General features: G+C 50.8%; 3 protein-coding genes, 1 long non-coding RNA gene and 1 pseudogene across 7 annotated transcripts in view; 2 read left to right on the forward strand and 3 right to left on the reverse strand.

The window, feature by feature from the left end:
* The window catches only part of WFDC1 (WAP four-disulfide core domain 1), a 22775-nt gene extending 22023 nt beyond the window's left edge, over window positions 1-752 (forward strand). Inside the window, exon 7 of the mRNA XM_045191979.3 lies at window positions 315-752. The gene's annotated coding sequence lies outside the window, so the exon portion shown is untranslated. The remainder of the gene's footprint in view (window positions 1-314) is intronic.
* Window positions 753-25341: 24589 nt separating this feature from the next.
* Window positions 25342-86815, forward strand: ATP2C2 (ATPase secretory pathway Ca2+ transporting 2). Of its 2 annotated transcripts, XM_053914490.2 has the most exons (27): window positions 25342-25568; window positions 42040-42150; window positions 44084-44200; window positions 46671-46760; window positions 48323-48358; window positions 48463-48524; window positions 52028-52136; window positions 60170-60319; window positions 60406-60474; window positions 60813-60888; window positions 62236-62302; window positions 69373-69497; window positions 69626-69723; window positions 70531-70632; window positions 72005-72094; window positions 74192-74293; window positions 75702-75858; window positions 77158-77328; window positions 78677-78774; window positions 78867-78917; window positions 79965-80131; window positions 81361-81429; window positions 81529-81645; window positions 83198-83345; window positions 84678-84776; window positions 84933-85074; window positions 86452-86815. In XM_053914490.2, exons 1-27 carry the CDS (start codon window positions 25470-25472, stop codon window positions 86568-86570), a joined length of 2841 nt encoding a protein of 946 aa, XP_053770465.1. In that variant the 5' UTR covers window positions 25342-25469; the 3' UTR covers window positions 86571-86815. The 2 variants fall into 2 exon arrangements, with proteins under 2 accessions (XP_053770465.1, XP_053770467.1); XM_053914492.2 differs by lacking the exon at window positions 48323-48358.
* On the reverse strand, window positions 27412-36258 carry LOC128779610 (double homeobox protein A-like; annotated as a pseudogene).
* An 8577-nt stretch (window positions 86816-95392) lies between the features above and the next one.
* On the reverse strand, window positions 95393-114156 carry MEAK7 (MTOR associated protein, eak-7 homolog). Of its 3 annotated transcripts, none has more exons than XM_024556251.3 (9): window positions 114052-114156; window positions 110258-110291; window positions 107455-107632; window positions 105513-105743; window positions 105029-105173; window positions 102625-103038; window positions 98968-99086; window positions 97269-97448; window positions 95393-96734 (listed from the first exon to the last, which is right to left on the reverse strand). In XM_024556251.3, exons 3-9 carry the CDS (start codon window positions 107605-107607, stop codon window positions 96621-96623), a joined length of 1356 nt encoding a protein of 451 aa, XP_024412019.2. In that variant the 5' UTR covers window positions 107608-107632; window positions 110258-110291; window positions 114052-114156; the 3' UTR covers window positions 95393-96620. The 3 variants fall into 3 exon arrangements, with proteins under 3 accessions (XP_024412019.2, XP_053771691.1, XP_053771692.1); XM_053915716.2 differs by lacking the exon at window positions 114052-114156 and adding an exon at window positions 113962-114006; XM_053915717.1 differs by lacking the exon at window positions 114052-114156 and adding an exon at window positions 111784-111803.
* A 20483-nt stretch (window positions 114157-134639) lies between these two features.
* On the reverse strand, window positions 134640-140814 carry LOC128779585 (uncharacterized). The gene is made up of 3 exons (XR_008425628.2): window positions 140734-140814; window positions 135190-135309; window positions 134640-135065 (listed from the first exon to the last, which is right to left on the reverse strand). It is a non-coding gene; the product is annotated as an uncharacterized lncRNA (long non-coding RNA).
* Window positions 140815-141468: the final 654 nt, after the last annotated feature.

The raw sequence follows: 141468 nt of genomic DNA on the forward strand, positions 1-141468 counted from the left end.
GTGTGGGGTGGCTTTTGGGAGCTGGCCAGACCTGGCTTTAAATTCTTGTTCCGCTGCTGCGTGACATAGGCAAATGACTTCAACTCCCAGCCTCAGTTTCCTCACCTATAAAATGGGAATGATGGGAGGCATTTGTTAGGAACTAAACAAGATGGTGCCCATAGAGACTTTGCAGTGAGTTAAGAATTTAGTCTTAGCAGAAACTGGCATTTTTCTGGCATCTGGTGGGGCAGGGGAAGGGGTGACACAGAAGTGTGGCCCCTGTTCTGCCTAAGCGGTGGCTCGTATTCATCTCTTCTCTGCTTCCCTTCCAGCTAATTTGCAAGAACATCCCCCACTTGCTGCCAAGACTTGGAAACAGTTGTATGAAAATGCTTTCATCCTCAGATGTCATGCCCAGCTCAGCAGAGTACGACCCTAGAGATGCCACTGGACAGGACACTGGCTCCCAACCCCAGGGTGGCTGGGTGACTTTGTGGGAGCCACTGAGCAGTGCTGGGTCCTGTTTTGTCTTTGTGGAAATACCTAGGGTCTCATGTGACCCTGCAGCTCTGCAGATGAGACCCTGGGTAGAAGCCACTGCCTTGAGGGCATGTACAGAGCTCCTTCCTAACCCAGAGTTCCGTGTCTTGTTATTTACAACTTGGTTATTTACAGGTCTGACTATGGGAGGCATCTACCCATCCCTCCCAGAGCCTCAAAATATACCCATACTCTCAACATGTATTCACTCATTATAAAATAAAAGTGAACTTACCAATTCATGTGTGATTCATAGTTTTAACCACCTGATGATTTTAAGTCGGGTGTGCTGAAGCCACTGACTCCTGAGGGCGAAAGGGAGGGTGGGTGATGCTGGGGTCTCAGCTCAGCTCTGCTTCCCGGCCACATGTGAACTGTTTTCATTCAGAGCCCTCAAAAGCAGACCCTGGGAGGAGGGTGTGGGGAAAGTATTGGGAAAGTTCCTGGGAGAGACTGGCAGCAGGTGGAGAAGTGGGACAGGAGGGGAGAAGGTCAGACAAGGTGAGGTGTGAAGGTTCTGCAGAGGGTAACTTTGGTGCCAGCCCCGGGGTGGGGTGGGGTCCTAGCGGCAGCCTGAGTCCCACCAGGGCCAGCCCCAGGGGCAGGAGCCTGCACAGTCACCCAGAAAGGCCCTGCACTTGATATAATGAAATCCTTACCAGCTGTGGAGCCAGGGGACTACGCGTTCATTCTGCAAATGGTCTGTGGGGTCATCCCATCAGGCAGAAGGGGTGCTGAGTACGTCTCAGGCTCCCAGCACCCGCTGCCTGAGGGGAGGGCTTTTGATGCCTGGGGGCAGCCCACCTCCTGCGTATGTACATAGGCTTGTGGGGGAACCGACTCAATCCCCACCCCCCCAGCCCGCTTTCAAAATGGGCCATGATGACTGGTATTCATAAACTGTTTGGCAGGATTAAAGCTTTTTAATTCCAACTGTGGAGACAACACCTGAGTACCCATATTTTAAAAACAAGCAACTCTCCTGTCCGCTGTGCCCCTGCACCTCCCCCGACCCATGCGCACGCTCTCTTCCCCCACACAGTCCACGCTCTCTTGGAAAACACGCCGACTCCTGTGTAAAGTAGACATGACGGCCCTTTGTGCGCCACTTCTGAGCGTCAGGGCGTTCACCCTGCTCAGGAAGTCCTACTGGTTTTTGTGGAGCATGAGTTACAGGGGATCCTGTGAAAGGTGCATGGAGTGGGCATCTGTCACCCTGCCCCGGGGGAGGCTCTGACCTTCAGAGAGTGGGGTTTATGACTTTATTCCATGCACCAGCCGCATCGTGGAATTTATGCCTGGGATTTCAGTGGGGTCACAGCTCGGGTGACCCATGAAATGCCCAGTGCCCCACATGTCCTGGAGGGTCAGTCTCCCTGGTCTGGAAGGGACCTGGGGTTGGCTGTAGCTCCTGGCCAAGAGGGGTTCCAACAAGTAGCAAGGCTCACCAGGGCTGAGGCCCATAGGTCAGAGGGACTGCCCCCCCAACCCCCGCCCTGCCCCATCCATGGCTGGCCACACACAGTGGAAGCAAACATTTACAACCAGCAGAGACCTGAGTGCACCCAACCCTCCCTGTGCGGGTCTCAGTCAAGAAAACCGAGTGAGTATCAGAAATCTGAAAGGACTCACCCAGAGTCACATGGCCAGTAGGTGCCAGGGCCAGGATTCCAGCCAGGTCTGTCCTACCCACAGCTTGGTTTCCAGAGACCCAGCTATTCTGCTGGCTCTGGCCCATCGAAGCACATCCCTCAGGCCACTGAGGCCTCGGAGGGGACACTGCTAGTGTGCAGTCCTGCATACGGCTCTGGGGACCGGGCTGAGCTCATCCCCTCTTCTGTGGCCGCCCCTGAGATGGGGCAGAGAGAGCAGAGACTGGTCAGCCTGGGTTCCGATCCTGAGCGAGGTGCTTACCTTGTCTGAGCCTCAGTTTCCTCCTCTGTGAAATGGGTGTGATAAGAGTAGCTGCCTTTCAGAGCTGCTGGGGAGGATTATGTGCAGTGATGGATGTATGGTAAGTACCCAGTGCTCATGGTTATAATTCATTATCATTATTATCTTGGCACAAGAGTCTTCTGGGGGCACAGCTGCCCCAGCTGAGAGCCTATGGTTGAAGCCTAAGTAATTTCTATCACTCCATCCATTAGTTAAATTCCATGGAACATTTTCTCTTAGGCTCAGGGCAGTTAATTAACATTCCCACTCAGCAGCTATTCATTCCTGTATTCATACATCCATGCTGTCAAATATTTGCCAAGCACTAACCACCTTTTCTTGGTAAATCTGAGATGCACGCTTTTCACTGTGCACACCCCTGGAGTCAGGACGGGCCAGGTCACGGCCAGCAGGCAGCAGATGTCACCGCCTGCACATGAGCCACTGAAATGCGCAGGTCGGGTGTAAGCAACTCGGTGGCAACTTCCAGGAACAGCAGAGGAACTGTCTTCCAGGAAATTCTGTGTCGCCTGAGCCCTTGGGGACTCAGAAAAACTCGGATACTGGCACCTCTGCACGGAAAGTGACTTGGAAGGGTTGGATCCAAAAGTGATAACCTAGGAAATACCTCCTTATCCCACTCACTTCACAGATGTTTCCTCCTGATGCATGTACAGAATGCTACATGGTTAATGTGTGTCTATCAGCCTGAGAGAGATTTTTAATAAGTTTGAAATAGAAAGGTGAGAGTATCGTAACAGCTTAGTTGGCAACGCTTTTGCCTTTTGCTTACATACAAAGTTATGCCTGGATTGTGACATGTGCCGCCTGTCATGCTGTCTGAGGCATGGAGAGGAGCGGCCCAGAATCGGTCCCTGCCCGCACCGCACTACATCCTAGTGGGGGTTTGAACCAGGGCCTGCTGACTCCAAGGGGCTCTGCCCCTGCATCCCACTGCCCCAGGGACGGGCCTGGGAGCCCTCTTCCTGGTGGAACCTCCTCCCTGCCCTCACTGCTTGCCCCCTTGTTGTGTCCCTGTCCTGGGTTCCCATTGTGGAGGCGAGCCACACAGATGAATGGGTGGTCTCGGGCAGTGAGGTAAGGGCACAGGGCCTGTCTGGGGAGTGGCTGTGTTTCCTAGCTTGGAGCCCAGAGCAGAGCCACAGCCCTTCCTTGGACCTGATTGGTTGGGAAACCAGAAATGGTGCTTCTCCTGAGCTGTGGTCTGGGCAAGGGTTCAGCAGTCCAGGGAAGAGATGAGAGAGCGCTGGGCTTGGAGCTGGGCACCAGCAATGGCCTTGGTGTCTGCCACAACAGAATAGAGAACATCACCTGGCATACTTTCCACAGGACCGAGCGAGACAATGGTGTGAAAACAGCAGACTCTTGGGAAAGCCTGTCCAGGCTCTTCCGGAGCTGAGAGGCCAGTCTGGGACTGAAGGGGCCTGCGGGGCTATACATCCACTCTGCGGGTGGCGTTGACAGATCCCAGGCCCACCCAGCTGGGCAAATAGGGCTGCAAGGAAGGGCAGGGTGAAGGAGTGGCCAGGGGTGTGCCTTTGGTGCTAGGCTGAAGGGTTCAAGTCCAGTCCTGGCTCTGACACTTGCCAGTGTGTGACCTGGCCCAGGTAATTCACTGTGCCTCAGTTTCCCCATCTGTAAAAGGGGGTGATGATACTGCCAGGCTGTTATGAAGAATAAAAGTGTTAAAGCATGCACAGTTCTCAGAACAATGCCTGGCTCATAGGTATATTATACAGGTGCTTGCTGCCGTTGTTCTGCTTGCTCTTATTACCTCTAAGGAAGAGCTGCCCACCACAGCTTGGGAAGACAGGGCCTCAGGCACCATGAGAGCCAGACTGGGGCCTCCCAGTCTCTCCTTCGTCTCTGGACAGAGTGGCTGCCTCCTCGTTATGTGAAACGTGTCCCTGGTAGCTCAGACTCTCTCCTCTGCACACCCATTCCCTGAACAGGACTAATCTCTGCCCCTCTGCCACCCTGGGAAGGGCGCCCAGATCTGGGCCCCTCAGCTGTGGCCAAGGGAAGGGTGAAGAAGGAACTGGCAGCTCCCCTGTGAGCAACAGCAATGGGGTGGGGTGGGGATGGGGGTGGTGCACCGGGGTGGGGGAGCCCAGGAAAATGCACACATGAGGGGTGGGCAGACAGTCTCCCAGATGTCCGCACCAGAGACCTCATTTCACAAAGGAGGACAGCAGGAACCAAGAACATGCTGTGACTTGCCAAGGTCACGCACGGCTAGGCAGCAAGAGGCGCACAGTCAGTCCTTAAGGGGACTCCCTCTGCTCCTAGCAGTCCTCCTGCACTTTTCACGGCTCCGTGCAGCCAGCACCTCCTGAGCCCGGACAGATGCCCTGTAAGCCCTTTGCAGAAACTAACAGCCCCTCTGGGCTCTCCCAACCCACCAGGAAGACACGGTCAGCACCCACTCACAGACAAGGGGACCTGAAGCACGGGGAGATCAAGTCACTGGGCCAGGGTCACCCATCTAGTACATGGCCGAGTGACGAGACAGACCTAAGTAACCCAGTTCCAGTGTCCGCAGGAGGTAGGAACTTTTTCTTTCCTTTTTTTAAACAGCAAGAAAAAGCATCTAATTTGTGTATTCTATGATCACATAAAGGTACGGTTTGAGTTTTTGATGAAATGTTGACTTCGTTGTGGCATTCTTCTGTCGGCAGCATTCGGAGTAGAGAGCAGTCACACTTGTTTGTCCCCTGGGAGGTACTAACTACAGGGGTCCCTTCGGAAAAGACTGCAGGAAGGAAAGAACACTTTTGGTTTTGGTGGGGGGTGGTTTGGCCATTAATTATCAAAGTCAGATTATATCTCATGCTAAGGTCATCTACCTGTTTCTTTTCTTTTTAAAAAATAATTTTTATTTCTTTAAAGATTTTATTTATTTATTTTTAGAGAGAGGGGAGGGAGGGAGAAAGAGATGCAGGTGTGGTTCCCTCTCATGCACCCCCCACTGGGGACCTGGCCTGCAACTCAGGCCTGTGCCCTGACTGGGAATCGAACCAGCGACACTTTGCTTCTCAGTCCAGCACTCAGTCCACTGAGCCACACCAACCAGGGCTCTCTTCTTCTTTAAAAATAATTTTAAAAAAACATTTTATTTGAAACAATGGAACATTCACATGACAGGCAAGGAAATGAACAGGAAGGCCCCCCTTCCCTCAGCGACATCTTATGTCAGGACAGCACAGTGTCACTACCAGGAAGCTGGCACCGGCCTATCACAGAGCACACTCGGTGTCCTCCAGTTCCACAGAAGCAGCTGAGGTGGGTGAAGCAGTTCACCCACGGCCACCCAGCTTGGAAATGTCAGATCAGACCCCCACCTCCCGTTGTCCCATGAACTGCGGAGGCCAGCCCTACTTCTCCCAACCCCCAGTCTGGAGCTTTCTTTCTTGCCACCCAGGACAAAAGAAGCTGCAGCCACCACGTCCATGGCTGCCTGAGTACAGTGTCCTGGCTGGGTAGGGTGGCCAGCTGTGGGAGGGCTTCTACCCTCCTAACAAGGCCTCCGAGCAAGGCCTTGAGCGGGGCACCAGAGAGCCTGGGGACAGTGCACAAGCCCATGGGCTGCTCCAGCCCTGCCTGCTGGGGACAAAGGGCTTCTCTGAGGCCACCAAAAAAGTGACTGGACCCTGGGGACCCTTGGCTAAAGCCAGGGGCCTCACCCATGAAAGCAGCTTTTCTGTAAGAATGAACTTAATTACACAGCATCTCTGTTCCAGGGGCTGTTTTCCATCCAAGCTGCCAGGAATAACTAACTTCATGGCCTCAAGTCTTTTTCTAGAACGTTCGCACACAGGTCAGCCAGGTAGTCTAAAGGGAAAGTAGGTGGGGCCCTTCCAGATGATGAAAGTGCAGGATAAACCCTATGTTATAACCCCAGGGAAGGTCTCTTGCTTCCACCTGGGAGCAGGTGAACAGACCCTGGGTCAGGAAGGTGGGAGGTGCCCAGCCTCCAAACAGACTTCCCCCCACAGACCCCTGTCTGCCTGAAATCCCAGCATCGGAGTGTCATCTGTGATTGGTATATGGAGGCCTGCCCACGGTGGATTCCTCTCCCCTGGGGGAGGCTGCTGTCCTCTAAACCACTAGAGGCAAGGGCAGCGGTTGCCTGGACGACAGACACACAGGTGTGCAGGTTATCACAGGCACCTTGGGAAGTGCCAGGACAAAGCCACACATGGGCCCTGGGCATCTAGACAGCTTGGGAAGTCAGGGAGGCCTTCTCAGGGGAGGGGCCGTCTAGTTAAGTTTCTGAACGTGAGTTCCCCAGTGGCTGCCTTACAAATGACCAGGACCCGGATGCTTTAATGCAACAGGAAATTCCTCTCTACAGCCCTGGAGGCCAGAGGTCCGAAATCAAGCTGTCCGCCGGCCTGTTCCGTCTGAGGCTCTGAGGGAGAATCTGGTCCGTGCCTCTGTCCCAGCTCCCGGTGGCTGCCGGCAGTCCACGACATTGGTTGTAGACGCATCACTCCAGGCGCTGCCTCCATCTCCCGTGGGCTTTCGCTCTGTTTCTCTATTCCATCTTCCCCCGCTCCGTTCTTTGATAAGGATACTTATCATTGGATTTTTGGCCCACCTTAAATCCAGGATGAATTCATCTCAAAATCCTTCACTTAGATACACCTGCCAAGACCCTATTTCCAAATAAGTCCCTTTCACAGGTTCCGGGGCTCTGAGGGTTAGGGTGTGGGCGTATCTTTTGGGAGACACAATTCAATCCACAGCAGGGAGCCAGTTAGCTAAGTTAGGTGGTATGAGAAGAGGAAAGGCATCCAGAGAGAGGGAACAGTATGAGCAAAGACACAGGCCAGAGGAGTTCAAGGACCTATATCCAAGCAGTTGAGTGTGGCTGGAGAAAGGGGCCACTCTGAGAGGGGGAGGATACAGGGTAGAAAGTTAAGCAGGTACCAGCCAATTCACATCTTGAGATTGAACTTGACCCTGAATTTGATCTGGAAGCACTGAGGAGTTTACCTGGGTTACTATTATCTGAATCTCCCCACATCCCTGAGAGGCCAGCATTGTGATCCCACTTACAGATGTAGGCCCTGAGGTTCAGAAACGTAAATTCATTTAACCGAGATCAAACCATTAGGAAAACGGCAGTCAGGATTTGAACTCAGGCCACTTTGACCCTTTTAGTGGAAAGATGAATGCAGCAGGGTTTTGTGTGTCTGTGGAAGGCAGGGAATGGGATATCAAGGAAGGAGGAAGGGGACATTCATGGAATCTTGCTGGGACCAGGTGCCAGCTCACTGTCCCATCTGAGTAGGGCTCTCTCTAAAGCTGCGCCTGATTCTCTGAGACCCGGCTCCTTGACCACAAGTGATTGGTCCAGGAACAGGACACCTGACTCAAACTAAGCCAATCAGACTCCCCCTACCCCCTCAAGAACATGTTTCTGAGTCTTTTTGATGAGAGAAGATAATGTGGCAGGTGACTAGGAGCCTGGCTTAGCCAGGAGCGAAAGGTCCTTGAAATCCCGGCTCTGACTCTTCTCTCAGACATGTGGGTTCAGGGAACTTCTTGAACCTCAGTGCTTCACTTTCCTTCTCTGGAAGTTGGGATGATAAAAACAGCACCTTCCTCCACAACGACTGTGGAATTACATGAAATCCTGGTAGGGAGTTTTTGCGTAAGGTCTGGCACAGGGGAAGAAAAGGCTGGACGAACACTATCGGGCTCTGCTGGTTGAATGGACAGAGACGATGGACTCACAGTTTATGGAGGTCACCTCCTGCGGTATATCTGAAGAAGAGGGAGAAGAGGGACAAAGAGCCAGAGAGAGAGAGAGAGAGGCCACTGGGGTTCTTGACAGCCTTCCAGGACTAATCTTATCTAATTGTAAGAGACTTGGCTGCCCTCCTTATACTGAAGTTCAAGGAAACACCTTCTTAGTCCCCAGTTGCCAGGCACCCCTGACTTTGGCTTAGGCAAACATAAATGAGTTTCTGTTAACTGTAATCCAAACCAAGCCAAAACAGCAACCCTAGCACCTACATTGGGATATTTTGGCAACTGCCTTTGATCTGGACGCCAGGGTTCCTGCTCCAGACTTGGTTACCATGTAGAGAGACACTCGGCAGGTCTGAGCCACAGCGTGGGGCAGCCACCGAAGCTCCTAGGTAGCCGTCCTGCCCATGACCTCCCAGAGGCCTCACGTTCAGGGACACACGTTCGACCTGCCTGCTCCACATCCCACACCCAGTGCTCCTGCTCCCAAACAGGCAGGCTCCTGGCTAGTCCCACACTCAACCCAAGAACTTACTGAACAGGTACCTTGCGATGAGCAAGTCCCCTGCCCACTAGGCACTGCCCTGGACAGGCCTGGGCAGGAGAACGTGTAGGGAGCAGAGTAAGTGGGGCAATTCTAATTCCGTGGGTGATGTGCCAAGGTGAGTGCTGATGGAAAGATGCCATCATCTGCTTGATAGCAGAAAGAATGGAGGCTCAAATGTTGCAAATTTCTGGCTCAAGTTCATGTAGTTACTAGGTGGGGAAGGCAGAGCTTTTCTATCTACACAGAATCATAAGGTTTATTATTAACACTTCAAATATAAACATGGCGCAGGAAGCGGTATAACCTTTTTGGATTCATTAGCCAGCTACCATTGTTTCATTTATACCCACAAGTTTTTGTAAGAGATGAGGCTGGAATATTTTATAGTAAACCCCAGACATTACACACATCACCTATGATTGTTTCAGAATGCATCTCTAACAGATGAGGACTTATTTTTTAAGGTCATTATCGCAGGACCACCTGGATGAGAATAACTGTGTTGGAACTGCTGCACTATGTGTCCTGGGAAGGAGCTGACAGCCCAGGCCTGTGCCTCCACGGTGGGCGAGTTCACTGCAGCGATGGTTCCCAAAGTGAGTTCCCCAGACCAGCAGCTTCAACATCACTGGTAACTCATTAGAAATGCAGATTTTCACCCTGGCTGGTGTGGCTCAGTGGATTGAGTGCCCACTTGTAAACCAGAGGTTGCTGGTTCAGTTCCTTGTCAGGGCACAAGCCTGGGTTGCAGGCCAGGTCCCCAGTTGACGGCATGCGGAAGGCAACTAAATGATGTTTTTCTCCCTCTCTTTCTCCCTCCCTTCCCCTCTCTCTAAAAGCAAATAAATAAAATATTTTAAAAAGAGAAATGCCGATTCTCAGGCCACCCCAACTGTACTGAGCCAGAAACCCTGGGCCTGGACCCAGCAATCTGTGTTTTAACACACCCTCCTGGGGACTCTGATGCTAGTTCAAGCTTGAGAACTACTGTTCTGGAGAAAGACAGTCGGTATCAGGGAAGATTCTGTCCTTACATTACGTCACTTTATTTATGCAGGTTCTGAGGGCTGGTCTTAGGCGGTACTGTACTGTCTTCTAGCTGGAAGTACCGAGTCTGGAGCCCCACGGTCAGTGGGCGGGAACTGGCTCCTTTCCTCACTTCCTAGGTGACCTTGAACGCAAGTCTCCTCACCCATGAAAATGTGCCTGTCTCCTAAGCTGGCGTTAAGGCAGAAACTGGTTAAGGTATACAAAGCACTTCGAGTGCTTCCTGGTACACAGCAGGTGTTATGGAAAGACCAGCTGTTCTTACCAAAACAGGAATGGCAGGGCCAAGTTAGTTGGCCTAACCCATATGCCATCATAGGACACCTGGGATTAAGCTCCCAGGATGTCACTAGGGAACTGACTCCGAGGGGTGGGTCTCCTGACAGAGAGTGGAAAGTTGATTTGGGGGATGCTGGGAAGAGCAGGCAATCCCCCCCAGACCAGGTGGGGAGGCTGCAAGGCAGTGACCTGGTAAGAGATGGCAAGGGAGGAGCTTGGGGTTGCCCAGAGCTCCCCAGTCCCAGAAAGAGAACTGGAGAGGGGCGTCTGAGCTGCAAGAGCTGTGATGTGATGCCTCTGGGAGCCTCAAGGAAGCTCTCGGCCCCTGGGGCCCTTGGGGAGAACAACGGGGATGCGGGTGGGGCTGGACATTGGAAAGCGGGAGGTTGGGGCTGGGTTCTGAGCTAACACTGCTGTGACACTCGCCCCAGGTTTGCTTGTCTCCAAGGCTCGGAAACAGGAGGAGATGAGAAATCTAAAAGGGTGATGGAGATCTTGTTTCAGTTAGCTCCGTGCATGAGAGAGAAGCATCATAGCATCTACAGCTCCGAGAGGGCAGAGATGCCGACCAAATAGCAGATTGGGAGCAAGCTTGGAAGTGGGATGACCACCAGCCACACGTAGGCACTGTAGGGGCCATGGTGTGAACACACCACGAATTCCATTTTTACAAAATACACGTTTGCCATCTAGCCCTGCCCCCTGAAAAGGCCTGGAAAAGCAGGTCACCTTTAGAGGCCTAACATGCAGGCATGGCCTTCGAATGCCATTTCCCTGTTTTAGAAAAGTGTAAAGCAGGGATCCTTGGGAAAATAGCTGATTCCAGCGTTGGAAATGTGCATGATGAGGCTGGAATGCTTTGTTTTCCCAAATGGCGAGGGCACAGTCCAAGTGGGTGTCCCAGGGTTTTATCAGAGGGCTCAGAAGCAGCTGGAGGGGACTGCTTCTGAGCAGTGACCTCGGAGCCTCGGTAAGGGTAACACTGTAATAAATTGAAACCCATCTAGACCTAAATTCATGAGTTCACGAAAAATGTTTTTAAAAGTAGTGAGTCTCTCTCAGAGGATGATAAGGAACCAATTTGTTATCTTGAAAATTGGTAAAGGGAAGGATCAAGCAGCGATTCTGCCTTTCCTGTACCAACTGGAAACAAAGCGTAGATGAAGAAAAGCATCTCTGTATGAATGTATTCCAAGTAACAAATGAAAAGGAAACGACAGAATTAGCATATCACAGTTTGCCACCCCCTGTAAATCGGCCGGCTCTGGAACTGAGTGTCAAGGAGCTCTACCACCACCAGAAGAGACCGGCAGGCATTGGAAGCTTCCGATGGAAGGACACAGGGGCGAGAAGAGGGGGCTGAGCCCCACCCAGCCTCTGGGCCCACTGCCAGGAAATTCCAAGGACAGGGGAGCATGCAGCACTGCACCTGGAGTCTACAATCTGCAAAATCCAGGCTGCAGGGGGTGGTACAGGTCAAAGGGCCCGGGTGTCTCAACAGAGAACCTGTAGGGGTGGAAAGAGATGGATGGAGTCAGCAGCAACATAATGGCCCCCAAACCATCCACGTCCTAATTCCTGGAATCTGTCAGAATGTGACCTGACACTGCAAAGGGCCTTTGTAGATAGACTGAGATAAGGATCTTGAGATGGGGGGGGGGGATAATCCTGGATTACCCAGGTGAGTCTACTGGCATCACAGGGTCCTTGTCAGAGGGAGACAGGTGGGTTGAAGGCAGGCGGGTTTGGAAGATGGAGGAAGAGTCATGACTCAAGGAACGCGGGTGGCTTCTAAGAGCTGGAAAAATAAGAGAACAGGTTCTCCCCTAGAGGCTCTGGAAGGACGCAGTCCCACAGATACTCTGACTTCAGTAAGACTGTGTCAGACCTTCTCTTACAATTCTCCAGGAGTGTAAGGGAATCAGTGCGTGTTGTTTTAAGCCAGTAAATTCATGATCATCTGTTACAGCAGCCCCGGGAAAATAATACCGATGGGAAACCTGTGGGTTAGAGAAATTTCGAGGACAAGACCCAACCAGAGTGGTGTGTAAGGAAGTGATGAACATAGGAACATATGAGTCGGGAGAATGGGTACGTTTGGAGGGAGGGTGAGGGGCGGAGCTCCAGGGGAAGGGGACCGAGTTTCACTTCCTGTCCCAGCTGGTGGTTTCCATGGGGTTCACAGCTGGTAATAATTTATTAAGTCGTACTTTGTCTTGTGTGGTTGTCTAAGACTGATCTACTTTACATTTAACAGGGTAAAAATAATAAAAATTGCAAGGACATTTTCGTGGGGTAGAACAGGGCCTCATTCTTCGCAGCTGTAGAAGATGGAATGTTTTTCTCCTGATTTCGCTGAGGTTTGTTTCAACAGCAGCACAGTAAATGGCACAGAGAGAAAAAGACAGGTTTCCAGCACTCCTAACGTATATTATGCAAAGGAGTGGGCAGAGCAGACTTACGAACAATTGGAGCGTGGGTGTGAAAGCGTTTTGCATTGCACGGAAACCTCGGTGTGGTAAGTGGCCAGTGTCCCAGCCCCTGACCTCAGCATTCTCCTCTCCTGCAAAAAAGTTGCTTTCTGAAAACACCTGGACCCCCTGCCAGGGCATCTTGCTGGCTGCAGGAGCCTGCTCAGCCCCGGCAGGGTGGACCGGAAACAGAATGCTGCAGAGCCAATGCCCCAGGCCAGCCCTCACCCTGGGAGGGATGGAGGTCGGAGGGTCAGTACCCCAGCTGCCTCTCTGCTCTAAGTCCCCAGCAACACTGGGTCTGGTGCCCATCCTGGTAACAGGCTCGGTGCTCCTGTATGGGTTCGCTCCTTCCTGGCTTCATTTTCCCACTCCTGCTGCCAGTGTTTCCTGTAGTCACCCTTAAAAACCACTTGCATTCAAATCTGTTTCTCAGGGTTTGTTTCTGGGGGGCCCCAAAACAAGAGACTAAGAAAAGTGTAATGGGATGGGAGGCAAGGGTTAATCTCAACACCTGTTGTAGGGAGGACCTGTGGTCGTTTACCTGGCAGCTTCCACCACCGTCATCGCCCCACCCCCAGCTCCTCACGTAATCTGCAGCACATGAAAGGCACCATAACTGTTGGATGGATAGGTGGGTGGAGGGGACCAGTGCCCCACCTCCTGTCAGGGAAGCTGAGAAGGACAGATCTTCTCCCTCCTTCCCCTAGCTTAGTCCTGGTGAACCTGAAATCCTTCCACTAAATCCCCTTCTTTTGCTTAAAATAACCAGAGTTAGTTTCTGCTGCTGGTAACTGGGCGATTTCTAGCTGATACGGCCAGGGGAAGCTCAGCAGAGACTGAAAGCTAAACAGAGCACTGAGTTTTCTGAAAGCTAAGACAAAAAGTTTGAGACCAAGATTTAAAAAAAACCTTTCTTTTTATTTTTTAAAATGTATCATAACCCATAATGCTGGGGGGAGGGGATGAAGAATAAATAGAATTATGTGTTTTAACGAAAACAAATGTATGAAACATTTAAAATGAGCAAAATAGAGACCAGCACAATATCCTTGGGAAGAGGGAGTTTTCAGAGTGAAGGGGTGTGGCTGGGCATTCGGCTCAAGGTCCCCAGCAGCAGTGAACTGGATGCTTCAGCCTCACCTCATTTCAACTCACTGCATCTGCCCTGAGCAGCCCAGTGGGGGCCATTCCTTTTCTTCTGTTCTCACTTGTAAGACATGAGGCTCAGAAAGCGGGAAGGTTTGTGGAGAACTCCCGGAAGTCAGCGGTGCAGTGAGAATTGGCCCAGAGTGCATTTTCCCCCTGGGTGTCTATGCCAGTCCTTCTGTCCACTGCGAACCCGCCCCGTCTCCGGCCGCCTTCTCTCCCCTGCCTGACTGTCCCGGAGACCCGGGGAGGGTGCGGAGCTCCAGGCTCTGACGAACAGCGCTTGGGTGTGGGGCTCGCCTGTGGGACCAAAGACCCCTCCCCCGGCAGGGCTCAGCCATTGCAGCTCCCACTGGCAGCACCACTGCTAGTCCATCTGACGGCTTTGTCGGGTTCCAAAAGGGCGCCCGTCCTCTGCCGTGAGCGTCCCCAGACCTCTGCCTGCCCTGCTCCAGCCTCCCTAGCAGCCCTGCTGCATTCCGTCCAGGGCTTACCCAAGGCTAGGTCACGCCCATAGCCTTCGTGACCACCCGCAAGGTGTGTATAATTGTTCCCCTTTCAGAGAGATAAGAGAGGCCCAAGCTCAGAGTGAAATACGTGGTTCAAGGACCCAAGGAAGTGGAGAAGCCATCAAACTGGGGCCTGGGTGCGGGCCCCCAAACAAGGGCGTCCCACGGGAATGCCTGTGGGTGTTGCCCCCAGAGCCCAGACAACAGCGCGCTTCCTCTGCTTTCACGTCCTCCTTTCGGCCCCAACCAAGGGCCTCGGATGAGGTGCAGCTGCCCCTCTCCGAGACGGTGCACCCCCAGCCCTTCTCCCTGGCAGACTGCTCTGTGCTGTTTAGGTCTGGTGTGTATCAGTTCCCCGTGGACTGACACGTGCTCCTTTGTGCTCCCCGGGTCCTGCCGCAGAGAGGAGGCTCTGCACGCCACGCGTTTGCTCCTTCTCCACTGGACCCAGAGCTCTTTCAGGCCAGGGACCGTGTGTAAGTCCTTTCCCTCTCAACGTCTAGCACACTGCAGGCACATAGTAGGTCCTCAACACTGGATTGCTGAATTGGTGAATAATCAAATGAATGGGGTGGAGTCTGTCTTCTGAAATAGGCCGAGAGCTTCTGGGGAGAGGCCTGAGAATCCCGCTGGTGGTCGCTGGCTCTGAGCCTGGCTGCAGGGGATGGTCACAACAGGCTGTGTGAGTGAATGGGTACCTCCGCGGAGGCAGTGCCGCGTGGTGAGTAGGCATGCAGGTTCTGGAATCCGACTCCAGGGACCTAGCAGCTGGCTTTCCCTCTTCTCTTGGCTGTGTGACTGTGGCCAAGTTACTCAACCTCTCTGTGCCCCCAGTTGGGTGCCAGATCCGGTTCCCCAGAAGCAGACCTTGAGATAAGACTGAAGGGCAGGTGGTTTGTTAAGGACGTCCTTCTAGCTGCAACTGGTAAGGCAGCAAAGAGAACAGGAAAGGCAAGGGTGTGGTTTCAGGCCAGGTCCCAGGCTCAGCCTGGCCAGCAGGGAGCTCTGGAGGGTGAGCTTGACCTGAGTTGTCCTTCTTGGAGGCAAGGGGCGGGGCTGCTGCCTTGGGCTCACCAGTCACGGTCAAGGGAAGTCCTGGGGGTAAGAACCTGCCAGGCACTTTGGTCTGAGGCACTGCCAGGTCCGGCCTCCAAAGGTCCACAGGTGCTGGATTTTAGAAGGGGGATCCCCCCCCAAGAAGGAGTCCCAAGGGGGTTTGTGAAGGGCCACATCATCCACCACATTTCCTCTTCTGTGAAATGGGATGGGGGGCACTGACAGCAAATAGGGTATGTTCATGAGGCGTAAGTGAGGGCAGCAATGGGAGCGTAGCGCCTGCCGCCAAGCCAGGAGCATTGTGACTAGTAAAGTCCTCACCCTCCCGCAGCAACCCATCTCCTCTCGGCAGGCTGGCATTAAATATTTGCTGAATGAATAACCCTGCTTTCCTACTGGTTAGACTGGGTTCACAGTTACTGCCCAAACTGGTTATCAGAAATCTCTTTGTAGCCAGGCTACTCGGTACAAAGGGTAGTAAATCCCACAGAAGGAGGAAGCTACTGCAGGTGCAGCTGCCGCATTTGTCCTGGCCCCTGGGAGCACCTGTCTTCCCGGAGGGGCTGTCATGCTCCAAGATGGCCACTGTCCCTGGTCTTGCTTCCCTTCAGTTTTGGTGTGGCCAAGGCACTCAGTTGCCTCTGCCTACGGCTCTCTTGTTTATCAGTTTGGTACCTACTGTGTGCCAGGCACTCTTCTAGGTGTTGGGAACAAAGCAGGAGAGATACAGACACATTCTCGGCTTGCCTTCATGGGGTGACAGTCCGGGGGCGGGGAGGGGCATCCTGATGGTACCCATAAACCGAACCGTGAAGTCAGTGAATAACAGCCATGGAGAAAAACACATCAGGATAGGGGCATGTAAGGTGACAGAAGAACACTGTTGTTTTTTCTTTTTACTTTCTAAACTTTTAATTTTGAAATAATTATAGATTCACAGAAAGCAACAGAGGTTGTACGGAGAGGCCCTGCGTACCCTTCACTCAGGTCCCCCCAGAGGTCCCATCTTGCATTCCTATGGTGCCTCACCAAAGCCAGGGAAATCGACAGGCCGCCATGCCGGGCGCCGTTTCCATGCCGTTCGGTCGCTTGCATGGGTTCATGTGAGCACCGCCTCCACCAAGACACAGAGCTGTTCCGCCACCCCGTGGATGCTCTCACTACCTTCGCAGTCACACACATCCCCCCGCGCCACCCCTATCCCCTGCCATCCCGTCTGTCCTCCCTCTCTGCCATTTGTCCTGTCAAGAATGCTCTATGGTGGAATCACACGATACGTGACCTTTGCAGGTTTGCACATTATCTCCACCAGATTCTCAAAGTCCGTGTACAGGTGCGCACTCTCCTCCTCCCCTCTTCCTCACCCCATGAAATTTTAGAATATACTTTCAAAAAGGGACATTCCCTTACATAACTAGAGTACAATGATCAAAATCAGAAATTCACATTCATCCCGGGGTGGACAAAAGTAGGTTTACAGCAGTGAGTATGCAAAAGAGTTTATTCTTGTGTCATTTATCAGTCATTGTATTATTTCCCATACGAACAACTGGAAGCCTGCATTTGCCCAGCCCTGTATGATACTGCTATAGACAGACCTTACTCAAATTCCCCAATCGTCCCACTAACGTCCTTTATTGCAAAAGATAAAGATACTTTTTCTGGGTCCAGGATCTGATCCAGGATCACAAGTTGCACTTAATTGTTGTGACTCTTTAGTCTCTTTTCATCTGGAACACGCGGTGGCCTGCCCTTGATTTTCCTGACAGTGACATTTTTGAAGAGCACGAGCCGTTCATTTCCTAGGAGGCCCCGCAGGTGGGCGCAGTGCTTCCTCATGATGAAATGTGCCAAGAGCTTTGCCAGGAACACCCCCGAAGTGACGTGTTCTCCTGGTGCGTAGTGTCTGGAGCCCCACGAGGTCACTCGGGTCACTCGCAGCATCGCTGGGCATGGAGCACTGTTTCCTTGGTGAACGCAGGGTGCCCTGTTTCTCTGCCGGAGAGCGACTCTTTCCCCCTTGTAGTTGATAAGTGTCCTGAGGGACATACATTAGGACTGTGGTAATATCTTCTTTCTCATTGAGCTTTCATCTGCTTAATTAAGAAAATTTAACAGAATTTTTTATTAAAGCAAAATTTACTTGCAGAAAAGTACACCAAGTACCAGTTCCACTCAATGAACTATTACAAACTGAACACCCTGAAGGGCAGCATGAGGGTGTGCTTTAATCAGGGTGCAGGGGAAGGCTTCCCTTGGGAGGGGGCATGTGAGTCTAGGCCTGAAAGGATTGAGGGGGGCACAGTTGGGCCCTGTGAGTTGCTGTGGGGAGAACAGTCTGGTGGAGGGACTCGTGAAGTTCAAAGGCCAGGAGGCTGGACCACAATAAGTGGTTTGACAAACAGCCAGGAAGTGGGGCTGGGCAGGAGCGGGCCTGACAGATGGGGCCTGACAGATGGGGCCCGATAGCAGGGGGCCTTGTGGGCCAGTAGTGGGGTCTGATCTTACTGCTTGGGCCCCCAGGTCCCAGGGTGAGATCCCAGGACACAGGCGTAGCAGAGGGGGAAGTGAGATGGGGAAAATAAAGGTGTTCCCCCCAAAATTACCCCTGTGGGCCACTGGACCCTGCTCCTTTGGGAGGGTCCTGAGACAGAGTATAGGCTGTGCCTCAGGCAATTGACTCCGTATTTCTGGCCCTGGATTCCAAAATAAAGTCCTTCAAACAGAAAGCCGCAGTTAGCAGCCTTCACTTCAAGGTGAGTGTGGACAGGTGTGTCCAACAGCATCTGCTATGGGAGGCCACACAGGGCTTTGAGCTTGCTCTGTGTCCATTTCCGAAAGGTCACTCACTGTCACACGGAGGGTTGATGGCAGGGGGAGCCAGGAGGGTGGGGGGAGACCACTGCCTCTCTGCCTCCTTGCATGAAGGGATTCCAAGCCCCTTCAGAATTTCCCAGCCCCAGGGCGCTGGGTCTGGAGCAGGCTTCACCAAACCCAGGAAAAGAAAGTCTGAGCTAACCTCACTGAGAACTAGCCCACTTCAGGCGCAGCCTAAATTGGGAGACCTTGGGCTCTAGCAACTGTCAAAGATAACAACTAGGAACTTGGAACTCTAATGGTATTAAAAATCGTGCGTTTAACTTCTTATCAGACTTCCTGGTTTAACTAAAATATTGACTCATTCATCTTCCATTCAACAAATACAAATCCAGTGCCTCCTTTAAAAGGTATCTCTGTTGAGATCAAATTCACCACGTTGACCATTTTGAAGTGTGCAATTCAGTGGGTTTTAACATATTCACAAGGACCTGCAACCATCCCCCCTAATTCCAGGACATTGTCATCACTCCAGAAAGAAACTCTATACCTCCAGATGTCCCCCTCCCCCAGGCCCTGGCAACCACCTGGCTGCTTTCTGTCTCCATAGGTGTGTCTAGTCCGGACATTTCATGTGAATGGAATCATACCATATGTGGCCTTTTGTGTCTAGTTCCCTTAATGAGCATGATGCTGTCAAGGTTCACGCATGTTGTAGCATGATTGGCACTTCACTTTGTATGGCTGAGTAATACTCCACCATGGAAATGAATCGTGTCCTGTTTACCTGTGCACCGCTGATAGGCATTCGAGCTGTTTGCCCTCAGCCCCGTCCTTTAAACTTGTAAATGTAACACAGTGCCATGATTTTGTGGGGATTACAGGGATGGTAGGGATCCCTTTGCAGGACATCTCACTTGGCCCGGGGACCTCTCAGGAGAAGGGATCATTCAGATAAAACCTGAAGGGTGAGCAGGAGTCATTAGGGAAAGAATTTGAGAGAGGGCTCCTCCTCCCCCAACCCTCCGTCTCCAAGCAAGGCAGGTAGAGGGGACAGCCCAAGCAAAGGGGGAGGAGAGAGAGCTTGCTCCTGGGGCTTTTGGGAATCGAAGGGGTTTGGTATGGCCGGAGCAAAGATGTGAGGAGAGAGGCAGGGGCCAGGGCTTGGTGGTTCTGCTGTGGTGTGCTGGACTTGAACCTGCGGAACAGGGAGTAGCGAGGGGGTGACATGACATGAATAGTCATGAATCTTTTTTTTAAAGATTTATTTTTAGAGAGGGAAGACAGAGAGAAAGAGAGGGAGAGAAACATCAGTGTGTGGTTGCCTGTCATGTTCCTCTTACTGGGGACCTGGCCTGCAACCCTGGCATGTGCCCTGACTGGGAATCGAACCAGCTACCCTTTGATTTGCAGGCCAGCACTCAACCACTGAGCCACACTAGCCAGGGTGTGAATCTTCAAACCATATTGAGACTGAAGGATTTTCCAGGAACTTTCAGGACATTCAGTGCTGAAAGTTGGGCCATCCTGGCCAAACCCAATGGTTGGTCCCCATCCAGTGACCGTGGGGAGCACAAACTAGAGAGTTGAAATAGGGGAGGCCTAGGGCCTCTTTGCTTGGCACTGGAAATCTCTTGACCCTCGGCAACAGGTCTGGATGCTTTTGAATTTGTTCGTGGAGTAGAGTTTGAAAGGGAGTCGAATTTGCAATTGTATGACAGCCTGGAGAAAGGCAAATCCATAGCGACAGCAACAGGGTCAGTAGTGGCCAGGGGTTTGGCGTGACCGAGAGATGACGGGGTCTTTAAGGCAGTGAAACTGTTCCATGTAACGAGGTGATAGTGGATACACATCAGGCATGTGTGAATTCGCATGTAAATTACGGACTTTTCCTATGCAGATCTTCTCCTTCAGCCATCCCACCACCTTCTAGAAGGCTCCATAAATTCCTCCCACCCAAAGTCATTTCTTCCTCTTCTGAAACCTTTTGGTAACATACGACTATTCATGTACCAGGTCCAAACAATTGTTCGTAGCTACTTAAAGTGTGACAAGGAGAAGGATTCCCAGGCTCAGTCCAGCCAACGGCGACATGTCACCCCTGACGACTGTAAGGTAAGGAAGTGGTGGCGTCTGCACTAGGTATTTACCTCTTGGGATTTCGCATGTCCCAAGGCACATTCATTTGGCACCTGGTGTCACGCTCCACAAGGCTGGGCCCTGTCTCTCCTGGGGGCACTAAGCCCCTGAGAAGCCCCGGAATGCCCTCAGCTGTAGGAAGTGCTCAGCCAGTGACTCCCCATCACGTAGCACAGGACTGTGGCAGAAGTGACAGACAGTATGACGTGAATAGTGAGTGGAACAGGCTGTGTGTGTGTGTGTGTGTGTGTGTGTGTGTGTGTGGCCATAGCATCGGTGCAGGTGTGTGAACTGTTGCACAGAAATGGGTCTCACTCTGGTGGTGCAAACTACAGGTCTTGGCTCTTTCCCTTCTCTCTGCTTGGAATGCTGACCCCTCAGATATCCGCAAGGGTCCCTTCTCATCTCATTCACGTCTCTGCTCATTCCAATGTCCCCTCTCCTGACAGCTCTAGTCCCCACCGACTCTCCAGTCCCTATCTCTGTCACTTGTCCTCATAGCATTGCTCACGCTACTGGTGGCCTGGGGCTGCAGCAACAGTGGCCACACACTGGTTGGCCTAAATCAGTTCTCTCAGCTCTGGAGGCCAAACGTGTGAGGTCAGCATGCCAGCGGGGCTACGCTCCCTCTGGAGACTCCAGGGGAGGACCCTCCCTTACCTCTCCCAGCTCCTGGTGGCCTCAGGTGGTCCCTGGCTTGTGGCCTCATCGCTCTGACCTCTGCCTCTGTCTTCACGTGGCCTTCTCCCTGTGTGTGTGTCCTCTCGTCCTCTCTTATAAGGACACCAGTCATTGGATTTAGGGCCCACCCACTTAATCTAAGATGAGCATCTCAAGATCCTTAGTTGTATCTTCAAACGTTACTTTTCCAAATAAGCTTACATTTCCTGTTTCTGGGATAGAACAGGAGCATGTGTTTGGTGGGGGGTGGGGGCATTACTCAGCCCACTGGCCGGCCTTGCATTACACAGGGACTAGTTCGCAGCCTGCGGCGCCCACCAGGAGACAAGCTACAGGAGCCTATGGTGTTCAGGGGTCCATCTCCAACGCCACATGGCAGGTGCTAGAGAATATTTGCTGAATGAATGCAAGCAGCTTACCTCCCTAAACGGCAACTTTTCATCTATACAACGATTATATTATTGCACGGCCATTAAAAAACAAACAATTGAGGATTTATGTGAAGAGCCATAACTTCTTACTAAGCTCTAAAATTAAAAATATGTATGTGTGTGAAATATGCCCTTTGTATACTATACCCCTCTTAAAGAACGCCTTCGAGTGCCAGCCTTATAATTTGTGAGTGAGGTTTATTACCGAATCAATTTCAGGTGCCTTGGGATCGCACTGAGGCTCCCCACAGGGTGTATTGCTGGGAGGTAATTTACGGGATATGAAATAACACCACTTTCCTGCGGAGAGTGACTGGGAGCCGGAGAGCATGGACTCGTTGCTCAAGGTGCGCAGAGCGGATATTCAGGAATGGCTGGATGCCTTGGGCAGAGCCCCACCCTCGACTCTCACTCAGTGCCGGTGAGTGCGTCACAATCACTCTGAGCTGCCAACCGCAGAAAGCTTCCCAGCAAACCGTCTGTCTGCACTGATTCTTTGAGCATAGACTCTAGAATTCCGCAGGTGGAAGGCAGGAAAAAAACTCTCAAAGGAAAAAAAAATCTTGAAACCGGTTGTAATGACCATGGGTTTCAATCACAGAAAGAGCTAAGAAAGGGTGTTGAAAACTAATATAAACGGCAGGGTGTAATTCTGGGGGAGAGTGGAGAGCACACGACAAAAAGACTTAGAAAATAATAATATGGGTGGTTGGATTAAATTACTAAGAATAGAAAAGGAAGTAAACATTATAAAAAGAAAGAAGAAAACCACAAACAAAATTCCTTTACATCTCTAAGAGGAAATCAAAAGAGATGCTATAAATATTTGCCTCTATTCCTGAAATGTTTTCAGATCACCCCTGGTAAAATTTTCCAGGGATGTGTATTCTGAATTCGAGGTAAAAGATGACAGTAAGTAAATAATGTCAAATATCTCAACAAGCATGGAAATAAAACGTGAATGAGGATGATAGAATTTAGTCTCATGGTAACAGCCGTACAATGTGGACGCAATAGATTTCCCTCTTATAAGCTAATAATCTCAAATTAAATAAAAACACATTTCAAGGGTCTGCTGTTCATGAGAGAGACGTGTTCAATAAATATTTTTGTCTGCTATGCCAGATGCTGGCGGACACGATGGTGAAGAGTTCCTGCTCCCACGGAGCTTACAGTCGGGTGGAAAATGAAAAAAGGCAGCCAGGAATAGGAGCAAGTACAGATCACACAGATGTAAGACCCGGGGAAGAAACAGTGGCACTAGCAATCAACTCTACAAAGTAGAATTTAAGGAATGTGTTTTAATGAGATGCAGATGGCATTAAACAGCTACAAAAGTGATAACAAACAGGTAAATCATATGCACTAACCAACGAAGAAGAAGAATACAAAAAGCAAAAATTCAGACGTGCAAAGAAAAAATGGACAGGAAAGCATTTAGACAGGAAAGTTTAAACTCTTCATTATCTTCCTGTGTCAGATCAGTAGACAAAAATAAAGACATGAGCAATATAACTAAAAAGAATGAATAGCTACAGAACTAATTTACAGAGCAGAGCAGAGCTTATCAATACCCTTATGAAGAACATACCAACTTTTCCAGTGCCATTGAGATATTCACAAAAACTGGCAGACAAACCAGACACGGAGTCTCAATAAATTAAGAAAATTTAGTAGACGTGTTCAGGCTACATTTTCTGATCACAATGCAACAAAAACAAAAATTAAAGAAACTGAAGCCTGAAGGTATCCATTCACCTGCTTCCAGTCACACAGCGTATCTCCCTAACTGCTTTCTCTGTGGTTTACTCCATTTTTTTTCATCCCAACAGGTCCAGGTGTTTCACGATATTCACCACACAGAGTCCTGAATACCCTGGGCATTCTCCAACCTGATCCTTGAGTTCCAGGCTTGACCTCTCTGAGCTGGAGCAGAGGCTACAGGGATTGGATCCATGAGGCTGGGCTTTCAAGAGAAAGGCATTTGACCAACACATCGCTCCCTGTATGTGTCGGACCACCTGAAGAAATGACACCCTTGGGAAAGCATGAGGTTTACGCCAACAAGGCATTTTTTTCTTCCCTGGATCAAACACTATCTTAAAATAACCGAATCCAGTTGGAAAGAACTTGTATTAATAATGGAATTTCCCGAGGACCTATTAATGTCAGATACTGCTAGCTACTCTACCTGTGCAAACATTAGCTCAGATCCATATACAACGGGACAGTGAGGTCGTGCCTGCTCTCTCTCCTTCACTCCTGCAGGCCTCTCTCCACTCCCCTCCTTTCTTCTCTGAGTTTTTGACCCAGGAGGCTGCATCCATGGCTGCCTTTCAGAGCCATTTCCCTCCTCTAAGTTCCCAGCTCCGCACAGCTACCTCCCCCAAGTAACTGCTTTCGCCCCTTGCTTTCCAGGCCTTGGGTGGTAGCATTTTTTAACTGTGGCTAATCTTGTGAAATTGCACAATCCCTCTGGTTTCTCTACGCCCTGCCCACACCTTTGTAAATAGTCTGTTTATCACACTCTCCCCAAATCACTGTTTGAGGGTGCTATCTGTTTTCTCCTGGGATTGTGACTAGGGAAGTACTGTCACCCCCATTTCATGGATGAGTAAACTGAGGTGGGCAGAGGTGAAGGAAGCTGCCCAAGGTCACACATCTGAAAGGGACAAGCCTGAGTTTCAAATGTGAACTGACACACACCAGGGTTTTGTTTTTTCCACTATTCTTGGGCCTTTGTTGGAACTGGCAGAGCTGGACAGCACAATCCTTTTGTTTCTGTAAAGAGGCAGGATAAACAAGAAGGGCCACCAGAACTTCCCATTAGGTTGAATGGGGCTGAGGTGGCCACTCCTTGCAGGTGAGGTAGGTGACAAATATTTGCCGGAAAGGGGCAGCAAAATTTAATGGACAGATACACATGCCATGTCCTATGGTGAGTCCTTAAGTCACCCCCCTTTATAGATGAGAAAAGCCACCTTGTCCAAAGCCACCTCCCTACTAAGTGGTGGGTCTTATGGATTCTACTCCCGTATGAAGCCAAAGCCCTTACCCTTTTCAATCCATCCCCTTGGAGGCTGGACACCAGCTACACTGCACATTCACTCGCAGACTGTGGGAGGCATTTGAGCCCAGCAGCTTCCCTGTGATGGTGATGGTACCACGAGTCACCCCGTGCCAAGCCCTGCCCATGCCCCGGGCCCTTCCAATGCAACTCTGTCCCCTAAGTCTTCCCCATTTTACCAGGAAGGCAGCACTGTCATGGTGACCATTTTACAGATGAGAAAACTAAGGCTCTGACAATTTAAGGAACCTGCCCAAGGTCCCACAATTGTCAACTGCAGAAACCCATTCTGCAGATGAGAATAAAGGGCTCAGGGCTCAGAAGACTACACAGAGCACAAAGGCTGGGGGAGGGGGCCCTCAAACTCCCTTCCCATTCCTGGGTTTCACTCCCAAGGCGCCAGACCCCCATCCCCCAACACCCGGCCAGGTCAGGTCTTGGCCTTATTTCATTACAGACCAGGGAACCACTGCTCAGAATGCGGCTGTGGTAGGAGCCTGACTCAGCTCCTGTCCACCGTGCTCCCAGCGCCTTGGGGTTCACCACTCGGTTCCCCAGAATTCCGTGGGCACCTGTTAAAGTCCTGCTTTCCAGCCCGCTCCAGACCCAAGGACTTAGGGCAAGGAGGTGTCCGGGAATCTGCATTTTAAACAAGCGTTTGCTCATCCTCCTCCCCCCATCCCCAGTCCAGGTGATTCTCATGATCTGGCAAGTTTAGGAAACAGCCCAAGTTCTGAGGCGCGCTGCAGCTCCCCGGGTCTCCGTGGGTCGTTGCTCTGCTGAGAGTTCCTGGAGAAATCACGGGGCGGGGCAGGGCCAGGTGCGCAGAGTGCCGCTGGGGTGCGCTGGGGTGCGCAGCCCCGCCCTGGGGCGGGGCCTCACCTGCTGCGGGCAGGTAGGCGGCTCCTTGGTAACCTGGACCTGGCCCAGGAGGCTTGGGAACGCAGAGCCGGGCCGGGCCTCGCTAGGGATCGAGACACTCACGCAGGGGCGGCCGCCGGCGGGACCGGCGGCTGGGCGAGGGACCTCCGCCCGCTCACCATGGTTGAGACACGCTTCTCCAAGTTCCTGCAGAAACTCGGCTTCTCGGGCGCGGGCCATCAGTACGAGCCGCTGGAGCGGGGCGAGTTGGAAACCTTGGTGAGTCTGGCCCACCGGGCGCAGGACAGGGGACCCGACCCTCCACCCTACCTCACCCCACCCCAAAATCCCGTCGTCGCGCAGCGGGATGCTCTCCTCCAACCCGCCCTCCTCCCCCTGATTCTAGAGAGAAGCTGTCTTCATAGCAACACCAGCTCGCTAGAGTTTCTGCTCTGGGCCAAGCACCCTCGCCACTTAGCCCTTCGCCTCCAGCCCATTTTGTGGATGCGAAATTGAGGGCGTCCTTCTGATACGCCAACGTGGCGGGTTCGATCTCCAGTCAGGGCACATACAAAGGAAGCAACTAATGAATGCATAAACAAGTGAAACAACAAAATCGATGTCTCTTTCTCCTTCTAAAACCAATTAAAATAAATAGATAAAATAAAAGTATATTAAAAGAAACCGAAGGCAAGACACGTTAAATATGTCCCTCAAAGTGTACACAGCTAGCAAACGACCCTAGGCTTCTCCAACTTCCAAGATTTGAAATTCTTGGGTCTCCAACACCTAGGCTGCTATAGGGATTTTTAAAAGCTACTTGAACTGGGGGGAGGGGGGAGTGATGTAAAAGACAGCAGCAACAGAAAGCTGTAGGGCACATGTTTTACCAATAGTGGCAGTAATGGTGCCAAGCAAGGTGACAGTAGCCAGGCCTCCCCACTTTGCTTCTCATATATATCTCCAGCGTCCTTTTTAAAAACCACTGGGATTTGTATGTTGACTTCACAACCTCCAGGTGACCCTCTAGGATAAATCAACAGGTGTCTCCAGGAGGGGAGTTTTAACCAGCTGACAAACTGTGACAAAGCTGTCCCAAAAAAGCCCACCTGGAAAAGCCAGAAGTGACAGTGGTGACTGGTGACCCTACGACTTTCTCCTTAGCTTGTCCACAGAACTCACAGCATGACACAAGAGCGGGGGAGGGGGGGGCGGCGCTGAACTTCTGCAAAAGCATCTCTGGGACATTGCAGTGTCTGCGTTTTCAGCTTAATCAGTCATTCAAAACTAAAATTCCTGTGCAGGTGCCCGTGAGAGTACAGCGCTGCCTTCTGAATGGTGAAGGGGAAACACGAAGTTATTTTTTTTTTAATCCTCACAAGAGGATATATTTACTGATTTTAGAGAGAAAGGGGGGGGGGTGTGGTGAGAGAGAGAGAAAGAAAGGAAGGGAGAGAACAGAAACAGAGAAACATTGATCGTAAGTGCCCCGACCAGGGACGGAACCTGCAACCTTCTGGTGTACAGGACAAGGTTCCAACCAAGCGAGCCACCCAGCCAGGGCTAAATTTACTTGTTTAATGAAAAAGATCAGCTGGAAAGACTTGATTTCAAATGTTTAATTTTCTTCCCAAAGAATGACAATAGTCAAAACACTTTGGTTGGTTGCTGGATTCCTAAATACCTGTGCACTTTATCATGTGAATTCTGGCGCTAGGGTGATAGACACGGGGCTGTGTAACTGGCAATTCTCAAAGCTCTGTTTTTCTGAAGCGGTGTGTGGGTTAAACATGGGTTGGGTATAGAGTTTCATCATTTCACCAAAATCCATTTGTCTACTTATATGCAGTACGGTGTGTTTTGTTAGTTTGCCAACATGGTTGCCTTTTTACATTTTTAAAATATTTTATGTATTTTATTATTAGACAGAGGTGTAGAGAGGGAGAAAGAGAGGGAGAGAAGCATCAATGTGCGGTTGCCTCTTGCGTGCCCCCATCTGGGGACCTGGCCCGCAACCCAGGCATGTGCTTTGACTAGGAATCACACCTGCAACCCTGTGGTTCTCGGGCCAGTGCTCAATCCACTGAGCCACACCAGCCAGGGCTTTTTTTTTGGGGGGGGGGGTTGCCTTTTCTACATTCTTTTTCTATATTTTTTAATTTTCATTACCTGATTTCTGCATTGAGCTGGGCATTTTTCAAACCCTCCTGATGTGTACTTGGTTACGACCAGATTTTATGAGGCGTCCAGGTGCCCCCAGGTATCAAGTAGGTGTGCCAGGTATGAAATAACACGAACAGAGATGCTGGAGTGGGTTTGAGCTCTGCACCAGAGTGAACTGCATTCCCCCAAAGCTTTTAAGAGGGGCCTTCAAGGGTGGGGCAGGTCTTGACCTGTCTGTAGGTGTGGAGGGGCAAGGGCTCACCCACCTGGTCATGAACCTGTGTTCTCAGCTTCACCCTGAACAGGTGTGTGACAACTTGGCAGTGTAGCGTGACGGGCATACAGATGACCCAGGCAACCAGGCATACTGATGACCGCAAAGGCAGGCTGAGAAACAAAGTGTCCTGTCTCTAAGGGTGGCCTTGTGCAAACCCGGGAAACTGCAATAAAGGTAAATGGGGGGTGTAGTGAGGGAGGGAGGCGGGCTGGGTGAGGCGGGCTGTTTACTGCCAGCTCAGCTCACAGCTCGAACACCTCCTTTGCTCTCACACTTACACCTTCCAGTCTGAACTTTTTTTCCTCTGAAGAAAATTCGAAAGAAGCAAAGTTTGCTGCAGTGGTTGTTTCCACAGTAGTCCTAACTCTTCTATGGGCACATGTTGTATGTGGCGTCCTGGGCGATCGCTCAACCCCCCCGAGCTCTTTGCCAAGTCGCCCCGTTATTGTTGTTATTATTGAGGACCCGCCGTGTCTCCTCCTGGGTCTCTTCAGTTCGAGAGAAGTGTTAGTGTTTACAACCCAGGGGTCTCCGGTCTGCTATGATGGAGAACAAAGAGCAGAGTAGCTGGGCGGGGACAGGTGGTGGAGATGGGGGCTAGGGTGGAGCCAGAGTTAGAGGTAAGCATGGTTCCCGTTCCTCCAAAGATACCTCACCCTGGCTGCACTTCCAGCGGATTGAAAAGAGAGGTGTAGGAGAAACCCCCTTAATTGCTGGGGGAAAAGCTTCTCCTTGCTGACCTGATTGTTGGGTAAGAAGAACATTGGACCAGAAATTCCTGCTTGCAGGATGACTCTGCGGAAGTTATCTCTGACCCTCAGGGCTCCCATCTCTTAACCAAGACTGCATGGCTCCACCCTGCACTCTCGTCCTGGGGCTGGAGAGGGTGAAGACTGGGTTCCAGCACACTTGGGTAATGGAAGGGGGAAGGACCAGCTTGCAGGCTCACTCCTGTGGTTGTTTGCAGGTCTCTGACCCTGGTCTCTAATCCTGCCTCAAGGATGCTTCCCCAAGGATGAGTGGTCTAGCTAGCCTGTTCCCAAGGGGCAGGATTACAAGGGTGTATATGGGGAGGCAGAGATGATTGGGGGCTGTCTTAGAGGCTGCCTACCACAGTAGTAGGAACAAATAGTTTCTTAAATGAGATCATTCACATAAAAACCACCACATACCTGACACATGGACTGATTCGGAGTTACCTACAGTTTGCTACAGTTTTTATCAGTCTCGAGTTCTAGTCTTTATTTACACTTTTTGATTAGATTTTGATAATGCTTGTGCTGAGAATGTGTAATTACAGGTACATGTACAAAATGTTCAATATCCCAAGAACTTGTTTGCTAGTTTAGTTTAGAACAACCACCCTCCTGCTTGAGCACGGCTGCCAGCTAAGCAACCTCTGACAGGCCGTCCACGGCTAACTGTGGACTGGCTGGTTCACCTGAAGATAAGGCGAGCTGGGCATTGCGGGAAGAATATTTCTTCAGTCGCTCTTGATTACCATACTGGGTGCTCGTCGGCTGTGGCAGTTGCTGTGTACAAAGACTGGGCTCACGTGGAGTCCTGCCAGCGATGCGACGGCGCTTCTCCAGGGCTCATCACTGTAGGGGTGACGCAGGGACGCCCCAGCACGTGCTGCATGATGACTCCATTGTTCTTCTCGCCAAGCCACTAAGAAACTCTTCCCTTTAGTGTATCTGCGGTTGTTGTCACCAATGTATGGTGACTGTCCCTCTCTCTGTGTGGCCTTCCCCCAAATACCAGCATATTGACATTTGAGCCACAGTTTCACCTTCATTGAATTATGCTCATATTAGTTTTTTTTTTAACCTCCTATCTTTTGTGAACCAGGAACTACACATATTTTTTCCTTCCCTTTCTTTTTTCATTTCTAAACTTGGCATAATTGCTTTTCATAAACCACAAGAAAACTTTGTACAGTGTGAAACTCCTTCACTCCCCCACGTTGCTCCCACTCCCTTTCTTGGTCTGTGTGTGGACAGGGGTAGGTACTGTTTGCCTCTAATCAGCTGGCAGTAATCAGATTACTGTTTGCAGGGGCTCTCCTGGCCCCTTTTCTGCGCAGTTCTAGAAAGGCTGTGGTTAAGAGCATTAGAGTCTGACATCCAGGTTACCTGGATGCAGCTTCTGGTCCTGCCACTTGCCAGCGGTGAGGCCTGGAGCAAAGTCCTCAGTTTGCCATGCCTCTGTTATTCCCTCCGTACACGTCAGGGATCTGTGGTGGAGGGGAATGGTGGCAGGAAGCATTTGGGGCAGCACCTGATCGCAGTAATTATCATTCACATCCAGCCCTGTATGTTTTTAAAAACATACATGGAGTCATTCCTGCAGTATTAACAAGTCAGGAGCGGTGTTCTTGCCGTGTAGGCATTTTTATTTAATCCACCCTTATTGATGGGCATCTAGATGTTTCCTGTCTTAATGATCAGAACAACATTCCAATGAACATCTGTGGAGGCACCATTTATTCTGAATCCCTACCAACATCCCTGCAGAAATCTGGGGCTCAGACAGTGCAGTGACTTGTCCAGGGTAGTACCACGCCCCCAGGAACTGGGACCAGGGCTGCCTGAATGCTATGCTGGAGTTTTCTCCGCTCCTACCGGCCAGGCTTCATTCTTGTGTAAAGTCTTCCCTGTTGTAAGTAACAAGCATTCTGGAGAGACAGTTGAGGCTGTGCCAGTAGCCTGTTTCTCAGACCATTCTCACTCTTCAGTTTTAGTATCTATTGAGGCGCCTTGCCGGAGTCCCTGACTTACTTTTACCCTGGTGTTCCAGTCCCTTCATTCCTCCCTCATTCATCACCTGGTGCTCTGGCGTAAGGAAGAGCTACCCCTTTCTTCTATTGATTTGGTCGTTTACTTATTCACTCATGCGTCATTGAGAAGTCATGGATTCCTAGTTTGTTAAGCACGTGGAAATTTGCTCCTGTCTTTGATTTCGATGCTCAGATCATCCCAGATTTGGCCAACAGTAGCCCCCTCATGGTGATGTCTGTGAATTCTGGACATTTTTTTCATCATTCTTTGAGCCTGTCCCTACTTTCTGGTGTAATAAGAAATCCCAGGCTAGTTTGGTACCTTCCCTGGTTCAGCATCTGTCCCAGGATTCTAGACTCTTTTTACTGCAGGAATGGCACGGAGAACCAGATCTGGTGTGAGATGTACTCACACTATCGGGGTGTTGTGGCTTCTGGGCCCGCTCAGAGGAGGTGCGCATGCGCACGTGGGTGTGTAAAACCCTAGATCCCCATCCAGTAAGTTCCACAAGGCCAGTGCCAGCTCTTTCTGTATTTATAACTCCCTGTACCCCCAGTGAGAAGGGCAGTTCCCATGTCCCTCGGCATATTTACTTACTGCACAGTCTTCCTGTACTAAACCCGTGTCCTCACCTTGCCAGCCACCTGTTGGCTTGCGTTGAACTGGCCGCCGCCTAGCTCGGCCACCTCCTCACTTGGCCCCTGACCGCACCAGCCACCAGTGAGCAAGATGCGAACTCTGGATGTCTCATTTTGTTCTGTCGTAGTTCTTTGCTGCCTGGGGGCGTACCACCATCACACACGCACATCACAGACGGTACCTAGATATAACTGCAAGAACTGGGAAACACCTCTGAAACCCATCTCGACCTGAAGCTGGGATTGAAGAAGCCCTGCCCGCCTCAGCAGTCCTCAGTATGGGGCTCCTTATCCCCAGTTCACAGAGGAGAAAGCTGAGACTCAGGGCAGTCAGGGGACTTGCCAAGGATCACAGAGCCAGTAGCCAGGGTAACTAGAATCAGAGCCCACATTGGTGAGATGTGAGCCCAGCGATACTCCCTCCCCAAGTCTACTGTATTTAGGGGGGTTTTCTGCTAACTTTAAACGGTGCTGGGCAGGCCCTTGAGTTTGTTTGTGAGGCTCTTGGCCCAGGCTCTGAGCCCCTGTTTTCTGTGCTCCACAGTGCTCAGAGTGGCCTCCTCTTGGCGCCTGTGGGCACGGCCTTCGCCCGCACTGTGGCCTGCCTGGGGCTCTTCCTCTCTCCACCTTCCTGAGTTAACATCTGTTCATCTGCTCTTTCATTTTCTGAGCATCCCTATTACTAGGAAGCCCCCTCCCCTCCTGCACCGGCTCTGCCTCCAGGCTTCATCAGCACTGGTTTTTCCTTCTTTGCATCATCAGTTCTTACTGTGGCTTAAGATTCAAAAAGGTACAAAAGGGGGTCCAGTCGGAGCCTCTCACTGCCTGTGTCTTCCAGGCCCAGTTTGAGATATGCCTTATAAAGAAGCAAATACATATTCTTCTCCTTTTTGTTTTACATAAGGCTAATGTGTTACAATATTGTGTACTTTTTTCCTTCCTAATCTATTGCTGGTGACACCACCCCTTGGGGGGTGGCAGTGATTGGCAGTGTCTACTGTTACTAGAAAAGTGTATACCTGTGGCCCAGCAGTTCCACTTCTGGGTATGTGCCCAGGAGAGCCGAGGGCTTGTGTCTGCTCAAAGACTGTTCATAGCAGTGTTGTGTCTAACAGGCCAAACCAGACAGGACCTAAGTGCCCAATCGCATGCAAATTGTTAAATAGATTATGGGATACCCACGCAGGGGAATAGGTGAAATACCACACAGCAACAAAAGAGAATGAGTTACAGTTATGGAACCAGGTTTAGGGAACAACACAGACAAATCTTGCTAAAATGACATTGAATAAAAGAAGCCAGCCATAAGAGTACATGAGTCTGGTTTCATTTAATTGGGGTTCCAAAATAGGCAGAGCAAATCCATGTTGACAGGAGTCCAAATGGGGGTCAGCTTTCGCAGGGTTTCAGCCGGGACAGGGCAGGAGGGGACGTCCGGAGCAAGAGAGATTCAGTGCTGCGGTCCCGGTGGGAGTTCCTCGGGTGTACGCATGTGCAGGAAGGCACCCAGGTTGGTGCATATGACTGTGTGCAGGCTACACTTCAGTATATATTTAATGTTTTTCATATAGGAAAGTTATCATAAAAAACTTTCATGATGTTATTTTTTTAAGATTTTTATTTATTTATTTATTTTAGAAAGAGTAGAAGGTAAGGAGAAAGAAAGGGAGAGAAACATCAATGTGTGGTTGCCTCTTGCGTACCCCCTACTGGGAACCTGGTCTGCAACCCAAGCATGTGCCCTAGACTGGGATTCAAACCAGTGACCCTTTGGTCCGCAGTCTGGCTCTCAATCCACTGAGCCACACCAGCCAGGGCCATGATGTTATTTTTCTAAAAGACAGGAATTATTTTCATGGCCCTTGACACCTGCTGAACTGTGGAGCCAGGCTACACCGGTAGGGCTACGTGGTGCCGTGTGTCTGCCTGCCTCCTGAAGTCCTGTTTACTGTGTCCAGAAGGCTCAGCTTCTGGAGAAGCTGAAGGTATGTTTAGAAGGGTATTTTCCTAGGAAGAGTGAGGGCGATTTGGAGCCCAGGAGGATGACACCAATTATCTTTGGGTCCGTCCTGTTCCAGCCTCAGAGAAATAAGACATTTGCCAATGAGATGGGAGCCATTGTGTGTGGTTTCTGTGCCCTGAACCCTCTTGTGTCTTAAGACCTCGTTCCCGGTTTGTTTCTGTTCTAAATGCTCATCACATTCTTCTTTCCTCTGGACATGGAGTCTAGATCTTTGCTTTTGAAACCAGATCTGGACTCTTGAGTCTGGAACCCCGTTTTCCTTAGCAAGTCGCTCTCTGGAGCCAGTCCCAGGATAAGCGTTGCTCACCATGCCATGGCGAGGGTGTGCGAGCGGAAGGGAGTGCAGACAGCACGACACCGTCTACCTTCTCCCTTGTGAACCTTCTCCACTGGGCGGTCTTTGTTTGTCTTGCTTCCATGTCCTCCTCAGGTTCTGATCTTTTCTGGACTCGGTGCCCAGCTCTTCGATTCTAAACCAAATCTGGATTCCAGGCTCTTCAGTGTCCATTTCTAGAGCAAGCTTTTGCTTGATAGAGTAACCTGGATTAAGGTTTTTGATTGAATGCTTTGATGAGGATTTTCAACTGATCTTCTGTGAATTTGGTGCAGCTTCATCTGCGATCCATTGTGCTTGTAGAGTTGCCGGGAGCCGTGTCAGAAGGGAGAAGTCTCAGCCTTCAGCCAGCCCTTGGTGGCATTTCAGTGGCAGCATAACACCTCAGGTGATGGCGGCACCACGACCCATCCAGTCCCATTCTTTACCAGTGGGCGTGAGGGTCGTTTCCAATATTTGGTTGCTAGAGACAATATTGCACTGAGTAAATGGATACTATCCTGCAGTCAGTGTCTGTGAAAAAGAAACTACTAGAACTGGTCCATTTTCAACTTTGCTGCTGCCAAGTAGCCCTCCATTAGGACTTGTCCTGATTCCCCCCTCACCAGACAAGAGGCTCTGTCCCCCACCACCTCTCCCTAGCACCTCAAGTTACTGACTTCTCAAACCTGGCCTATCAGAGACATGAAGGATGGTATACTGGAGTCTTTTAAATATGTGCCTCTGACTTTAAGTGAATTTGATGATCTCTTCATGTTTGAGTTACTTATCATTCCCTTTCTGTGAACGCTGAGCTTCTATCCTTTGCCCATGTCCTACAGCCATGAGCTGGTAGTCTTTTCCGTCTTCATCGGTGAGAGCTCTTTATTTGGGAAGAGTCTTCTTTGTCAGTGCTGCAAATTTCCCCCACTGCATTTTCCCCTGCAGGCTGAGCGTGCAGTGCTCTCCACAGAAGACAATCCCATCTTTATGGAGTGAATCTATCAGTCTTTTCCTCCATGGCATCTGGTTTTGTCTTGAGCTCACAAAGTCCTTTCTCACCTTGAGATTTTTTTTTAATGGAGTCCGTGGTTTCTTCTGGTACTTCTATGGTTTATTATTTTTTTTCCTACTAGTCCTAGTTATTCTTTTCAATAAATTTGCTTATACAATTTCTCCAGTTAGGCCAGGGACTATGTCTGCTTTCCCGAGGCACCAGGCATACCATAGTTTCTTGCACGCAGTAAGAAGTTGGTGAATGGAGGAGTGAGTGAGTGAGGCGTGAAGACTGTGCCTGGACCTGGGCGGGCTGTACTGGCCACAGCAGCAGGCAGTCGCTCAGCCATCACCGAGGGAAACAGTGTAGCGGGTAGCTCAGCTGGTTAGAGCGTCGTCCTGTTATGCCAAGGTTGTGGGTTTAATCCCTGGTCAGGGCGCATACCAGATAGATACAACCACACATATAAGAAACAACCAATGAATACATAAATAAGAGGAACAACCAATGTTTCTCTTTCTCTTTAAAATCAATTTAATTTTTTAAATAAAAATTAAAAAAAAAAGAAGTAGCACAAGCTTTGTAAGCCATGCCCGAGACTTCTAACTGCTGCCTCTCAGGCCGTCTGCACGCACAATGTCCTTGCCGCTCACCGGCCCTCTAGTCCTTGTGTGGCTCCTAGCCCAGGGCACTGAGCCCTTCTGGGCAGCTCAGAACTTGCCTCATCTTCCCTCCCTTCCACAAACATATTTAAGCACCTTCTATTTGCCAAGCACTGTGCTGGTCACTCAGGTGTAAGACCAGCCACTTCCCACTGAGGATGATGGTCCAGTGCTGAGGGTCAAGCGGGGCAGCAATGAGCTGGGCAGAGGGAGGACTAGGAGTCTGGGAGCAGCAGGGTTCCTTCCCGGGGCTTATGGTGACGGTGTGTCAGTTTCCTGGGGCTGCTGTAACAAACAGCCAGACTGGGCACATAAAACTGTACACACTCTTTCACAGGTCTCAGAGGGCCAAAATCAAGGTGTCAGCTGGACAGCATTCCTTCTGGAGTCTTTAGGGGAAAGTCTGTTTCTTTGCCTTTTTTTTTTTCCAGTTTCCAAAGGCCGCCTGCATCTCTCAGCTTATGGCCCCTTCCTTCATCTTCAAAGCCAGTATCCATATCCCTCCAGCTTCTGCTTCTGTTGATACGTGTCCATCTCTGACCCTCCTGCTCCCTCTCATAAACAAGGACCCTTGTGATACTGGCCCACTAGATCGTCTAGAATCATCTCCCCATCACAAAATCTGTGACAAAATCACATACTCAAAGTCCCTTTTGCCACCTAAGGTCGTGTATTCACAGGTTCCGGGGATTAGGATGTGGGTGTTAGTTGGGAGCATTATTCGGGTTCAGCTTATCTCCCACTCCCACCGTCTCCTCCCTCTGCTCTGCTTGGAAGACCCAGAAATGTTTTCCTGTTTCCTTCCATCTGCACAGCACGTAAAACACACAAAGAAGTTTTCTCGTGTTTTTACAGGGCAGTGACGGAGGTGCTGGCTGGGGAGCCGGCCAGTTCAGCCATTTCTTCACCTGTAGGGTGGGCACAGAAACCACACCCACGTCCAAGGGCGGCCGTGATGACGGAATGAGATGGTGCGAGTCCAGTGCTGGCAGGACGTCTGACAGCCAGCATTAGCGTTTACATCTGCTGTGTCCTTAGCACTGATCGCTGCAGTCAGGGAGGGCTGTGCTGTTTTATCATGATGACGACGTTAGCTGTTCTTGGGTACCCCTTCATTGTCGTCTCCTTCCCTTGACTGTCCAACTGCCAGAAAGACTTGGGGCCTCACCCTCACTTCTCCTCTAGAAGCAGAAGGACCTCCCTTCGCTGTTTGGACTCCCGCGGCTCCCCTCCAGGGCCCTGGGCGCTCCCCACCTGGTGCGTGGCCTGCTGGCCCCGGGCTTTTCTGTCTCCCAACACGGTGGCCCCTTAAGAACAGGACCCCATGGGGCTGCTGTTTGAATGTGTCTCCCAGCCAAGTGTCCTCAGCTGGGCTCTGGCTGCCTGTGAGAACCACCTGGGGCTGTTAGGAACCCCGGGGGGCTGAGCTCCACTCCTCGGCTGGCCTGGGGTCAGCCCGCAGCAGGTGCATTTTTACAAGACCCCAGTGGTTTTCCAACTTTGCAGTCCCCGCTGTTATAACCCCCACTTTCAGGAGGGGGCATCTGAGGCAGCCAAGGGGAGGTTTTGGACAAACTTATTGAAGAAATAAACATTTGTGTCAGTCGTTAAACACGGAAGTAATCACTGGGGTCTAACTCAGTCAGTATTTGAAATGAACCAAATCTCTGAGCTGAATGGAAGGACAGAGAAAGCTCGGTTCTGGCTCAGGGAGGCTGGTCCACCCCCAGGTGCCACCTGCTCCTCCCTCAGCCAGCTCATCTCTCAGCGGTGCTATGTTTGCCCTGGCGGTTCCCTCCGACGCCTCCACTAGGTCAAATATTGGCACTGAGCTGTCTTTGCTCAGTGAAAACACTCTAAGACGTCCTTGTTCACACTATTTCCTTGGGGCTCAGGAAGACCCCATTCACCATCGCCTGCCCTGGGGTGCCAGTGTGGGTCTGTCAGCCGTGGCCAACCGTACTTTGGGGGTTACAAAGCAGGCACAAAAGGGCACATGCTGTGCAATTCCATTTGTGTGAAATAATGCAGAGTAGTAGAGCCGTAGAGACAGACAGCAGACTGATGGCTGCCGGGCGCTGGGGGGAGGGAATGGGGAGTGACTGATCATGGGGCGCGGTCTCCTTTGGGGTGACAGAAATGTCTTAGAGCTAGATGGAGGTGGTGGGTGGGCAACAAGGTGTATGTGGACAATGGCACTGAACTCTGCAAAATGGTTCATTTTGTTTGTGGATCTCACCTCAATAAAAAAAGGACTTTAGAAAAGGAGACACACAAGAGAAGGGAAGGGTGGCTCCACACTTGGATTGGGCTTGATGGGGAGCAGGAAACAAGGGCACCGCCAAGGGCACCTGGCCTCCACCCGGATGTGCCTCTCTCGTTACCAACGGAACTGCTATAATTCAAACCAGACAGACGTCTCCAAACTGTGTGCTCTTAAGAGAGAGAGGACCACACCTGAGTGTCCTGAGAAGGTCATCCACCTGCTGGCAGGGGACAGAGGCCACGTGCTCAGTTCCGGGTCCAAGAGCTCTGCTTTCTGAGAATGACAGACGGCCTTGCAGTGAGACAGAGCGGGCCCTCACTGGCGATGTTTTGGGTCCCAGGCCATGTCCCAGAAGCCTTGGAACATGGGAGGGACCTGGGAGGCCCCAGGAAGTGGGCTGAGAGGTGGATGGGAGGTGAGAAATCAAAGACGCGAGTGCAGACCACTTGTTCCTGAGCTTGACTATGGCATGTGAGAGGCATGAGTGTGGCCACTTGCAGTGTGTAGCCCATACAGGGGATTCTGGTTAAGGTGGAAAACCTAAAACAGTGTTGACACGCTCACGGGGGGAGAGTGGAGACTGAGGAGAAGGATGGCCACTGGAGGTGGGGCGGGCGGAGGCCTGAGACCTCCAGGTAGTTCAAGGTTGTGGAGGGAGCTCCTGTCTGTGACGTGAAAATGGCTTCACTTTTTATTTTATCGAGGTGCAATTCACATAACATGAAATAAACCACTTTAAAGTGAACAATTCAATGGCATCTAGGGCATTCACAACGTTGCGCGCCCACTACTTCTGTGGGACCGCCGAGAGGGCTCCAGAACGTTTTCGTCGTTCCTGAAGGAAACCTCACACCCATTAGCAGTCACTCCCCGTTCCTCTTCCCCCAGGTACTGGGGTTAGGACTTCAAGGTATGTGTTTTGAGAGGACACAGTTCAATTCATAACATGGCATGGATCAGCACTTCATCCTGTTTGGGGCTGAATCATATTCCGTTGTATGGATAGCGCTCATTTTGCTCATCTACAGTTCATTGTTGGACATGTGAGCTGCTGAGCATGGTGCCACTATGAACATCCATGAACACATATTCACCTGAGTCCCTGTTTTCAGTTCTCTTGGTCACATGCCTGCAGAGTGAAGGTACCTTCCCGCTGGGGGCTCAGACTCTGCCCCCAGGGCAGGAGTCTCTTCAGCCAGCTTCCCCTGCCCCCACCCCCGGCCCGGCCCCATCCCTCCCCCGGAGCCACACAGACTTTCAGCTACTCGGCCGGCTCCCCGCACACGGACAGCCCTGTGCCTCTCGGAGCCCACGGGTTCCCGAGAAAGGGTGGGAACGCTGGCTAGTCTGGACCCACGCCGGCAGGGGAATGGGTTCTTCAGTATTTTCGTTGTTGCTGACCTGGATTTTTTCACTGTGGTAAAATATATGTAACATTTACTGCCTTAACCATGTTTAAATGTACAGTCCAGCAGCGTTAAGTACGTTCACATTGCTCTGTAACCATCACCACCACGTGCATCCAGAACTTTTTCGTTGTCCCTAACTGAAACTCTGTCCCCATTAAATATTAACTCGCCCCTCCTCCCCTGGCAGCCACCATCCTCCTCTCTGTCTCTGTGAATTTGTTGGTTCTAAGTACCTCATTCAAGTAGAATCACAGTCCTTGTCCTTTTTGTGACCAGCTTGTTTCACTCAAATACTCTCCTTGTGTAGCGTGTGTCCGAATCTCCTTTTCACAGCTGAATAGTATTCCAGTGTATGAAGAGACCACCTTTTAGAACAATTTATCTGTTGATAGACCTTTTTAAAAAAGTTAAAATATAGAGAAATTATTTGAGATTAGTGTCGAATGCCAATCAAGGGGGATTTAAAAAAATAGAATTCACAATTTTCCTTCCTGCAGTTATGGCATTTATTAAAAACCCATGGATGCAAGTCTCCACGCACCCTTGTGGGCCCCTTGTGGGTTCCTTGACCGCTCAGAGACAGTCCTCAGCAAGACAAGGAGAGATACCATCTCCACCGGGGCTGGGGCCACCACACCTTCTGGGTCCCTCTGGTTCTTTAGGTTGCCAGTTCTTTGTGGAATATTTACTGAATGCACAGAGGGTAGAGTGGGTTGACTAATCTGGTCTGGGAAGAGACAGACTAGTCCATCTGTCTCAAAAATGGAGTTTCTTACCCTCAGTACGACTGACAATTTTGTTCTAGACCACTCCTTGTGGGGGGCTGTCCTGTGCACTGTAGGGGGCCAGGAGCATGTCCGCCTCTCCCCACCAGATGCCAGTAGCACCCTCACCCCCCAGTTATGGTAACCAAACACGTCTCCAGGTGTTATAAAGTTCCTGGGGGCAAACTGGCTCCCGGCTGAGAATCCCTGCTTTAGACTATGGTGCGGTAGCCAGGAAAGTGCGCATGGGATTCCTTCAGGGCCACTGGAAGGGCCCATTTCTGGGGGGGACACAGGACTTCTCCAATGGACAGCACTGTGTCTCACGGGCCTATGAAGTGGGCTTCTAGCTAGGCTGCCCCAAACAAGACCAGGATTCTGTAAAGGAGGGCGTAGGGGGTAGACATGAGGTGGGGTCTGCTGAAGCCATAGGGAGGGCTGTTGGGTTTTCTCCCGAGAGCAACTGGAATCTCTCCAGGTGTTTCAAGCATGGTGTGTGTCTGTGTGTATATGAGAGAGAGAGAGAGAGAGAGAGAGAGAGCTGGGCATGGGGGAGAGGACTGGGTTTACATTTTTCAGGGGCACTTGGGACGCTGCACAAAGAGTGAATCAGGTGTGGTCAAGGCTGGAAAGAAATGGCAAGACCAAGACCAGCCACGGGGCAGGTCCTAAACCCCCAGGCCCCCTCTGTCTGTGGTGTGAGCAAGAACCGAGCATTTTATCTGGTGTGGCGGAACCAGTTCTTGGGAACAAAGGAAACATTCTGTGTCACGTTGTGAGACGTGGTTTTCCTAAAGGTAAATCTTGTGTAGTGACCACACGGTGACTCAAGGAAAGCTCGCGATGATAGAGGAGCCGGTGAAAGACCCGAGGAGTCAGGCTGCGTTTCCTGGTCAGAGGCGTGAGTGAGGAGCACGCCCGGAATGGATGTGGGTGGCGGGGCTTCTCTAAGCCAGTCAGGCATTCGGGAGATCCCCTGTGTGCGCGCGTGTGTGTGCGTATGTGTGTGCGCATGTGTGTGGGTAGGTGTGGGAATGTGCTCTGGCAAGAAGAGGAATTTGCCACCCGTGTTCTAGCTGAAAGAAGAGGGAAGAGATTAGCCAATGCCTTTCTCCCCTTCCTCCTTCCAAGAGCCCAGTAACCTGGTAGAAAAGGAAAAGATGATTATCATGTCCTGGGTATAGGAATACTCAGAATAATTTGGCAAAAACACTTCAAGTTTTCATGATTCTGAGGTCTCCTCTGTGTTATACCCTCCCGTGCCCTCCAGGTATTTCGTAGGGCTTCTTCCCAAGCCTGTCAGACACCCAGAGCTCAGCTGGGTTCCTCCCTTTTCTTGGGTTATTCCAAACAACTCACAGAACAGGCTGTAATACCATCTGTCACCATCAGGGGGCACTCTCATAAAATGCAGCATGCTTGATTGAGGATCCCAGAAATTCAAGGTTCAGGGTCCTAAATATGTAAATTGCTGCCCTGCTCTGTCAGCTTCGTAAGTTCCAATTCTGTTAAATAAGTTTGCTTTGAAAACAGATGCATCAGTATTAGCCAACAACTGGAAACAACCCAAATGTCCAGCATCGCTATTTGTCTGCTGGGTGTATGTCCCAAAACTCCCAGTGAATGCTTGAAACCTCGAATACTACTGAGTCCTATACATACTACATTTTTCTCTGTACATACATACCTTTTCACTTAAAGGCTGCACTCTATGATTTTTTTTGGCATATCTGACTACCCTTGTGCTTTAGCGCCAGTGTTAAGTAAACCCAGGTTGCTGGAGCACGGGCACTGTGATCGCCGAGGCAGCGAGAGTGACTGGCGCGTGGGGGGCGTGTGCAGCGCGCCAACACTGGACAAAGGGGCAGTTCTCGGCCTAGGAGGGGAGCAGTGGGCCGGCATGAGATTTCGACACATGACTCAGGACAGCGAGCGATTTAAAACTCATACAACGTTTATTTCTGGACTTTTGTATTTAATATTTTTGGACCGTGGTTGACTGCGGGCAACTGCAACCACGGATACACCAAACCAGGGGAGAGGGGGCGCTGCTGCTCTGCCTATTCAACGGGATACAGTGCGACCATGAAAATTAGCAAACCATTGCCGCACGCCCCATTCTGCATGACTCGCAGCAACAACGCTGAATGAAAGAAACCAGATGTGAAACAGTGTGCGTTACGTGTGACCACTTATAAGAAGTTCAACCCCTGGCCAAACTAACCTATGACAGAGATCGTGACCGCCATCCCCTTTCCGGTGGTTAGCGGCATGCAGGAGCTTCCAGGGCCGGCAATGTCTGTGTCCTTGTTTTGGAGGCTCGTTAAGTGGATCCGTTTGAGACAATTTGATCTGTACATTTAAGCTATGTGTATTTCCCGTGTGCACGTTATACTTTAAAAAGACGCGTCAGTACCAAATCTCAACTTGCTTAACAGCCATCCTGTTTTTTTCACAGTTTGATGAACAATGTGAGTTGAAAGCCATCGAAAAGGAGAAGACGGTGGTAGCTCTGCCACCCAAGGAGGCCAGCAAATGCCAGAGAGAAGATTTGGCTGAAGCATTTCACGTAAGAATTGAATTTGCATTTGATGGGGGTTGTGAGGAAGTTTTTAGATGACGAAGAAAAAAATCACAAAGTCCTGAACACTACTTTAGAATTCTGTGCTATAATACATTTTCATTGTCGTTTAAACAATATATAATTCTATGGAAGTTGAACCATTCTGATTTCCCATGTGGAATATTACCAACCTTGGTGTCAACAGCACTAACTCTCACCAGGCCCTTACCAGAGAACAGGCAGCCCCCAAACACTGGATTATGTGTTTCTCTTGATCAGAGACATAGTATAGAGAAGCCGTAACCGTAACCCACGCAGTTACACAGTAGCACGGCTGGAGGTGAATCCAAAGCTCAACCCCTCAGCCACCTCCTATTCACGCCCTTCAACGTTTATCATCCACAGAGCTGCCAATCACAGAAACCAAATTCTCACAAGTTTCTCAAGGGAATTTGAACTCCTAGCCAGTCAAAATAAAACAAAATTATTAAAAAATACCCAAAATGGGAAAACACCTCCACTCCATGAAGCTTTCCTCTGAGGCTACAAGATGTTGCATATTTTATGTTTTTAATTTTCCTTACCTAGGGGACTGAGCAAACATAATGTTGTGTTTGTGTGTTCACTCATAACTGACCACACTTGGGGAAAGCAAATGAAAATTTACTCAGAAAAGGGCATGTGCCTCAATTTCAAGGAAGTTGGATGTCGGTGTCCATGCCCGTCTTTCTTAGAGAAGAATTCAGAAGTCTGTTTAAATTCAAATCCTGCTAGTTAGTATGTGAAGAGGGGAAGGAAATATTTTTTCCTTGCCTAGACATTTTACCCTACCGAGAAAATGAGCTTGAGTTTCTTTCTTTCTTGAAAGGAATCTGGAAATCCATTCAGCTTCCCAGTCACCTCTACCACCTGGTAGGCCTGTCTCGTCAACTTCTCAAAAACAAGGACACCTTCGCAGCAAAGTTTCCATTCATAACTACTGGCTCGAATGAGCTATTTTAACGGCATGTTGTGTAAAGAGCTTGAAATCGTGTCTGGTGGCACAATGCGTGCATGATATAATAATTTCAGCGAGTATTGTTTCTAGGGACAGGCTTTTTCTCTGTTGTTCTTTAAATTTTATTTTTAACTGTGGTAAAATGCACAGCACAAAATGTACCGTCATAGGCATTAGCAAGTGTACAGTTCAGTAGTGATGAGTCCATCCGTGTTGCTGCTGCACGACCGTCTCCAGAACTCTCTCCATCTTGCAAAACTACACCCACTGAGCAGCAAGTCCCATTTCCACCTCCTCCCGGCCCCTGGCACCGGCCCCTCCACCTCTATGAATCTGACTACTCCAGACACTTCAGATAAGTGGAGTCATGCATTATTTGTCTTTTCGTGATTGGCTCGTTCACTCATGGATGAACCCCTGCTTCCACCTTTTGGCTATTGAGAATGATGCCGTGAGTGATGTCTGCAAATCTCTCTTCAAGACCGACTTCCTGCCCCTCCGGTACACCTACACCCACACCTGGAAGTGGGTTGCTGGGTCGTGTCATCATGCTGTTTCATTATGTTCAGGAAACTCCATACTGTTTTTTCTACAGTGGCTATATGCCCAAGGCCTGTTTTTTTTTTTTTTTTTTTCAAGAAGAACATGTGTTTCTGCATTTTCGTGGGACAAGGTGCACTTGTTGAAATTTAGGCCTGGGGTGGTTTCTCCTGCTGTAATTGTAGGGTAAGAGGGAGGTCTAACTGAAAAAGAATGGGACTGTGCCTTTTCTTTCTCTCTCTGCTCCTGTTTGCTTTATACAAGCCCCCTCTTCCTTGTGGACAGCTCATTTTCCTTGTCCATCATGCAAGTGGCTGGCCTCCAGAGTGGGGATTCTGTGACTTGGGCTCCTTGACATTTACTGGCCCGCTGGTGAGCTTGTGCTTGACTGTCTCCCTCCAGGTGGACTTAGAGAATGGGCTGTCCGAGTTCTCGGTGACACAGCGCAGGCTGGTCCACGGCTGGAATGAGTTTGTCGCTGACAACACTGAACCCATGTGGAAGAAATACCTGGATCAGGTAGGACCTGAGGCATCATTCTTTGCAGGTGTAACTGGGGAGAGTGGGGCAGCCTTTCATTCTGTAAATATCGACTGAGGGTGTCCTTGAACCTGTCCCGGGGCGTGGGGCAGCTGTCCTACAAGGATAAAGATGACTCCCCCCATTCAGGCTGCCCTTAGCCAGCAGGAGGGATGGCCAGGAGTACATCACTAACTCCCCAGGCAGCTGTGGTCGGGAATAGTAGTTGTTACGTTAGTAGAGAGTTTTGTACCTGCTAGGCACCATGCTAACTAAGTAAGTGAATAAATATTAACTTCCTCTTCCTCCTAATCCCCATTTTGAGGTGAGATGGGTGAATACAAGGAAACTGAAATATTTCCCCAGGCATGTGGGTTGCCAGATTTAGCAAATAGAGACACAGAACATCCTGTTAAATGGGAATTTCAGACAGATAAAAAAAATAATCTTTTAGTATAAGTAGGTTCCAAATGTTGTGTGGGACCTACTGAGACCACAAAAAAAGTTTCTTGTTTATTTGAAATTCAAATCTAACTGGGGGGCCTGTTGTTTATCCAGCAACTGGAGCCCAAAGTCACACAGCAGTAAGTGGTGATGCTGAGCAGTGAAGCCAGGCCCCCAGCTGCAGGGCCCTCGCCCTTCGGAGCCTGCCTGCTGTTGGTGCAGGCAGGGCGCTGAATGGAGGGCACACACATCAAATGCCTGGAAACCACTGGGAAGAGGAAAGAAAAATTTGAAATATACGTGTCTGTAAGTTCCAGTCTAGAAGTTATCACATCACCCACCAATACCAGTTCAGAAAGCCCCAGGTGGGAGGCAGATACCTGAAGGCATTCAGATTGCCTTGGTTCCCCACCCCCACCTTCTGTACCCCTCCTCCAATGCCTGCTCCTGGCTCTCCAGTCTCTTGTGGCCCCTGCCCCCCACCCCACACCCCATCCAGGCTTCATGAAGCTGCCTTCTATTGGCTCCGAATTTAAAGCTTTCTTGACTGGTTGGTTCAGGGACCAATCACAGTGCTCCTTGGAGTATCCTCAGCCTCCACTCTCCTCTAGGCCCCACCCTGCTCATTGGTTGGTTCTCAGTGCACTGGGGATGTCATCCATTGATGCATGTTGGCAGCAAATCTCCTGGGTGTGAGGTGGCTCTGGCTAGCCCAGAAGCCTCCTGGAACCCCAGTGTTGGAAGGAGGCAGGGGAGGTTCCTGGAAGTGGAGCCCAGGGAAGGAGGCTGACATACTGGCTGTGGGGGACAGTTTCCTCCTCCAGCTGGGCTTCCTCAGGTCTGCCCTGCCCACCCCTTCCACTAGGACCCACTCCCCCAGCTCCCCAGCCATCCTCCCTCCTGCCTCTGCCCGGTCAACACCTCACACCAAAGGTTCTCCTCCAGCTTCTAGCCAGGGCCTTTCCAAATGAAATCTCTTCCCCATCCAGGAGTGGGGAATGTGTTTATTCCCTCTGTGGGAATCCGTGCAGGATCACCGCCCACCCCCTTGATGAGTACACAAAGTCTATCTGCACTCACTTATTAATTCGTCACTTCTGCTGAGCACCTGCTATGTGCAAGGCATCGTGCTTCTCCTGTCTGTCTCCTCCAGTGACGGGGAACTCACCACTTCACAAGGCAGGCCTACTTCTTCAGCTCAGAAGACTCACCATTAGGAATTCAACCTTAGCATGACCAAGACGTGTTGCCCTGGAATCGTGAGGCAAAGGCCTATTCATGTCAGGCTGTCAGGGTTCAAATCCCACTTTGCAGCTTTGTGATTTTGAGCAAGTTATTGAACTGCCTTGAGCCCCAATTTGCCCTGTGTAAAACGTGGGACGAATAAACAGTGTTCTGAATTTCACAGAAGAAGAAAGCTTAGCACACGATAAGTTGCTTACTGCAGGTTGCCCCGCGCCCGCCCGGATTGGAGTGTAGCAGTGGGCGCACGGGCCTGGGAGTCAGTCTGGCCCACAGGAATCCTTGGGATGTTCAGTTGCTTTCAGAGCCTCAGGTTGCTCACTTACCAAACAGGAATAGTAACAAGTACCTGTGCCCAATATATGTTTCTTGTTTTTATTATTACTGTTTCTCCAGTGTATCACCAGGTTTTCAACAACCCCCTTGCTGCCTGTCCCCCTGTAGCTGTGGGCTCAGAAGGGGGCCCACGAGCCAGGAAGAGTCCGATTGTCCCTGGCCAGAGCGGCACTGTGGCATGTGGTGTGCTCTCCCCATTGGTACCGTCTCCTGTTTGCTGTGTGGCCCCCAGGAAGCCAATGTCAGTGAAAAGCCTATGGGGCACTTCAGGCGGAGGAGGACCATTGAACGGTGGTGGTCTTTCTCCCCCAGCCCTTGGGTTGCTGCTTGTTGGCTTGGAAGCCTGGCCGTGAGGAACTGCCCCGCACACTCTGCTGCACCCTAAGAAGCCCGGGCTGCTCTGTGCAAGAACAGACAAGAACCCACCCCTCCCGCTTTCATTTTTCAGTTTAAGAACCCCCTGATCCTGCTGCTTCTGGCCTCTGCCGTGGTGAGCATCCTCACGAAGAAGTATGAGGACGCTGTCAGTATCGCTGTGGTGAGTGCGCCGCACCGGGAGCAGCACCCGGCCGCCCAGTGGCTTACTGGGTGTTTGCTTATTTATTTTGCAAGGAAAAAAAGAGTTTGGCTATAGAGAAAAAAGTGGAACATGCAGCAGAAAGAAAGAAAAGCAAATCCACATCCTTCTCTGCCCCCATATTGAGGTGTCCTGGTTCCTCTGGCCATCGCTTGCTGGTGGATACCCAGGTGCCTCCTATTCTTTGCTGTTGGGAACACTGCTGCAATGAATTCCTCTCCCATGTCCCAAGATGGGATTGCTCAATCCTGGCTGTGAATGTGGTACAAAGAATAATTGTTTGGTTCTGGCTGGTGTGGCTCAGTAGATTGAGCGCCAGCCTGGGAACCAAAGGGTCGCCTGTTTGGTTCCCAGTCAGGGCGCATGCCTGGGTTGTGGGCCAGGTCCCTGGTGGCGGGTGCGCAAGAGGCAACCACACATTGATGTTTAAAAAAATAATAAAACCAAAAACAAACAAAAAAGAGTAATTGTTTATAGTCCATTACAGAGAGAGAACCATTGAGCACCTTGTTAAAAAAACATTGTTTTTAAGCCCTGACCAGTGTGGCTTAGTGGGTTGGGCATCATCCCACAAAGCAAAAGGTCCCTGGTTTGATTCCTGGTCAGGGCACGAGCCTGGGTTGCAGGTCTCTGGATGGAGGTGTGAGAGAGGCAACAGATTGGTGTTTTGCACACTGATGTTTCTCTCCCTCTCTTTCTCCCTCCCTTCCCCTCTCTCTAAAAGTAAATACATAAAATCTTAAAAAAAAAATTTTTTAACTTAAGTGGAAAAAATCTCATAATAAAAAAATCAGCCATTTTAAAGTGAACGATTCAGGGACATTTAGGACATTCACAGTGTTGTGCGGCCACCGCCTCTGTTTGGTTCTGAAACACTTTGCCCAGAAGGAAACCCCGGGCCTATGGAACAGGTGCTCCCCATTTCCCCTCCTTGGCCCCTGGCAACCACCAGTCTCTTTCTGTCTCTGTGGGTTTGCCAATTCTGGATATTTTATATAAATAGAATCACACCTTTTATGCGTGGCTTCTATGTGACCTTTTATGCGTGGCTTCTACCGAACGCTTCTTGATGGATATCATTCCATCTTCCTCCTATCTGTCAAGCACACTTTTAAAATACAAAAACCAACTCATTCCGCACTGTGAAATTTGCTGCCTCTTGAAAAGGCTGAACTTAGATCCACGTCTTCCGATGTGGAAGGACGTTTGCAATATGTCGAGTGAAAAGGCAGTTTATAAAAAGAATGTCTGTACCATAGGATCCTATGTTAGAAGTGTGTCTAGGCAGAAACATCTAGAGGGGTACCCCAAAATGTGAACCTCTGGTGGAGGGACTTGGGGTGATTTTTCTGCCTTTTTTTTTGGCTTATCCCTTTTCTAAGTTTCTGCACAGTACACTTGTTTTGCAAGAGAAAAGGATATTTATTTGGAAAGTCGAGGACCTCCCCTCACCTCCCACAGACTCAGCCGCTGGCTGAGCAGCTTGGTGGTGACGCCCCCCCCTCCCCTCCTTTGCTCCCTAGGCCGTGCTGATTGTGGTCACTGTCGCCTTCATCCAGGTGTGTATTTATTTTCTGAGGTCTGGGTTGGGGCGACCCGGGTGTGACAGGAGCTCTGTGGAATTACCCTCTTTGAACAGTGTGTTTGATGTGCTTCCTGCCAGGAGTACAGGTCGGAGAAATCTCTGGAAGAGCTGACCAAGCTGGTTCCTCCCGAATGTAACTGGTAAGTCAGAGGCCACCCCCTCCTGGGACTTCTTGGTTCATCAGAGGAGCCAGTGGGCTGGCGGTGAGTTTGGCAAAATCTGTGTCCCTTGTAGTGTGATAAAGGAGAACCATGTTGTACTGGGGCTCTGGCCTGGTTTCTGTCCTGCCAGTGGGTTGCTCGCGTCCTTGGGCATGTCGTTCCATCTCTCTGGGCCTCTATTCTGTCATTAGCATCTAACCAGGGTGCCTAGCCTGGGGGCCACAGAGGATGGAAATGGCTCTGGGAAGAGCGTGGCCCATGAAACCTGTCATACACTGTACAAAACGGTGTGTATTTTTCCAGCAGAGAGCGTTCGGAAGGTTCCCTGGGTTCCCAAAGGGCGGGCTCAGAAGAGGCCGAGACGCAGGGCTTTCACAAGCCGAGGCATCAGGACATTGGCTGAAGGGCGGGACCACATGAGCGTGAACTCCAGGCATTTGCTCGGCAGCCCACCAGCCTCTTTCCTGCCCGGGCATTTCCACTTCGCAGCTTGTTATCACACAGCCCTCACCAAAGATGTGTAAGAAGGAAAAAGAAAAGACAAAAAATATCTGCCAGTACCTCATGGGCATTTCGGCTTAGCACAGTACTGTGCTGTAGAGCTTTCTGGAATGTTCTGTAATCTGCACTGTCCAGCACAGCATCACTAGTCACATACGATTACTGAGGATTTCAAATGTAGCCAGGGCAACTGAGGAATTGAGTCCTTCATTTTATTGAATTTTAATTTAAAATAGCTACAAGGGCCTCTGGCTAATATGGCTCAGTGGTTGAGTGCTGGCCTGCAAACCAAGGGGTTGCCGGTTCGATTCCCAGGCAAGGCACATGCCTGGGTTTCAGGCCAGGTCCCTAGTGGGGGGCACGTGAGAGGCAACCACACACTGATGTTTCTTTCCCTCTTCCTCCCTTCCCTCATCTAAAATATAAACAAATAAAATCTTTAAAAAAATAAAATAGCCACAAGGGGCTGGCAGCTACCCTGTGGCACAGCCCAGGCTCCGAGCGTCTGCAAGGACTGCCGCGCTCGGTGCGAGGAGCCAGCAGACAGGGAAGGGGGCGTGACGTATGCCTGGCTTTTTCTTGGTTTAGTTTGTAGTATATCATCAATCCATGCACTTCTTCTTCTTGTAAAAACGAAATGATTTCAGAGAAGGCCATAATTTTCTTACCCATCCCTACTGGGATGGTTGAGGCCATTTCTAGGTCATGTGCCCTTCCCAATTATGCATTGCTGCTCAAAAGTGTCACATGATCTGAAGTATTTTGGAAGGACTTAAACACACAGTAACTATTTCCTGAAGGACAATTCTTGGGAAAGAACCTTAGCATATATTTGGGTATATATGGTAGCATTGAGCCGCAGGGCTGGCAGATAGAAAGCTCTAGTGATACAGGGTCCTGCCTCTCAAGGAATCAGTGTGTGTGTGTGTGTGTGTGTGTGTGTAACATAAGCAGAAAATAAGGAATAACAAAATAGAGACAAAAAGAGGATAATGTGGAGGCACAAGAGAGGGTCCTTGGGGGCAGTAAAAATGCCTGGGCTTAATAACTGGAGGAGCGAGGCCACCCAAAATCCAGGTGTGTGATGTGAGACATGTGAGCAAGGGGAAGCATAAATGATTGATGTGGTTTGATGATTCAGTCTTAGGTTTAAATATCAAGTCTTGACCTTTTGGGTGAATAGATACATTACTGATGCCCTCAGAAGTCTTACTTCTAAAAGACATTCTATTTTCACAGACAGCAGCGGCAGGCAGCCTGCTAGTTGAAAGAGCATGGCAGATACACAGACGCTCTCTCTGAGTCTACAAGGGCCGATTCACAGATCAGGAGAAACCCTGCCATGCAGACCTTTCCTACATCGGCTTCGTCCTTTGTATGGCCATTAAGTATTAATTGAGCCCTACTGTGTGCTGGAAGACATAATGCTGTGGTTATATCTGTTAACAAAACTTTGGAATGCGGCAGGTACATTCAAGCCAAAAAGACCCCCCCAAAACCCAAAGCCACACAAAAATCAAAACAAACAAAACAGAAAAAACCCACAGAGATGCAATAGTGACTGGTGGAGGGGTGGAGATAATTTTAAATTGCTGATCTGACATATAAGGAAAGGCTGACATTTAAGTCAAGGTGTGAGAAAAAGAAGGAACCAGCCATGGGAAGAGCGAGGGAAGAGCAGACGTGTATCTGATGGGTGGTGCTCTTGGCTTCAAGGAACGGAAAACCCAGCTGCGCGAGGAAATCGTGTTGTCTCGTGGCCAGGGATCTGAGGTGTGGTGGCAGTGGGGTTAATTAATTCAAGATGGCACCCAGGACCTTAATCTGCCATTGTCAGCTTGTTGACTATGTTCTCTCGCTCCCCTATGGTCCCAAGTTGGCTACCACAGCTCCAGGCATCACAGCCAGACATGAAAGTTCAAACAGAAAGAAGAGGCTCTGTGTGTGTGTGTTTGTATTTACAGAGGGAGGAAACCTTTTTCATGAGCCCCATCAAATGTCCAGTCATGTCTCATTTAGCCAATGTTACAGAACATGCCTGAGCCTAAGCCAATCATGAACAGGGGGTGGGATCACTCCAATGACCTCAACCAGTTAGGACCCATCCCTAGAGTTGTGCAGGAGAGGGTAGGTACTTGAACAAGAATGAATTCTGTGATCCAGGAGAAGGGAAATGTCCACTCCAGCATTCAAGGTCACCAAAAATCCTTGAGACTAGAGAGAGCTGGGTGTGTTCAAGGACTGGCTGGTGTGATGAGGGAGCAGCAGGAGGTAAGGAAGAGGCAGGTCCAGGTCGAGAGGGCCTTAACAAGGCTTTTGGGTTTCATTGGAAGGCCATCAGAGGGCTTGAAACAAGAGGGAGTTCAGATCTGATTTTTGTGCTTGAAGAGCTCTCTGTCTGCTGTGTGCAGGATGAATTGAAGGAGGCCAGAGGGAGGCAGGAGTCCAGCGGGGAGGCCACTGCAGCGTCTGGGAGAAGGGTGGTGTGTGATGGGACTCCAGCTGGAAGCTGTGCACAGAAGCACGCCTGATGGCTAGAGGCGGGTGGCCATGAGGAGTGGCCATGGCCCTGTGGGAGGGTGGTGCTGGGCTGCTCCCGGCTCTGACGAGGCTCTGCACACCCGAGTGCTGTCTCCTCTGCGTGTATAATCTACTGGCTCCACTAAGGAAGCTTTAGGACCGCTGACTGAGACCTGCAGAAGCTTCTGGAGGCCACATGGCCCAGCCTTGTTTCCAGGCAGGGTCAACAGTGAAAGCCCCACTTTTCTGGTGAGGATCAGGGCCTCCCAGAAGCCACACATTTCCCCCCAAAATTTTTTAGGGTACACGAATTTAAAAAATAACACTACCACAAAAGCACAAAGGTGCACCCATACCTGAAAGAGAAAGTGTGTTTCTATAATCTTTGCTCAAATTTATCAAAGTGCATAAAAACAGGATGCCAACATGGGTGATTTTGCTCTTTACCATCCCTAATGCAGCGTAAGAGAAGGGAAGCGGCAGCATCTGCTTGCGCGAGACCTGGTTCCCGGAGACATCGTGTCTCTCTCGATCGGAGACCGGATCCCTGCGGACATTCGTCTCACCGAGGTGAGGGGCCCCGAGACCTCCATCGGTGGGATATGCAGGCACTCAGCGTATCGGAGGCAGGCCTTCTCTCTCACACACACACACTCCTGCACACGCGCGCACACGCGCACACACGCCCACACACACATATGCAACAAACAAGTCAGGGAGGCAGCAAACAAGCTAATTTCAGACACAAACCTCTTGAAATTGCATTTCACAAATTAATTCTTCTCATGCTAAGTATAAGCCTAACCGATTTTGGTCGTGTGACTTGGTAGTTTGCCGCAGACTGAACCAGGGTGGGGTTGAGGAATGGGGCAAGAGTTCCCTCTACAAACAGCTGCACTGGGGTCAGAAAGAATTGGTATCAGATTGCTTAGGGAGGAGAAGGGAACCAGAACCAGTGAAGGCATAAAAAAGTATCACAAGCTTTTACAGTTGCTTTGGGGACATGGGGTGTGGGGCGAGCTGCGTCCCCGACCTTTGTGGGTGCCAGGGAACCACAGCCTCACAGAACAAGCCCTGAGGCTCTCTGAGGTAGTCCTGGATTCTCAAGAAAAGGTTAATCAAGTTCAGAGCGATAATCTGTTGTATGATTCCTTCCCAGAATGCTTAAGAATTGTTCAAAGCTTTCAGTGATAAAGGATTAGGCACAGGTTATCTGCCCGGTTTATCTATTTTGTCAGGAATTGTAGGATGAATAGCATGCTGTTGGAAGGGTGGCCTGGAGGCTGGGAGGAGGGAGAAAGGTGAAGAAGCAGGAGCCAACCCCTGGTGCCCTGTGTTTACAACATCCTGGCCACTCTTTGAAGCTGAGACAGGGGCCAAATGGCCCCTCAGGCTTTCCCAGCCCTCTGCCCCAACTTTCAGACCAGGGAGAGGGGGCATTCTCTCTCAGGCGCATGCTGGTGCCCCTTCCTGCATGGGAATGGATTCCTCACCTTCTGCTTCCCCACCCCTGCCCACCCCCAGGCCAGCATTCAGCGTGTAGGTCTGGGACTCTTGGGTCCCATTAGAGAAACTATGGTCCCCAGGGAAGGCTGGGAAAGCCAGTCTGACATGGTCCACTTCTCCACGAGAGAGAGGACTCTGCCTCCCAACATGGGGACTCCGGGGTTTCTGGGTCCATCCTGATGCTGGGCAGCCCAGCTGAGAAGGGAAATACCGGCCACAGGTGCTATGGAGAGGCCGTGCTCCTAAGTGGTTAGTGACCTGGGGCTGGGCGTTAGCCTGGGTTTGAAACTGACACCTATTCACAAGCTGTAATACCTGCAACAAGGTACTTAACTTCTCTGTGCCTCAGTTTCCTCACCTATGTGCTATAAAATGAGTGGGGGGGGGTGGTGTTAATGGCCAAAAGGTGGATGTAAGGATGAAATGACTTCATAGATGCAAGGTGTTCGGAATGGTGCCTGGCACAGGTGGTGATGGGCACATGCTGGAAGTCAGAGGGCCCCAGGTTTCAAATCTGCACCCAGCACAGCCCAGTGCGTGATTTTGAGGGAAGGAGCAGCCTCTCTGAGCCTCGGATCTCTCATCTGTCAGAGCGGTAAGTGCATTCCCACCCTGCAGGGCTGCGGTGAAGATGGAACAGGCCGAGACCCGCAGGACACTTGGCACGGTGCCTGGCCCGGGGTAGCAGTCCCCAAGTGCTGGCCTCTCGTTTTGTTGTGTGTTGTTGCCGGTCTCTACAACAGTTCTTTGAAACAAGTTTTTAAACCCCACATAACTTCTTTACAACCTAACTGGTTCTCTTCCTGCCCTCTTATATAATTAAATTATACCTAGTTGTTGATACCACAAGGGTTTAATCCAAGCTACCAGCTGCAAACACTACAGATTTCCTTTTTGGTATTTTGCAACTCCACTGAACAATCCATAGCTTTGTTTATTCACAGTGGAATGTTTTTATCAGCTCTTAAGCCTTGAGATCCAGAGAGCTTACATACATTTTGAAGCCACTTAGGGCCAGGAAACAGCAGGTTCAAGAAAGTTCTTAAAATGGAAAACCCAGACGCTAGCCCCTTTGGCCTAGTGTGCGGGGTTCACAGGACATTGTTTCTCCTCCCACAGTTAGAGCCAAGGCTGAGGCTTCTGTGAAGGGCTGGCGGCGGCCAGCAGAGCAGGCCACTGCTCTTTCTTTTGACCTACCATTTCTGAATGAAAAGGGAGTGGGATGGAATCTGTCAGGACTCCAAGTGATGCTTTGTCTCCGACGCAGGAGCTCCTGCCAGGGCGAGCAGACGGGAAGAGCCTTTGTCTGCACCTGAGCAGGAAGTGACAGGAGCTCCCAAGCCCTCAGCCCCGAGCTCCTGATCCCTGCATTCCTGCTGGGCGACCTCCTTGGTGGCCACTGGTATTGTGTGAGCCTCCACAAATATTTCTTTAGCACTTCTATGTGCCAGGAACTGTGCTGAGTGCTGAGGAGACAGTGGAGAAGGTAGACCTGATCCCTGTGCTCATGGGCTTCCAGTCCTGCCTGGCAGACAAACCACGTCTGCTCCTGACAGGTAACTATTCGATGACTGCTGGGGGAACTTGGGGGGAAAGTATGACAAATTCTGGAGTTCCTGAGCAGGACAGACTTGCCTGGCCTGATACAGTCACAGAGGACTTCCTGGAGGCAGTGGCTTTCAAGCTGACCTAGAATGGACACAAATCAGCTATTTTAGGCAGAGGAGACCCAAGCGGCATGCCTAACTCTGACCTAGAAGCCAGACACATTGCTGCTTTCAACTGCCGGTGGTGCATCTCCATGCGGGGGGGCCACCACTCGGAGGGCCATTTCTGCCATTTGAAATGCACTCCCCACCATCGTGACTTAGCCCCTCTCCTCCTCAAGGCCTCGGTTCACTGTCTTCTCCCTGCCCTGTGCCGGGCCTTCTCTGACCTCTCTCCTCAGGGGCCTGCCCCGTGCCTGCCTACCCTGGTATTCATTCCAATGTTCATTGGCTTCTATATTTATGGCCAGCCCCTCCCCCCCACCTCCTCCACTGGAGCATAAGCTCTGTGAAGGCAGCAGTCTGTCTGTCCAGTTCACCGCTGGGTTCCCAGGCTCATAGTAGGACACAGATGGACAGACATCCTACCTCCATCCCAGTGCGTCCAAATGCACATCCACCTCCCCCACACGCATTCTCTTCTCTGCCCAACTCCCGCCTCCGTTTCCGCTTCCCTGGCCAGCTGTCTCGAGGGAAGTCACTTTGTCTCATCTCTCCCTTCCGCTCCTCATTTTAAGAAAAATAGACTTTAATTTTCAGAACAGCTTCAGACCTACAGAAAAATCAAGAGAAGATTCCCATATGCTCCCACACCCAGCTCCCTCTATTGTTAATGTCTTAGTATGGTACACTTCTTACAAATAACGACCCAATGATGATACATTAGTGCTACCAATAATAATGATTATTGGTAATCATTAATATGGGTATTTTATTAGAAATTGATACTATAGTATTTAATGTCATTATGTTATGACATAATGTATTTTTCTATATACGTATCCATGAGGCTCACACTTTTCAGATTGCTGCAGTTTTCTCCTAATGTCCGTCCCTTTCTGCCCCGAATCTCACCTTCCTTTTGCTCATCGTGTCCCCCTAGGTGCCCATGACAGTGTCTCAGACATCCCTTGTGCTAATGACCTTGGCAGTTTTGAGAAGTGCTGGTCAGGTTATTTGTAGGAAGTCCCACAACTGCGATGTCTCTGATTTTTCCACGATTAGACTGCAGTTCTGGGGTTTGGGGACGAAGACCATAGAGGTCAAATGCGCTTCTCGTCACACCATGTCAGGGGTGCGTGCTGTCACCGCGGCCTGTCACTGCTGACGCTGGCCTTGATCACCTGGCTGAGGGCTGTTTCCTCATGTTTTTACCGTGTCGCCAATCGCTCTCCGCTCTTTCTGTGAATGATTCTCATGCTCCGGCAACGGGTGCTGTCGCTGCAGCTGAATCTCTGCCCGCGTCGTCCGCTCAGCACAGCCGTCCCAGGGGCCTCTTCTCAGGCTCTGTGTTCACAGGGCCTCTCACCGCCCTGGAGCCTGCAATGGCTCCCTGCTCCACAGGCATCAGACCAAACTGTGCCAGTGACCACTCACGCCCTGGCCCGGACCCCATCCCCATCCCAGACTGTGCTTAAGAGAATGGAGAAGGCACCAGGGTCCATCTTTGACACATCCTGGCCTCTGGGCCATGGAGCTTCTTCAGCTGTCCGAGCCTCAGTGTTCTCACCTGTAAAGCGGGAATGAGAGCAGTCTTTTCCGCGGGATAATTGCGAGTGTTTTGTGAGAGAATGCAAACCCTCAGCAAATGTTAACTATTATAGGTCATCAGCAGTGTTATTTCTTCTCTGCATTTCTGTTGTGCTCTAATTTAGCGCCATCCTATTTAGCACTGAAACACCCCCATTTGCTTTACCTGCAAGGGTCTTTTTCTCCAAAGTTTTTAAAGCAGAGTCTGACTTAAAATTCTCTGGGCATGGAACAGGCATCCACTCACATCTTGCTGAATTGACCAGTTAAGACACTGGGCAAGCCGGTCATATTTTTATTAGTCTTTCTTTAATAGCAAAAACCAAAATTAAACTGAGTTTTGTTTGTGGGGCTCTTGGCATGCGTGGAGGGGTTAGCGCTGGAACAAGAATGGACTTGGTGACCTTGCAGCCCTGTGTCTCCAGCTTTTGTGCCACAAGATATTTTAGGAACTGCAGCCCCCACTTGGGGAGTCACTACACTTATTTACGCCCTACAGGCTCTGAGAAGTCCCGTGGTAAAGAAAACCAGTTCACTGGATTTAACTCCACGTTTCCCAAACTGTTTTCACCATGGAACCCTTTCTCCATAGGGCACCAATTAACTTACTGCAAATGAGGATCCCACAAAATGCAATTGGAAAATGATTATAACTCCCCACCCATCCATCTTATAAACAGAAAGATTAAAGTTTTCCAAATCATTGTCACAAGGGCAAATACGATATTTTTTAAAAGAAAAGATCTCTTAAGAAGTCTCTAACCCTCCTGGGTCCATTGGGAAACCAGAGTGGAGATATCAGAGGCTCTCAGACGCAGGCAGAGCATTCAGATAGTCTCGTCCAAGTGTAAAGACTGGATTTAAAAAAAAACCCAGAGAAAATAAATCTGAGGCAGACTTAAGGCTTATGACTTTCCTCAGAGGGTTGAGGTGTTTACTCAGCTTTGACCTGTTAGGTACTTGCCAGTCCTAAGTAGACTTTAGTGACCTATAATCGGGATCACATATGCATATTTTAAAATGTTCTGTACAACAGACCCAGCTATAAGCCTTGGCGATCTCTACCTTCTTCCACGTGTCTAGTTGCGGGTGCTGCCAATTCTCTTCTTGTTCTCTCTGTCTGGCTCTTCCCTCCATGAGACCTTCCTATGCCTCTCTTGGGATGTATTTCTTTGACTGCAGGCTTTCCCTCCCAATGCAACTGGCCTACCTTTTCCATATCCGACATCATTTTGTATACCCCACTCACATCCCTTCCTTCCCTGCTCAAGACCCTTCATGGCCTCTCATTACTTACAAAGCAATGTCCAAATTTCTTAGTCAATGCCAAATGCAGCTGGGTTCCAACCTCACCTTTCACAAGCACTCTGCTCCAGTCAAGCTGGTCCCCACATGTGTCCCCAGGTGGACCAAACTTCCGTCTTGATTTAGTCCTATTTTCCGTTCATCGTCCCCTGAGGGCAGGGGCAGCTCTGTCCCACAGTGGCTTCAGCACCTGGGACAGCACCCGCCTCTGCCCTCTCCCAAGAACCTGTACCCCAAAGAGGGCAAACTGGGCCCAGTGCTCAGCACTCCTGGCTTCTGTCCTTTTAGTGTTGGTGGGAGAAGTCTTTTCTTTGTCCCCCCATCTCCCAGTTGCTTTGATCAAGCGTGTTATTACCATGTTCTCCCACCATCAATTGCCCAAACTGCCTTCTTTCCCCCCCCTGGAGGGCCTGCCTGATTCGCTCACAAACACCAGCTCATCCTGCAAGGTCTGTTTCAAGTCCCAGATCCTACCGGACATGCTCCTTCTCTTCCAGCTCATTCTCCCAGCGTCAGCGCCCCGCCCCCACCACGCCCCGTTCCCCACCCCCCCAAACCTTCTGTGCAGATTCGATCAATTAGAACAGCAGACTGTTCTAACCACAGCTCTCACACTCAGTCAAGGGAGGGGTCCATTCCCAGTGTCAACTTATTTTTATTACAGTGTTACTTAAATGTAAACAAGCATAGTTAGATACAAATTCCATGTACTTCACACTTATGTACAATTGTAAACCTAGCCAAATTTTCCAATCAAGTACACCTGCTTCAGGTTACTGTCACTTCCCATTAGACAGTGTTTTCTGAAAATGGGATCTCTGCTTGCCATTGGGACATGGCACCGATTTCACTGGCCAGCGTCTCTGGGTCTGCAGCTGGTGGAGCTAGGTGCCCCAGTTTTCTCGTTTTCTCTTTCATTGTGGGTTAGGAGCTGCCCCATGACATCATTTGACTTTCCCTTCCTGTTCTGGGGACTAAAAACCACAAATGCAAACTGTAGATCAGCCTGTACTTGCGTTTGACTGGCAATAGATTGTTATGGGTGTATATTAGCTTCAGCTGGCAGGGGATTTAGTCGTCTGTCACGTAGTGAGAATCCGGAAGTGGAGTGTCCAGGGCCCACATGGTGGCTCTGCCGTGCAGTGAAGGACCTGGGCTTCTCCCAGCCCTCACTCTGCCTTCCCTGGGTGTGGTCCTCCCCTTAGTGCGGGTAAGATGGCTTCTAGAACTCCAGCCACAATGACAACAGCTAGGCAGGGGGAACGAGGGAAATAAGAAGGGCAAAAGGGGCCAGTCAGCTCAGCCTCCTCCGAAGATCTCCCCCGGGACTGTGGTGTTATGTCTTGCTGTCTCGTTGTAGCGACTCTGCAAGCGGCAAGGGAGGCTGGGAAGTAGGGTTGTGTGGTGGGGCCGTCACGACTCCCAGTGCCATGGGGATTGTGTTAGGGAGGAACGGGGAGACAGGAATTACACAGGCAAGTGGTGGCCCCTGCCCTCTTGGGGACTGGGATCCCATGATAGTGAGCATATTTTTTAAAGATTGTTACTGATTTTTAAAATTGGAATCATAGACAACTCCCAGGCTCCTAATTGAGAAGCGCTGACTAAGGGTTCTCCTGTGAGTGTGCAGGGAGATGGCTGGTCTCTCCAGGTTGGTCTCACATGCTCAGACAACAGGGTCCCGAGGGCTCGGGCCCACCGAGACCTCCTGTGTCCTCCCTGGTGTCTGTTACAGCTCTGGGCCCAGGGCACTCGCCTCCGCGGCGATCCCCTCTGATCTGTGGTCAGCTCGGAAGATGGCTAAGAGTGCAGTTTTGGAAACAGAGCTTTGGTTCAACCTCTGTTCTGCCACGAAGTAGCTACATAACCTTGAGCAAGTTACTCACTGTGCCTCAGTTTCCCCCTATGTAAAACGGAGAAAACAATAGCATCTTTCGTGGTGGGGGTGAGGATTTAGAGATGAGATGTGTGACATGCTCCGCACAGGGCTTGGTACATAGTAGGGAGTACAGAAAGATTAGCATCTTCCTCCTCATTTTCTGAAGAGTGTGTGTGTGTCTGTGTCCATGTTTCTGGTGTTAGTATGGCCTTAGGCTGTCACTCAATAACCTGACAGCGACGCTCGAACCACGAAGACTGTATGGGCATCCTCCAAGGTGGGCAGCACGGGGAACGTTAGGTGAAAGGCGCTGGTGCGTTGAAAGGTATATTCTAAATTACCCATTGCCTAGTTAAAAAATGTTATATTCAAATTTAAAATAATGTAAAAGAAGGTACAAGACTTTCATGGTTTGGGGGGGCCACACATTAAAAGCTTTTCTGATTCTTAAGGCATCTGAGCTCATGTTCCGATTTTTGTCCCCTGATTCCGGGGTGTTCCTTGTTTGTTGTCTGTTGGCAATTGACATCAAGGTGTTAGATTCCATTCTGTGCTTTTAAAACCAGTTCAGAGGGTGTGAAGGCAGATTCCACTGTCTTTTCCCTTTGCTGCCCTAGGTCACAGACCTCCTGGTAGACGAGTCCAGTTTGACCGGAGAAGCTGAGCCGTGCAGTAAGACAGACACCCCGCTGACCGGCGAGGGGGACCTCACCACCCTGAGAAACATCGTCTTCATGGGGACCCTGGTGCAGTACGGGAAGGGGCAGGTAGGCCCGGGGCGCACTGGGGGCCTTGGCTTCCCTCACCAGCAGGCTTCTGACCTCAGATCTCGCACTTCCTCTCCTGAACACAGGGGGTCGTGATCGGAACCGGGGAAAGGTCTCAGTTTGGAGAAGTGTTTAAGATGATGCAGGCTGAAGAGGTAAGGGCGACTGGGGCTCTGGTTTTCTTGTAAGCTGGGTGTGAGATTATTCTTGGCTAGTGATACCCACCCTGCCCACCCCTTAGGAATGAGTATACCTTAAAAATTATGAGTATATATTTTAAAAATTCATTTTTATTTTAAGACATTTATTACGATTTTTTCATAATATAACTTACAGGCAATAAGGTACACAGATATTAAGTGTAGAGGTCAATGAATTTTTATGTAAGTGTACCCCACGTAATTGTCACTCAGCTCAAGGTATACACGAGCCAGGGAGAAGCTGAGGGACGCTGGCGTGTCTCCTGACAAAGCCCTTGTTCCCATCCTTTCAGACACCTAAAACTCCTCTGCAAAAAAACATGGACAACCTGGGGAAACAACTGACCATCTTCTCGTTCTGCATAATTGGTGAGTGAAGCAGTGTCTGCTCTCTGTCCTGGGGACTCGGGGCAGCCGTCCTGAATGGCCACCACTGTTTCTCACCCAGCTTGCCGCTCACCTGGGTGAAGATGGGGGTTTGGGACCGGAGACTCTCTGACAGTGACGGAGGTCACTGTATTAGTCAGACTAAGCCAGCTGCTGCAACAAGCAGCCCCTGCAGTGCAATGACAAAGTGGGCAAAGTTTACTTCCTGCTCACGTCCTAGTCCATGGTCATGTCCGTGGGCTAGAGGCTTTCCTGGATAGCTCAGCTCTAAATGCCAACTCAGGGGCCCAGGCCCCTACTGTACTCTTGCTCTCCCTTCCTCTGGGTCCTTGGAGGCTGGTCATCCTCTGTTTAGCCAGTAGCTGGGGAAAGAGGCTTGCGTGGGAAATTATTAAGTCATGGGCCAGGAAGTGCAGTCCTCACTTTTGTCCATTTTCAGTTGGTGGGAATGGAGTCCTACAGCCTGCCTATCTGCAAGGGAGACTGGGAAATGTAGTTTAGCAGTGTGCCCAGCCATATTTCTATGCCGCTAAGTAGGCTGTATTGGGCTCCTGCCTCATGGCCTCCGGCAGCGCACCAAAGACAGCATGAACATGGCGCTGCAGGCCTAAATGCAGGCCTTCCGCCCGCATCCCTGTGCAGCTGCCCTGGTCCCCTCGCCGGCCCTTCCTGCTGTCTCCAGCTCTGGCTTTGAGTCTGTGTCCTTCGTTCTCAGCCTGCAGGACCAGCCAGTGCCTTGCCCATATTAGGTCCTCGGTAAACATTTATTGAGTTAATGAGTTAATAAAGAACAAACCAAAACCAGGGCCTGGTATTTAGGAAACACTGGGTAAATGATTGATGAAGGAGAAAATGGAAAAGGGAATGTATTTAATCATGAACATGGCAAGATAAAACAATTGGAAATAGAGACCCATCTGCCTGTCACGGAGGCAGCACTGTCTGCCCATCAGACAGCTCCGGGGCGGGTTGGGGGTGTGGTGGGGGGGTGGTCCTGGGTGCACAGGGCTCAGGGGAACTCCTGGAATAATCTGTGGATTATGTACAGCAGCCCAAAACAAGCTGCTTGTTTCTTCTTTACTGGAACTGGCTTGATCCTTTCCTAAAATAGTAAAACCATTCTTTTTTGTAGGTGTGAAGTTATCTTCATTAAAAAGGGAAAAGTGGTTACAAAGTCCTTGAGGTTATTCATCATTGCCCCAGGTCTATATTGCAGTGAACTCTTTAAGGAAATGATGTTGAAATCCGTCCTGCCTTTGAGATGTTGGAGACTCTGTGTGTGTGTGTGTGTGTGTGTGTACACACACTTTTTTTTTGTCTCTTCCCCAGGTGTAATCATACTCACGGGGTGGCTGCAAGGGAAGCGCCTTCTCAGCATGTTCACGATCGGGGTCAGGTAAGGGCTGCACGCCGTCCCTCCCTCACCAATGCAGCAAGACAGCATGGGGAAGGTGAGCCCTCCTCACCCGAAGCCACTCTCCCCAACGGCACACTGTCTGACAGGCGGGGAGCCCAGGGAAAGCTTGCAAAACGAGTGGGAGCATATGATTTGCAGTTCCTGCTCCTGTCACTTTTTGCCCATGAGTTTGGATCTTTCTGGCTAGTAACGTGGACTCCAGAGCCAGCCTGCCTAGGGTTAAACTCCGGCCTTACCACTTGCTAGCTATGTGACCTTAGGCAAGCCTATGTACTTTCTGTGCCTCAGTCTTCCCCTCTGTAAAAGGGGAGGGCTGAGACAGCCCCTCCTGGGGTCTCGGTGAGGATGATGTGAGAGCAGGCATGGGTCCCTGCGACCATAAGAAGCGCACAGTGTGTTTCTCCTGTTACTCCTTTGAAGCGCGGTCTGGGTCCTTCTTTTACAAAGGAATCTCTAGGAGAGGTAAGGGACATGCCACTGAGGCCACACAGCTGATGGCAGGGCTGGGGATCAGGGCTCTTTACTTTAAGCCCGAAGAACCTGCCTTTCCTCCACATGGTGACTCTAACGAGCGTCAGCCAGGCCCCCCGGCCCCAGTGGACGATGCAGAGGTGGGCAGGGAGCAGGCTCCGTGCTGTGACTAAAGTTGCCCCAGCTTTTCCATGGCTGCTGGCCAACACAAGGGAGGCAGAATGCCAGGGATGGTCACTAACTGGATATGTCCCCAGGGAAGGGCGGCTGGTGACCCTTGTGGACACAGAAAAGCCAGCACATTTCTAGGCTCGTGTTAAGCCCCGCAGTTCCCAGACGGTGACCCCTCTGCTGCCGGTGTCGGCAAGGTGCTTCAGGTGATGCGTGCGAAGCTATTTTAACGTCCGTGAGCAAAAACACATCCATAGCACATCAAACCCATGCAGCAAACGAGCTTAGAGGCCCATCCAGTAATGAACGGGTTAAAAACATACAGTGGAATGTTATTCAGCCTTGACGCCTGCTACAACATGGGTGGCCCTAGAAAACCTGATGTTAAGTGAAGGAAACCAGACACCAATGGCCACGCATTATGTAACGTCAGTAATAGGAAATGTCCAAAATAGGCAAATCCATGGGCACAACTTAGACTCGTGGTTTCCGGGGGCCAGGGAGAGGGGATGAGGCGTGACTGCTAAGTGACGGGAGCTCTTTCAGAGGTGACGAAAATGCTCTAAGATAGATTTTGGTGATGGTTGCACAACTCTGAATATACCAGAAACCACCGAGTTTACATACTCACTTTAAAAGGGGGAATTTACGGTATGGGAATTATATCTCAAAAGGGACAGCGAAAGAAAGCACCGAAGGTTGTTATTACAAGGACCCTGGGGCTGTTCTGGTTTGTATATAAAAGTCAACTGCTGGCAATCATCCGTGTGGTAACTGTCACTACAGTAAATGACAGTGATGCACCTGACAGTGGCCCGGCCCCCCGGCCTGTGCTGGGACCTGGAGGTCGCAGGGTGCTGCCTCCCCAGTGCTGGCCAGTGTGAGCAGCAGAACCTCGCTTTAAGGCTTCAACGTACGTGTCTCTGGTACCTGGTTGAGCTTGTCTGTGTGTAATGAAGGGACACCGTTCCCCTGCCGGTTAGCAATGGAACAGGTTCAAATGCAGGTTTTCGGCCGTGCTGCACCGTGTGCGTTGACGGAGGGGTGGGCCAGCGAAATCAGCGCGTGGGAGGGTATGTGTCCTCCTCAGACTGTTCTGTAGCTGTTGTTTGAATGAATGAAAATCGGAAAAGTCTGGTTTTAGACACTTTGCCATTTCTTTAACAAACTAAATCTCATTAGGACCAAATCCTGGGGGCGTAAAGTTTTTTTAAAACCTTAAGATAAAAAAGAAGAGTTGGTTTAAAGAATGCTATGTACTCAGAATACAGAAGGTACCACAGGTGCAACAAAAATCATAAAAGCAAAGTAGAGATGACAGACATTTGAAAATCCCCGTCTGAAGTAGATTCCAAGCCAAAAAATAAAGTCCACCTTCTCCATTAAAAAAAAGTCCTAGGGTGAGACACATCCAAACCACATCAGAATAGCTTAAAAAGATAGTTCTCGGTATAAAAAGCTGCACTAACAGTTCATTGTCTTCAGGTTTTTGCTTTAAATAATCTATGAACAAGTGGGTTGCCACCAGGGTTTGGGTGTTTGCTCCCAGACACTTTGCAACCATGAAAAGAAGGTCGCTGTGCTGTCCAGACGGTCCTGCTGGATTTCAGGCCATTTTCCTGAAACGTGCCTGGCTCATCATTGCATTTCTGCAGCAGCCACGAGAAAGGGCTTGGAGGCTGCAGGTGACAGAGCCCAGGGTGTTCCCAATGCACCAGGCTGTGATCTCATGTCACTTGTGGTTTCCCAACTTTATATCCTGAGCAGTTAGGTGTGGCGAAGGGTATAAAAGAAAATAGAAACCGTCTTCACAGAGCTTTTGATGGCCACTTGCCCTTCTGTGTTGGTGTGTGTTCTGACCACGTGACCTAATTGTACTGCTTTCACTGAATCCATCTCATGCCCGGTGCATGGCGTTGGAGATCAAGGTGTTGGCAGGGTCTAGGGGAGAATGTGTCTGTGCCCCTCTCACAGCTTCTGGTGTTGCGCGTGGATTCATCACTCCAGGCTCTGCCGCTGTCGTCACATGGCCTCTTGCTGAGTGTCTGTGTATATGTCTCTTCTCTTGTAAGCACCCCAGTCATACTGGACTAGGATGGACACCCTAATTACTCGGTCACATCTGCAAAGACCCTATTTCCAAATGGGGTCCCATTCACAGGTCCTGGGAGTTGGCACTTCAATAATAGCTTTGTGAGGGGACACAATTCACTGACAACGCTGGGCAGAAGTTGCTGGGGAGAAACTCAGCAGAGGAGCAAGTTCAAGGAAGTACAAGCCGGAAGGCTGTGAGGGACTACCAGCGTGGGTGTCGGAATTGCCAAGAATATGATGCAAATGGAGAGAGCGGTGGGAAAGTCAGTTCTAGAATCTTCAAGGGGTTGAAGGGGGCATAACCAGGGGTCTAGTGACACTGTGACAAGGAGGAGGAGTGCAAGTAGAACACGTGACCTCAGTTTATCGATATGAAGCTCTGTGGGATCCATTTCACAGATTGGGAAACTGAGGTTAAGGGTGACACACTTGCCCATAGTTACAGAATCGGGGTGCGGAAGAGACCGATTTCAAACCCACTGCATCCTGAGCCAAAGCCAGGTTCTTGGCAGTGCCCCTTGCTGCCCGCCCTCGGCAGCCATCGGTGGTTGGCTTGTTTATGTGCCCTACAGGTATTTGTGGGGCATCTGTCGACTGTGCCTTTGCTTCATCCAGCACTGCCGGAGCTGGATCGTGGAGTTTGCAGGCTGACCGGGAAAGTAAATGTAAACACTTTAAGTGAATGTTAACAAAATAATTGTGACTTATAATCAGTGCTACAAAGGAAACCATTGCAGAGTCAGAGACTAAAAGAAAGGCAGGAGGGGATATGCCTGGAAAAGGTGGCTGGGGGAGGTTTCTGCGAGGAGTTGAAGCTGGAGCCATGAGAAGGAGCCTGCTAAGGCAAGAGCAGGAAGGGCCTGAGGGCAGAGGCTCGGAGGCGGGAAGGAGCAGGCATGCCTGGGGGACACCAGTAGGTGACTGGGGCTGGGCTTGGTGAGCAGAATGAGGTGGTGGGGTCGGATGAGGGACAGATCCTGGGGAAGATGACGGGCTCCTTTCTCTCCCGATTCTCATTATTTCATCGGAATCCTTCTCGACCAGGCCCGGCCATCACCAGTATTCTCTTGGAGCAGAGAGATGAAAATTGTTGGCCATTCTTAACAAAGAGACTGAAGGTGATGGGAGGCAGGAACCCCGGCTTGTTTCAGAGGAGCGGGAGGAGGGGGCAGTGGGGAGTGGGCAGCTGGCTGCGCTGTGGAAAGGGGAGTTGGCAGCGAGGAAGTTGCATCCCAGATGAGTGGGTCACTGCAGAGGGGGGGTCTCGGACGTTAGCTTAAGAAACCCAGGGTCCTGGGAGAGCCAGTGCAACACCGGATACTGGTGGGCAGACTCGGGGGGCTCTAGGTGGGACCTGAGACGCTGCATTTCTGACAAGCTCCCAGCGGCTGCTGACGCTGCTGGTTCAGGAAGCACACTCTGAGCAGAGAAGCTGTGACAGGAAACTGTCCTAGTCGGGGTCCAGCAAGAAGCAGGGCCAGGGAAGAGGGCTCAGCCCCTGAAAAGAGTGCTCAGGCGACTAAGCCTTCTGAGCAGGGGTGACGGCCAAGGGATGGAGCAGCCCAAACATTCAGGTGCCATGATGCTCAAGAACCTCCTCGAAAAAATGGCGTGTTCCATCCCCATTTTTTTAAAGACTTTATTTATTTATTTTTAGAGAGAAGGGAAGGGAGGGAAAAAGAGAGAAGGGAGAGAAACATCAATGTGTGGTTGCCTCTCGCGCACCCCCTACCAGGGAACTGGCCTGCAACCCAGGCATGTGCCCCAACTGGGAATTGAACCGGAGACCCTTTGTTTCACAGTTCTGGGCTCAATCCACTGAGCCACACCAGCCAGGGCCCACCCATTTTTTTAAAAAAATTATTTATTTGTTTGTTTATTCATTTATTTAAATTTTTTTTCCATCATCATTTATCCCCCTATACATTTTTCCACGTCCACCCATTCCCCACCCCCCCCCAATCACCACAGTTGTCCGTGTCCGTGAGTTCTTTCTCTTTTTTTTCTTTTTTGCTCAATCCCTCCACCCTCTCTGCTCCCCCCACCACCCTAGAGCTCTCAGCCTGCTCTCTATGAGTCTGTATTTTGCGTATTGGTTCACTTTGTTCATTAGATTCCACACATGAGTGAAATCATATGGTGTTTGTCTTTCTCTGACTGGCTTATTTAGCATAATGTTCTTCAGGTCCACCCATGCATGCTGTTGCAAAGGTAAAATTTTCTTTTTTTGTGGCTGAATAGTATTCCGTTGTGTGAATGTCCCATAGCTGCTTTGTCCACTCATCTGCTGACAGTCCATTGCCCATCTTATAACCACGGAAAGCTCCACGAGCCAGAAGGCGATTCCGTATTTCCAGGTAAACAACAGAAAAGCCTTCCGTGTCCATCCCCACCCTCCCTCCCCAAGGTCATGCCTGATTTCAGTCTTAATGTTCCCTTCTGTCTCATTCATTCTCCTTGATCCGTGGGAAACTTTCCACTCAGAGAAAACCGATTGTTCATTTCCCTTGTGACTTTGCAAGGAGGTTTTCAGCAGAATTCAAGTCCCTCAGAAAGACCAAATTATAATATAGAACTGGCAGGGTAGCCGGTGAGGAAGAGATTCTCCAAAATAGATGGAATGAGAATCATTCTCTAAAACACTTCATCCCTACTCCCTCTGCCTTGAGTCACTGGGGGTGACCCGAGGTATATTGCTTGTCCTGGTCCATCCTAGTCTTTATTAGTTTGTAGATTCATTTTTGTTCTTAATTATGAAAGCTTCCTGGTACAAAATCCCCCTTCCCGTGCCATATAGGGGGAAAGTCCCCCTCATAGCCCTTGAAAATGTTTGCTCAGTTAGTCTTGTCAGCCTGGACCATAAAACCGAGGAAGCCTTCACAGCCGACTCGCCATCACCGTAGAAACCGGCACAGCCCCTGGACCACGGTCCCTCACCTTGGTTTATATAACTGGATGCTCTGTTGTCTCCGGGTAAAAGGCCACCGTCATGTACTGTATTTCTCTGATTCCAAGATGCACATCTTTTTCACATTTTAACTTCTCTGAAGTCAGACTTCTTACAAGTGACATGAGAAAGCCCCATGTTGCTGATTAATTGGCTGTGTCTTATTCTTTCTTAGTGGTGCCCAAGATAATGGTGTCCTTCACAAGCAGCGTTGTCTTAGATTGGCTGGAGTACATGTGTGTGACTTTGGTTGAACGGGCCTCCTCAGCTGGGCTCTCTGATTATTGACCAGCCCACGTAGAGCACTCGCACTGTGCGAGGCCAGTGTGGGCCTGGCCACCCGCCACATGCTCACCGGTGTGTTCATTCACTCAGCAGAAGTTCACTGCAAGCCTGCAGGACTCCGAGTGCAGGGGCGGACTGTGGTGGGTGTGGCTCCATGACGTTGCTGCCCAGCTCTGAGCAAAAGCACCCTCCCCCTCGCTCACCTCCAGCCTCCCCCACTGGCCCAAGGTCAGCTGGCCCTTGACCAGCCAGCCCTCTGCCCTCAGCCAGGCCTGCTAAGGGATGGGGAATCAGGGAGCAGTCAGCCCCAATTCTGGAGCCAAACTGAGGCAGAAAGAGCCCCTTCTTAGCAGCCTATCATATGTTGACACACTGTCCACAGGAGGGGACCCATGTTCTCAATCCCAGTTCAGATTCCCAAAAAAGAGAAGCTTATTGGTTCAGTGTGGATCACACGTTCTCCTCTAATCCTATCAACCGTGGCTATGGGAGAGCGAGGTCACACACTCCAAAAAATTTGGAGGGGTGATAAAGAAGAGAGCGGATACCCCAAAACGGATCTGCTACAACAGGCAAAGGCATAGCCGCGTCACTCTGCCTCCCTTGATTTTAATTTTCGGTCTGCCTTCCTCACCAGATGTGTCTAAACCATTAGACCAATAAAAAATGGAATTTAAGGGAGGACCTTCTGAACCAAAAATTTCTACTTTCTACTTATTGCCTGATTTTGGAACTTCCTTTCCTAGGGCCCAGAGACTTTTCTCTTTAATAAATGAAAGCAATTTAAATGCAAAAGCACTTACAGAAGCAAAACAACTGGCAGACTAATTCATACTCAAGTGTAGATATTTGATAGGTGAGGTCCCTTCCCAAAAGCAGGGGTTTGCAGGGATGGAGCTCAGAGCAATGGGTGTTGAAGAAGGAGGCAGGTGCATCATGGAATGGGGAACAGAGCCAAGAACAGGGACTTTGGGGACACTAGAGACAAGTTTCACCAGGTAAAGTTGTTGCCGATCCCAGTTGGAATTCATAACATTCTTAAGTGTGCATTAAAGGTGATCTCTCTGGCTTTTCCATCCAGCCTGGCTGTGGCTGCCATTCCAGAGGGTCTGCCCATCGTCGTCATGGTTACGCTGGTCCTGGGAGTGCTGCGGATGGCCAAGAAGCAGGTCATTGTGAAAAAGTTACCGATCGTGGAGACTTTAGGTGAGGGACTCCAGCTCCTTGAATTCATATCAATTGAGTCGAATGGATGTTTTGGTGCCATGTTAATTCAACCTGGGTATTTCATAAGCCTGAAACTTGGTGGTGATGGCTGTGTTTCCTCGTGCCAGGTTGCTGCAATGTCATCTGTTCTGATAAGACGGGGACTCTGACCGCCAATGAAATGACTGTCACCCAACTCGTAACGTCTGATGGGCTCCATGCCGAGGTGAGTGTTCTGTGCATTTACAAGGTTCAAGACAAGCGTGTGCCCTGCCAGCCCCCTTTCTTCCTGGGAAAGCACAGGGCGTCTTCTAGACAATAGTAAGGACAAAACAAGTACAGGTTACATTGTGCAAATTCCTCATTACCAATAGCTGCTTGGAGCATGACTGACTTCGGGGAGCCGTCTCTATTTTCCATTAACTTTAATAATGAGCACATTATAAAATTTACAAGCTAGAAAACAATCATCCTTAACCTCCCGTGTAAACTCGCCGTGATTTGGCTTTGAGTCTCACCTGCGCACTGGCACAGCTGCGCGCTCCCTGAATGGGTATCTTGCTCCTTTCTTCACAAAATATTCCACTCCGAGGGGCAGCAGTGACAGCCCGTGGGCCATTGCCTGCTCTTGTATGTGAAGCTTTGTTGGTGTGTCAACGGCTCCTTTCGCGTCACAACAGTGGAGCGGAGTCGTCACAAGAGGTTGCATGGGTTGAAATATTAAAATGTTTGCCCTCTGACTGTAAGGAAAAGTCTGCCTGCCTCCGTTCCAAACGCAAGCACTCTTCTGTGCTGTTACTTAGTTTCCTTAACCAGGCTTTCTCCTGGCTGCAGAATATCCCACTGAGGAAAATTATCCCAATTTACTGACACAAGGTATACCCACTAATGTGCATTCCTGCGGGGAACATCTTCATGCCTGAAGCCTTGTTTGTGGCTAGGGTTTTGTCCTTGGCATGGAGCCACTAGGGGTCAACCTGGGGAGCATATTTTTGACACTTGATGCCATCCTCTCTGTCCCTTTGCCCTGCAGGTCAGTGGAGTTGGGTACAATGGCCAAGGGACGGTCTGTCTTTTACCATCAAAGGAAGTCATTAAGGAGTTTTCCAACATCTCGGTGGGGAAATTAGTGGAGGTAAGTGTCAAAAAGCCCCATGGGAGAAATATGCATTTAAAACGGAGCTGATGGGGATTCACTCTGAAAAGAAGAACGGTTCTTGGACCAACTGGTTCTTGCTGGGGCCACCCCCAGGAGTCAGGCTGTCACAGTGGCCTGGAAACAGATGGGAATATCAGAGGCGAGAGAAGAATTAGAGCCCTCTGTCCGCCTTGCTGCCTGCTGGGAAGGCTTTAGAGCAGCCCGCACAGAGGAGGAGCTCAGTGATGGCTGGACAATGGTCAGGTGATGCGTGTTGCCTCCTGGTATTGTCAATAGTCATAATTACCAGCCGCACACATCCTCCCAGAGATGCGCATTAGTCCTCCCACATGGCAGTGTCGTCTCTGAAGCCTGAACCCAGCCGTCTTCCTTTATGGCATTTAATGAGCACCCACTCCTCACAGGCCCCACCTCCAGGGTCACTTAATTATCACAGCAACCCTGCGAGGCCTGTCCTGTTACCTCAATAGTCTGCAGATTAAGAAATGGGCTCAGCCCTGACAGGTGTGGCTTAGTGGGTTGGGCATTGTACTGCAAAGTAAAAGGTCGCTGGTTCGAACCCTGGTCATGGCACATGCCTGAGTTGCAGGCCAGGTCCCCAGTCGGGGCACCTATGAGAAGCAACCAGTTGATGTTGTTCTCTCACATCGATGTTTCTCTCTCTTTCTCCCTCCCTTCCTCTCTCTCTAAAAATAAACAAACAAAACCTTAAAAAAGAGAGAGAGTGGTTCTCCTGCTGGTAGCCAACCAGAGAGCCACTCTTTAAGTAAATAAATAAATAAACAGGCTCAGAGAGGTGGTGTGAGTGCCCACGATCACCCAGCCAGTGAGGGAGGGAAGCCGGGCCTCCCCCACGCTCTTTGCTGTGTTTCTTTTTCATTACTATTTCTAACTGAGCTATAACTCAGATGCGGCAGCATTCACCCTTTTCAAGTACACAGTTAAGTCGTGTTCAGTATGTTCACAAAGTTGCGCAGCCATCACCACCGTCCAATCCCAGGATAGCTGGTCACCCCGGACAGCAACCCCATGCTCAGTATTGGTCACTCACCCTTACCCGCACGGTCCCCACCAGTCCGCCTGCCTTCCCCCTGGGTTGCCTCTGGAAGGCTTTAAGACAACCAACGTGCAGCAGAGTCGAAAAAGATTTACTGTGCTTATTTTGAAGTGCAGGGACCCTGATGTGTTTCCAAGAGTAAATCTTGTCTCCCACCCCCACCCCAGCCAAGCTCCAGCAGTGGCCCACGTCTCAGTGTCTGACTTTGTCACGTGCCCGAGTGAGCCCAGGACCCCGAGGGGTGCCGGCTCTGAAAATTAACTACAGACATTCAGAAATCCCCCCTTGCAGGCAGGCTGTGTCGCCAACAACGCTGTCATCGAAAAAAACACCATGATGGGACAGCCCACGGAGGGTGCCCTGATCGCCCTGGCAATGAAGGTGGGAAATATTCTTTTTCCTTTTCATACATTCAGTTGGTTCCAGGGCTCAGCAGTTAGACCCTGAGCTCCATGACTGGGCAGAAACGTTCCCCGCTCTGTGCCCAGTGCCCAAGGGTTGAAGGGATGGGTGGTGGGTGGATGGGTGTGCCTCTCTGTTTTGTGCCCAGGGGACAAATGACAGAAGAGGTCTGATCAGATCCCTCTGTCGAGGTAGAAGCCCACCCATGGGTGCCCGTCCTATGGGAGTGGACTCTCACTCCTTCCCATCCACTCCACTTCCAGCTGCTGCCTCCTATGCTATAACGTGTCTTCTCATGGCTACCTCAGACACCCTCCTCAGCTTCCCTGCCATTTCCGCCTCTGTAGACTCCTCTGCTTACCCAGGCACCTCGAGCCGCCACACTGTCCCGCGCCCATCTGCTCCCCTGTCTCTTTCCTAGCATGAGACCCGGGGCCCCTCATCTCTGCCCCTTGCCCATGTCACAGCCCGGAACGTGTGTTCCAGGAGCCTAAGCTGGGTGGGCAGATGGGCGGGGAGAAGGGTTACCCTTTCTGTACATCCCTGTGAAGGTGAACAAGGCGCTGGAAGACATTGCTACACCATATTCTGTTCCTTCCACTCACGGAAGGAAATTCTCTCCAGAACGTCAGTAATACCAACTAGAACTTACCGCCCCCTTCAAAGCAGTAAGGGCCGGCCCCACTCAACAACTCCCACTGCACCGCAGGGGGGTGACAGCTGGCCGGGCTGTCACGGCAGGCACGAAACCCCTGGATACAGTCCCCGCCTCGCTCCCCCTACCAACCCCATGCAGCATAGAGAGGGCAGAGGTTCCAGAAACCTCTTTTCTTTATGTTTTAGGGTTTTACTCCTTCATGGGTCCAAACTATTTGGGGGCCTGGTTTGGGACTTTTGAATATACCTTTTAAAATCAAATAAGTAACAGCTGGCGTGTGACAGGTATGGTGCCGAGCGCTGTGTGTTTGTTTATCATCTCGCTCGCCCTCAAACCTCTCCTTCGCCATCGCTCCCTGTGCCAGTTTCCTAGGCTGCCCACATAAAGCGCCCTGTTGTGAACACATGCCCCCAAACAGCGGACATCTATTCTCTCCCCATCTGGAAACTAGAAGTCCAGACTGAAGGGGTCGGCAGGCCACACTCGCCCTCCCGCTGCTACCGGCAATACCAGGTGCTCCGTGGTCTGCCGAGCATCACTCTGAGCTCCGCCGGGGTCCTACTCGGCGTCCCCCCTGTGCGGCCGTCTGCACATGGCGCCGTCCTCCTCGCACAGGGACGCCAGTCGTACCAGATTAGGCCTGTCCTAAGACCTTGCCTTACTGAGATGACATCTCCCGGGACCCTACTATTTCCAAATAAGATCCCATTCACAGGTGCTAGGGGTTAGGACTTCAACACATCTTTTGGAGGGACACAGTGCAACCCATAATACTCTCCTAAGGAGCCTTTTCAGGCATTTTGTTCTAACCACTCCTTCTGTGGCAGGTTAAAGCCACAGAGGTATCGTCTATCTGTTCATGCACTGTGTGCACACCTATGCTTTACATATGAATAAGTAGATTTATTGCCCCCCACCTGGACCAGTTTCACCCCTCGTGGGGCAATGAGATGTACAGGGCAGGGCTGGTGTACAGCTGGGGAGACGGAAGCTCAGGCCCATCAACTAACTGGCCCCCAAACCGCCAAAGAGCCAGCAAGTGTCAGGCCTGGCAAGGACCCCAGGCTGTGACAACAGGCCACCCTGCTAACTCTGGGGCCTGTTTTGGGAAATGCTACATCTTCAAGTCTGAACAGTTCTTCCGATGGAAACCCCACAGGCTTCTGTTTCTGAGCAGGTTTCAGCTAGAAGCTATTTCAAAGACCATGTGGTTCTGCCCCTGGGACAAGAGAGAAAGACATTTCTTTTTTTTTCTGGTTGGGACATTTGAAAGCAAATGGCCTTTCTCTGTGAGCTAACTGCTTGGATTTCTCGTCTGCCCGAGATGGTTTGAATAATGAATAATTTAAATAGACTGAGATTTGCATAGAGATGGCTTTAGAATGACTCACTGAAAGTGTCTCATTTTATTATCCTAGATGGACTTAAGTGATATTAAAGATTCATATGTGAGAAAAAAAGAGATCCCATTCAGCTCGGAGCAGAAGTGGATGGCGGTGAAATGCAGCCCCAAGAATGAGGTGAGTTTGCTTCTCTGCCCTTTCCACCACCCCCTACCCCCAAATCAAGCAAAACGCAGAAATCAGGGAGAAGAGTTTTAAGTTTCTAGCTACTTCTATGAGGTTCCAAATACATGACAGTACAGTCGATAGCAATTCCATCATTGACTACCTTGGGTCTTCTTCTGAGATTGTTGTCTGAATCACCGGTTCTGCAAGTGGGGTTCCTGGACCAGCACATCAGCATCACCTGGGAAAGTGTCAGAAATGCGGGTTCTCAGGTGCCACCCCAGAACTCCCGAAATTCTAGGGGTGGGACCCAGTCACCTGTGTTTGCTGGGGATTCCGCTGCACGTTCAACGTGAGACGCACTGGTCTGTGATGTAGCTGTTGGTAACTCCTGCTGGAGCAACTGTGCGCTTCTGTAGACATCGACCCCATCGCTAACTCGGGGTCCCTCCTGCGCATCCCCGGGCTAAGTTCTTTACACACCTGAGCTCACTTAACTGTCACGGTGGGGGACCAGTTCCTCATTCCTGAAGGGGGTCCCCCACAAATGGCATGAACAGCAAGCTCACAGGCACATACATGTGCATATTCATGGCTATCCCTGGGTGGGAGTCAGCTGACTGGTCTTTTTTTTTTTAATTTTAAAATTTCCTGTAGCTTTTCAGATTTTCTACAATTAAACAGAGCTTTTTTAAAAAAGAGTTTTATTATTGCTTTCCACCTGTTCTTCCAGCCTTCCCCTTCCGTCCTGCTCTTTCGGGGATCTATCACGTTGAGTCCACGCTGAGCTTTCCCGTCTCATTCAGGGCGGAAGGCGGCTCCACCAGCTCATTCCAGGCCTTTGCCATGAGTGGGTGGGCATGTAAATTCCGGGTGCATAAAAGGCGTTATGGATTGTTCTTAGATGTCTCAACACCTTCAAATGTCCCCCTGAAGGCAATGCTAATATATTCTCATAAAAAATTATGGGAATGTGACTTTAAAAATAGAAGCTCCTTATAACTTTTCCCTTCTTCTCTCCCTACCCATCCCCCACCCGAGGTAACTCCCCTTAAGAGTCTGGGATAGAACTTTCTGAAATACGGGTAGGTATCCAGCAGTCAGTCACATACCTAAAACATAACACTGGCCGGGATACGACCAATTAATGAAGTGTCCTGGGTACTCTAAGTGACATTAACAAGGTGACTTACTGTAGAGTGGGGTGATAGGGGTCAAAAATCAGCCCCGTTCTTTTTATGGGCTGTATAGTATTCCATTGCGTGGCTTTCCTATGACTTGTCTGATGTGCCCTATGCCAGGGACAGCTGACAGCCCACTGTAAAGAGCCCCGCTGTGAACATCTCTCTGTGGTTGAGGTGACAGTCACCAAGAGCAGACGCCTCCAGTGGTAGATCTTTCTCCTTTTGTCTTTTTCCAGGAACAGGAAGACATTTACTTCATGAAGGGGGCCTTTGAAGAAGTGATCCGTTACTGCACCACGTACAACAGCGGGGGCATCCCGCTGCCCCTGACACCCCAACAGAGATCCTACTGCCAGCAGGAGGAGAAGAAGATGGGGTCGCTTGGCCTGCGGGGTCAGTGCCTGTGGCCCCAGCCCCGAGCTTTAAGTCTGCACGTAACCCTGACTTTTCAAGCACATTAATGCAGGGTCCTTAGTCAATAAGGTGATTGGTCAGAGTGGCAGTCAGCAGTGTGGCGATGAAAGTAAAGCAGGTGTGGAGTTTGCAGGGAGCCCCCGCCCACCACATGACACCCGTTAGTCCAGACGCGGCTCATGTGTGGGAAGAGGTGAAGCCCTGATCCTGAGTTTTCCGAGACAGGTGCCTGGGATGCCCAGAAACAATTGATTTCCCCAAGTGGTCTTCTTGCTCGTCACTTACTGTCAGGAAAACCTAGAGCCCTTTTAAATCAAGGCAGACATTTCATTCCTTGGCCATTTCCAATTTTCTGCAACAGGGCCAATTCCTTCCCTGACGGGCTGAACGTTAAAAACCGCACTTCCTATCACATCATTTGTCAGCCTGTCTGTTTTCAGAGAAAGTGTTTAAAAACACTCTGGAACACTTGTATTCCCTCAGGGGAAAACGAGAAGCATTGGACTTGCCACATCGGTTTCAATTGCCCCGGTTCTCCCCTTCAGGGAGCGCAGACTATATGTGGCCACAGCTTGCTGCAAGGCAGTGTGGGGGGGGACAGAGCTGTGGGGGAGGGAGGGCAGCGCCTGCAGCATGGGCTCAGGGCGCCTGCCTTAGGGAGGCGCAGCGGGGGCTTCCCGGCCACAGGCCCCTCCATTACCAGTAAGGTGACAGAGTAAGGTCAATTCCTTTGCCACCACCTATTGGAGCACTTGTCCCCGGGGGCTGGGCTTGGCTTCTGTGCCACCGAAACAGAGTCAAGGCCAAGACAAGCCAATGGAGCCCTCTCACCCATGTTCCCCTCCAGCACATTTTCTTAACTTTTGGTAGCTGCTCCCCCCAGCCTGCTGGAGGTAACAAAATGAGAGCAAAGCAAATGAAAGAGCAGGACAACTGTCAGCAATATCCCATCGTAGGCTGTCTCGCAGACTTCCTCGTGGCCACTCTTGCCGGGGTGGGGTGAGGACTGTATCCCACCACTGGACAGAGGTCTCATTTTCTGCCAGGGAAGTTGTCTCTAGCATGTCTCTCTCACTCTCTCTGGGTGACACCGCAGCCCTGCACGGGCCTGATGGCCGCTGCAAAGACCTTTGTCTCTCCCTGTAGTGGGGAGCTCAGTGCCCACGCCCCTCACAGACAGAGGAGGGGTTGCAACATAGTGGGGGCTGGGGCTGACTGGAGGTAAAACCGGTCCCCGCAGCCCCGCATGACACTTCTGTGGGTCTGGTCTCTCTGCAGTGCTGGCCCTGGCTTCTGGGCCTGAGCTGGGGCAGCTGACATTTCTGGGTCTCGTCGGAATGATCGACCCTCCGAGGGCTGGCGTGAAGGAAGCAGTACAGGTGCTCTCCGAGTCCGGTGTGTCCGTGAAGATGATAACGGGGGACGCCCTGGAGACGGCTTTGGCGATAGGTAACGGGAGGGGTGGAGGGCAAGGAGGAAAGGGCCTGCCACCCTTTACAGTGGGGTCACCACCACTGCTGACCCTCAGCGACCCTGGTCAGCAGTGCTTGCCCCAGCGCTCAGGAAAGATTCTGGGATCTGTGTACCCGTGTTTCACCTTTAAAGCTGTTGTCGTCTCTAAAATGCTGGCAGGTTGTCCTAAAGGGGAAAAGGCCTCATGTACTGGGTTGGCCAAAAAGTTCATTTAGTTTCTTCTGTAAAATAATAGACATTTTTTCATATTCACCAATAACTTTATTGATTTGGATATTTTGAGTATGTTGGCAATCTCCCACGTGGTATATAATGTTGATTGTTCTCAATTAATGTCTCGATTTGCTCACTATCAACTTCAAATGGTCGGCCTGACCGTGGAGCATCGTCCAGTGAGAAATCTCCTGCGCAAAACTTCACAAGCCACTTTTGACACGTTCGATCAGTCACAGCACCTTCTCCACACACTGCACACGTCTTCTTTTGCATTAGTTGTATTTTTGCCTTTCTTGAAATACTAAAGCATAATATGCCACAAATGTCACATATTTTCTTCAATACTAAAATGGCTACACAAAAGTTCACCAATTTTGATAGTTTTTTTTAGATGCACGCTGATATGACAGCTGTCATAATACAATCTAACAAAATTGTTTCAAATGAAGTTAAAGAAAACTAAGTACTACTGGAGCTGTCTTACGGAAAAAACCAAACGAACTTTTTGGCCAGCCCGATATAATGAGAACCTACTATGTGCCAGGGCTTTTCATCCATGATCTCACTTCATATTCACAGGCAGCATCGATCCCTGTGTACAGTTCCAGTCTGGCTTCTGCCATCAGCTGTGTGCCCTTGGCAGACCAGTGAGCCGGTCTGACCCTCAGGCTCTTCATCAGCAGAGGGCTAGAGCTAGCAGCCCTGCTCCCACCACTCCGCTTGTTACTGCTGTGAGGGTTGTCACACCTTGGCTCTCTTGCCCCTGTGGCGTGAGGCAACCTGGCACTGTGGGACCAGACAGAACCCTGTCAGGTTCCAGTGTGACCACTTGCCAGCACTGTGACCTCGGGGAAATTACTTGCCTCTCAGCTCCTTGATCTTTGAAGTGCGGGGTCAGAAGGCCTTTGCTTTAGGTTAATTCTGTGGATGGAATTAGATCACATAACATAGCAGGCGCTCAGTAAATGGTAGCCATTGTGGCATTGTTCTTGTTATTCTGCGGCCAAGGCAGGGACTGAGGTCAGGTGGGTGGCATGAGGGTGCGGGTAGGGACCACAGGCGCAGGCCTCGGAGCAAGCCCTCAGCATGGTTTCTCCCTACCACACAGGAAGGAACATCGGCCTGTGCAACGGGAAGCTGAGCACCATGTCCGGGGAGGAGGTGGAAAGTATGGAGCAGAGCAAGCTGACTGACCATGTCGGGAAGGTGGGGTCCTCCCGGGGGGTCGCTGGGAGGTGGGGGGTGGTGTTCTCAGCTTTGCATTCACTGACTCTGCTCTTTCACACCTCTATATCCAGGTATCTGTCTTCTTCAGGACCAGCCCGAAGCACAAACTCAAAATCATAAAGGTAAGCTGGGTGCCGGGGCAGGTTCTGCCTCACTTGTCCTCAGGGTAAAGTCCAGGGCCGTGGTGATGGCTCTGCCCCACAGGATGTTCCAGGGCCCACGATGGCAAAAGCCCAGCCATCCTCCAGCCGGGGCTTCCTTCCCTAGGTCCAGGGTAGCTGCCTCAGCTTTGGCCTTTTCCCAGCCTCTGGGGAAGGGAGAACTGGGGCCCTTTACCCCATGCACCGAAATGCAGGGGCAGGAGTTGGGTGATGCAAAGGGAAAAATAAAAAGAGGCTGGCCTTCGTTAGTCAAGTGCTCTTTGGCATATTCTTGTCAGTTACCTCCAGGCCTCAGTCTCCTTGTCTGTCGAGCGGGGTAAGACAAATGGCATCCGCTAATTCACAAGGTTGGCAAGAGGATCGAAGGGAGCCAGGCCTGTGACGCTGTTGGCGCAGTGCCCGGCACACAGCAGGTGCCAAATAAAGAGTGGATCTGATTTTCGGATTGTGCATCAAAACCCGAAAGTACTGGAATGAGTCTGCAAATGTGCATGGTTTCCTGCACGTGTACACTTTGAAAGTCGGCCCTTTGACTCTGTTGGTGGTCGTGTGGCTTCTTTTATGTTATTCTTGGGTTTTCTGTTCTGCACAGTAAATCTCTATGCAAGTTATTCCTCAGAGAAAATGCTGGGCACCGCGTGGCTCAGGGGACGAGTTGATTATTATTTGTTGACGATGGTGGATTACACATCCGAGCCTTTGCTACTGCGGGGCACTGTCACATCCGTGGTCTGAGTTTAGGCCTCCCCACAGCCCTGGGAAGGAGGGACGGTTGCTCCTGTTTGGTAGATGGAGAAACAGAGGTTGAGAGGTTCGAGGCTTGCCCATTCCCACAGCTCCTGGGGTGGAGCTGGGATTCGGACTCCTGCCAGGTGCCTCCAATGCCATCCAGAGAGGGGACTCTGCTGTCAGCCAGGCGGTGTGGGCAGCAGAGCGTCAGGGAGAAAGGAAGGATCTAGAAGGAAGGGCCTCAAGCTGCATGCTTCCCCTCGCCTCTTCTTTCCACAGGCTTTACAGGAGTCGGGGGCAATCGTGGCCATGACTGGGGATGGGGTGAACGATGCCGTGGCCCTGAAGTCTGCGGACATTGGGATCGCCATGGGGCGGACGGGGACCGATGTCAGCAAAGAGGCTGCTAACATGATCCTGGTGGATGATGACTTCTCAGCCATCATGTAAGTCATTCTCCAGGTGTTTTTACTGGCAAAAATGTGGGGGGGAACCAGCTGTCCCCTAATCTGCTGATCTGTAGGTACAAAGTGTCCCAGGCCCAAAAACCACTTAAAGCAGAGTCACGGGGGCCACCCTGGGGCGTGGCAGGCAGCACCCGGGCGGATGTCACAGGTGCAGCAGAACCCTGAGGTGTGCACTGGTGGCACAGCCTGGGGCAGGTGTGCACAAGAGGCGCGCGCGTGCTAGTGCGCGAGCTGCAGCGCTGTGCACAGGACGTCCCGGGCCCCTGGATGCCAGCAGCTGGACGTGGGGATACTGCGTGGCCGTCAGAAAACACATTTTGAAGAACATTGCAGTGGCAGAGAAATGCTCATTCATACTGTAGTGTTAAATGAAAAACACTAAAAATGAATGTACTCAGTTTGAGAGAAACAAGGGTTTTCAGTTTGAGTCTAGTGTTGCGTTTGCATCGATACACACGTTTCCCACACAGAGAAGAGGCTGGACGGCAATTCCCAGGTCGTTGACCCCGAAGTGGTCTGCATGAATTACAGCAATTGCCGTGGGGAAACCTTTTCTCAAACCTGCTATCGAAACCCCACACGAATTGGAGGTTTGGTGTGATTGTTGACTTTACAAAGGGGTCTCTCCTAGGAATTCCTAAAACAGTTCCTCTTGGTAAGAAAATGTAGTTAATACCTAGCTCTACAGCTTTAGTTCTTTTGCAAAACTTTTTAGTAAGAAAGGGAGGGTTTAGACAGTTTTCTACTACCTTAGGGACTCAAGGACTCTCACAAAGAGCCTTCTAACAATACAATAGATGATGTTTTCAACCTCAGTTCTCTCTCTTCTTGCTGTGCCCCTGGATCTAATTATTGGGTTTCATTGGTTTTGCTGTGCCTCTTGTCATCGGTAAATGACAGAGGTGCATTATCCACTTCAGGAGTCCTGGGTGGGGGCTGTGGTCCCAGGGCTCGGATGCAGATTAATTAGACTGCGGACAGAAGGGCGATCCTGACTGAGAGTCCTGTCTGCAGCAGCTGACAGAGCCTGCTGGGACATCATCATTCTCTACCAGTGTGTCCCCGATAATGCCAGCAAGGGGAAACGGGAAGGAGGGGTACAAGCATGGTGTCACCTCTGGGTGATACTGTCACTTCATTTAGCAGCTGCCAGAGTTGGCTTTCCACCAGGCCCTCTTTGCAAATAAACGCTGTCTCGTCTCTTGCAGGAACGCGGTGGAGGAAGGCAAGGGGATTTTTCATAACATCAAAAACTTTGTCCGATTTCAGCTGAGCACGTAAGTCCAGGCCAGCCTCTCCCAGTGCCGTCACGAGCTGCATCTGCATCGGGCAAGCAGCTGCTAACGGGGCCCTGTCCTGCTGCTTGTGCCCCACAGGAGCATCTCGGCCCTGAGCCTCATCGCTCTGTCCACCATGTGCAACCTGCCCAACCCCCTCAACGCCATGCAGATCCTGTGGGTCAACATCATCATGGATGGGCCGCCGGCACAGAGGTGAGGTGCCGGGCTGGCTGGCCCACACCGCCTCTGCCAGCCTCCACTGACTGCACCCCACTCGGCACAGGGCCCAGTGCTAGAGGTGAACAAGTACTACCACTGGCCCTAAGGAGCCCCAGAAAACTTACATGTGGTGCACTGGGGGGAGAGACAGCAAGTGGAATGCACTGGACACGGGGAAGTGCCCGGGCAGGCAGCGCGGGGAATAATGGGACATTCTGCCTGGAATCCTGTTCATTCATGTCACAGCCTTTGAGAAGTCTTCCCTGATTACTCTAACACACAGGTGGCAAACACAAGGCCCATGGGCCGAATCCAACCCTTCTCCCTGTTTTACCCTGCCTGGCACCTTGTTTCTGCCCAGTGGCAGCACCAAGCTCTCGCTTAACTGTTAAGGAGTAGTCACATTTACACAGTCCCAAAATTACATGCGGCCCTTTGCAGGCAACCACGAAGCTGATGTGAAAGGCCCCGGGTGAAAACGAGTTTGACGCCCTGCACAGCAGCCTTCTCACTCTTGTCAGCTCACCCTGCTTTATTTTTCCCCAGACAGGAAAATATGTGTCTCCTCGCTTTTCTGATTACACATAGTCCATCTCCCCTTTAGAACATCAGCTGCACAGAGGCAAGGTTTTTGTTTTGCTCCCTGCAGGACCCCCAGCTCCTAGGGGAGCCGGGCATGTAGGAGGGGCTCAGCCAATTACTGGCTGAAGGAATGAGAAGGGAGAGCTAGGCAGGCTGGCTGATGCAGGAGGAAGGCCAAGGCAAACAGCACCTCACTGTGCTTGAGCACGTAGCAGGCGTTCTCTCCAATGTAGCTGATTTATCGTTACTATTAGTAATTTAATCATCACCAGTGACAGCTGCTGAAGGAAAGAGAGTCGTACTTGGTCGTCCCCTCCCACACCCAAAGTAAGGGCTCCCTCTTCTACACGCTCTTCCTGAGAACAGGGCCGGGACTTCAGCCATAACTGCTCAGAGCGGGGCCTCACCCACCCCACTCCTTCCTCTGCGCCCCACACCACCTACCACCATCTCAGCACTGGCTGAAGGTGGCTGCCCCTCAGTGGACCGGGAGCTCCGTGGTGGGCAGGGCCTGGCTCCTGTTTCTCCGGCCAGCTGCAAGAGGCCAGGCCCAACTTCGGGGCCACTTGTGATGATGGAAATTGAGCAGAGAAATGACTAGGTGTGGTTTCAAGGTCAAGATGTGTTGGGGAGGGGAAGCAGGCTGCCTTTGGGGCTCAGGCTGTGAGGGGCTCCCTGGAACAAGCCAAGGGACTAGGCAGTTAGGGAGGGGTCATAAGATGGGCAGGGGCAGGCTTCCAGCGAGGACGTGGAGGTCCCCAGGAGGCCTGGAACAGCCCTGGGTCACGGGGGACAACAGGGGAGGCCTTTGCCACCTCCCCGTCCTGGCTGTGCCTTTGACGGTGACTTGAGCACTTGAGCACGTCTCTGCTTCAGGTCTCCTTTTCTGTTTAACCCCTGCATGCCTTTGCAAAACTGCCTTTCTCAGTGGTTCATTCCACAGTTTCCCTCTTATTCCAAGCAGCTTGGGCGTGGAGCCGGTGGACAAAGACACCCTCCAGCAGCCGCCGAGGGACGTCAAGGACATGATCCTCAGCAGAGCCCTCATCCTGAAGATCCTCCTGTCGGCTTCTGTCATCATCAGCGGGACCCTCTTCATCTTCTGGAAAGAGGTGAGGAAAGCCCTCGCTGGCTCGCTTCTTCAGTGCCTGGGTGTGAGGCGGATCCGAGGCTAGGCCTGTGGGAAGCAAGGTGGGCGGTCCCTGCTGGGGCGGGCAGGGTGGGGGGCATGAGGAGTTGACTTTGCAGAGGTGGGACAGAGCAGGAGGGATGTGAGGCCTCAGGGGCAGAGAAAAGAATTCGGACTTTTTTCTGAATGGGACATATGCTTCTACTTCTTTCTGTTGTCACCAGGAATAATTCGAATTCTACTAAAAGAAACTCCTGTCTTATTCCTGGAGGTGATGGTTGGCAGGATCTTATTAGGTCATCTTCCTGTGGCCTGCAGGTTCAGGGAGCCCCCTCCCAAGCCATCCAGAGATCTAGACAAAGACCTTTCACCCCAGTCACCGTGTGCAAGAAGGGGGATGGGACACTGGAAGGCCACCACTCTGCCCTAAGAAGGGCAGCTTCACTTTTCCCAGACTCTACCCCTGCCCGGGAAAGCAGCAGAGGCCCCGCCTTTGTCCAGCCCTTGTCCTTAGCCTGGTGCAGGGAGCGACACAGACCTTCCTGTTGTAACGCAGTCAGGTCTGCAGCATGGGTCCCTGCGGCAGCACCCGCACCCCGGGACCGGTGACAACTGCACATTCTCAGGCCCCGCCAGGACCTCCTGAGTTGCCCTGTTTCAACAGTTCCCCCGAGGAGAGGCTGTGGGAACCTCTAGCCCAGCAGATGAGCTCAGGCAGGAATGGGGACGGCTGCCCGGGCCAGAGAGGATTCCTCCTGACCTCCATCAGGCAGAGGGGAGTTCTGGGAATTTGCCCAGAACCTTCTCATCTTGGGCTCAAGCACCCACCCCGCCCCCTTCAATGTCAGCCGATCGGGACCTGAGGCAGGTCCCACCAGCAGGGCCAGAGCCAGGGAGGGGGTCGGTGGCTTTGTTTGTTCAGCCTCACGGGCCTTAGTTCTCCATGGGGTCGGGGTCCTTCTGCCTTCCTTGTAGGAAGTGACATTGTGCACTGTGGAAGTAACTGTAGAGGTGTCGCCTGCTGGAGGAAGGGACACTCCATTTCCTAATTCATGGTTTCTCCCCTCCAGCATCAGGGCCCATTAGTAGCCCTTCCCAGGTTCTGACAGAGGGGCCGGGTCCTGGAGGGCAGGGCAGTTGGGAGACACTCTTCTGGGTCACGCCAGTTGACTCAAGACTAAAGGGAGGTTTTGATCATTCCCAGTGAAACTAAGTCCTGTGGCCTGAACACAAGTGGTGATCACAGGTGCTCCCTCCTTCCCTGGGCTCTTGGTGAAGGGGCTGCATCCCCTCCTCCCATGCACTTGTGTTCCAGATCCCCGAAGACAAGGCGAGCACCCCGCGCACCACGACAATGACCTTCACCTGCTTTGTATTCTTTGACCTCTTCAATGCCCTGACCTGTCGCTCTCAGGTGAGACCTGCTGCCTCCCAGGCCCTCTCGGCTTCCTTCCCTGTAGAACTGAATTGTGTTAGTGAGAGACTGCACGCAGTCCCTGCCCAAGTCACCCTGGGGCTCTCAGACACAGGCACCCTTGTCTGAGGGGGGTCACGTGCCCCTGTCCCACAGACCAAGTTGATATTCGAGATCGGCTTCCTCCGGAACCACATGTTCCTCTACTCAGTACTTGGATCAGTTCTGGGGCAGCTGGCCGTGATTTACGTCCCACCCCTGCAGAAGGTCTTCCAGACAGAGAGCCTGGGGGCACTCGGTGAGTAGAATGGGACGGGATCCCCAGAGACTGTGGCCATCACACATCTGGGGAGAGGGGCTGCGAAGTCCCAACCTGGGGTCAATCCATCCCCAAACGACCAGACTGGTGCCTGCACTGGGTAGGACGGCCACATGATGGGGACATGGATGGCCCAGGGCAGAAGAGGACTTAGCATCTCGGCCCCCCGGGGCAAGGAGGCTCAGAACACAGACAGCAGGTACAGTGACAGTCTGGGCTTAGCCTGTGGCATGCTGTGTGCCCCAGCTGAGGAGCGAGTTGTCCCCCACTGGCAGTGGGGGATTTAAACAAGGGCGTGTGACTCGGACACCTGCTTACCTGCAGACAGGGCGTCGGCCACCCCGCAGTTCTTGATGAAAGCGATAGGACTTAGTGACCAGCTCTCTGGGGGCTGAGACCATGTTCCTGGTCCAGAGCCCCCGGGGCTCCCCTCCATCCCTGATTAGACTTCCCGAAGACCCCGTTCCTTCTTTGGAAGCTGCCCAAGGGGGCTTGACCTCCCCTGCCTGAAGCTGTGATGACAGTGAGCAAAAGTGGGATGAGGGTTGGGTCCTGAGGGGGAGGAAGTCACCTAGAGAGGGACACTGACCACAGGGACTTGGAGGGAGCAGAGGCAAACACCACCGCCTTCCTGCCTCCTCCCTCCCTTCCGGCCTGAGCTCTCCATCAGCCAGCTGCAACCCGGGCAGGCAGTGAGGCAGCCCCAGGCAGAGCATGGGGGTCTGAGGCAAGACTGGAGAATGTCAGCTCTTTCTCCCAAAAATTTGAAAAGCAGGGTCCAGGTGGGTCTCCTGTGAATACACCGTGGGCACAGATAAAAGAGCCCCCAAACTTTACTGGGTGCTCCCGTCCCTGGGCACTAAGGCAGCTCACCAGCTCTAAGGAGTCACTGTGCTGTGCTTGGACGCCACCTGGGTCACGTGTCGTTGACGACGGGGGTCACGGGTGGCTGAGAACAGTAAGACACAGCAGGGTCCGAGGGAGACTTTGGGGACTAACCCACCAGAACAAGTCAGGGGGGCTGGGGGCCAGAAGCGATGGTTAGGGGGTGCTGACCTTGGTAACAGGCCCACCACCCAGCATACCTGCCCCTTGCCCTGAACTACCTGGAACGGCTATTGGTCCTTGTGGAGCTGGCTCATGGGGCTCAGGGGAATGGAAGGGGCTGGGCCCCAGCTCCTGACCCCCTTGCCTTTCTCTTCATAACTAAGTCCCTGAGAACGGTGTGGCAGACCCGCAGCCAGCTGCGTGCTGGGCCCTGCCCTGACGCTGGGGGCAGAGTCCTGGGCAGAGCGGGGCTGGTGACCGGGAGGACGGGCTGGGCTCTGACCCTTTCCTCTCCTCCCCTTTCCACAGACTTGTTGCTCTTAACTGGACTGGCCTCATCCGTGTTCATTTTGTCAGAGCTCCTCAAACTATGTGAACAGTTCTGCTCCAGAGCCCAGAAAGCCCAGGTTCACCATGAAGCTGTATAGTGGGCCCCGGCCAGTGTAAAATCCCCTAAATAGCCATATTTTTATGTTATATTTTTATGTCTGAAGAGGGCTGTTTTCAGGATACGCGGCACTAGGTCACTCGCCAAGTTCTTCCTGGGAAGCCAGCAGGAGGCACGCCCCAGGCTCACATCTACGCGCTCTCTCCCTCTGGGCTCTGGGACAGACTGCGAGAACCCTGTACAGAAAGACCTTGCTATTTATTAAATCACAGTGATTTTTATAAACTGTGTCTCCCTAGTACTTGTGCCGTAGCTCAGTGCGGTGCAGCCCACTCGTGTAGAATGCGTGGGCACCAGGCAGCACGGGGAGATCGGGGGCTGGGGACGGGCCCAGGCGTCTGGTCATTTCTCTGCCTGTTGGCCCCTTGGAGGCCCCATCTCCTCCTCCACCGAATGGGGCTTTGGATATTTTCGTTAAGTGCTCTGCCAGGGGCCTGATTATTATTTTGTTGGATTTAATTAGTGTTTTTCCTACAAGTGGCCAGGTTGGAAAGCCACAGCCTTGGCTCATTACCGTGTACGTGGCAAGAGGCAGTCCCATCTTGAAAGGCCTAAATGAAGGCCCAGCTTTTAAAATGAACAGTAAGTAGCCTTCCCCTTCAGAGCCAGGCACTGGCATGTTTCCCGCCTGTCTGACAATGGGGCTTACGGCCCACTGCCTCCAAGACTGTTCTTAACACGTGTCTGTGCTGCGAGTTGGAGGACGGCAGAGCGGAGGTCTCTGTCCCAGTCCTCCATCTGCAGCCGGCGAAAACCAACATGGAGGACCAGACAGGAAGCTCACCTTTCAGGAAATGGGGCCACAACTACAACCGCCTAGTTATTAGCCAGGGTTTTCTAGAGAAACCGAACCAATAGGGTGGAGAGAGAGGAGTAGCTCACGTGACCGTTGGGGATGGCAAGTCCGACACCTTCAGGGCAGAGTAACAGGCTGGAGACTCAGAAAGGGTTGAGGCTGCAGCTTGAGTCCGAAGCAGAATTCCTTCCTCCTCGGGTATCTCAGTCTTTTCTCCGACGCCTTCAACTGATTTGGGGAGGCCCACCCACATTATGCCAGTAACCTGATTTATTCAAAGTCTACTGATTTAAAGGTTAATTCCATCTATAAAATGTCTGAGAGACATCTGGACTGGTGTTTGACCAACCAACTGGTCACCATGGCCTAGCTCAAGTTGATACACGAAGTATGGCACCCGGCCACAGTAACTGTCAGACAGACTACCCTGGATGGTGTCACCTGGGCCAGATCAGTGTAAAGGCCAGATCTGGACCCTGCAACTCCCAGGCAGAGTCCAGATCCCTCCAGAGTAATATTCACAGCCTGGGGGGAGGTTGCTATGGCCCTCTGCCCCAACCCCAGCCACGTGACACCAGAGCTGAGTGGGGAGGGACCCACGTGTGCCGTCCCTTCGAACGGAAGACTGAGACGGCTGGCAGCAGGACCCTTCGGGCAGGGGCGGCATCTGCCCAGCTGCGGCCACCCTTTGGCAACTGCTGAGAGGTGGAGGCCAACTGATTCCTCACGTGCAGCAGGGGACCACTGCGGGGCCGCACTCTGAGCCCGGGACACTCCTGCGCCCCTCTGCCTTTCAGGGTCCCTCAGCAAAGTGGCCCAAGAAATGTGTTTTCCCTTGAAAAGATAATAAAGAGCCAAGTCACTTGATACTTTCAATACCAACAAAAATTACTCTGAACCGTTACTTACACCATACCGAAAACAAAAAACAAAAAAAAACCTAAGGTAGATTGTAAATGGAAATAAAAAACAATAAAGCTTTAGAGGAAAAAAATGAGATAGGTAAAATTTTACTAAAGAAAACACAAAATGTGAGCCATAAAGTATTGGGTTGGCCAAAAGTCCATTCAGTTTTTTTCTTAAAACAAAAGACTCCTTTTTCATTTTCACCAATAACTTTGTGACTCAGATACTGTGAGGGTGCCAGCTGTCTCCTGCGTGGCATGATGCTGCTTGCTCGCAGTGTCTCCATTGATCGCCACCAGCTTCGACTGCTGCGCCCGACCGTGGAGCGCCGTCTTCGCAAACCACTTGGACACGATCAGCCACAGCACCTTCTCCACACACTGCACACACCTTTTTTTTTTTTGCATTTCAATTGCATTTTTACCTTTCTTGAAATAATAAAGCATAATATGCCAAAACTGTTGTTTATTTTCTTCCATCTTCAATATTAAAATGGCTACACAAGAATTCACCAATTTTAGTAAGTATTTTTGTAATACACACTGATATGACAGCTGTCACAATGCAACTAACAAAATTGTTTCAAATGAAGTTAAAGACAACTAAGTGCTACTACAGCCATCATACGGAAAAAACCAAATGAATTTTTGCCAACCCAGTATAACGGAGAAATCAAACCATACCCTTTTCATCAAGGACATAGTAGGCTGGAACACCATTAAGCAACTTAGCTTGATTTACACCCATAAAACACTCCCCCCATCAAGTGCAGAGGGACGTTCACCAAAATCAAAATAACAAGGAGCAGAAATCAGTGAAATTGACAAAAATAAAGGAAAAGAATCAAAAGTGAGTTCTTTGAAGAAATCAATGGGTCAGCCTGGGTAAAGGTTTATCAAAGAAATAAAAGAATTACCACGCAGCAACATCCTCACAGACATGTCCCCTAAAGCAAGGGACATAAAGGAAAGAATAAACAAATGGGACCTCATCAAAATAAAAAGCTTCTGCAAGGCTAAAGAAAACAGCACTGAATTACAAAGAGAACCAACAGTATGGGAAAACATATTTGCTAATGATACCTCAGACAAGGGCCTGATTCCAAAATATATAAAGAACTCACACGACTCCACTCCAGGAAGACAAACAACCCAATTAAAAAATGGGCAAAGGACTTGAACAGACACTTCTCCAAGGAAGACATACAGAGGGCCCAGAGACATGAAAAGATGCTCAGCATCACTAGCCATCAGAGAGATGCAAATTAAAACCACAATGAGGTACCATCTCACACCAGTCAGAGTGGCCAACATAAACAAATCCACAAACAAATGTTGGAGAGGATGCGGAGAAAAGGGAACCCTAGTGCACTGTTGGTAGGAATGCAGACTGGTGAGGCCACTGTGGAAAACAGTATGGAATTTCCTCAGAAAACTAAAAATGGAACTGCCCTTTGACCCAGCAATTCTGCTGCTGGGATTATACCCTAAGAACCCTGAAACACCAATCCAAAAGAGCCTGTGCACCCCAATGTTCATAGCAGCACAATTTACAATAGCCAAGTACTGGAAGCAACCTAAGTGCCCATCAGCAAATGAGTGGATCCAAAAACTATGGTATATTTACACAATGGAATTCTTTGCAGCAGAGAGGAGGAAGGAGCTTAAACCCTTTGCAACAGCAAGGATGGAACTGGAGAGCATTATGCTAAGTGAAATAAGCCAGACGGTGAGGGACAAATACCATATGATCTCACCTTTAACTGGAACATAATAAATAGAAAAAAAAAAAAAAGGAAACAAAATATAACCAGAGACATTGAAGTTAAGAACAATCTAACAATGGGCAGGGGGGAGTGGGGAGGGGACAGTGAGGAGAGAGGATTACAGGAACTACTATAAAGGACACATGGACAAAATCAAGGGGGAGGGTGGAGGTGGGGGAGGGAGGGGGATGTGGATGGGGTGGGGTGGAGGGATGGGGAGAAAAGGCACACAACTGTAATTGAATAACAATAAAAAATTTAAAAAAAATTACCAATACTAGCAATGAAGATAGCTTATCGTTATACACCCCTCAAGATATTCCAACGACATGGGAATACTAAATTCAATAAGTTAGAGGAAATAAACCAATGCCTTGAAAAGCACAAACTGCCAAAACTCACTGAAGATGAAATAATTTGAAGAGTTCTACAACCAGTAAAGACACTGCAGTTGTATTTAAAACTTTTTCCCAAAAAGGAAATCTGGCTTCACTGGTAGATTTTACTAAACACTTAAAGATACCCAAATCACATAAAAACAGTACTACAGACCAACATGCCTCATAAACACAAATGCAAGAAGCCTCAATGAAATATTAGCAGATTGGATCCAGCCACATGCAAAGAGTATAAGACACCATGACCACATGGGGTTAATAATCCAAGAATAAGACGGCCAGTTCAGTGTTCAAAAATCAATGTAGTCCACCATCTTAATAGTCTAAGGAAAGAAGACCACACGGTCATATTAACTAAAGCAGAAAAAGCATTTGATAAAATTCAAACTCCATTCATGATCAAAAACTCTTAGCAAACTAGAAATAGAAGAGAACTTCCTCAACCTGATAAAGAGCATCTACAATAAAAATAATAATAATAATAATAAAACACCTCTACAGCTAACATCACACTGAATGCTGAAAGACGGAATGCCTTCCCCATAAGAGTAGGAACGAAGCAAAGCTGTCCAGCCTCACCACTCCTACTCAACATAGTACTGGTATTCCTAGCCAGTGCAATATGTCAAGAAAAGGAAAAATAAAAGACATAAAAAGAAAACAGAAAGGAGAAAATAAAACTGATCGTATTCACAGATGACATTATTGTCTATGTTAAAAATCCCAAGGAACCTAAATATCTTTGTAGAACAAATAAGTGAGAGTAGTAAAGCCACAAGATATAAGATTAACACAAAAATCACTTGTATTTCTATATACTAGCAATGAGTAGTTGAAATCTTAAATTTAACATTGACAAAAAATAGGCATAATTAGGAGGAAATATGAAAGCGAAATTAATTTTAAAATATTGGTATAACATAATCTAGGACAAATGAAAACAAGAGATGAAACCCACAAAAGGCCCTGGCTGGTGTGGCTCAGTAGATTGAGTGCTAGCCTGCCAACCAAAGGGTCGACAGTTCAATTCCCAGTCAGAGCACAAGCCTTGGTTGCAGGACAGGTCCCCAGGAGGGGGCCAGTGAGAGGCAACCACACATTGATGTTTCTCTCCCTCTCCTTCTCCCTCCCTTCCCCTCTGTCTAAAAACAAATAAATGGAAAAAAAAACCCATAAAAGATGTCAAATATTTGAGTCAATCTTATATAAATTAATTTGAAGACTTAAATAAAATGGAAATTTAGGAAGGAAATATAAAAACCATCAAAATTGATCCCAGTATTGATTTAAAACAACCCAGATGATAAAAGAAATGGATAAGGTCATCAAAAGTTAACCCGTCCTCACCTACCAAATCAAAATGTACCAGGTGAATTTCACCCAAACTTTAAGAATGTCTTGCGTTTGCATTTTCTAGAACCTGGAGAAGGGAGAGGCTCTAAATTATTTTTGTAAAGCTAGCAGAACTCCAAAACTAAAGCACGACCTTCGTACAATCTGACCAACACAAAGCACAGAACCGGAAACCAGTCCACCCATTGACACACATTGCTGCGAAAGCGCCAAACGCGGGCCAGCGTGCTGACACGGCGGGAAGGTGGCAGTTAAAGCGCACACAGCTCCGCGTGTGGAGCCCCATTCCTTGCAATAACCCTGAAAACGAGAATTGTGGATGCCAAGAACTTTTATAAGATTCAACATCTACTCCTGATAGAAAACTTTTAATAACGTTAACACAAATGGATACTTCCTTCACATGAAAATACTTACATATATGAAATATCTCCACAGAGCCAGCATCATGCTTAATGAGAAAAGACTAGATGCATTTCCATTAAAGGCAGAAATAAGGAGGACGTATTATACTTTTAAAGTTCTCAAAAATAGCCCTGGCGGGTGTGTCTTCAGTGGTTTGAGTACTAGCCTGCAAAGCGAAAGGTCGCGGGTTTGATTCCCAGTCAGGGCACATGCCTGGGTTGCGGGCTTGGTCCCCGGCTGGGGATGTGCGAGAGGCAACCGGTTGCACATCGATAATGTTTCTCTCCCTCTTTCTTTCTCCCTTCCCTTCTCTCTAATAGTAAATAAATAAAATATCTTCAAAAAATGTTTTTAAACTTCTCAAAAATATTTGTGGATACCATTAATCAAGGAAAAGGAATAAAAGGTCTAGAAATTGGAAGGTTGGGGAAATTATCTTTATTTCCAGGTATGCAATCATATTACCTGCAATCACACGTCACATACCTTAAACTTCCACAACGGTCTATGTCAATGTATCTCAGTAAAGCTGGGAATAAAGAAACAGAAATCCCGCAAGCTGAAACACAGCAGAAAGACAGCTTTAAAGTGGCTGGGAAAAAAATATATTGAAATATCTTTCAAAGAGCAGAAAAAAAACAATCCTTTAAAAATGAAGGCAAAGATAAAGATTTCAGACCCCCCAAGAAAAAAAGGATACCACTTGCAAACTCCCAGGGAATTAAATTCATAGACAATCAAAACTAGTGAACAGCAGTGGTTCTCAGCGTGAGGTCCCGGGACCAGAAGTATTTGCATGACCTGGGACTTTGATTAGAAATATAAATGCTTGGGTCCCACCCTCCCAGACATGCTGAATGAACTCCAGATGCGGAGCCCCACAGCCCGAGTTTGAAGAAGTCCTGCAGGTGATCCCGATGCAGACTCAGGGCTGAGAGCCACTGGATGGGAGAATTCAGCGAGGCACCTGGATAAAAACATGGCAGAAAATCAAGAGCTTTTTTATGTTCGATCAATCATCTTCGGGGGGGAAGGTCCACTCACAGCGCCAGCAATGACAACAAAAATTTATGTAGCAAACTTAGATAGCCCTGTTCTTGGATAGCAAGAATCATAAATTTTCAGCCAAAAGTGAGTTCTGCCTGTATAATCCATAGTTAATGCTATCTCAAAAATGCTACTACCAAACTTTTTAGAAGTAGTCAAAATGCTCCCAAAGGTGACAGAAAATAAGCAGGCAAGCATGTGAAGGAAAATTCTGAAAAACAGCAGTTATAGGGGAATAGCTCTTCCATCTTTTTATCATAAAATTCCAGTAATTAAAATATGAAACAGCAATCTAAGTTCATTCAGAAATTCAGTTAATGAAGAAGTAGCACTTTAAGTCGGTGGGAAAGAGACATACCATTTAATATAAAAGGTGCTGGAACTTACTTTGGGGTAAGATAGAAGTGTGAAAATAGCACAGAAGTAACAGTAAAAGAAAGCAGGGACTTTTTTATCTCAAAGTGGAGAAAAGCTTCAAATCTTAGAAGCTTGAAGAGGAAATGCTGGCAAATATGATGGCATAAAATGCAAAATTCATGTAAAGAAAAATAAAGTTGAAGAAACTGGAAAAATATTTGCCATGCACATCAAATGCTAACTTGCCTCATTCAAAAAAAGCAGTCCTGTAAATCAGTCAGCAAAGACCCACACTCTAGGAAACTAGAGGAAGGACATATACAGCTGGCTTCTGAGAATTGGAGCTGTTCATTGTCACACACAAAAGAAACAGAAAATAAAGCTACAGTTTCCATGTTATCAAGTAAACAGAAACTCAATGTTAATGTAGTGTTGGGCGAAAATACAGCCAACGAGCACTCCAGTATGTTAAAAGTATAAACTGAGCTCAAAAGGTTAACTTGTCAATATCTAAATAAAAATTCACGCACCTTTTCATCCAACAATTCAGCCTCTGAGGGCTCCTCCTCCAGACAAACACGAACAAAACGCCCCGCACACGGGGATGGCTGAACGCTAGAAATGACGGTGTTTCTGTGCAATGGGACGTCACGTGGTCGATGAAAACAGAGGGACACAGATGGGTGAATATGGAGCCACCTCCCCCCAATAAGAAGTGAGGGACACACCAGAGTGTGAAACAATCACGCTGAGTGTGCGGAGTTACCTCCAGAAGGAGACCTACGTTCGTGGCTTTGTAATGGGCGCTTTGCCTCTTGGGAAGGAAATGCTAGGAGGGGGGCAGGGGAGGATTTCCCTTTCAAGTTACAGCCTTACATTTTGAGCTTTTTTTCTTTACCATGTACATATATGGTAATTTTTTTCACTAAAAAATATCGTGGGAAAAAATAATAGCCATGTCTGTATCAGAGCTGCATTTCTGCCCCTCTTCCTTCTAGCACCTTTTTGGGTGCTGACCAGTCTTCACTTGTGGGGAGACCACTGGTCCTTCCAACCTGAACTGTTTTTCCTGTTCCAAAAAAGAACGTTTGTTAAAACAAGCATCGCAGGTCTCCTGGTTTCAGGCGGGGCCCGGTGCCAGTGGCCCGACCATAACTGGCGCCCTAGGGGTTTGTGCGCCCAGAACCGCAGGCCCACCGCGCGGGCAGCACCCCCAGGTTCCCACGCACCTGGACTGGGCACCCTCCTCCCTCTGTAAGTGAGCAGTCCTTGGAACCCTGTCCCCGTTTGTGATCTGCACTCTCGTGAGAGCACGGGCAGACAGAAAGTGCACACCCAGACAAAACCCAGGCCCTCTGACTGCCACAGGCAGAGGCAGCAGTCAAGGGCACTCGAGGTACAGACAGCAATGGGCCTTTTATTAGTGAGGTATTTAACTGCATTTATTTGATTGTTTTTAACACCACAACAAACTGAAGATTCAACACCCCGTTCTTCAGATTTATGGTAAGGATGTCTGAGGATCCACAAATCTTGTAACTGCTACCCCAGTTAAGGAGTCACATAATATCCCGGAGAAGCTTTATAAACCCCTGGGTTTTTTTTTTTTTTAAGAGAGAGAGAAAAGAGAAACATCAATGTGAGAAAAATTGACCAGATGCCTCTTTGTATGAGCCCTGACTGGGGACCAAACCCACAACCTGGCATGTGCCCTGACTGGGAATCGAACTGGTGGCCTTCTCGTTCACAGGACGACACCCAACCGACTGAGCCAGGGCTAAACCGGCTTTTCGTAAGGAAAGTCAACCATGACTGAATCTGCGTGTGTCAGGCTGCTGCCCCTGCACACCCTCCACACACTGTCTGAGTGTGTGCTTTCCTGGTGAAGGCTAATTTGCAGGGCCCTCTGCTCAGTCAAGGGCATGCTAAGTGCAAAGGTTGATGAACCTCCTGGTAGAAAATGCAGAACCTTCAAAATGCAGACAGCTCAGTTTGCTATGGCTTATAATCAGGGCAAACTGTAATAAAAGGTCAAAGTGCATACATAGCAAAAGACAGGAGGATGAGGTATATGTCTGAGGGAGGAACCCCAGCTCCTTGAAGGAGGGGATTCATACAGTGTGTTCTTTCAGGTTCTTTCAGGCCCGGGAGGTAGCAGCTCTGCTAGGAAGCTCGGCCCACCTAAGCGGCCGCTAGCATTTCAGGATCTCTGGAGTGTGTTTAAAGTGAGCCCAAACTGTCGAATTGCCAGCCCTCCCCACTTTGGAAGCAGCACTGAGCAGGGAGCTGATCCTGACAGGCGCCTGTCTGGAGGCCCGGAACCCAGGCCAGTGCTGCAAGCCCCTCACCACTAATTACGCACCAGGCCACACGGGGGCCTCCAAATGTCCCCCACACTAGATCAGCAACAGAAACCCAACTTTGCCTCTCTGTCTCCTCATTTTCCCATTTGCTTGTGGCACAGATCCCTTTAAAAACAGCTGAGAAGGTAGATGTGGACCCTTATAAACACCTAGTGAAGACCAGTGCCACTGTTATCTCCAAAATCTTTGACTATTTCCCCCTATTAACACATCGAAAAACTTTGGGATTCCCATTCAAACGCCTCTGTCCTTTACCAGTCAAAATGGAAGTCAAGGCACTTTAACTGGGAAGGCCTGGCCAGAGGCTAAGAGACCCCCAGCGAGGGGAACCCTCTACACACAAGGACTCACTTGCCCACCAAATGCTGATTCCACCAGAGGTTCCAAATGTCTCAGTGACTTTGCATTTCAGTGATCTAAATTAACAAAGTGTAAGAGCCAAGCTGCTGATTGGACACTCAGTTACCTGGGAGATATACCCACTAATCATCAGAGGAATTTTACTGTCCCAACTGGGCACATCCAGGACAACCTGCACATGGCCAGTGCGGCTCTGTGTTAAAGCCAAGTGTGCACAGGATGGGGACAAGGTGGGCAGGCTGTGTGCTCTCGTCCAGGGGGTCGTGCGCCAGGCTCCTCCTCACTCCTGGTCAGAGACTTCCCGGAGCCCTTCGCTGTGGGAAGTCCGCCCACTGATCTGCAGCAGGACCTGGGCCTCGGGGTTCATGTCGAGAATGCTCTTGCTGCTGGCAGCCTTGGGAAAAAGGGGAGGGGGCGAGTTCAGTGACCAATGGCGTGCAGCACAGGACAGGCAGTGACGCTGTGCTGGTTTCAAGCTTACTAGAGTGGATCAGTCCCGTACTGTGGCCACAGGGAAATGTGACAGGGCTCTGGCTCCCTCGCTGACGACCCCCTACCCTGGCATGCCATTCTAGGGAGGTGACAAAGTGCAGAAGGCCCAACAATGCCTCACCACAGAACCACAGAACTAAAAGGCACCGCGACCCTCCTCGTCTTGCAGACTGGGCTACCCACCCACCCAAGTTCCCACGTTCGGCAGGCCCCACCTCCCTGGAGGTTCATTCTGCTAATCCCCCACCACCCTCTTCCCCACCCACTGGCCCCCACAGGACTCTGCTATGCACCCACTGGCATCTCTCTGGCCAGCTGAAAGTGTCCACTGAAAATGACAGCTGATGGAAACAAATTTGGAATGAACTGTCTCTAGATGCTTCCATCCAGCAAAAGGGGTGAAGCCAAGAAAGTGGAGAAACGCCCCCACGCTCACCATCTGCGCCTGGGAGGCGTCTCCAACCGCCCACACCTCCATCTTCTCAAACCGGAAGTCCTCCTGGGCTGACAGCTGAGGGCTGTTGTACGTGGTACACGTGGGCTTGGCCTTGCTGTGTCCTTTCCCAAAGTCAACGTCGATCCACAGCCCGAAGTAATTATGCTGCCCGCCCATACCCTGCGAAAGGAAGGCCATCAGCACCTCCTCGGCCTGAGTATCAGCCTCCAAGCCCACATCAGCCTTAGGTACCGGTCTGAGAGGAGGGTGGATGGGAAGTGAATGTAATTTTCCTTTTTTAACTCTGAGATACATGGATTGGTGCAATTTACAGATCCCATTACAAGTTATTAGAATAATCATTGAGGGGTCTGGACTTCTGGCTCACAGCTCTTTCTCATGGGGCTGCGCTGGCTGACAGCAGAGGACAGAGAAGGCACATCATCAGGGCCCAGAGAACTCGGTGACAGAGACCCTGCCAGCAGGTACACTTGTGCCACACAGGCCAGGGCACTGGGCTGAGGGTGTGAGCCTCTCAGTGTGTCAGCTGCAAGGAGAGAACACAGGAAGCAGACCAGGGGGTGACACAGAGCAGTTCTGCCACCGCCCACCACACTGCTGGCTCTAAGCTCACAGCGAGAACAGAATCGCTGTTCGGCCTCCCTGATCACTTGTCTGGGTGCCTCCTCATGTCCCTGATGACCCAGGACTACTTTTGACAAGAGACCAAAGCAAGAAAATGCAGTTAATTCTCAGAGCTGCTTCTCTCCCTCATCTGATTATTGGTGATTCCTGGGGACCTACTTGGTGCTGCTCCTGAGGCCAAAGCCCTTGCCCCTTGGTCACCAAACTGCCCTTTTTGGGAGGTGTCTGGGGGGTCCCCAGATGGCCCTGTGGGAGGCACACATAAGCCTGGAAAGGAGCACGGGGGGCACTCTCCATGCTGCCAAGGGGGACCAGCCTTCCTGGCCCCTGGCTCTGCAAGCACAGGGCTGGAAGTTCCCAAAAGGAGTGTTTTGTTAAGAAGCAAAGAAAAAAAAATTGGCTGCAGTGTTGGCAAGAGACCCATTTCCCACTCACACTTAGCGGGCTTGCAGGTGCTGGGCTGGTGTGTGTGTACATGGGCGCCTGGTGCAGCCCCTCACCTCAGCCTGCCCCCTCGCCCACCGTAGCCCCTCTGCCTGCCCTTTGCCTTCACCCTCATCCTCCTCTTCCTGCAGCTCAGTCTTAGGCCGGGGCACAGAGCAAACAGGAAGTATGGCCACCCCAACTGGAGCCCTGCACACTGTTTTGTGAGTCACTATTGACAGCTCCCCATGGGTCCAGGGAGCCTAGCCCTGGACATGCCCTCCCCAGCTCCTCCCCCAGGCAAGTGGCAGGGCAGCAGGGCCTGGTGACAGGTCTGACGCTGATGCCGTGTCCAGCCATGAAGGCCAAAGGCCAACCATCTGGCTACCGGGAAAACTGGTCAAATCCTCCATTTGCACACAAAACACCAAAATACCCCAACAGAGACTCCGTCCTCCCACAAGAGAAATTCTGTCCTAGTTGGGAAACCCAGGCGGAATGAAGGCAACACGGCATGCCTACATGACCAAATGCACACAGTGACCCTGAGGGGTCGGGAAGTGTCAGCTTGGGCATACCACCGGGATGGACACCACTAGGCGGGACGTCCCGGCCCTTCCCGGGTCCTCACCAGTCCATTCGGGATGGTCCGCTGCCCCTGACTCAGGTACATGTAGTGGTCGTTGTAGCCCGTGCAAGTGTGCACAGCCATGCTGGGCAAGATGGAGAACAGGAAGCACCTGTGGTCCCCTGAAAGTGACCAGAGCACAAGTGAGCAGGACCACTGAGCTGGGCCGCACAGAGGGGGAGTGCGAGCAAGCCAGCACCCCGAAGGCACAGCGGTCAGGACCATCACGTGGGCCTTCAGATGTGCCCGGAGCTCACACACACCCGGGGGCTCGGCAACCTCACACTTGTGGGCAGTTCCCAGGTCGCACAGAAGACAGGCCTTCTGGCTGCCCAGGGCCCCAGAGGATGAGCCAAGGGTTCGAGGGTGAGAGTGACAACTAAAAATGAAATGATGTCTGCTTGCCAGGGACATTTTTTCGCTCTTGCCAGAGAAGCAGAGATGGGGACTGTGCCCGCTGTCCATCAAAAAAATGCATGCCAGTCAGGAAAGGCGGGCACCCCCTTAACTGAGGAGCAAGGAGGGCGGCGGTCACTCCAGGATTTTAGAAGCAAAGAGCTACCTGGTCCCACCCTGCTGCCCCCAGTGCTGGGCATGACATCACCCTGCTTTGCAACTCCAAGGCTGTCTTTCAACCACTGTATACTCGGTCCCAATGCTAAGCAAGGTGACGGGGCCACAAAGCAGAGGCCCCTCAGCTGCCATGGACCCCACTCTAGGCCATCAGGGGGCCGGCCCTCAGCAGGGAGGCCGCATGTGGGGAGTCTTTCTAGGAAGTGGCGGTAAGGACCCACGGAGTCAGTATTACCTGCAAACACGTCACACCCACAGTGAGGCTCCCACCTAATGCTCACAATAGCAATACTTGACACCCCCCACTGGGACACAGTTTACACGCTGCTTTCCCACAGCACCATTTCCCATAATTCTGGGGAACCGAGGCCCTCAGAAATCAGCACCCTGCCCAGGACCAGCGCTGAACTGCTGAGGCTCTGTGCTCAGTCCAAAGCCACAGGCCTGTCAACTTCACCACAGAAGACAGCAAAAGTGACGTGACCCTGTGTCAGTCACTTCACTTAAAGTCTTAAACAGAAGGGATTGTTTCCAAGACAAATGGACAAAAACCGCCTTCTGATTTTGACCAGACTCTGGTGCAAGGCTGCCCCCTGCTGGAACTCCGGCCTCATATTTCAAAACAGAATGAACTCAAGTTGGGGAACTTGGTAATTGCATTTTTCCATGGTTCTTCAGGATGAGGAATTCTGCCTGTTAATAAAACATTAGGCCCAGCAGCGCTAACCTGGAGTTAATATTAAAGGAGTTGGAAGAAGTTAATGTTTTGTCTGTAAAAGTGATTCTCATGGTTTTTTCCCATTTCTAAAACACAGCCTCCGACCACACAGAGAAAGAGAAAGAGCCACTCTTCACTCCCATAACGCCTCGAGGCGGCACAGTGGGGAGGATGTGCCACTCCCTGGGACGCTGTGACATGGAAAGGTGGGTGTGCAGAGTGGGGCTGCTGCAGGCCTGAGACCGTGGGCCCCAGGAAGGCCTGCTTCCAAGGCTGGCCCTCGGCTGGCGTCGGGGAGCTTGATTTTGGGAGGGTCCTCACCACCCCCAAAACTAATCAGAGTGGCTCCCTGTGCCCAAACTGTTTGTGCAAACAGAGGGACTAGTGCTGAACGCCTGCTTCCCCTGGGAGTCTGGGGTGTTGGGACAAGCCCGGCAGAGGGTGCTCCCGTGACCGGCCCCCAATAACACCGTGGACACTGAATCCCTACTGAGCTTCTCTGCTGGACAGCACTTCATGTCATCATCACAGCTTGTTGCCGGGGGGGCGGGGGGGTCAGCATGTCCTGCGTGACTCCCCTGGGAGGGGACTCTGGGAGCTGGTGCCTGGAACCCCACAACTTCATCCCACACGCTGCTCCCTGTGCTGGTCTCCCTCTGCATCCTCTCATGGAAATAAGCTGTGGCCATGAGCACAGCTTTATGCTGAGTCCATGAGTGCTCCTAGTGAATCACTGAGGTGTGGGGGTAGTCTTGGGGACCCCTGACACAGGGTAGAAGAGCTGGTAGCAGCACCTGCATTTAAGATCTGGAACATTCTAAAACAGAGAGAAAATAAAACCCTAGAAATAACAGGATCTCCAGGAAGGAGGTACCAAACCTTCCTCTCACGATTCCGTCCACCCCTCCCAGGCAAAGGGGCTGCCCACCACTGCTAAACCCTCTCCAATGATGGCAACTCTGCACCTGGACACGGCTCCCCAGCTGACAGATGCTCTGTCTAGGGAAGGAAAGACAGGAATGATTCCAGAGGTGTGCAGCCTGATGGAGGACCACAGGGAGCACACGGTCCTTGCATGATTGGGAAGGCTTCCTGGAGGAGGTGACCCTGGGCTGAGTCCCAACAAGAAGCTGGTTATGCAAACAGGTGGAGGAGAGAGAAAGCAGCACGTGCCAAGTCCCAAGACAAGGGGAGCACAGCCTATTCTGGAAACCACAGGAAGATCAGCGGGACCGAGCTCGGATGGCAGGGGGACCGGAGTGGGTAGTGAGAGAGGTGATAAAAGGTACACCACCCTGAGGGCCAGAGGGGGAATCTGTTAAAGGGTTTCCAGGAGAAGAGCCAGATGTGGCAAATGGGTTGAAGGGGTGAGATTAAAGCAGAGGCCAGTGAGAAGGCAGCTGCACTGCACTGCCGAGAGCGAGACGGCGAGAGGGGCGGGAGGGACGCAGGCAGAATGGGTGGGAGCTGATGACCACCTGGTTCGGAAGAGCAGTCTCCATCCAAGAGGCCTCTCTCCTCCATCTTCTGAATCTCAGGCCCCTGGATCCTCCCTGCCACTCACCCAGCCAGGGAGGGTATTAACTGCTGCCCAGAATTTACTGGGTCCATGGGAGTGACAGCAGGAACATACCTGGTCTCTCAGCGCCGATAGGAAAAGCCCTCCATGTCATAGCTGCTGGCCCCGAGGAGCCCTACAGAGACACAGACTCGGGCAGCCAGGCCACGCACTGTGGGACAGGCAGTGACCGCAGACCCTAGGAAGGTGGTTTCACCCAAGTCTGCCCAGCACATGGGCGTTTTCAACAATGGTCCTTTAAAAATGTTTACCAGAGCGTTTTCCCTGAGGAGGGGAATAATTCGCTTAGAGCTATTCATTCACCGCACTGGAGATCCCACAAAAAACTCCCCAACTCCAGCAAAACCACAAAGCTGCAAACCACGGCAGAAGCAGCAAAGCAGACACACAGGGGTCCTAGGGAAGGAAGACAGTCCCATGAGAGAAAACACCCCATCTGAAAGAACCCCACGTGAGGCTTCCACAACCCCGCCACTCCCACGGCCGGGACCTGGCACCTTTTAATAAACCTAGTATCGGGGTGAGCATACCTATCCTGCTTACCCGGCCCCATGGTCAGAATCAGAAATCCGTGAAGCGCTCACCCACCACAAAGCAGCATCATGTTCCATGTTCCCCCCAAACTCATCTAGACAAACCCTTGGAGGAGACGATGAAAGAAACATTCGCATCCTATCTGATGCTCGCATTCTTAGTCTGGGCTCAGAGGCCCCCATGCCACAGCCATCTGACCAGGACTCCTAACGAGTGCCGCACTATCCCTGGGTTTTAGTGGCTGAGTCAGCCTTACCTTGAAACTGAGGCTTGATTTCCCAGGAGCAGGAGGCAAAGCCACCGAACACGTGGCCATCGCAGTCCTTGAGGAGCAGCACACAGGGCCCCCTGCGCGGGATGCGTCCGCAGAGCTGGGCGAAGCTGTGCCCGTGGAGCTCGGATGAGAAGAGCAGGTGCCAGCGGTGCTGCTGCTCCCTGGGCAGGTGGGAGTTGACAAAGATGACCGACAGCACATCCAGGACACTCTCAAACTCCTGGCCCTGGTCAACTTCACGCTGGGGGACCAGAGTGGCTAGATCGAGGGACAGGTGCAGGAGAAAGCCTCTGTGGATGACTACACTCAGGAATGTGGCCACCAGGTGGACCCTGAACACCCAGTCCTCGATCACAGCTTGGTCACAGTCACAGTCCAGCTGCAGCTTCTTGCCGTCTAGGGGAGGGGAAAACAGTATCAGCGGGTGATTGTGTCTCCTTTTATCTATTCTCCTAAACCTGCGCTGTCCAACATGGAGCCTCACGTGGCTTCTGAGTGCTCGACCCGTGGCTTGTCTGAACTGAGACGTGTGACAAGTGTGAAATGCACACCCAATTTCAAAAACCTGGTATGGAAAAAAGAATGTAAAATATCTCAATCTTTTTTGATTGACTGATTGACAATGTTAAATTATATTTTGGACGTATTCTTAAAGTCAATTTCACTTGTTTCTTTTTATTATTTAATATGGCTACTAGAATATTTAAAATTCCACATGTGTTTTACTTCGGTGCATGAATTACATCTGTTGGATGGCGTGAATCTGAACACTTCAAAGTCAACACTCATGGTTTTTTCCCCTCCCAGCTGCATTTCAGAGGCCCGGGAGAGATGCCACACCCTCACCCGGGGGGCGGGGTGGGGGGGCCCAGCCCCAGATCTCTCGGCAAGGGTTCCAAGAACGCTGCACCAAAGCCACTGGCCCAGGGCTTTGGCCCCAGCAAAGTCATTTGCAAAGGATGTAGAGTGCGTGGTTCGTTCTCGGCCAAGTCAAGGCTGTGGTTGGTCACTTATCTGGTTCCCCTCTAGTTTATCAAGAAGAACAGGTTTCATGAACTACAAGCTGTGCTCAGCAGTTTCAAAGCAGCAGCATCCTGTTTTCTGTCTCCTACCTTCTAAGAGCGGAGGTGATGCACTGGGATAAACTACTGGCACTTAATATACATTATGTTGTTCTTTCCAAGTTTCAAATACCTCACTTAAATGATGTTTTGAAATATAACCCATTTTCAAATTACATTTAAAAATCCAGCTTTATAATAAAACAGTAACAGTTTTATAAAATAAGTCTACTTTGCATAGAGATGCCCCACAAGGTATTTTTAAATCCCAAGTAAATTTACCCCTGGCTGGTGTAGCTCAGTGGACTGAGCGTGGGCCTGTGAAGCAAAGGGTCGCCAGTTCAATTCCCAGTCAGGGGACATGCCTGGGTTGCAGGCCAGGCCCCCAGTAGGGGGCGTGCAAGAGACCATCACACATTGATGTTTCTCTGCCTCTCTTTTCCCTTCCCTTCCCCTCTCTCTAAAAATAAAATCTTTAAAAAAAATTTAAACATATAGTGTTTCTCACTCAACAATAACAGAATTCACATTTTTCTCAAGTGTACATAAAACAATCTTCAGAACAGAATGTTAGATCAAAAAATATGACTCAATAAATTTAAAAAGATTGAAATTATGTAACATATGTTCTTCAACCACAAAATAATGAACTTATAAATCAGTAACAGAAGGCAATTTGGGATATGCGCAAACATCTAGAAATTAAGTAACGTACCACTATATGACAAATAGGCCAAGTAGAAATCATAAGGGAAGTTAGAAAATACTGAGAATGAGTGAAAACAAAAACACAACACACTGAAACTTACAGGAAGCAATGGGAGCTGTGTTTGGAGGGAAATTTATAGTCATAAAAGCCTACGTTAAAAAAGAAGAAACTCAAATCAGTATCCTTACCTTCTAGCTTAAAAAACTAGAAAGATGACCAAAATAAACCTAAAGGAAGCAGAAGGAAGGCAACAGGAGGCTTGGGTGAAAGTAAATGAAATGCAGACTGACAAACAACAGAGAAAATCCACAAAACCAAACGCTGGCTCTTTGAAAATATCAACAAAGTGCAGGCAAACACCCAGCTGGCCGGACCAAGAAAAAAAGCGGAGACTCAAATGACTCAAATCAGCAGTAAATGTGGGGACATCACCACTGACCTTGAAGAACGAGGATTATAAGGAAGTACTATGAGCAGTCATATGCCAACCAAATTAGACGATCTAAGTAGTTTCCCCAAGGAGGAAGACTCACGCTTTCAGATTTCAGAACTTTGCTGCAGTGGTGGGGACAGTGTGGTGGCACTCAGCGCGATGGCGCACATGCAGGGCACTTGCCTGCAAGCTTCATCTCGGAGAACAGCTGAGCAGCCAGGACCTGCACCCTGGGCGGGGGGCCTGGGGCTGTCTTCTGAGCCCAGCCTCTCAGCTCCTGTCTGTGGGTTAGCACGTGCACTACAGAGCCAACGAGATCCTCTGTAAACTTGAAGAGTACAATTTTACCATTAATGACATTTCTGACGTGACCGGTGACCCACGTCATATCGAGAAGGGGAAGAGCGTTTTATCTCTCGAATGTCAGCTACAACAGCCCTCTGCAGGGAAAGATAATGGAACTTAGGTAGTTACTTGTTTTTCTAATGACACCCGTGGCTACCCTGGTTTTGCCAAGGCCTTTGTCCAGGAGTTCTGACCTCAACCAGTTAAGTGATCTAGGGTTCCCCAAAGGTAGACATCCCCATGACGCCTCCGCCCCAAGTCCCCCACCCAAGGACACCAAGACTACTTGGGAGGGCTGCAGTGGTCCTCGTGGCCCTTCTACCTTCTGGACCTCTCTTGCTTTCACAGGACCACCTGTGGCAGAAACCATTTTCAGGATCATGAGACTCTTTTCCTTGGAGTTCCCCTTCAGCAGGTGGGACATCGACACCGTGAACTGCTCCCAGGAGACACTCCCGCTGGGCCCCTTGGCCTGTCCCATCACGTCAACCCTCCGCATGCCATCATACAGTCTGATGACCATCTCTGGGGGAAGAGCTTCCCCGATGTGGCTCTGTGAAGGACAAGCGGGAGAAAAGGCTAGACAGGGTACAAGTTAAACATGGTGACAAGGGGACCAAGGCCAACCACTGCCATGCCGGGATGCTTCCACCAGCACGCTACCTTCCTAAAGCCCCACATGTACCCTCTCCCCACCACCCAAGGCATCATGTCACATCACATACGTAACAAGACCTGGCTCGCGGCTCATCTTGGCCATCAGATTCTTCCAGTCTGTTCCCGTCTCTCCAAACTTTCCAATCTCCCCAGGTTGGCCATGTCATTCCTGCCTGTGGCCAGCATCTGTCCTTCACTCTGCTTAGAGCATCTCCTTCATCCTACCTACACTGACAGCTGCCATCTGCCTGTCGGAATTTATGAACAGATGGTGCATATGTCTATTTATAGCTAAACTGGTCTCCTCTATACTGCAGACTTCCAAATATATTAGCCAGCTTTCATTTCTTATCTCAGTTCTTTGTACTCAATACGCATTTTTAACTAATTTTTATTTAAATTTAAAATCTAGTTCTTAATGTCTTGCCAATTATATTCTGTGAAATTGCTTTCCTTTTGACCAACATCAGATCAGATTTGATCCAGGGATTAAAAACAAACGGTGAGAGAAAGCAAATCACGAACTTCCATCATAGCAGGGTCTGCAAATTGGATTCTCCGGTAACAGCTCTACCTACACTGTTGTGACACGTCGGGATTCCGAGATTTTGTAAAGCTGCTTCCCACCTGACTACTCAGAAAGAGTATCTCTAGTTCTGTCGGTGTTTTCAAAATTCTACCAGAAAAGCAATCTTAAATTCCTTCTCACAGGAAACTTTATATTGTCACCAAGGTTCTCTGATCAACTTTACCCATATTTATCTCGATAAACACGTATGAATGTTGCCACCCACTCTGCAGTCAAGCCCGTAACTGGCCTGGCTGGTTCTGTCCGCCCCAGCGTGCTGGGGGACCAGGCAGACAGGGTGGTTCTGCTCTAGCGGGGATTCTCGTGCACACGCACATATACCACACAGCCATGACCCACATAACCTCCCTGGCCAGTTCGCTCATCTGTAGGGCGAGTACATGGGGGGACCCCCAATGCCCATCAGCTCCCATTCCACATGTTGCAGAAGAGGAGGCACTAAAATGCCTTCCCTCATCGCCTTCCCTCCCACGGCCCAGGAAGATGGGCTGGTGTTGCTTCCTTGCCAATGCCTCGCCTCAGCCTGAGCACTCAGGACAGGCAGTTAAAAGCCCCATGGAATAGGACAAAAAGTTGGGGAAATGGGAAGTTCTAACTCCTTGTCAGGGGAACCTTGACTTTGAAACACTATTATTTTGTTAGGAGCACGACAAGATTCCTAGGACATCAAGCGCCTACAAATCCTAAAGGTAAAGGGACACTTGAACTTCGCAGTTACTGGACCTACGAATCCTGGTCTGTCACCCAGAAGGAAGTCAGGAGGCGACGGTCAGGGGTGGGAAGCAGGGCCAGCCCTTTGTCCAATCTCAAGTCAAAAACGCGGTTTGAAGGCAGAGCAGCGTCGCTGTGACCGAGGCCACAGTGGCCCGCAAAGGTGGAAGTACGTACTGTCTGGCCCTCTGCAGAAAACCTAGTTTTTAAAGGTTAGCCTTCCAGAAATGGAGAGCCTGCTCGGGCCTATGAGCCGTAGTTCACAGGCTCCGGACTAAACATTAACCGATGATGACCGTGCTCTTGCCTTCAGTGCCTTCAGGGAGAAGGATCTGGGCGAGGCGCTTGAGCTGCTTTTCTCCGATGACAGAGCAGCGAACAGTCTGTCCATCTCGGCCTGCTCCTCAGGGAGAAACCTCGACCAAACGTTCGGCCCCGAGCGGCTCCCGCTGTTCCCCATCCTTCCTCGTGTCTGGCAGGGTTCTCTGCGGAAGGGAAAGACGGCAAGTTAGGGAGAAAAATCCAAATGTCCTAATCATGGAAAACAAACACTGGTAATTATATGATCAAGTTAATAAATATTGACTTAGCTACAAAATGCGGTTAAAACACATCAGAGCTATGTGGTGGTGTTTCAACGTGGTGGAACTTAATAGCCAAGATAAACAAACAGGTGTGAAAACCTAGTCCTGATTTTTATAATCTCCGAAAACATGCTCATAATTACCAGACAGTTTAGAGTTCTCTATGTGAAAGCACGGTTCCCAAGCTAATATAATTAAAAGGTAGGAAAAAAATCAGTATTTTAACCTAAATATTCATTTTTTAAAAAACATGAGTTGAAAATAATCTGTTGCCTGGGTAATCACATGTATTTGAATAAAATCAACATCTTTGAAAATATCATGGACAGCCCTGGCTGGTGTGATTCAGTGGATTGAGTGCCAGCCAACAAACCAAAGGGTTGCCGGTTCGATTCCCAGTCAGGGCACATGCCCGGGCTGTGGGCCAGGCCCCCAGTAGGGGGCATGTGTGCAAGAGGCAGCCACACATTAATGTTTCCCTCTCTTTCCCCTCTCTCTAAAAAATTAAAATCTTTTTTAAAAAAATACCTTAGAAATAATGCTCAATGTCACTCAAAATAAAGGAAATGTAAATTTTTTTTAAAAAAGAAAATACATGGACCAGGGGAACATGCCATCTGACAAGGCTTCCTTTGTGATCACAGCTCTGCCTCCTACTAGCCGTGGAGCCATGGGCGCGCTACAGAAGCTCGGTGCCTCGATGTCCATATTCCTAAAACAGCGATAATCACGGCCCTGCCTCAGAGATTGTTGTGATAATTTAACAAGATGAATTATCCAGCCACTGAGCTCAGGAAGGTTCGTGGTGACTAGTACCCAAAGGCAGGTGACCACTGGTGACATTTGATGACCTTCGTTCATTGTCACAGACCTCATTACAGAAAGGGGTCAACCGCCAACAAATCCGTGGATTCGAAGGGGAAAAGGACATTCGGATGAAACAAATCTCTTAAGAGGCAAGTGCTGTGACTCCTTAATTCTCATCGTAAAACTTTAATCTGGAAACTGGCATTGGTGAGACTGCTGGAGAGACAAGCACCCCACAAACTAAGTCCCGCAAGTGTCAACAGACTCCCACAGGACGGTGAGGGAGGGCCAGGCCACCTCCGAGGGCTCGGAGAGTGAACGACAGGCCCATCGAGTCCTGGCTGTGCGAAACCTCAAGGGGAAATGGGGTACCGCTGGGATCTTTTCTCTCTTTTTATTGAGGTGAGATTCACCTAACATAAAATTCACCGTTTTAAAGGACAGAACTCAGTGCATCTAGTACTCCCAGTCTTGTGCAAACACCACCTCTACGGAGTTTCAAAGCATTTCCTTCATACCCAAAAGAAACCCTGTAACCATCACTAGTCACTCCCCATGCCCCTTACCCCCACCCCTAGCAGCCACTAATGTGCCATCTCTGTGCGATCTGCTACACTGGGGGCTGTCACTCACGGGCCATCTGATCTAAATGCTTCCACAGCTCAGGTTTCTCACAGCCAAAGAGCCAAGAAGGAAACCTCGGGCCCTGGGCTCAAGGTCCAGCCTGCACGAGGCTCTCCTCATCCTTAACACACAGTGAGTGGGAGGCACCAGCTGGCTCCTGGTCCCCTCCAGGGGTACAATCCAAACAGCCACACCAAGGCAGACCTGTCCCCTTCCATCAATATGCTAAGAGCCCCAAGAAACAACCTGATCGTGTAGGACTGGACTGGGAGATGAACCATCAGCATTTGGTTTTTAAGTACAGCGGAGAAGAGGAAAGCAAGCAAAGCAAAGGGAGGAGAAGGGTACAAACTGTGTGGATTCTGCAGTTAATTTCCCACACCCCACGTGCAGCATGCGTTATGGGGTGCCCCACGGCCGTGCCCAGGAGAAATCAGAATAGAGAGTATGTCCACGTCCACTGGCTAAAGATGAGCAAGAAGCCATGTGGTCAAAGCCGCACTTCCAAGCTGCTGCAGTGAGGAAGCATGGGGGGCTTGGGACGGTGTGGGGGCTGCCTTCCTGGGAGGGTTAAAGAAGGGAGGGTTCGGTCGGGATTGGCTGCGAGTCAGAGACTGGGTATCTCGATAATGTTTCACAAAGATGCAGGAAGAAGAGAAAGGGGCTAGAGGTATCATGAGGAAGGACGCTGCCCTGCTCATGTTTACCAGGAACGGGCTGGGGTTTCTTTGGGGAGCTTGCTCGGTGGTCTTGTCTTTGTCCACACAGCGTCCATCACTGGCAAACCATGACAGCATTAGTCAAAAGTGCCTCTAGGTTCATACTCCCCACCACACACACACACACACACACACACTCACACTCACACACACCGGGGAAATTCGAATCACTCAAAATCTGTGTTAATTTATCAGGTCAGCAGAAAATTTGTCCTATCTTGCTATTCTGCTGAAACCCTGAAAAGGGTAAACGGATGAAAATGCACCCTGGTGAATTCATTCCATTCTTAGATGGAGTTTGCACACCAATGATCGCACTTTTTCACTTCCTCTAAAACACCTTAAGGTTAGTGACATGAGAAGGCCCACGACTTACCTAAATGCTGGAAGAGATGAAATCTTCCCAGCACCTGGGAGGGAAAGGTTTTTGAGACATTAGCACAGCTTCACACCAAAGCTGAACTCGAACTCTCGAGGCTGCGCCCACCCCAGGCAGGCTCCCCAGGCTGCATGTGGATTCCATCCGGGGCATCAGACACCTTTCCCTCTGGGCAGTTCCCTTCTGCCCCTTGTGTGTCTCAGCAGGCCCTCGCTGGCCACCTTGCACACCTCACCATCACACTCGGCCTTCGGGTTCCAAGACCACCCGGCACTTGTGATTTTCCTAGAACTGACAGTTGCCTTCACCGAAATGGAGACAGACCCATCCTTGTGCACTCTGCTTGCTCCCCAACCCCCACCCAGCACTCAGGTTCATGCCTAAGTGGTTGTCCAGAATTTGAAAGTCACAAAAGAGACTGCCCCACAGCCACCTGCCCAGCCCCTAAGCCAACCCAGCGCATGCAGGCACGAGGAAGTGTCTGTCCAATGGCTGTGTTGTTCCTTGCTGGTCTCTCAGTCAGACCAACCCATTTTCCCACCACCTTGTGGGCTCCCGTGGGTAAATCCCAGGTGGCTGCTCTGACCTAGGTCCTAAGAAGGCCTGAGCACACCATGTTCAGCTCCTATGGGATTCGCTGCCATGGGCCCACAGCACTCAGGGGCTCTTTGGATCAGGGCCTCTCCCTCTACCACTCACAGTGGGATGGCTCCAGGATGCCTCACCTCTGTAGCCCACGGCCCACCAGGCCTAGGCCACGGCAGGGACTCAGCACATGCAAGGCAGCGATTCACCCCAGCCTGAAGAACACAAGCCCAGAAGCTGCCAGCAAGAGCCTACAGCAAGGACGAGACCTCAAGACACCACCACCTCCAACTTCTCCTTAAAAGAGATGAAGACACCTAAATGTCTCATCTCAGATTCCCAGGATCCTGAGAAAGCTTCCTCCCTGCTCAAAACCAAGAATTCGCTCTCCTAGGGGACACCAGCTTCGTTAACAGGTTTTTCACCCTCTGCTCTACGGACTGGTGCTAAAAGGCTGCCAACATTTCAATGCCATTGCTCGGAAGTCTCCACATGTTCCGTGACTGTGGAATCAGTGTACCCAGGGGTCGTGCCATGAAGGGGCACCTCCTGCAGGACATTTCCTGCTATCAGCACACGCATCTATTCCTTCAATAAACAGCTCAGCATCTCCTGGGCCAGGCCCGTCAGAGAGAGCAGGTGACAGGGAGAAGCTGCAGGCAGGTGTGGACCTGCAGGAACGCCCTGTTTCACAGGGACAGACAGACAAGTAATGCAGGGACCAGTGTGGATCGGGGTGAGAAGAACACAGGAGTTAAGACATGTTCCGGCTGGGTCTCCAGGCATCCACAGGGGTTCACCTGGGAAGTGGGGTCAGTGCGCACAAAGGTGTGGGGTGAACACCAAGATCAGTGAGGTGAGGTCTGGTGTGGGGAAGGTACCAGAAGGGGCTACAGAGCAAGGGGGTTCTCATCTGCCCCTCTTCCAGCCCACTCTACCTCCTCTTCTGTTCGAGAGGAAATAGGTTCCTCCACTGTTGTCTGAAAACAAATCAGTACGGGGCAGCCCAGCCAGACTTCTCAGTGCCCAGACGCTGAGAGGAAGGAGCAAGCTGGGGGAGCAGCCAAATCTGGCAGAAACGCACAGGAGAGGTGCAGACCGTCACGTGGGGATGGGCACTGGGCGGGGTCAGGAGGAGACACCAGGAAAGGCCCAGAGCCTACCCCAGTTTTTCTAGTAGGAGGGAGCCGCGTGTGCAGTAGCCTCAAGTAGGAGCTTCAGGCCTACGGGAAGAGGGGCAGCCTCTAACAGGCCCCTACCCCTGCCCCACCATTCTTAGTCTGCAGGGCACTGGGGAAGGGACGCATCTCAAACCAGCTCCAAGGACAACCCCACTTCCTTTTAAAGAGCCTCTGCAAGGACTGGCAATGGTACAAAGTTCCCCGGTTCATCCATCCCAGCCTTGACCGCTTTAACCATGCCAAAATCTCTCTCATCGATTTTGCAAAGGACATGAAGGCCTTCGATGCATCCTTATTTCTCCCCAAATGCGATTTCCTGAGCTTTCTGTCATTCTCCAGCAATGGCTTTCTCCTGGGACTGTCCCCAGGTGCTCCTCACGATGCAGGACAGACTTTTTCCTGGCACGTTGTGCATACAACCAGCTTCCACTGGCCTGAGCCTTCTGTAGGTTACTTATATCAAGTTCTCTTTCAGGAGGGCACACCTCTGCGTTACTCTAAGACTGCTCACGCCAGTAGGTCTCAACTGGGGGCAGTTTTGTCCTCCAGGGGACATTTGGCAATGATTTTTGGTTGTCGCAACTGCAGAGGGGGTCGCTGTTAGCCTCCGGTGGGTAGAAACTAGGGGTGCTGTTAAATATCTTACAGTGCACAGGAGGATCTCCCACCGCAAAAAATTACCTGGCCCCAAATGTCAGTAGGGCAGAGGGTGGAACCCTAGCTTCCCAGGAGGCGGGGCCTTGGGGCAGAGTAGGGGCGTCCACACTAAAACTGCACTGAATCAGATCCAGAACACTCGCCTCTCAGCACAGGGCCCCGGGCTCTGAAGTTCTGGTGTAAGCAAAGAGGGGCAAATCTGAGTTCAGGTTCTGACTCTTCCTGGTTTTATGATTGGGGGCAAGTTGCTAAGCCCTTTGGAACTTTAGTAAAATGGAGGACGTGCCACTACCGCTATAATGAGGAGAAAGGATTTAATGAGGTAATAACATAAGGCATTTAATTCTGCTTTCTGGAGCCAGAGACATAAACAGATGAAGGACAGGTTGAGTTCCTGCCTTGGAACAAGAGAAACAGCACAGTTTGGATGGAACAAAGTCCCTCAATGCTGGGTGGGGGGAGCCAGGAGCCCTTTTCTGCTGAATGGGCATTATAGGATACTCAGTCAACCCTTCTCAGAGCCTTCCCAACTGGCTCCTGTTTGGGGGTGCTCACCACCCTGGCTTGTCAACCTCTAACTCCCAACCTCCAAGGGGTCACTGTCCTGAGAGTGGTGACTGGCCCTCAGGACCCCCTTTCTGGGAAGAGTTCAACTGTCTCATCTGGACTGGCGCATTCCAAGCCCTGTTTATGCCCCAGAGCTGGCATCTCTTCTGTAAAAGGGCAGCTTGAGCCTAAGCCAGCCTCCAGGCAGCAGTGTCCCCGCTGGCGAGAAGGTGACCCGTCCTGCCCGAGGCTGGCTTCCTGCCTCCAGAAAGCCCACTGACTCATCAGCAGAGGTGCAAGCCTAGGAGTGCTTCCTTTTCCTCTCCCCTCCAGCACTGCATTTCGTGATCAGACTCAACTAAACCTGGGGGAAAGCTAGCTGGTGTGATCAGAATACAAGAAGGAAGGTCCTCCCTCTCGATTCCCCCGCCTCCCCCCGCCCCCCCCGTCCCGCCCCACACACATTCCACCATTACCCCCCTGACTCCTCCTCCCACAGAAGCTCCCGTCCCTCCCACGTCTTTACCAGTTTTATTGCTCTCCCTTCCCCCTTCCAGACAGCTGACCTCGACCCTGGGGATGCACCTGCTGGGCCCCTTTTATCTCCAGCACGCGAAAAGCTGAAGGAGCAGGGTGATTTTTGCCCTGACTGACCACACGGAAAGACCCTCCATTCTTCGAACCTGTCCCGCCCTCGCCCCCAACTTTCCCTCATCTAGGTACTCCGGGCACCTTCACTCCCAGGACCACGGTCATTGCCCCTCAACCCTACAGCCGCTTCCAGGCCACCTCTGCCTCCCGTCATCACTGAACTGGACTCACCTTTCCAGTTCCACCAACTGGATTCGCTTTCCGGTTGGGCTGTCCAAGGATTTTCCCCTGAAGCGGCCAGCTCCGTTGCCAGGGGACAGGGCTGACGGGCGTCTATCTGCCGCAATGGCAGAAGTGGAAGCTGAGGGGGCGGAGTCCTGTGAAGGAATAAGCCAATGGCAATTCACCTCACGGAGCGTGTAGGCCTTGGAGGGTAGGGGCGGGGCCACGGACTGGGCGGGGGCGGAGGTGTAGGTGGGACCAGCAGGCAGTGCTGCACTAGGGCAGCTGCAGGCAGGAAGCTGCGGGTGGGAGGGAGAGGAATTATGCTGGGACAGCTGGAGCAGGAACTGGGGAAGGGGCTGGAAACTGAGTCTGGGAAGGTGAGAAGCTGGTGATTCTGAGGAGAAGTTAGGGAGGCCGGCCTGGGAAGGGATCAGGTGTCTGGGCGGGAGTACAGAACAGGAGCTGGGCTGTGGATGGGAAGAGGTGTGACTGGGTATCAGGGTGTGGATGGCTGCACATTGGGGCTGAAGATAACTGGAGAAGGACAGTGGGCCCAAGTGGAGGCATAGCTAGAGAAAAGAGAAGCTGGTTACCCAGCTGCGGGACCCTCCACTACTTAGGCTCCCGTGGATTAAGATCCAGGAAACTCTCCTCTGACGCTCCTCACTCCTCACCACTGGTTCAGCCAGAAGCGCCCTTCTACCCTGAAGAGAGTGCAACCTCCTCACCAGGGCTTGGGCTCCTCTCCTCCTGTGACCTCTGCTCTGCAGCACACCCCTTTCCTCCCCCTGGTAACCAAGCCCTTCCTGCATTCTTTCTCATCAGTCCTTTCTAGAGGCCTTTAAATGTGCTCTAGTCTCTCCAGTCTTGCTAAATAAACTTCCCTTGACCTCCATGCCCTTCTCCAGCTAGTACCCATCCCACCTTCTCTCCAAAATGTCTCAAGACTGTTGTCCTCATTTCTTCACCTTCCACTCAGTCCCCAAGACCCTGAAACCTGGCCCGAGGGGCACTGTCACTGAATCCGAAGGGTACTTTGTCCCGATATGCAGTGATTCCCAGTTGTCATTCCTGCCTGTCCTTGCTGGGCCTCTACATCTCTCACCTCCTGGCTTCCCTCCTCCTCTCCCCTCATAGTTTTCATGTCTTTCCTGGCTTCTGCTCTACTGGATTTCCTCATGCTGCTTCCTACAGCCGTCTCCTCTTCTCACCTCACACACTTCCCTGAGATGACACCCTTTCTCATGATTTCAATTCCCACCGCTCTGTTGTGCTGGCCTCCGGGTGTAGGTCCAGCTGGCCTGATAGCCTGCACTCTGAAAAGTGTGTCCAGGTGTTTATCAGACATCTGTGCAAGGCTGCACGACACATTCAGCCCAGCTGAACCCAAAGGCAGACTCTTCCCTCCAAAAACTGCTTTACCTGTTTACCTTCTTCCTTAGTGCAGGAGGAAGAAGGGAAGAGCCACCTTCCATGCCTGAGTCAGAGAGCTGGAGCCGTCCTGGATATCTCCTCCTCCCTCTCTGCCCACATTCCATTACTTAATAATTCTTTTTTTACATCCAAGATCTGTCCTGTATCCACCCACTTCTCTCTACAGGTCCAGGCTAGACCTAAAGGAACAGCCTCCTTCCTGACTTCTTTGCCTCCTCCAACCCATCCCCCACACTAAACACACAAAGACTCATCCTCCCCATAGACTGGGAGAGGATCGCAGTGTGCCCTGGGCCATTCATGGGGCCAAAATGACTTACACAGACAAAACCAGCTGCACAGTTCAAACGAATAGTATTTCTCAAGGGCACCCCGCTGAAGCTGTAATGTTATAACAGGCCCCTTTTTAAAGTAATGGCTGTTTTCCTCAAAAAGAATTTTAAACTCCAAAATTATAGATTAGCAGAAACTTTGCTGTTTGAAATTCCCAGGAAGAATAAAACTTTCAGCTCCCTCATGGAGTATGTAAATCACTTTGCCAGAAAGGAGCCCAGATTTCCAGCCCAGGTGCAGAGCACAATATGAACTCAACGGCCCACAGCTCTCTCCACTTGATGGTTCCTAAGGGAACAGAGCCAGGTCCACTTTGCAGCCCGGACCTGGTGCTGGCCCTTCACATGTGGCCCTGCTTTGCACAGAGCCTGTCAAAACACTACTTCATGTCACCTCACTCTTCCCCAAAATCCTATGAAAAGTCTTTACCTTTGCCAGGTGAACTGCCCAAGGTTCCTGGTGCAATAAGTTAACACCTGATTTGTCAGACTGTGGGGTTGATTCTGATGGTCTTAGGCTGGTGGTGAGACAGGATAATAAGAAGCTAGGAAAATTCCTTGACAAGGGGAATAGGGAAACTGAGACAGATGGCTGGACCAACTGGCCGAGCAATTTACAGCCACTTGCAGATGGTCACCTCCCTAGAGATAACATCTAGGTCTCGGTTATATTTTAGCTCCAGGCCCAGAAAAGCAACAAAACCAACTGAGTGATGCCAGAACCAACTTCAGTGACTGAAGACCCCTTCCCTGTCACTGACCAATCAGTGGAGACCATGACCAGAAAGAGCTCCTGGAAAAATGATGAAACCTTCCCCTGAGACCTCCCCTAAGATTCCCACCTGCAAGAGGGAGACAAAAGCCTCAAGACAAAGGACTCAGCTCATGCACTCTCCCTCTGGGGAGCAGCCTGCTTCCTTTCCCTTCTTCTTCCCCCACTTCTTTCCCCACAGGCACAGGTCTCCTAAACTCTAGGCAGCGCACAGCTGGCAGCTTGTCCCAGGCTGATCCCCTGAACCTGTCCCCAAGACCCCTCTGCTCTGACTTCCCAGTGAGCTGAGGCAGCCCAGCCCAGGTTCTCCTGTTGCTTACTCCATGCTAAGCCCTTCCGTGTTCCACTGTCCCCAGCTTAAATGAACGTGCCCTCATAGCCACCTGGACTCGCGCTGTGAAATCTCTCCTGCGCGAAGTCCAGAACCCACACACTCCAGCTGAATCTGGGCAGCCCCGCTCAGGTCCAGGCCCCTGTCTAGTAACAGAGAGGCTGGGACAACTATAAGGTCCAAAGGGGCAAGGGCAGACGGTCCCTCCAGTTTGCAAAAATGTATGGAGCACTCACTACATGCCAGGTGCTGGCTACACGGCAGTGAATGACAGAGCCACTGCTCTCATCAGCCCCCACTCCCGGAATGCATCGGCAAGTGATGACTCAGTCAAAGGGAGAAGATGGCTGGGGGGGAAGCTGTGGATGAGAAGTTTGGGAAAGATAAGGAACAAAAAATGAAGACAGTGAGAGGCTGAGGGTGACAGGCTATGGCAGGAAAACAGGTGGGATATGGAGAAGTAAACAGGGACTTCCCGACTTAAGAAGAACTCAGAGACCATCTGAACATTTCCTTTCCTGTGTCTAGGCCAAGGACCTGCTGCCTTTCCAGACTCTTTCTGCCCACCTTCATCCCCACCCTGCCTGCCAATCAGAGGCTTCCTGGCCATTTTCCCAGTTGGAAGAAAGAGAAGAGAGCCCCTTCCCGCCTGGCCCTGCCCCAGGCCTGTGCCAGCTGATGACAGCTCCTAAGGCACGGTCCCTCCTGGAGAGAATGGTCTATGCACTGAGGACGTGGGCCACGGAGAAGTAGCTCCCTGAGAGCGAAGTGTCTATAAGCCCAGCTGACCCGCCCTCTGGTGACCGGAGTGAGTAACCCCAGCTCTTCACCTCCGCTCCTTCAAATGAGGTTTCTGTCCCCTGCAGCCAAGGTGGTAGTGTACTTGAGTGCTCCTCGTGCACCCAAACCTTGGGTACACTTTCAGTAATGCCCGATTTTGCACTTTCGGTTGCATGCTGATTTTACCGTAGGCTGAAGCCCACCTAGGACAAGCAGGGAGGAGTAGTCGCCCTAGGTGCAGGCCTGGGACAGGGGCAGGGCAGGGAGAGTGCCCTGGCTTTACAAGTTAAAACACAACAAAACCAAGTAAAAATCGATCTGCTTTGTATCACCAAGAGCCAGCAACTCTAAGCAACATCAGTGATATAATTCTCTTCCCCGAAAAAGCCTTTACAGTAGCCCCACCCTGATGTCGGCAGCCTACGGTCCAAGACCACCAGTGGATGCCCGAAACCAAGACAGTACCAAACGCTATATATATGGCTTTTTCTATACACACACGTACACCTATGAGAAAGTTTAATTAATAAAGTAGGCACAGTAAGAGATTAACAATGACAGCTACTACTAAAATAGAACAATACAGGGTATACTGTAATCGAAGTCATGTGAGTGCGGCACTCCTGAGGAAAATCAGGGTTACCGGCACACAAGCGCTGTGATACTACAAGAGTCGACCTGATAGTCAGAAGCTACTACGTGGGTACCGGGCAGGGAGTGCAACAGCGTGACGGCCGTGGACCAAGGGAGGTTCATGTCCAGGGCAGGACCGAGCAGGCCGGCACGAGATTCCACCCCGCTACCGGGAACAGTGAGCAAGTCAAACACATTTTTTCTGGAATTTACCATTTAGTATTTTCAGAGTGGGGTTGACCGCAGGTAGCTGAAACCTCAGGAAGTGACACCGTGGGTAGGGGGGACAACTGCACTGGTGTCAGCACTAAACCTGGAGCCGGCAGACTTTTTCCGTGGAAGGCCACAGAGTAAACGCTTTAGGTCTGTCAGGCTGTACAGTCTCTGTCGCCGCAGCTCCGCTGCCCCCGCACAGAAGTGCCACCAACAGCAACCACCGGACACGTCTGTGCTCCACTCTGACTTTAGTGACGTTCTGAATGTCACATAACGTTCACGCGTTATGAACTATTATCCTTCTTCAGAGCTTTCCCCAATCATTTGAGATGGAAAACTCACTCTGAGCTCACTGGCTACACAAAAGCAGGCAGCCGATCGTATCTGACTTGTGAGCCACAGTTCGCTGACTTCTGCTCTTAAGTTACTGCTCTTACTGTTTTCATAATATTTATATAAACTTTATTACATATCTTTCAAAAACTAGGTTTATTTGGAGAACCCCTAGGGGTAGACCTGGCCCCTGAAACAAGAGCACTCATCATAAGAGTAAGTGTGAAATATCCAGAATTTTCTGAGCTCACTTAGCGTGCAGCGTGGGTCTCCAGCTCCTCCCGCGTGCCTGCCCCGCATTACTGGAATAGATTGGAAATAAATCTCAGAAGCACCGTGATTGTGAAGACCAAGAAACAGACCTCAGGCTACTTCAATACCGTCATTAGAGTCCCACGTGGAGATTATATGGTTCGAAATTGTCAACTCCAGAGCCATCTAAGAGCCTTTAGAATGTATCCCAAAGACACAAAGGCATGAACAGTTCTCCAGTTTCTGGAATGTGCTATGGAATGAAATCTGTATGAATCTCTGTCCAAAAGAGCCTTATGTTTAAGCCTTTTTCTATATGCATAGTCGTTGCTTCACGAAAGACATGTGGAAAGTAGAGTTAATACAACATGTTCATACGTACTCGTATGTGATTGACTAAATAAATAAGTGTGCAGGACGAGGCAAATCTCCGTTTCAAGAGAGCCCCATTCAGTGTATGGACACTCCGAGTGTAACCCCCGTCTCTTCGGGTACGGCTGTGCGGCGACCGTCTTCCAGAGAGGACAGGATGGGAATGGGAGGGGGACTAACTGGACAGTGGAGAGACCTGACCAGTGCTACTTCAGAGGGTGATCAAGGTCAATTCCAACACTAATAAATGACATTGATCATTTGGATGCTTGATACGATGAAATGGCACTGGCACTTTACCTCCGGGGTCTTCCGCAAACCCATAACCCTCGTCTAACCATGAGAAAAACATCAGTCAAATCCCAATCGAGGGACACCCTGCAAAATTTCTGACAGCGCGCCTCAAAACGGTCAAGGTCATCAAAACAAGGAAATTCCAGAAACTGTCACAACCGAGGGAAGCCTGTGGAGATGCAGATGACTAAACGCTAAGTGGGGTCCTAGATGGGGGCCTGGAGCAGGCAGAAGGTCATAGGTAACAAGGAAATCCAAATACATTAGGGACTTAAGTTAATAATAATGTGGAACTAAGGCTTCATGAATTGTAACATTGTCATAATAATGTAAGCCATTCACGCTATGGGACACTGGGTGTGCGGTTTATGGGAACTGCGTAGTATCTTTCACATTTTTCTGCAAATCTAAAGCTTTTCTGAAAATAAAGTTTATATAAACAAACGTGCTCTTCCTGCAACTATTGGCAAAGATAGACGTGTCCTACCGAACATGCCTCTGCCAGGGATGCCGATGTCGACGACACGATCGACAACTTTGCAGTTAAGGCTCTACACAGAAACCTTAATGTTATATATTTATTACACTACATTATATTACATTATATTATACTATATTATATTACGTTATATTACATTAAATAATATTACTAGTGAGTGATGTTTGAGGGATCTCAGACCACTCACACACGTGGTGACTCACTAGAAGGATTTAGGGACTCGGCATAGAGTTGGCCTCAAGGCCAATTGTGTCAGTGTTACCAGGACGGTGTAGAATCGGCAAAGGAAAGAGGCACTGGTGGCGCCTGGGGAAATCCATACCCAGGCGTCCCCTGCCTCCCTCCCCACGGAGGATCACACAGGGCGCCCCTTCCCCACCCATGAAAAATGCATTACCGTGCACAGTATTTCTGCCCAGAAAAGCCCACTAGAGACTCAGCACCCAGGGTTCTTGTTAGGGGCTGGTCACATAGGTGCCCTCTGCCGGGCGGGGGTCTGAATTCCAGACTCCCAGCAGCGGAGCAAGCGCTGTGGATAAGCCGCACTGTGTGTGCAAACAGTGTAGGTACGGGGAGCCGCCCTTCTCAGGTAGGGAATGCAGGGAGCAGTTCAAGTGCCAAGTTCCCAGGTGTCAGCCACAGGCCAGCCTCGTAGGCAGGCCTTTCTAAAGATAGTAGCCTCAGACTCGCTATATTAATTGTTCCACACAAATGTATAGGTGTTAGTCTTTCCTCCCTTTCTTCAAAAAAAAAAAAAATACATGAATGTAATTATAAATTATTAATCCATTATCTTCCCCTTTTTTATACTGTAGTATCTTAATTTCATAAGATTTCTATTGGGATGATTAAGTATAAAAAATTCAATGAAAGAACATTTTTACTGTCTGCATTTTTCCTGATCATTATAATTATTCATTTCATTTCATGGTGATTTCTGAAAATAATTTTGCTAAGTAGAGGAGGAGGACATTACCAATGACCCACTTCGTGTGTCAGATGCACCAAGCACATCTCTGCCTGCGGGCAGCATGCAACTTAAGACTAACCCCCACAGGGGTGAACATGGAGAGAGGCACCGTTTGACTGGCCCTGAGGGGCACCACTCTGTGCCCACAGCAGAAACAGTTCACGATCCCGTCAGCTCCCTGGCTTGGAAAGCGTTCTTGATCTCTTTTCACTGAGGGGGTTCGTATTATTTGAAATTCTACATGTGAAGTGAGACTGCCATCGCCGGTACCCACCCACTACGCTCGTCCAGCCAGGCACTGCTCCCCGGGGACCGGTGCCCTCGCCAGCTGCCCCTATTTTGATGTTAGCTTTGGGGGTTGATTCCTCCCTAGTGCCCAGGGGTCCTGGCCAGGCTGCCCCTGCCGTCTGTGGTGGTCTCTGCCAGCGACACCCTGCCAGGTCTTCCAAGTCCAAGTCCAAGCCTGACACCCCAGACAAGGGCCAAGCCTCCACCTAGGCACTTCCAGCTGGGCATCTGCCATCTCTCGCCCCACACACTCCATGCACCCCAAATGCCCCTCTCGGAACCATCTAAGGAACCCCACAGTTTGAACTATATGGACCAGCTTCTGGGTAGGGCCCCTAGGAGGCCACTGCCGAGCAGGAAACTCCAGCACCTCCCTCTGTGCTGGACCCTGTCCCACCCACCCTCAGACTGATCCTCACTCTCCTGGCTCCAAAACAGCAGTCGCTGGCTCTGCTGGCTCCAGCACTCTGCACAGGCTGCCACAGGAAAGTGGCCACAGGGGCAGCTTGCAAGTCCACAGAACCCGTTGTGTGCCGGGTACTTGCTAGATTCATTACATGATTGATTCGTTACATGGGCATCCACAACAACTAGGTAAGTTTATCATCATCCCCCACCCACCATCTTACAGATGAGGAAATTGAGGGCTGGAGGGTGAACTGGCCTGGCTGCAGCCAGGCAGCTACAACCAGGCAGCTACAACCACTGAGGTGGGGCTCATCCTGAGGCCCTCGCACCAAAGGGCTCCTCTGACTGTCTGATGAGGACACCCTTGGCTTGGGGAGCCCTCTCCCAAGCTGACCATCTCTTCTCCTGCACCACAGCTCATCATGGACCCAGAAACACACAACTCATTGATTCTATCAAGTTGTCCTCCAGGGTGAGCACCCTTGGTCACCTGGTCCCAGGTCCCATTCATTTTTCAGATTTTTCTTGGGACCTTCACCCGCGCTCCATCTTCTCTGGCCCCGCCAAGCCATCCTTTCACAGCTGTGTGCCTTTGCACATGCGGTTCCCACGGCCGGCATGCCTCTCCACTACATGCCCTCCCCGAGCTCACATCTCCTCTGCAGAAAGGGTTAACCCTTTTCAGAAGGCAGGTATAAAAGGTTCAAGATCATGGAGATGAGGGGGTGTTTGGGGAAAGACTTATTGGATGGCTGAGTCCATTTCCCCAGGAGTAATGGGGAGCCTGCCTCTCACCCCGGGGCTAGTGGGGATGGGGACAATGATGGCACATTTTTGAGAGTCCCAGCCAACATCCCTATCACACAGGCCCTAGCTGAAGAGTGGGATCTGCTCCTAGCAGCGACCATACAGCTGCACTCAGCAGCTGGTCAGAGGTGCAGGGTCTGTGGCAGGACATGGTGAAGGGGCTTCTTCCCAGGGCCCAGCAGCGACAGGTTGCAGGGGTGTCAGTCCAACGGGCAGCTGCCATCCGGAGACCATGCAATGCCCAGTCAGGGGAGTAGATGTGGGCAAGGAGGCCTCCCAAGGATGCACTGAAGTGGCCACAAGCTCAAAGTCAGCTTGAAACTGGGCCAGGCCCAGATGGCCTGAAGACAGCTTGCCACCTGTGGGAGGCCAAATAACAGCCCCCCAGACGTCCACATCCTAAGTCCCAGAACCTGTGACTATGTCACCTTATAAGGCAAAGGGACTTCGCAGGTATGGATAAGGATTTTTAGATGAGGGGAGATCACCTGATGTCATCACAGTTCCTTATAAGAGAGAGGCAGGAGGGCTAGAGGCAGAGAAAGAGAGAGGTGGGATGCAGGAAGGCGGGGAGGAGAGGAAGGGAGGGGCTGGGAGATTCTGTGCTACCTGTTTGAAGGAGGAGGAAGGACTCCTAGAATCTGGAAGGGGCAAGGGAAGAGATTCGGCTCTAGAACCTCCAGAAGGAGGCAGCCCTGCCAACACCCTGGTCCTAGGCTTCTGAGCTATGGAACTGTAAGAGAATAAATTAATGTCTGAAGCCACAAGATTCGGGGTAATTGGTTACAACAGCAATGGGAAACCAGGAAGCCTCCACACATCAAGTAAAACTTTCTGCCCACCGCCGCCTGTCCCCCTCCGCCGCCTGTCCCCCTCCGCCATGAGCCCGGAGGGGTCATGGAACGAATAGAGATACAGCATACCCAGTTAAATTTGAATTTCAGGTAAACTCTGAACAATATTTTAGTATGAACAGCTCCCAATATTACATGGGACATACTTATACTAGAAAAATTATTTGTTGTTCATCTGAAACACAGATTTAATCTGGCAACCCTAGCCAAGAACAGCAGCTAAGGGGCAGAAGGAAGCAAGGAAGAGCAAAAAATATATACTCCCCGTGCTGTCCACAGAAGGCTCCAGAGGGGAGGGAAGGAGATTTCATGTTAAATCAAGGTCCCAGCTTCATCAGCTGGAACTGGACATTTTTAATTAATGAATTGAGACACCCCCTCTCCTGGCCCAATTTCCTAAGAATAGACATTAAAAATCATGGGAAAGTTCTGGGATTTTTATTCAGGGACAAGAAGGTGGCTGTCTCTCCTCCCCCCTCTGCATCAGGTTCAAGGGACTACAGGAAATAAAGCCAATGTCCTGGTCACACCCCCCCCAGGGGCTGTCTTGGACCAGTGACATTGGGATGGGTCAGCTCAGTCTGAAGCCCAAGGTGAAAGTGCAGATGAATGTCGGCTGTGATGAGGAGCCATGTACGTGCTTTACACCCTCCCCCACAGTGCAGCAGGAGCCAGGGCAGGGAACAGGCCTCTTCTGTTTCCCAAGCCCATAGTCTGTGACCGTCTTTTCCATTCGCGGGGACTCGTCACAGCTAATGTAGCTGAATGCCCACAAGGTGGCGCTCATGATTACTGCAAAAATGTGCTAGGGTCATAGTTTTTAAAAATACTGCAAATTTTAGAATAGTTCTAGATTTACAGGATTGTTGAGAACATGATATGGAATGTTCCTGCGTAGCCCACACCATATTTCTCTCACGACCAAGGTCTTACATTCGTGTGGTACATTTGTCACCATTAATGAACCGATACTGATCCCACCTCACATGTACTTGTCATGCCTCCTTAGACATCTCCAGGCTGTGACGGCTTCCCAGACTCTCCTTGCTTCTGATGGCCTTGACGGCCTGAGGACTGCTGGACAGGTGTTTCGTAAGAAGCCCCTCTATCGGGACTCGCGTGATGTTTTTCTCTTGATTAGACTGAGGTTGCGGGTTTGACGGATGAAGACCGCACAGGTAACGCGCCATTCTCGGGAACCGTGTCTACGGCAAGTGCCATCACCGTGACTGACGAACGTGGGTGTTGACCTTGATCACCTACCTGGCTGAGGTGCTGTCTGTCCAGTTTCTCTGCTGTCCAGTCACTCTTTCTCCTTCCCTTTTCTACACTGCTCTTTGGATCGTTTTTAAAGTTTGTTCCCTTTTTTTAAAACCATAGTCTGCCCCTCCCCTCGCGGTGGGTTGGGACAGTGTACGGAATGGGGAGTTCTAGTCACGTGGTGTGAGAACGAAGAAGTGGAGACTTGCAGCCCAGCAGTTTTCGAAGTTTGGAGCATAAGACAATACTTGGGGTTCCTGCCTCTTCCTGTCTCTCCAATTAACCGAGTACAACTCCACCCGTGTCATGAAAGGGGTGTTGGAAGGAGAGGACAGCCAGGGAAGAATAGCGCCCCCGGGCGGGTGAAGAGAGGACACCAACCTGCCCCGCGCCAGCCCCGAGGTGCAGGGTCCCGGAGCGCGGGCGTTGCATCCTCGTCAGGGCTGGGCCGCCGGAGTGCTGGAGGGATGGCTGAATGAATGATAGGTTGGTTGCTCTTCCCTCTGTCCTTGCCGGCAAACTTGTGGTCATCGGGGGCATCCCACCGAGTTAAATCACCGTCCCGGGTGACCCCTGCAGCCCCCCCCCACCCATGCCCTGGGCCTAGCCCTCTGTCCCCGCAGGCACGGCGGCCCTGCTCTGGGAACCTTCCGATTCCCCAGCTCAGTCTTTGCAGGGTCCCTTCCGCTCCACATGGAAGTGTCCCCACTTTCCCCACTCCTTAACCCTCCAGGCCTCAGCTCAAATTCCACCTCCCCGAGACCTTCCTGCTCCCTCCCCTCCCCCACCTCGGCTGCTCGGATGACGACCTGGAGGCAGAGAGGGGGGAGTCCTTTGAAACGGGGCAGGGTTCAAGGACAGTGGGGGAAACCTAACCCGTCCGAGGCCAGGAAGCCCCCCAGGATGAGCCCCGGGATTCAGGAGGCGTGGGGGTGGGGTGGAGGGTTTTGCCCCAGCCCACCCCTCCCCCATTGGGCTTCCTATGGCAGTTGATTCCGGAGACTGGCGCCGCTCGGTGGGCCCAGCAGCCGGCCTCTCTCAGGGCGCTGTGTGAGCACCTGCCTGTGGTGAGAGTCACATCCTGGTTCTGCAGTCGTGTCGCCAGGGGGGCAACCCGCCGTTTCTCACCAAGATAGAGCTCAGTTCCTGCTTTCGTGGTACGCAGGTCTTTCTTCTTGTTCTAAAACCATAAAAGGTGTCCAAATCTCAGTGTTAAGCCCGCGGTGTACACACTCAGGAGGAAGCGCCTTTTCAGCTCAGCTGAGCCAGACCGTGCAGGGCCGCTGCGGCTCACCTGAGACACCGCGTGGCAAGGGATTGCCTTATATGGTGAAAAGCTGCCACCCTCTGCGAAACAGGCCCACAGAGGAAGTCCTCAGTTTCTAAATCGGCTTTGCAAGGATCTTTGCAGAAGGTCTGGCCCCCGAGCCAGCAGCCAGCTTGCCACCTTTCAGGACAGGACAGTGTTGTTACCACCAGGAGCGAGGTGCCAAAGACACATGGGGGACCTCGTCCTATTTCCTGCCCAGCAGCTAAACGGAGAGCAGGTGCCTGCCAGGGCATGAGTTGCTTGGGGAAGACCAGCAGCCAGAGGCAGTAGGTATTGTAACAGCAGGGGAACCAGATGAAGCTGTGGTTGGAGGTCTCAAACACAGCGATACTGGTATCTGATTACCAGTAAGAGCCCCAGGCACAGCAGCTCACTGAACCCAACACTGGCTAGAACAAGCCATTATCAGTTCTGCTTTACACATAAAGATAAGGAGGCTCAGAGAGGCAGTAACTTATCTAAGGTAAGTAACTCATCTACCAGAGGACCAGAACACGCCTCCAGGAGTCCATCTGCAAGAATGCTGCGCTGGAGGGAAGAAGTGAAGGCCACAGCTGTGCTGTCCACGGCAGCAGCCACCAGGCACACGTGGCTGCCAATCACTCGGACTGGCCCAAACTGAGATGTGCACACCCGAGCTCAGAGGCTTGGTTTTTAATTTTTTTTAGTTAAAAAATTATTTTGAGGTGTAAAATATTTCAAAAATGTTAAAATTCAGTTTTAGATAATTATACGTTCACGAGAAGTTGCAAAGATGGCACATGGAGGCCCCAGGTACCCGCACACGGTTTTGCCCTACAGTGACATCTTACATAATTATCATACAGTATCAAAACCAGGAAACTGACATGGGTGCAAGTGTGTGCGTAATTCTATGTCTTTGTATGACACGTGTACATTTGTGTAACCACCACTGCAATCAAGATACAGGACTATTTCTTTACCACAAAGATCTTCCTTCTGCTGCCCCACCATAATTTTAAACTAGAGATGACATGTTGAAAAAATATCTTGGCTATATTGGGTTAAATAGAATGTATCGTCAAGATTACTGTTGCCCATTTCTCTTCACTCTTAAAATGCGGCTACTAGAAAATTGAGAACAATGTGTGGGGCTCAAATCCTGTTCCCAGCGCTGCCTTAGAAGTTCACACCCAGCTCAGCCATTTGGGACTGGTCACCCAACTGCCCCAAGCCTGCTCCTCTGAAGTAGGCCAGGCCTTTAGGGTAAGTATACTGTTGTTCATTTATTCAGTGCATTTATTGAGTGCCTGCTATGTGCTGGGCCTTATGCTAAAGGCTGGGGACACAGAAGCAAAGATTGCAGGTCAGAAACTTAAATTGCCCTCAGCCCCCACAAAGCAGGCAAACCCAAGAGGGGAGGGGATGATCCCAGAATCCCACCCCCTTCCTCATACCTCCCAGAACTCGCTTGGACGCAAGGGGAAGGAAGTGGCAGCAGTAAGAAAATAAAAATCAGATGCTGGCACACAGAAGGTGCTGATGCACACAGCTACCGTCCCCAGTTACAGAGCTCAGGAGTGGGCCCTGGGGCCAGCGCCCAGGCATCCTCTACCCCCCACCCCCCATCTGTCCATCTGTCTTTCCATCCATCCCGGAGGTACTGAGTCTCCACTACATCTTAGAGTCACCTAGAAAGCTGTTCCTTTTTTAAGGAAAAATTCCTAACATGAGGACAAGCCGACTAATAAAATGAACCTCCCTACACCCGACACCTACATTTAACAATTGCTAACATTTTGCTGTCCTTCCTATTGTTCGTGGGAGCCCTTGAAGGAACATGGTGGTCAACCTTAATATGTCTGCCTGCATCTGGGTGTAAAGTATGCCGCTTTCTTACCCAACCACACACCGCGATCACATCTAACAAAATTAATAACTCCTTACCATAATCTGATCACAGTCCGGACTCCAGTTAGAAATGCGGAGTGCCAGGCCTCGCCCCGACCTCCAGGCTCTGCGTCTAACTGAAGCCCCAAGCAATCCAGATGCATGTTACAGTTTGAGAAGCAAACTTACGCACTACTTGCTATTGGTTGACTTGTTCTCCCCAAAAGTCATAGGTTGAAGTTCGAACCCCTAGATCCTCAGAATGCGATCTCATTTGGAAATAGGGTCATTGCAGGTATAATTAATTCGGATGAGATCATTGAATTAGGGGGGCCCTGGCTCCCACAGGACTGGCATCCTTATTTTAAAATACTGGACACGGACACGGACGTGTAGAGAGAGGAGGATGTGAAGAGACCAGAGGAGAGGGCCATCTGCAAGCCCGGGAGAGAGGCCTGGCTCAACGCCGACCCTGCCAAGAGCCTCCGTGAGGTGGACTGCGGCCCCAGTGCTGAGAGACAGCGCACTTTTGTTTAGGCCACACGGCCTGGGGTGCTTTGCTCAGGAAGCCACAGGACGCCTGTGCACAGTCCATACTCACAGTTTGCCTGCGGTGTTTTTTAAATGACCTGTGGCTGAACCCACAGTGAAAGGGCCTCACTTAACCAGTCTGGATGGGGCTCAGGTGCGGGTGCTCTTAGCACTCCCACGGGGGCCCAGCTGCAGCCGGACTGGACTCCCCGTTCTGCTTCCATTACTCACAACCTAGCAGGCCCACGAAGCCCCACCTGCTGCCCGCTGCTGTGTGGGAAAGGGCTAGCAAGTTCCCTGGGGAAGAAATAACCGGCACCAGGGTTGGCAGTCTGAGCTGTGGTCCTCAACCGGGGGTCTTGGACCAGCAGGTCAACATCACCTGGGAGCGGGTGAGAGATGTGAGAACTCGTGCCCCAGGTGGACCTCCTGAGTCAGACTGGGGCGGGACCCAGCAAGCTGTGTTGTAAGGAGCCTTTCTGGTAATACAGATGCACCTCAAGTTTCAGAAGCAGAGCTTAAAAGGGGTGTGGGCCCCGAGCTCCGTGTGCAGTCTAACAGCCTCTGTCTGAACCAGCCTGGGGATGCAAAAAGCTGCCGCTCAGCTCTCTTTGTGCTGAGAGGCCAAGAAGCAAAATCCCACATCCACAGCCACAAGCCATTTCCTTCTGGACTTCCTAACTAGCATCTCCACCTAACCATGATCCCAGACATTCCCTTGGTTAATTAACTTGTTTGTCCAAACATGAATACACGAACACAGTAACAAGTTCAAACAGTCCAAGAGAGGATGTGCTAAGAAGGAAATCTCCTTTCCACCTCGGTTCCCAGTCCTGCTCCCCAGAGGCAGCCACCACCGGAAGCTTCTTGAGGCTTTTCCCAGAGAGTTCACATGTTGTCTTGTTCCTTCACTTAACAATATATCATGGAGCTCACACAAATCTCTATTTTCATAACATGCCACCGTCTGAGAGTGATAACTGAGCCAGTCCCCGACGGGTGAGCATGTTGGTTGTTTCCTGCCTTTCGATTTAATGGGTGGCGCTGCATTTAACATCTCGTAATTTATGCCAAGGGCTGAGTGCTGAGGCCCCAGACCCGGGGATTGCACAGGCTACTTAAAACGTCGAGGCTGAAACAAGGCTCCGGCTTATTTTATCAACTAAGGAAAATTTTTAAAAGGGTAATACATTTATTACTGCCTCTGTTTCATAAAGTAAAATCATTTTAGCCCTTAAGTCTTTAGAAAGAGGTTTTTAAAAGGCAGCCAACCGAAGCACGGTTTTGTAGACAGCTGGCCTTTCTCAGCGACCACAGACCTGCGAGGACTTCGTCGCCACCTGGTTTTCAGCAGGATTCTTCAAGGGACGAAGGGAGCCAGGGTCACACACGTGCAAGCGCCCCGCCAGCTCAGGTCACTCACCCACCCACACCCCCAGGCGTCGTTTTGTAAAGAGGGGCTCCACCAGGTCCCCCCATTCTGTTTCTAATGAGGGGCCCTGTTGTCCCAGGTGTTCCCAATGTAGAGCGAGCTTTCCATTCTCCTTAGGTAGGGCCACTGTGTTGCTCAGAAAAGGTAATTACAAGCAGGTGCCTAATGAGAGTAACGAGGAAACTGGGCAGCTGTTTCATTTTCAAAGAAACCATTAGCAAGGGCTCACAGTCTCTTAGCTCTATTAAATGCCAATGGCTCTGTGACTCGATCACTCCAGTGGTCCCGTGACCCAGGTGTCCAGGTGTTAAAATGGCTGGAAAGCAGGATGGCGCCTGCCTGCCCTGGCCCACCTTCCCAAGGTGCCTGGTCTTTCATCTCTTAAGCGAATTTGCAGCTGGGCCCTGCAGATGGCTCCTAACCCACGCCAGGGATGCTTTCCCCTGAGGGCGACAGTGTCACCACCTGGGAGCCAGCGCCCGCATTTTCACCCGGCGACTGGAAGGCACATTAAAGCCTGAGAAGCACTGGCCTTAAGTAGAGCTCTGCTGAGACCCAGGGGAGTGTGATCGGAGAGCTGGCTGTGGATCTGACTGTGCCACTTCTGTGTATAGGACATTAAGATGCTTTGTCTCTCCAGGCCTCAGTTTTCCCATCTGCAAAACGGGGGTAAGAATAGAAGCTGCCTCCCGGGAGTTGTTCTGATGATTAAATGAACCTAAGTCTTACTATAACAAGGCAGGGCACAGGTGGGGTCTGTAAAAACGTGGGTGCTCTTTTTCCAGTCCAATAAGAAAGGGCCTGAGACTCCCCCAGGGGCCACTGTCTTCCCAGCCTGCCGACCCCAGACACCAAATCCAGTGGTTGTGAGGCTGTGCCAGGGAGGTGGGTGAACGCAGAATCCAGGCCCTGACCCGGAGCATCTGGGTCTATAGGTCAGGAACCGCAGGTGATGCCACACACGTGGTCCGAGGCGCACTTACACACATAGCCCTGAGGTCTCACTGCCCAGAGCTCAGCAGCATCACCTGGGAGCCTGCTGGGGATGCAGGACCTCAGGCCGCCCCAGACTGTGGACTCAGGATGTGCAGTTTAACAAGGTCCCCTGGGACCAGGCATCCCTCTAGGGCATCCCTCAACCTACGGTTCACTAAGGGCAAAATGCAGAGCACAGTGAGTGAGCGTGGTGCCTCCACCCTCTACCTGCCTCGCCCCTTCTTCAGAAGACAGGTGTTAGCGATCACTCTCTAGGGTTGAAGCTGGATTTTTCTGGACTAGGTCTTGTATTATTTCCCACGGCTGCTGTAACAAAATACCACAGACTGGACGACTGAAAACAACAGGAATTTATCCCCACGGTCCCAGAGACCAGCGTCTAACGTGGAGGAGGGGACAGGGCTGGTTCCTTCTCAGGCTCTGAGGGAAAGTCCATTCCAGGCCTCTCTCCCAGCTTCCGGTGGCAGCCGGTGACCATCGGTGTCAGGGAACGCGTAGGTGCTTCACTCCAATCTGTCCTCTGTAGTGCACACCCTCCTCTGGGTAAGCCAGGATTAAGGCCCCTGATCCAGGATGAGTGCATCTTGAGCTCCTTAATTACATCTGCAAAGACCCTACTTCCAAATAAGTTCGAGTGCACAGGTACCAGGACTGAGGCCTGGTGCCTGGTCTGCTTTGGGGCTCAAAGCTTTGAGGATTTGAGTCACTGCTCTCTGAGGGGTTTTGTTTGTTAAGTCTCCTCTCTCACCTAGGGGGGAGGAAGGCTGTGTCCTCCTTTAAGAGATTTCAGTCCCCTGTAAGCTGGTGGGGGAGGCTGCCCTAGTCCCCAGGACAGGTGCTGACACCCTCAGGCACAGCGGCACGGCACCGTGGCCGCTAGCCCTCACCAGGAAGCAGTAGCCAGGTGCTACAGACCCAGCACCCCACCCCCGGGGTGGTGGTGTGGCCTTGAGACACGGTCCCAGCTCCCAGCTCCCAGCTGGCCAATTTCATGGAATAAACTGGGGCGCCAACACCCAGGAGAGGCCACCAGGAATGGTCTGGCCCCAGATAAAAGGTTGTTCGTCTAGCAGTGCTTTTTAAAACATGGAACAGTAGCCGTGGCTGGTGTGGCTCCGAGGACCGAACGCTGGTCTGTTCAATTCCCAGTCAGGGCACATGCCCGTGTATGGGCCAGGTCCACAGCTAGGGGCTTGCAAGAGGCAACCGATAGATATTTCTCTCCCTCTCTTTCTCCCTCTCTTCCCCTCTCTCTAAAAAATAAATCCTTAAAACCAAAAACATGGAGCACTAGATATAAAGGATCTTGGCCTGGTCAGGCGTCCTGAACACAAGGGTCTCCGAACTTGAGGGTCCCAAAGCCTCAGTGTCCAGGTTCGGGGGCTCCCGAGCTGGGACACATGCATGGGTGTGTGGGACACGTGCACGGGCACACACCCGCACTGACAGGCTATCCGTTGGATCCTACAGGGAATTGAGTGGAAAGATCAAATTGCCCGTAGCTCTGGGTGTAGACCAGCCGCTCTCAGCGGGGCGGCAGGTTGGCTGTCGTGGGAAACTGATACCCTGGCCGCTCCCAGAACAACTGAGTCAGAAGCTCTGGGAGGCGGAGCTCAGGCATCGGGGTTCCAGTGCACAGCAGCATTGGGAACCGTGGGTGTGTAACCGAAAGCTGTTGCCCTGCTGTCCGGGGCTGTGTGGGAGGACACGGGGCCTTGTCGCTCCCAGGGCAGCTTGAAGAAACTGCAGAGGCAGTGGCCCACATGGCAGCCTGTTTGAAACTGAACCTCTGCCTCCATCCCATGGGGCGCCCCTCTGCCCTCATCCTGGGACCCCTCCCCACCTTCTACCTGTGGCTCTGGCAACAGACTGTTGTCTCCAGAACCCGCCCTCTTTGGAACTACCCTGTGCTCTCGGGTCTGTGTTAGCCTTGGGGAGACGTTGCTCAGATCTCCCTCCGAGGGAGACCCTGGCAGCGTTTCTGCTCCCAGCCACCCGCAGAGCAGGCCTTTCTGACCCCACTTCGGGGCTTCTCCAAAGGATTTCTCTGGGTTTCCCCGTTGGCCTGGCCGAGACTTCCTCTTTGCTGCCCTGTAGGCTGAGGCACTTCCCACTCAACCCTCCTTCCTTTCACTTCTCCTTTTCTTGGGTATCAGACCCACACCGTGGGCAGAAGGTGCTCCCCAGCTCCATCACATGGCTTCACGCTCTATACATCTCTTGCATGTCTAATTCCAACCGGCATCCGTTTACCGTGGGACCGGAACTGGCACAGGGTTCAACTTGGCTTCTAGCTCAGCACTCATCAGGCAGGTGTGTCTCCACATACAGGAACGAGATTCAAGAAACACGGGTGTCCACGACACGACAAGCGTCTTCTGTGCTCCTCAGATCTCTCCCCAGAGTCCCACCGCAAGCAGCCACTGACCCAGTCTCTCTGTCCTTAACGCCTTTGCTCCCTCCTCTCTCCCACCTCTCCTCCCCTAGAAGGCCTGTTCTCCTCTCTCCTGCGTCTTTTCACTGTGCCCTTTCTCATATAAATGAAACCCACTTCCTGATCAGAACTACACAGATCTGAGAGCAGGCCAATCCGACAGTCCTACACTTGGAAGGGTAGAGAAGGGCACACATGCTCTTTTGTTAATATTTTTCCCTGTCCTGTGGACACAGCTTAATGTTTACAAGACCTTTCCTTAATAACTCACTTTTGTGTTACTACAAAGCCTCCCTTATGTGAATATAAAAATGCAGGTCCAGGGAATTGCTGACCATTTGCCCAGGAAACCTAAGGAAGGTGCCCCTGACCAGTGGGCAGTCGCCAGACCACACTTTCAGCAGCTGTGCCCATTCCAGGTTAGCCCTGGTCCCCATCACCCCCTCTGCTAAGCCTGACCTTGGAAATGAGACAACAGCAGGTGGGCAGCCCCCGCCTCCAGCCTTGTGAGCAGAGAAGCATCTCAACCCTTAGAAAAGGGTTCTCTTCCCTCCTGTCCTTCCCCATCTCCCTCCTCACCTCCCAAAGCCACACTGGCCCCATGACTAGGCTTCCACCTTTTGTTCAGCAGCACGACCAAGCTGAGATCATAAGCAGATTCCGCACTAATCCCTCTGAGAAAGCACAGTCCAGCTCCCCAGTCCAGCTGGTCAAACACCCACACCTTCCTGGACCTCCAGCTGGAGGAAGCCACAAGATGCCCCAGAGTGGGCACAAGCAGCCCGAGTTTCAGCGCATTTGTGGTGAAGGCCGCAGGCCTCGGAGAACCACTGGAATATCGTTTTCTCTGCAGAGTTCCCGATGTTCTTTCAGCACAATGGCCAGCCCCACTGTAAAGATGACAGTTCCGGCCCCTCGACAGCCTGTGAGGTGGAACACGGGAAAAGATCATGGCTGTGACTTTTGAGACTGTGCTGTTAAAGACTCCCAGGGCTTTCCAGTGGTGGCATGCGCCCAGCTCAGAGAAACACGATTGCTTCTCTGTTATTTCATTCGCCTGTGTGAATCTTAGATAATTGATTATAAAGAAGAGACTCTTGGGTCCAGCCATTGCTTTTGAACAGTATATTCTTTTTTTGAATGTTTAGAAATCTTGTGGGAAAGGACGACACCTAATTTCACACATGTAAGAACTGATGCTCAGAAAGAGCTAGTCACTTGTGCAAAGTCACACAGCTGATAAGGGCAGGTCTAGGGCTAGAGCTTGGGTCTCCTACTTCTAAGCAGAGCAGGTGGCTCATCTGGCCACCTAGGAACCTATTAAAAGAATTTTCCAACCAAGGCTTATACTTTGGGCAAATAGGCTTGTTGTTACTTTAAAATACAGTAACACCGAACACACAAAGCACTTTTACTCTGTGTCAGGTACAATCTGAGCTCTTCACCAGCATTGATTCATTTAATCATGTCCGCAGTTCCACGAGGCAGCTTCAGGCATTATCCAAGTATTACATCTGAGGAAACTGAGGCACAGACACTGAGGGTGTCTGAGCTGGGACTCGCACTGAGCATTTTCTTCTGGAGTTGATGTGCTTAATCACTTATCCTCTTCTACAGAGAAAAGAAAGGAAACACAAAAAAGGAGAAGCAGGCTTGGCTCATGAGCAGGATCAAAACTCACCAAATTTAAGGACAAAAATCCCCATGGCCAAAGCATCCGAAAGCTGGTGCTCACCTGCAACTGGAGACAGCAGGGCCTCCAGGTAAAGAGGGAGAGAGGGCCAGGAGCCGAGCTCTGCAGATCCACTAGCTGTGTGACCTGGGCTAGGTCTTCCACTGGCCTCAGTTTGCCCATCTATAAAATGGGGATGGTAAGGCCTGTCTCATAACGTGGCTGTTAAATAAGCAAAGCTATTCGAATAGTGCCTGGCTCTTCTTAAGTGCTAACAAAGGTTAACTTTTGATATTTCTGTTTTCTGCTCAATTTGATACTCCCACCAAACCACACCACCTCACCTTGGAGTTAATTTGCAAGGGACAATGCAGCCCCTGGATCAGAGCTTCCCAGGCAGACATCCATGTGCGGTGCACGAGGGCTTCTGATTTATGACTATGACTTTTCAAAAAGCCATAAAGGAGCCACAGCTGTGTCTGTGGGTAATTTCCCTCATTTCAACACCAAAGCCGCCCTGGGTATGAACTCCCTCACAGAGAAAGCTAGAGTCAGCCTCTCTGAGTGCTGACACCATGAATTTTAAGTTTTAAGAGCTGGGGATTGAAGGGGCCTATGGAGAGCCTGTTTCACTTAATCATTTGTTCATTCACTCATTCATTCAAAAAATGTTTCTTGAGGCACCTACTACATGCCAGGCACTGTGCTAGGCACTGGCAAACAGAGGGCATAGTTACTGACACCAGAACGTTCTAAATGGCCACATACCACCAAACCATGTGTCACTTAATCACAAGTGCAGTGAAGGAAAATACAACAGGGACAGGTGAAAGTGTAGCCAAGGGTGGGACCTAGCCAAGGAGGCCAGGGAGCTCCCCAAGGAAGTGGGAGATAAAACTGAGAGAAGGGAAGGAGGATGGATGATAGAGAAAATCAGCCTAGAATGCAGGAAGTCTTGAGGAGGAGAGAGGGCTGGGTCTGGGGAATAGGAAGGAAGCAAGTGTTAGCTGAGTGAGCAGGTCAGGATAAGTGGCCACAGACATGATCGAGACTGGCTAATGAGAGGCCTTGTAGAACAAATGTTCTCGGAGCAATGGGAAGTCATCAAAAGTTTTCCACAGGACGTGGCATGCTAAGATTTGAATTTCAGAGACCTCACCCTGGCTGCTGTGAGGATAACCAATGGGGAGAGTGGAAACCTAGTGAAGGATGCAGGGGCTTGGACTACAGTGCTTGGAATGTAAGTGAGCACTTTTATAAAATCGACAGGACTTAGTGATGAGTTGGATGTAAGGGTGAGAGGGCACAGTCACTGAGTTTCTGGAATGTGCATCTGGGAATGTGGAGGAGTCTTTCACTGAGGACGGTGACAGGAGCAAGGTGTAGTTTTCCAGTTTCCTGCCTACTGCGGACGTTTTGCTATTTCCCCAACAGACATCAGAGGACATGCAGCCAAAGACACATAAAGTAGCATTTTCATAGCCTCTGCACTTTGTTTAAACCATCAAAATGGAGACAGTTGTTTCAGCATGGGGGTAGTGACTCAGGACTGGGTCAGGACTACATTACAGAGGCCTAGAGGTCTTTTTATTTGGAAAATAGGACTCCAACTTGGACTGCTGACACTTCCAGCTGAACCACTATGTCTTAAACTCTCAATATCAGAAGGAAACCCTTTTTCTTTTCCCAAAGATTCTTTCCTGATCAGCAGAGTTGTTATAAGAGACAAGAATGTGCATCATCTTTCTGAATGTTTGCAATGACCCTACGGGAAAGGTACTATTATAAGTTCCACTTTACAGTCACAAAAAACAAGGCTCAGAGATGATAACTCTCTGGCCCAAGTCTGCCCATCTAGTAAGCAGCAGATCTGGTATTCAAGGACTTGCTGGTTATTCTCCAGACCCACTCTCCACCCTGTGGCCCCAGTGGCTGATCTCCATGAGCTCATGCCTCGGGCTCCCTTGGATTTGGCCAATGGGAAGCACAGCAGGAGACGAGAGGCAGGGAGGAGAGAGGAGACAGGATATTTGAGCTCTGTCCACACTGGGCTTGCTTTGGCAGTGGCTTCATTCTTTGACCAAGGCCATGGCTGCTGTTTGTCCACCTCTCTCTGATGCTGCAGTGCTGGCAGATTCTCCCCTGTTCCCCACTCAGGCTAGGCAGTGGCTCCCTGCCGCAGGAGGGGGCTTGTGGGAGTGTCTCAGTCCTGTTTTGGTCGCTCCACTGCCCAAGCCTCTGTGAACAGACCCTTCATTACTTTTGTTTTGAGGTACCCTTTGGGTGCACTGCCTTTTCCTGCTGACCCTGCCTAATGCAAACAGCTTACCTGGACTCAACGCTGCTCACGACCCCCTGTACCCTGAGTTGGCCAAAAGGCTCCTCATTCTCCTCACCCACACACTCCAGGTCCTACTTTCAAAACTTCACTGCAGCTCTTCTTTGGTGCCACCTACAGAAGGGGCAGCCATCTCCCACTCGGCATCGTGGCCACCGTCACACCCTTCATGAAACCCAAGATCGTCAAAAAAAGGACCAAGAACTTCACCCAGCATCAGTCAGACCAGTCTGTCAAAATTAAGTGTGACTGGCAGAACCCCAGCGCCAGAGACAAGAGGGTGTGCAGAAGATTCAAGGGCCGGCTCTTGATGCCCGACACTGGTTACAGCACAACAAGAAAACAAAGCACGTGCTGCCTGGGGGCTTTTGGGAGCCCCTGGTTCACACGCCAAGGAGCCTGAAGTGCTGCTGCCGAGCAACAGACCTTCCTGTGCTGAGACAGCTCACGACATCTCCCCTCACAACTGCAAGGCCACCGAGAGAAGAGCAGCCCAGCTTCACTAGTCCCAATGCCAGGCTGAGCAGCAAAGAAAATGAAGAGACAGCTTGTGTGCACACTGTGTTCGTGTTAATGAAACCATAAAATTCTGTCCAAAAAAAAAAAAACCCTTCACTGTATCTGTTACCTTTCTATCCACACACTATTCTCAGGCTGTATATTCTCCCACCTCAATTGCTTCAGTAATGTTCTAATACATTAGAACACCCCTCCTTCATTCTCTTTGCCTCGAATCCATGCTGCCCACCCCTCTCTGATTTACTTTCCTGCCCTATAGCAATCAGAATGTTATCTGGTCACTGAGAAACCTTCAGTAGCCTGGGAGAGGGGGCACAGGTTTAGAAGCAGGCAGATCTGGGTTTCCCCAACTGCCAAACCTCAGTTTCTCGCCTGCGAAATGGGCACAGTAAGCTTGCCTACCTTGTTGTCACTCAAAGTGTACTCGTGGACCAGCAGTGTCAGCGTGGTCTGGGAATCTGTTAGAAATGCCGAATCTCAGCCCCACCCCTGGACCTGCTGAGTCAGAATCCACATTTTAACAAGATCCCCAGGAAAGAGGTGTGCACATTTAAGTTTGCAAAGCTTTGCCTCACAAGATTCTTGTTGGGAATAAATAAAAAGTAAAGTCTCAGGGACATTATTGGCCTAGATGTAGGTGAGCTCCCGCCCCGTGCTTCTTTGTGCCCACAGGAAGGAAGCAGCACCACACCCTCAGCACTCAATTGTGATGGACCCCGAGGAGCTAGTGGTTAATGGCAGTGCCTGCGCTTGGTACGAATAACTTCCTTTCGAAGATGGCGGCGTAGGTAGACACACTGCACCTCCTCGCACAACCAGAACTGACAGAGAATCGAACAGCAAGGGGGACTAACACCAAGGAAATAGAAAATAAACACATCCAGACTGGTAGGAGGGGCGAAGATGGGCACTGGGGTGGAGAGGACTCGAGTGGCTGTGGCGGGACTGAGACTGGCGGAGTGTGGAACAAATGGCGCAGGCAGTCCGAGCACTAGCAGACCCTGCGGCCCCACATTTGCACAGATAAACCCAGAGCGCTGGACTCAGAGTGGCGGGTAGCACCCTGCGGCACCACATTCGCCCACAGATAAACCGGCCGAACGGCGGGCAGCGAAGCAGACCACGCAACCCAGGGCTCCAGCTGGGGGAAATAAAGCCTCAAACCTCTGATTGAAAGCGCCCCTGGGGGTTGGGGGGGCAGCAGGAGAGACTCCCAGCCTCACAGGAGAGGTTGTTGGAGAGACCCACAGGGGCCTAGAGTGTGCACAGGCCCACTTACTCGGGAACAAGCACCAGAGTGGCCCAGTTTGATTGTGGGTATCGGAGTGAAAGATTGAAATCCGGAGGACAGTGAGGCGGGCGCCATTGCTCCCGCTCAGCCCCTCCCCCACGTACAGCATCACAGCGCAGCCACCAGCATTACCCCGCCCCGGTGAACACCTAAGGCTCCGCCCCTTAAAGTAACAGACGCGCCAAGACAAACAAACAAACAAACAAAAAAAAAAATGGCCCAAATGACAGAACACTTCAAAGCTCCAGAAAAAATACAACTAAGCGAGGAAGAGATAGCCAACCTATCGGATGCACAGTTCAAAGCACTGGTTATCAATATGCTCACAGACTTGGTTGAATCTGTTTGAAAAACAGATGAAAAAATGAAGCCTATGCTAAGAGAAACAAAGGAAAATGTACAGGGAACCAATAGTGATGAGAAGGAAACTGGGACTCAAATCAATGGTATGGACCAGAAGGAAGAAACAAACATCCAACCAGAAAAGAATGAAGAAACAAGAACTTGGAAAAATGAGGAGAGGCTTAGGAACCTCCAGGACACCTTGAAATGTTCCAACATCCGAATTATAGAGGTGCCAGAAGGAGAAGAGGAAGAACAAAAAATTGAAAACTTATTTGAACAAATAATGGAGAACTTTCCCGATCTGGCAAAGGAAATAGACTTCCGGGAAGTCCAGGAAGCTCAGAGAGTCCCAAAGAAGCTGGACCCAAGGAGGAACACACCAAGGCACATCATAATTACATTACCCAAGATTAAACGCAAGGACCTACATCCAAGATTACTGTATCCAGCAAAGCTATCATTTAGAATGGAAGGGAAGATAAAGTGCTTCTCAGATAAGGTCAAGTTAAAGAAGCTCATCATCGCCAAGCCCTTATTATATGAAATGTTAAAGGGAGTTACCTAAGAAAAAGAAGGTAAAAAATACGAACAGTAAAAATGACAGCAAACTCACAGTTATTAACGGCCACACATAAAACAAAAACGAGAGCAAACTAGGCAAACAACTAGAACATGAGGGTTATCAATAAGGGAGTGGGAGGGGGAGAGGGGGGTAAAGGTACAGAGAATAAGTAGCATAGATGATAGGTGGAAAATAGACAGGGGGAGGGTAAAAATAGTGTAGGAAATGTAGAAGCCAAAGAACTTATAAGTATGACCCATGGACATGAACTATGGGGGGGGAATGTGGCAGGATGGAGCAGAGTGGGGGGGGGAATGGGACAACTGTAATAGCATAATCAATAAATATATTTAAATAAAAAAATCAAAAAAAAAAAAGAATAACTTCCTTTCATCCTCACAGCGCCCCCTGAAGTAGAAACCATGTTACAGACCAGGAAACGGGTGCTCATAGAGGTCCCAAGTTCACTGTGGCCAAGGCAGGCCAGGGAGACCAAGTCTGACACCACGGCCCTTGTTCTACCCACTATGCTCTCCTCCCTTTTCACCCGACCTGCTGTCCTTTGGGATCCTGGGCTGCTTTCCTAACAGCCACAGCTGCTCTTGCTCTCGTTCATTCGCTCATCCATCACGACTTCACAGGCTGGGAGAGGCGCATAGTCCCATGTGAATGCTGCCTCCATCCTGCCAGTTCTGGCAACTCTGGACAAACACGCCCTCCGAGCAGACAGGCAAGAACTAGAACAAAGAAACACAAAGTGTTACCAGCTTGCAAATTTATGGGCAATCTGGCTGCTGGATTTGCATTTTTGGCAATGTGTCCTTTTGTCCAGTCTGCTTGCTGAAATCACCCCATTCTGATTCTCTCATTCATGAGCGTAACCAAGACGATTGCTGGGACCGTGAATGTGACACAGGCAGTGACCTTTCTGAAAAGAACGGCCGGTCATCTCGGCACTGCTGAGAGGACATCCCCCGCAGTGGCGGAGGATCTTGGTGCCACTTCTGGAAGCGCCTTCCTTGGCTGCTCAAAATCTCATCTCTGCACTAGGGAGTTCTAGTTTCCCGTTGTACTCTCTCTCAGTTCCCTTCCAGGGACGAGGCCTTTCTCCAGGATACCCCCGGTTTCCTGCCTGCAGCCACTGGAGGAGAGGTGGGGGTGGGTCCTGACAATCTCATCATCACGGGGAGGGACACTGGGGCCAAGGGCCAGGGGCAGGAAGAAAGCCACACAGCCAAGCAGCTGCTGGAAACTGTCACTGGGGATACTTCACCAAGAATGTGATCT

The sequence above is a fragment of the Desmodus rotundus genome, chromosome 12 (assembly GCF_022682495.2).
Source record: "Desmodus rotundus isolate HL8 chromosome 12, HLdesRot8A.1, whole genome shotgun sequence".
In the NCBI taxonomy this organism is placed as follows: domain Eukaryota; kingdom Metazoa; phylum Chordata; class Mammalia; order Chiroptera; family Phyllostomidae; genus Desmodus; species Desmodus rotundus.

What these genes read in the sequence shown, in the direction of transcription:
- ATP2C2 (XM_053914490.2), top strand. Translation starts at nt 25,470, where the DNA reads ATGGTTGAGACACGCTTCTCCAAGTTCCTGCAGAAACTCGGCTTCTCG. An exon ending in CCCTGACCTGTCGCTCTCAG is followed by an intron (nt 84,777 to 84,932) that starts GTGAGACCTGCT and finishes CCTGTCCCACAG; the next exon opens with ACCAAGTTGATATTCGAGAT. An exon ending in AGAGAGCCTGGGGGCACTCG is followed by an intron (nt 85,075 to 86,451) that starts GTGAGTAGAATG and finishes CCCTTTCCACAG; the next exon opens with ACTTGTTGCTCTTAACTGGA.
- MEAK7 (XM_024556251.3), bottom strand. Translation starts at nt 107,607, where the DNA reads ATGGGGAACAGCGGGAGCCGCTCGGGGCCGAACGTTTGGTCGAGGTTT. An exon ending in AAGCAAGAGAGGTCCAGAAG is followed by an intron (nt 105,174 to 105,512) that starts GTAGAAGGGCCA and finishes GTACTCTTCAAG; the next exon opens with TTTACAGAGGATCTCGTTGG. An exon ending in AATCAAGCCTCAGTTTCAAG is followed by an intron (nt 99,087 to 102,624) that starts GTAAGGCTGACT and finishes GGTCACTTTCAG; the next exon opens with GGGACCACAGGTGCTTCCTG.